This window comes from Hyperoodon ampullatus (assembly GCF_949752795.1).
Source record: "Hyperoodon ampullatus genome assembly, chromosome: 3".
In the NCBI taxonomy this organism is placed as follows: domain Eukaryota; kingdom Metazoa; phylum Chordata; class Mammalia; order Artiodactyla; family Ziphiidae; genus Hyperoodon; species Hyperoodon ampullatus.
In genome coordinates, this window is record NC_136916.1 from 136275200 (window position 1) to 136419378 (window position 144179).

The following is a 144179-nucleotide window of genomic DNA, read 5'->3' on the forward strand; positions in this document are numbered from 1 at the left end:
AATCTTGGAATCTTTTTTTTTTTTTTTTTTTTGCGGTATGCGGGCCTCTCACTGTTGTGGCCTCTCGCGTTGCGGAGCACAGGCTCCGGATGTGCAGGCTCAGCGGCCATGGCTCATGGGCCCAGCCGCTCCGCGGCATGTGGGATCTTCCCGGACCGGGGCACAAACCCGTGTCCCTTGCATCGGCAGGCAGACTCTCAACCACTGCGCCACCAGGGAAGCCCTTGGAATCATTTTTGATTCCCTCTCTTCCTTGCCCTCCACATCCAATAATCAACGATAAGCCCCATTGGTTTAATCTTCAAAGCGTTTCCTGAGTCCATCACTTCCTCTTCATTCCTGTGCTACTCCCCCAGTTCAGGCCCTCAGCATCCAGATGAATGCAGTAGCCTAGCTTCTGCTCTCTTCTGCCCTCTCACCCACGGCACACATTCCTATCAGCCACCTTTTTAAAGAGTTGTTCATGTCATTCACCAACTTAATCATTAATGGTTGGTTCTCTATTATTTTTATGATAAAGCCTAAACAATTAGCATAGCATTTAAAACTCTTTTTTTTTTTTTTTTTTTGCGGTATGTGGGCCTCTCACTGTTGTGGCCTCTCCCGTTGCGGAGCACAGGCTCCGGACACGCAGGCTCAATGGCCATGGCTCATGGGCCAAGCCGCTCCGCGGCATGTGGGATCCTCCCAGACCGGGGCACGAACCCGTGTCCCCTGCATCGGCAGGCGGACTCTCAACCGCTGCGCCACCAGGGAAGCCCATAAAACTCTTAATAAACTAACCCTGACCCAAATATTCCAGGCTTTACTTGCCTTTCTGACAGACCACATACCCTAAGCTCTACTCACATTCAGTGACTACACCAGTGACTCATGCACCACACCTTTCCAAGTGTGAGTCACATCTACCTGGAATGCCCCTCTACCTGTTCCATTTCCTGAAATGCTCCTTGACTTTTAAAAGTCTAGTGTGAAATCTTCTTGGAGGTAACAGAACAAAGTGGTTAAAGCACTGGCTCTGGAAGCCTGTGGTTATAGTTTGAATTCTGACTGTTATTTCTTAGATATTTAACCTCTGTCAAGTTATCTAACTTCTCTGTGCCTCAGTTCCCTCATTTGTAAAATGGGGATAAAAATAGTACCTACCTCCCACTGTATTAAGCACAGTAACAAATGTATTATTAGCAAGGTGTCTGACACATAATAGGTGTTTAATAAAAGGTAACTTTAATAGTTTTAATTACCTACCCTCCCCACCAGCCCACAAATTTAGTAACAGCTCCCTGTGGATTCTCACAGTACTTGGTTCCATGCTACTGTTATAGCACTTATTATAGAATACTATTATTGGTTGCATACATTAACTTTCTCACTAGGCTACACTCTTGAGGGCAGGATCTTATTACTTAATCTTAATATCCCTAACTTCTAATACAGTACTGGACAAAGGACATTTCAATAAATGTTGGTCAGATGAAAAATGAGCCAATGAGGTGATCCCACATAGGACTGGAAATACCTTCAAAAAGCTGACAGAAGTGGTGAGGATGAAAACCACAAATGTCTTTTCTCCCCACTTTACAACACTCGCACAAGGTCACATAATTAGCAAGTGACAAAGCCAAGATGCACATCTGCCATTTGTCTGATTCAAGAGCCTTAGCTCTTAATCAAAGTGGTATACGGTCACTGCAAGCTGGCAGCACTGGAGGAGGATCTAGCTCTCAAGATACTCTCAGTTGGGCTCAGACATGACTTCTTAAGCTAATCCATTTCTGACATCACTATACACTCTCAACAGAATGCCTGCATTTGGAATTACAGAATTTTAGCCTTAGCAGTGATCATAGAGCACTAACAAGGAAACAGGATTAAATACTTTGCCCATATATAGACTCCTATTTCAAATGAAATTTAAGATGTATTAAATCCAGTCTAGATACAGACTCCTTTCTCATATAAAGTTGATCTTACTTAAATATATTTTTATTTGCTGGCCTACAAAACAATTTTATGATAATTTTTCCTTTGAATTTTATTAGTAATAAAATACCAATATCCTATTGGTATTTAGTCCTTAATGGTCAGATTTCCTTTCTCAGAAACAGTTTCCCTGATGTACTTTATTAATTAACAACTACTCATAGTAGCAAGGACACATATTATAGAAAAACATATGATATGATTTCAAATTTAATTCCTTAAAATATAAGCCTCGTGTTTTTGGCATAAACACTTTACCCTTCTCAATTTAGCTTTATTAATTTGACTACAATAAAAGAAAATACACCAAAAAAATAGTTGTTTCTGAATGATGAAATTATGAGTAATTTTTATTTAGAATTTTTAAATCTTTACAAGTTTTCTGTAATGACGGTTTTCATTCCCCCAACCTGTCCTAAAGCCAAAGCCTCAGAGGCTGAGTGGAGTGAGGAAGTCCCCCCTCCTGCATGGGGGAAGAAAGAAATACAATATGTGGTACTGGAGCTCAAATAAGGTGAAAAGGGTGTCACACAGTAAAGTGTATGTGTATGTAAATTTAAAACATATACACGTATATACACACATAAAGCCCTAGAGCACCATCCACTGAGGAGTGTGGCACCGATATCTCAATTATAAGCACATCTCATGCACAAATTGTAGTTTCTAAATACCAATTTCCACTAAAAGGCAGAGAAACAGCTGATTCCAAAGATGGGGCAGGCAAGTACAAAGTAAGTTTGGAGAAACCTGTGTGCCCAAATGTAAGAAAGTACTTAAAAAATGATGGCAACTTGTCAAAGGACACAGGAGCCAACTTGAAAGGGCTCCCATTGACCAAATATGGGATGATTTGAGATCCAAAATAAAAGATTATAATCCATTGACTAGAAAACCGTGAATTCATACTGATATTAATAACCTGAAATTTTGATTAGGAGCAGGATATATACATAGCTTCAAACTACCTCCTCACAAAATACTTACAAAGGGAGGAAGCAACTTTACAGTGAAGAAGCCTGATAGGTAGTACCTTAAGCAAGTGATCAAAATGAGTATCATCAGAAATAGTGCACTGAAATTGTGCACTACCTCACAGGATGCAATGAGAACACAGAATTGCTTTTGTAATACCCCTGCCAAAAAAGCACAACTGGAATCTATTCACTAGGAAACAGATAAATCAAATTTAGGGACATTTTACATAATAATTGGCTTATAATCTACCAAAGTGCCAAGGGTAGTAAAAGTCAAGGAAAGACTGAGGAACCATTCCAGAGTGAAAGAAACTAGAGACACTATAACCTAAGACAACACATGATTTTGAAGTGGATCCTTATAAAACATTATTGGGACAACTGGTGAACCCTGAATGGGGTCTTAGGATTAGATGGGAGTAATATATCAATGTTAATTTCCTGATTTTGATGGTTGTATTGTGGCTATATAGGAGAATTTCTTCTCTTTGGAAATACAAAAGTATTGCAGGATGATGGGGCATCACAACAGCAACTTACTCTCAAAGTGGAAAAATTTTATTTGTACCATATTTACAACCTTTCTGTAAGTTAGAGATTGTTTCAAAAATTTTTCTTTAAAAAGCAGAAAGCAAAAAAATGAATCAATAGATTCTTATTAAAGAGCTGATAAAGGAATTCAATGATTAAAAAGACAATTTTAATGATGAAGTCTGTCCAGTTCCTGGGTCCACTGTGCACATATATGTTCTCCAAAACTGTTTTAGTTTTGTGTCATTAATTCACCCAGAAATTCTTCTCACACGACTTTCAGGATCTTAAACACACACACATACTCACACACTCTTCCTGTTAGTTAGGATAGCGACATGTTCATAGGTGCTGTTCAGTAGAGAGAAGCTATGTGAGTTCTATTTTTATCAAACAAAAATGTTTTTAAGTATTACTATAAAAATAACTTCTCCCCCTTGTGGCAAAAATTGAAAATACATTCTACTGAAGAATCCTAATATAGAGGCACTTAGTATTATTCCTTATGAAGTATTTTCACATAATTTTATGTGAATCCTCTAGCACACAGCATTTGCAAACAATATACTTAAGAGGTAGTTTCACAGTTTTCTTTAGTTCAGCATTGTCCAGATTCTATTTGGGTAATATTCTCTATAGCAAAAAGCTGCAGGTTTGATAGACTACCACAACAAGATGCCAGAGTTCAAAGAAACCAAATTTACCCACAGTATAAAGATTAAAATGACAGGCAGGTAAAAAGGGATGGCTCCATTCCAAGGCACCTGCCTATTTAAGATTACAGGGGCATCAAGAAGGCTTCCTACCTCTCAAAGTTTAATCTAAAATATCTGAAAGTCCACCACTGGAGATTAATTCCTTGGAGTTGGTTCCATCCAATCTTCAAACTTAGTTTATTAATATGAAGATACTCTGGAAGAAAGACATTTTCCTTCATTTAAGATTGCCAATGGTGAAAACAAAAGGAAGTCACTCATCTGAGTATAAATGAAACTTAATTTAACTCATTCCAGATTCTTATCCTTATTCTTAACCCTCCATACTTCTTCCTATTAAGTGACCAGTCACTGATAATTCTATGTTTTATTGACCTTCCCGTGATTATAAAGTAATTTAAGTGGTTTTTGAAAGTAAACTTAATTCCAGTTTCAGACTTTTAAATTAAAAGTGGCTCAGTTGGATACTGTCTCTTCAACACAGTAATATAAATATTAGTATCTCGGCTAAAATGAATTATTGACAATTTTAATACATGTTGCACAGTACATATTAATATAGGAAAATACATGTTAGCAGCAGCATAATGTTGACCATGTTCTAATCCATTCCACCTGCTCAAATATTAGTAAAAATAATTATATATTTGTAATGCATCACTGCTGTCTAGTGCAAATCTATGCCTTCTGAATAAATGACTTTCCTCTGAGCTTGTTTGCTGTTTGGAGTATGATTTGTTATATATTCATATTTAAATTAGCTTTGTATGGTGAGGCAGACTGCAACCTTCTAAACCACTTAGAAAATGAGCAAGTATGGTTAATTACTTGTCTCTCCCCCACAAAAGTGTTATTAATCACAAGTGAAGTTTAGTGTTACCTCCCAGATAACAATGTTAGAGTATACAGGGCCTAGTTTAAAAATATCAATCTTGTTAAGCCCAGGGTTATCAACCCAGCTGCTTCAAATCACCAATTAAAATTCTTACTCTCTAATGTGTCAGGTTTCTCTCCTATATACACTTGAGAGTTGTTTCTCCCCTAAATTTGGAAAGAGAAAGATTGATCAGTGGTAAGAATAAAAGTTAAGAGTTAAGGCAATTTTAAAAAGATTAAATATGCAATATTTGATTACATAAAAATGACTGCCTATTGCTAATACATTGAGTACATTTTTCTCCATGTTTTCACTCTAGCATTAGCCATTTAAAAACTACCAATGCACTAAATAAACAACAGAATTGGCAAGCTTGTTACATTAAAACAGTCTGTTTTTGAAGGTAGAAATACTGATTTCTTCATATCTTTCAAGGTAGAGTTTTCATTCACTCCCATGTTACAAAATATGGTACAAAATACCTGAAGTCTTTCTGTTGCAAAAATTATTACTCAGTATTATGATTATGCAAAATAACTCACTAAAGAACTTTTTGATGGAAAGATTTCTAGTAGGTACACACTTAATATTCAATTAAAATTTCATGACCACTTATAAAATTTTAAAAACCAAATTTTATAAAAGTATGACCACACACCGGACACATTACGAAAAAGTCTAACAGTAAATTAGATATTAGCCCTGTATCTCAACTTCATAATCTAAACACTACAATGAGAACCAAACATTGGATGAAAAGAAAATTAGACTAAACAAAACTGAGCCTATCAAACAATATTTTATGTTGCATAAGGAGAATAGTGTATAGAAGATAAAGTGTGAGAAACATTCAGGTTTCTATCTGAGTCTTTTACTTAGCTGTAGACCTTGAGCAGATCTACTTAAAACTTTCTGTGCACGGGGTCTGTCAAATGGAGATAATAGTACCCTACTCCTAGGGCTCCTTTGAAACCAAATGAGATAATGTATGTAAAGGGCTGAGCACAGTGCATGGGACTAAAGTCAATAAATATAGCTATACTTTATTATGCATCAGAATTTTTTAAATGCTATTTTTACTTTATGTAGAATTATTTACAGTAACAATATGGACTGGTCTTTTCCTCCAAAGTACACAACATATTTCAGGACAGACTTCTTCAAGCAGAGAGAAGTACTACAGGGACTGAAATATAGTTAAATTGGATGAAAGCTCAGAATGCTTCATATGTCAAATTCTCCACTAGAAATCACTATGCTTCTAGAAAATATGTCATACTTCTGAGTCAATGGGCAATAAACAGTAATACATAGAATATGTTAAACTCCCAGATCTGAGCTTTTAAAGTCACTAACAAATTATGCACCCAGGGAACCTTACTTACTCTCATGTGCAGTTCAAGCATGCCTTAAGCACTACTTCATAAACATAACCACCTTAATGGGTTTTGTGGCATTTCAAGAACAAAAATCTCTTTATCTAGATGTAAATATTTCACCATCATAGATGAGAAAAAGGCATTTTAAGGAAGCAGTAAATTCTCCACTTTGAGTCGATCTACTGGCTAATTATTTTATGGTGAGTGAGAAGGCTGATATTCAACGAGTGATATATTTAAAGTGAAAGGAAAGAGATGGTCTAAAATATACCAAGAATTAACTTACTTAGAAGCTCTTTTTAAAACAAGAAAGGTGCTAGGGATTTGCAAACATGGGGATACTCAAAATGAGGCTACTAATAACTGTCTTGAAATAGTCAGACAACCAACTGTCTAAAGATACATCCAGCCATTATTTAACAATTCCTCATAAGAAGTATTCAGCTACTTTGGTAAGCTGTCGTTTTCAATATCATAACTTATAGAAGCTAGACTTCCTTCTTAAACCTGTGTTCTGTATTTCACTTTCTGTGTTATGAAAACATAATACACTCAAGCTTTTTATCGAGTGTTTCTGCATTTTCTAAAAACGCAGTGTTTAAGAGTCTATTTTCAATTTCAAAACATTATCTAAACATTGCATGTTAGCTCATGTGAAACTAGGGAAAATTATAAAGATTCTCCTTATTCAAATGTTGACTAAAGTTACTGATATACAAAGTTCCATTATCGCTACCTAAAATTTTACCATGTGCATATGAAAAACATTTTACTTATTGACCATCTCTTTTGAGCCATATATTTTGAGCAGAATTTTGTAGTGTCCATTAATATGAAAAATACTTTCAAAATGAAATACAACGAATGCAAAGAATGCATACTGCTTTATACATCAAATTTTTTTTCCTTTGAGAAAGACAATCTGTTTCTAATTTTGATTATATAGTCAAGTATTTTTCTGCTTAAAAAGGAAGACCTATGCTATGAAAAATAAGAAACATCTTAAAAAGTTAAATAAAAAATAATTTATAAAATTCAGTATGGATGTCCTCAAAATGTAAAAATGGAGTGGAATAAAAAAAAAAACAATTGCAGGGAATTTGTTTATTGAGCATTAATGTTAACACTTCTAAATTAAGTAGTCACTTATGAGTTTTCTTTGTTACTGTCCTGTCAATGGACATAATGGAAAATATTGCACAGAACTCAAACATGGAAATAATAATTAACAAAATATCTAAGCAACAAATATATGTTTTACATTTAAAAAATTAATCCAAACAAAATAGTTTGAAGCACTTTTCTGATTTGGAAGTCTTAAAGTGTTCTCTCATGTTTTATTTGATATTTTTTTCCCTTTTTTATTTTTTTACAAATTGACACTGTGTACAAAGAGTTCAAGTGGCCAGTAAAACTACTGCTTTAAAATTGTTGGCTTTAAGTAACAGAGGTATAATTTGAATTCACATCAGAGCTTTCTAAAATGGCAATAGTACAAGCATATGACTTTCTCTAGTATCCAAAACCTGTTCTGGCTTTCCTTTGGCTAAGGAATAGAAAATTAGACAGCCTTCTAAAGCTGCCACAATTTCCTAAAATGCTTTGACAAAAGTTGGCATACTTCATTTCTCTTGCTTACCCTGATAACACTGGGCTAAACAGAAAATGAAGAAAATTCAGTCAATAGTAACTTAAACAGTAGCTAGCTCGCTCTGGACCTGGAAGTTTGGGTAAAGTTGATGAACATTCAGAAACATATTCTTAAAATTAGTTTTCCAAAATTAGGCCAAAAAGCCTACATTAAAGGAAAAAGAAAAGTCAAGAATGAGTTGAACATTAAAGTTTATCTGTTCCTGAAGACTATGAAAAACACAATGAAAGCTGAAACACTACATATAGCTAAGAATGCATTCTCACAGAGCAAGTTTACAGTTTTTAGAGTAAAGATCTTTCTAAATTTCTGCTTGATGTTTAAAATTTTATAAGTGATTTATTATACCACCATATTAAGCCAATTCAATTAACTACATTCAGTAGGAATCGCTTCAGAAATGCCCTGAAAACGGTAATGACAGAAACTATATATTTAAAAAGCAACTAGTCCTTGCAAAGTTTATCTCGAGACTTAGAATATAATGCTAACTATCAATTTCCAATTCCTCTTAAAATAGAAGACTACCTGCATGTTTAGCCATTCCATCTTATTCCAGTTTTGCATAAAGGTAGAAATCTTATAGGACTGCATTGTTGCTAAACACTGTCAATACTTCTCATATGCACCATTTAGACCATACCTCATTTTTTAATTTCCCTTATAATATTAAAATAATGAATAAATATGGTCCTTTAATTAAGATCCTCCACCTTATCTTAAGCGAAATATAAAATAAGGTAATTTTATTAATTTCTTGCTAGCATTGGCTTAAAAATCTGTTTACCAAATAAGAAATTGTAAACATTTTAGTTTTTTTTTACCCAGAAAGCAGATGTATTCTTATCCACTGCTAATACCTACATAAAACATTTCATCATTTTAGTTTTGTTTATAACATTTTTCTTGGAATAGTATTATTGTTGTACCTCAGAAAAATCCAATCAACCAACTACAAAAATTATGCCCAATTGTTAATTAACCTTCTGAAAGAAGCAAAAAATTCTCTAGGAAAACCTAAAATAACCTGATTCACTATTACCAGTGCTGAAAAGGTCATTGAAAATTGATAAATAACAAATGTAGTTTTGCTGGATTTTACGCATCTTTAGTGCAAAACAGGATGGTGAAATTTCCCAATGGACTATGTTAAAGAACATGAACCAGAACACTGGTAACATCTCATTTGCCTTCTGACACTAACATTTTCCAGGATGAAAACAATGACATATAGCTTTACAGAGTTTGAAATTTATAAGTTCAAAAACGGAATTAAAATCCAACTTAAGGGAAAACAGCAAAATATGCTTACTAGTGTCCAAATTTCAAATAAAATCTCAAGGGTAAGTATGGCTGCTGTTTTTCTAAACAGTCATTTTTCAATAAAATGTTGGCTGTGTCATAAGAAACCGCCTGTGCTTTCTATCAACCAAGGCCCGCTGAAGTACAACACACTGCCCTGTAAATTCAACCTCAGCTGAAATGTCGAGCAAGGCGGGCAGATCTATAGTCAGCACGAAGTTGTACGAAGGAGTGAAGAATGTTCTTGTCCAGATTAGCAAGTTGTTCTCCTGAGCAGACTTGCTTTAAATTATCTGGGTTTACTACCAGAAGATTGCAAAGTGCATGCAGAGTATCAAAAAGCTGTAATACCAGAGGAATCTGAATTGAGATAAGAGAAGGAAAAAAATAACATTGAAAATAATGTTTAGTTTTACGATCAGTTTGTTAATTCTTCTCACTTATGTACTATTATTCAGGACTTAACTAATGTTGGAGAGTTCAATGTTAGAATTTTTTAAAGTTCCTGAAGTGTTAAAACTCAAAATATTTCAGATATTATAAAACTCACTATAATCTTTTTGAAAAGATTCATATTATGCCAATTTTCTTAAATAGTAATAATAATCATTTATACTTTTGTAAACTAGAATTAGTTATCATTGATTTAGCAGGTTTCTTAAATAATTTAAACATTAAGGGAAACTGATTTCAGAGAGATGTACATGAAGAAAAAACGTATTTTCCTGATATCTGATATATGCAGCATTAGTCATGGGCGTTATTTAATAAGGTCATTCGGACTATGGAACTGAAATATGGCCTTGTCTAAAATAAAGCTCAAAGAAAAATGTGTTAATATTGAAAATATGACTGCAACAATACTTTCTGAGTTAGGAAATGTTAGATCTGTCTCACTACAATGTCAACAAAAGTTATAAACTTTTCACTAATGATTATAAGTCAGTACACATTTTTTATGATCTGACTTATGTTCTTGAACCTATTTACAAGTTTGATATTTGTGAATACATACCTTGAAGTCTTTGGCACACTTCCTATATTCAGCAACATCACAAATTGCTAACATGCCACCCATACAACTATAGGAATATTGTTGAAGATGCTCATAAATAAGTCGATGAAAACGTACTCCAAGTTCCATCAAAACTGTATCCACATTCTTCCCATCCATGGAATTTTTAATCTTCTCCACTTGTTTTCTTACATAAGCACAGACTTTAACACAGGCCTGTAAAAATTTTTTCTATACTTATTACATAGAAATGTGTATCAGCTTAGCTAAGGAGAAAATACATATAGTTTCTCATTAATCTCTAAGTATAAAATAAAAAAACTTGGAGCATAATAAGATACATCAATGAAATGTTAACAAAAGTATAAACAAAGCAAATATTCTTAGTAGCATACTGAATCATTTTACTCACATTAGTATACTGAATCAAAACATTGTTTTCATCTTCTGGCTTAAAATCTGTTTTCTTTTGTTCTGCAGTCAAGATATGCTTCATTTGTCCAATCATACAATTTAATGTCCTAGAGAATTGAGAACACCATGTATTTGATCCATTTACTTTACTTTATATTTACTTTTATTTATATTATTTATAATAAATTAAATTTAAATTATTTAATTTCATGTCACCATTAGACTTTTACTATGGGTATACTTCAGATTTTAAAGAAGTAAATTCTAGGTCTTGATATCAAAGACCTCTTAGTTTTATTAGCTTCCTGCTCAAAACACAGGGCAAAGATTCATTTGCCCATTACTCTATTTAAGGAAATCTTAAAGATCTTAGAAGACTGTCACTAATTTGTTTCCTTAACAACTATATTTGGAGAATGCTTAGGAAGGTAGTAAGATAGAGGGGCTTATGAGGGATGGCCAAAGTTTAGAAGAACAGGTGAGAAGAACCCGAGTTTCACAGTCTAAGGACAAGAAGGAGGCTGAACAAGTGATACTGAAGACCCAGTTGAGAAATGAGAGTATGTGTTTGTAATGGCACAAATAATGTTTGAGTAATGTGGTATTCTCCAACAGCAATCAGCCATCCGGTTATGGGAATAAAAGAGTCTGCATTAATCCAGATTTTAGGATCTGTAAGATAATTATGGTTAAAGGAAATAAATTTTAGGGTAATTAAAGAGATGGACCAAGCCATCTAAGCACAACAATGAATGAAATAAAGCTGGGAAAGGATAATAGATTGGCAAAAGACAAAGATATTAAGGGCTAGAGTTCCTGTAACTAACTTATATTCAAATATGTTTTCTTGAATAGAAGAGAAAGGAGTAGAATTACAGTAAATAAAAATATGCCCAAACCTAGTAGCATGGGCTTTAGAATTTGAGTCCCAAATATCCAGCATTATGACCTTGAGCAAACTACCTCATTTCTTTAAGCTTTCATTTCCTCACCTGTAAAATGGGAATAGTATTTCCTACTTAATAAATGAAATTATACAGGTATAGATCCTTGTACTGTGCCTGGCACATAGCAAATTCTTGATAAATACTGAGTTGGCCAAAAAGTTCGTTCAGGTTTTTCATGGTACAAAAACCTGAACGAACTTTCTGGCCAAGCCAAATAGTAGCTATTATCATCATCAATAAATAAATGCCCACCATCATCTCAAAAGACAGAGATCCACTGCTCCATATTATGAACAGGTAATTAACTACAATAAACATTACAAAAATTTTTTGGGGTTTCCCTGGTGGCTCAGTGGTTGAGAGTCAGCCTGCCAATGCAGGGGACACGGGTTCGTGTCCCGGTCCGGGAAGATCCCACATGCCGCGGAGCGGCTAGGCCCATGAGCCATGGCCGCTGAGCCTGCACGTCTGGAGCCTGTGCTCCACAACAGGAGAGGCCACAAGAGTGAGAGGCCTGCGTACCGCAAAAAAAAAAAAAAATTTTTTTTGGAACACAGAGTCTGCATTCACTTAATGGAAGTAACTTTTAGAAAATCAGTATATTTATTTAAAGCATTTCAGATATTAGCCTGACAGTTCTAACTGAAAATAAAACCCTCTATGTTACATACCATTTTTTTTTTTTTTTTTTTGGCGGTACGCGGGCCTCTCACTGTTGTGGCCTCTCCCGTTGTGGAGCACAGGCTCCGGACGCGCAGGCTCCGTGGCATGTGGGATCTTCCTGGACCGGGGCACGAACCCGTGTCCCCTGCATCGGCAGGCGGACTCTCAACCACTGCGCCACCAGGGAAGCCCTACATACCATTTTTAAGGCGTTTGGAGAGAGAGAGGGAGAGCGAGTGTGTGTGTGTGTGTGTGTGTGTGTGTGTGTGTGTCCATTTACAAAAAAAGATTTTAAATAGAATCTGCTATAAAAGTAAGTCTAAACATACTGACTTCCATAAATAATAAACCTGGAAGCCAATAAAAACAACATTCTAATACAGATGAAAGCAATATGTAAAATTAAAATCAAACGTTATAGCAGGATGGTGGAATTAAAATAGACTTTTTTCTTCTCTGAAAATCATTTTCATGTTGTTACAATGGTGTTTTTACAATTTAAAAAAAATGCAAGAGATAGCACAGGGAGATCAGCTCAGTGCTTTGTGACCACCTAGAGGGGTGGGATATGGAGGGTGGGAGGGAGGTACAAGAGGGAGAGGATATGGGGATATATGTATACATATAACTGATTTACTTTGTTATACAGTAGAAACTAACACAACATTGTAAAGCAATTACAGTCCAATAAAGATGTTAAAAAAATTTAAAAATAAAAAAAATAAACACAACAACAAAAATGCAAGAGAAATAGTAAAACTAACAACTTGCCTATCAATGCCAGTATCTAATTTCATCTCCATCTGTTCAATTATTTCTTTTTTCTTCTGAAGGCATTCAGATAACTTAGGAGAAGAGCTATTGAATGTTTAAAGGGGGAAAAAGATCACATTAGTAGCCTTACAATTCTAACAGTTTTTCATAGGCATATATGTATTGCTATATACCTACACACACACACACATTATTTTAATTTGCTCCCCAATCTAAGAAGCATATAAATAGTAAAGTAATTATTTAGTATTCACTATGCCCAATTCATTACAATAGTCACGCTAGGAAAAATTAACCCGTTAAAAGAGAAGGAAGAGGAGGATTTAGATTTATTACTTTCATCTGTGAGGAGACATCCCTTTAGAATATAAACATGTGATTTTGAAATTCTGAAATTATTTGGTTTCCTTTTTAATTAAATTTCTGGTATATCAGTAAGAAAAATCACAAAGTCTTGAGAATATAACAAATTATACTAATTAAAATTTGCAGACTAACACCCAATTCAATTGTATTTAGCTTTCCTATATTAAAAAAAATGAAAAAGAAAAGCAACTTGGTAACCATATTTACCTTCTGAATATTACCTAAATGTCAAAAAACACCCAAAATACTAAAGAATATGCAACCCTAATAATTACGTGAATTCTTTGTTATGTGACATTAGAGCTCTTTAAAAAGTAAATTTCCTTTCAAAATGTGATTCAGGGATCACAAGTAATCTTTATCTTTGAGATTGTTTCTAGACTAATTATTTCTTGGCATATCAACATTTATACAAAATGTCTAGAATTTTATTTTCTATATGAATATTCTTCCTCTTTAATTATAGTACTACACATACAATTTTAAAAAGCATGTTCACATATATACTACCTTATTTAATCCTCACATGCTTTAAAAGTTCACATAAATTGATGGGAAGATATAAACAAAACCTTATTTAATGCCTCATCAAAACCTGTCCTATTGATCTCATAAAATTGTTATTGTACATCTTTTTATTATAATAAGTGGGAACAAGCTAGAAGTTGTCTTTCATATCAGATTTAGGTTTATGACACATTCAGTAAACCAAAATTAATACCACAGAAGGAAAACAGGAAGGCAAGGAAGAGGAAAAGGGCTTTTACTTATTCCACACCCTCTTGTTCCTGTTTGATGTCTTAACGAACATCTATTACTTTTAAATTTTAACAAGAAGTAGAATATTATAATACTAATTGAAACACCAATGAAAATCGGACAATTTGACTAACCTTATTAGTGGCATAAGGTGATCATTAAACTGCTTGTCAAAAAGATGAAAAATAGTATTGGCCTGGTGCACAACATCCAAAAAATAGAGATTTGCATTCTTAGAATCTGAAGAAGGAATTCCTAAAGTTGGAAGGCATGTATATGTTAGAATCATATTAAAGAAATTCATGTAAGCAACAGAAAAAAGAATGTGGTTTTATATATACAACATGCATAAAAGTAACTGCTGTTTCATTAAATCAGCAGTAATTTTTGTGGACAGAAGAGTAAAATTAAACTTGTTAATAATTTAATAAAATTCATCCAAAGTTTTTACGTCCAAATTTTCACTATCTACTCAAGTCTTCATTATTTGCGGAGATAAATAAAAAATAAATAAATAAATAAATAAATCATCTTGAACTATACCTTCTCCTTCCCTTTCCTGCCCTCCTATGCCCAATGATTCATGAGCCATGAATACACTTCTACCATTTTTCTTATAACCAGGCCTCATTACCTCTGATAACAGTTAAAATAATTTTCTTATTAGTATCCTGGTTCAAATCTCCTTATCTTTTATGCTATATATTGTTGCCATAATAATATATTTAACATATTTCACTCACCATGTTCTCTACTATTTCCTCAAAAATAATTCAAAGTCTCCTCACTGTCAACATAATAAATTCCAGATTTTCAGCACTGTATTCAAGCCACTTCACATTCTGACCCCAAAACAGACAGCTGATCTCTCCAGATTTCAGTTTCCTCTTTTGTAAGAGAGTAATAGTTAAACTCTAAGGTCCCTACTAACCACAGACATTTATGTTTCTAGCTAAAGTTCAAAGACATAAGGAGCTAGGAAAAATACTCACAGAAAATGAGAAAACAAAAGTTTAATACCTAGAGTTCTTTACAGGAGGAGGATTTTTTTTCAAAGTTTTAAAAATGGAAAATAAAGGTGTTTTATTTTCCCATAAACGACAAAATCACCAATTGATAAGAAAATTAAAGGCTCCAACACAAATTTACAAGAGAAAAAAATAAAGTCAATACACATGTAGAAAATACTAATCCTTGCTATTAATGAAAGACATGAAAAGGCAATAGTGATGTATGTTTTTAACCATTAAATTATTAAAGTTTTAAAGAATATTCAGTGTTGTGAAGAAAAGCTGGTATAATCATACATGCCAGCAGCAGTATAGATTAGTGGGAAAAAAACCCTTAGGAAAATAGTTTATACGTATATAATTTTTTTTTAATTTGCAATACACTTTGATCTGTTAATTTCACTTCCAGAATTTTATCCAAAGAAAATAATTCAAAATAAGGAAAACACTTTAAGCTCTACAATGTTCATTGTAGCATTATTTATACTACTAAATTGCTGAAAATGGGCTTCCCTGGTGGTGCAGTGGTTGAGAGTCCGCCTGCCAATGCAGTGGACACGGGTTCGTGCCCCGGTCCGGAAAGATCCCGCGTGACGTGGAGCGGCTAGGCCCGTGAGCCATGGCCGCTGAGCCTGCGTGTCCGGAGCCTGTGCTCCACAACGGGAGAGGCCACAACAGTGAGAGGCCCGCGTACTGCAAAAAAATACTTGCTGAAAAGATCCAAGATGTCTAATAATAGGGGGTGGTTAATTTTATAATATATATGCATGACAGAATTTTATAAAATCATTAGAAATAATAGCAGTATGTACTAACTAAATAGCTGCATGAAAAATGTTTATGAGTATAAGGGACATTCTCATCCTACCAGAAAATTTTCTAAGCCCTTCCAAATTATGAATACGGCTATTAAAATGAAGAAGCTAGGCCTCCATACTAGCTAAAGAACAACTCCTTCATACAATATAGAATCAAATTCATGTTACTTTTTTATTATCTTCTTTAATCTTCACATCTTTGAGGTGGATATTATTATCCCAATACAAATTACCACATTAGCTTATTTGTAAATGGCAAATGTTAAATACTTGATGTCAAGTTTCTGCTGCATGGGGTGGAGGAGGGGGGGAAGCAGGCTACAAATGCTAATCTACGTCCTGCAGGTTAAAAAAAAAAAAAAAAGGGTAAGAATAAACCACAAGGTTACTGAATTATGGGTAATTTTGCTTCAACCTTAGAAACTTTATGGAATGATGTTATATACAGTCAAACATTTTTGAGCATGTGCTATGTGCTTTCTAGGTGCTAGCCTATAATGGCAATTAAGACAGATAAGATTCCTAAGACAGGTAAGATTCCCGTGAAGTTCACTATTCAAGAGAACTTACATGCTGTTCTCTCTACTTAAAATACTCTTTCTCCAAATATTCAATTTACTCCTTCACTTCATTCAGCTCTCTGGTTCATGTCTCCTCAGAGAGGCCTTTTCTGACCAGCCTTTCTAAAAAAGCCCTCTGCCCCTGAATTCCCCATCCTACCTCCCATTACTATTCTCTATTCCTTACTCAATTTTATTTTTATTCATTGCACTTACTAGTCATTTGTCTATCTTTTCCACAAGAATGTAAGCTGCATGAGTACAAGGGTAAGGACTTAAGCATGTGTTCAATGAATGAATTCTGGTGAGTGAGGCAGATATTAACAAATGAAAATTTCATTGTAACAAGTGTTATGAAAAAAGTTAATTCAATGATGAAATAATGCGTAACTAGGCTGGGAAAGGGGTATCACTTTAGCTAGGTCGATCAGCAAAGGCCTCTCTAAGAAGGTAGCACCTTAGCTAAGATCAGAAGGGTGAAAAGCCAGACATGAGAAGAGCTGAAGGAAAAGGATTGGGGGGTAGGGAGATACCAAGTGCAAAGAACCTGAGTGAGGAAAATGAATGAAGGCCAAAGGGGCTGGGGTAGTGAGGGGAAATGCAATATGAGATGAAGATGAATATATAAGAGGAGGCCAGATCAAAAGCTATACTTTCATAAAGAGTTTCTTCTTGTTTTTCCCCTAAGAGTAACAGGAAACCACTAAAGGGTCTTAAGCAAGAAATTTTAAGACCCTTGAATTTATAACATAAATGTTACATGGAGTCAGTTATTTGGAAAGGTAAGAATGTACACAAAGAGACCAGTTAGGAATGGATAGAGATGATGATCTTTAAATCAGGGTGGCATCAGCGGAAATGGAGAAAAGTAGACGAATGTGAGTTATGTTTGGCAGTATACAGACAGGATTTGCTGACAGATTGGCTCTCAGGTTTGATGAAAAGAAGAATTATGATAACTCCGGGGTCTGGGCCTTGAGCAAACAGTAAATAGTAATGCCTTTTAAAGACATGGAAAAGACGGGGAAAGGAAGAAGTTTAGGTGGAAGATAAAGAGTTTCATTTGGGATATATTAAATTTGAGATGCACACAGAACAGGTAAGAGAGGTCAAGGAGGCAACTGAATTAATAGGACTGGAATTTAGGGAAGAAGTCATTAGTATCCTATTAATACCAGTAAACCCAGAAGACCAAAAATAAAAGAAAAAATTTTATATGAATCTATTCCTCTCCAGGCTTATTTTGAAAAGGCTCACTTTCCTTTCTAAATCTTACTTTACTCAACTGTCTCAACCAGAATTGCTGTCACTTCCATTTCTGCTCCTTTGGCATTTCATAGCTTACAGCATTGTATTACATTCTTCCATTCACTGTAGTGACTCATGTAGCCCTGGTCAATGTAAGCAATATGAGAACTGTGTCTTTCTATAGCTTCTAGCATCTGACAAATCCTTGTTACAGAAGCTCAAAAAGCATTTCATCGCACTGAACTGCTTTTGACAGATAGAGTTGAATATATATAAAACATTATGCATACAGTTTAACCAAATAGGATCAAAGGAATTTAACACGAAGTATAACACAAATAAATATACTTACCAGCAAGTCCTGTTTCCAAGGCATAATCAATATGTTCAATACATAAAAATTCCACAAGAATGGTAAAAATTCTAAAGGCATTCCTTGGTAAATCAGAAGGATCAGAGAGCTTTAAAAACAAAAACCAAATACATCATTCCTCAAGTTTACCTTTAAAAAAAGGCAATTTTTTTTTTTTTAGCAATCAACTTTGTATAAGACATAGTCAGTATTCAGGTATCAAAATGATAACTTAAAACTCTTCCTGCCCACCCAAAATGCCTTTCTCATATACATACAGTTACAATGCCCCGTGTCTGTCTACAACTCTCCTGGCTTAGACTAGATCAATGTTTTTCTGACCTGGATTGTAACCCATTAGTGGACTGTGACAAGAAAGAAAGAGAAAAGAAGAGAGAACCAAGAGACAATAATGTCTAAAGTACACATTAAAACCAAATTATGTTTTAATGAAATAAACACATACAAACATAACATACACACACACATAAATACATATAATAAATGTACACTCAACTGCCATGTAAAGTGCCTTTCTTATTGTGAGTCACAGTAAAAGAATTTTGAGAGCCACCAAATGAACAAATGCTATTCTAGTAAAACTCAGAACAAAAAGGATTCTTTATTTTATTGGAGGGTGGGGATGGGAAATCAATAACAGACACACTATAAAATACGACAGGCTCAAATCCCACTTTCATCACTTCCTGGTTGAGTGAACCCTTGAGATGTTATTTAACCCCACCAAGCCTCAATTTCTTCATCTGTAAGGTAGGAATAATATTAATAGTACTTATATCCTAGCCTTGAGGTGAAAATAAAGTATGAAAATGTATGTAAGGTATTTTTAGCTCAGTGTTCGGCATATAATAGGTTCACAATAATAAATTTTCATTTTGATGTTGATGTTGCTGCTGTTGATTAACTACTTAGTAAAGGAATTATTAGTAATTATGCTGAGAAAATTAAATCCTTCTTTAAAAGTTAGAAAATTACCTCTCAACTTCTTATAGCTGTTTCCTATATTATTTATCAATTGATTGTTGCCTATTTGTAGTCTCCATTTGTGATCCTCTCTCAGAGTAATGGGCACTGAAGTGCATAACCCACTTTAAATTCCCTAAATCTCTACTGATTATAAATACTAATTTGGTATTACTCAATTCCCTTCCTGGTCTTCTTAATACAATCCTAACCTTTACCCTTCATCAGTCTCTCTACCACAACCCTCACCTCCCTTTGCTCACTGATGCTTAACAAATGCCCTTAGCAAGCCACAAAGAATAAATTTAATTTTTCACATTCCTCCTCTCTACATCCGTACATTCATGCATAACTCATTGAAGAGGTAGACTGAATATGTGTAAGGATATAGAAGACATAAACAACATTGTTAATCAACTGGACCTGACATTCATAGAATACGCTATCCAACAACATCAGGATATACATTTTCTTTAAGCATTCATAAAACTCTTTCCAAGATGGATCATATTCTGGGCTAAAAAACAAGTCTCGATAAATTTAAAATGGATTGATATCACACAAAGTATGTCCTCTAACCACAATGGAATCAAATTTAAATCAATAACAGAAAGACATCTAAAAAATCCCCTAATATCTGGAAATGAAATAACACACTTCTAACCCACTCTTGTGCCAAAAGAAATCAAATGGGAAATTTAAAAGTATTTTGAACTGAATGAAAATAAATACAACAAATTAAAATTTGTGGTATGCAGCTAAAGCAGTACCTTAAAGGGAAATTTATAAGACTAAATGCCTATATTAGAAAATAAGAAAGGTCTCTAATCAATGTCTCACTTCCACCTTAAAAAACTAGAAAAAGAAGGGGAAATGAAACCCAAGTAAGCAGAAGGAAAAGAAGTAATAAAGAGTGGAAATCAATGAAATACAAAACAGAAAACAGAAAAATCAATGATACCAAAAGCTGATTCTCTGGGGAAACCAATAAAACTGGTAAACCTCTAGCCAGAATGATCACACACAAAAAAATACCAATCTTCAAAAATGAATAGGAGACATCGCTAAAGATTCTACAAACGTTAAAAAGATAATAAGCTACTACATATAAAATAAACAACAAGGTCCTACTGTAAAGCAGAGGGAACTATATTCAATATCTTGTAATAACCTATATTGAAAAAGAATATATATATTATATATATTATGTATATATAACTGAATCACTTTGCTATACACCAGAAACTTAACACAACACTGTAAACAAATTATACTTCAATTAAAAATCACACACACGGACACACACACAAAATCAACTGACCATAAAAAAGATAATAAGGCAATACCATGAACATCTTAATCCCAATAAATTCAACAATTTGTGTGAAATATACAAATCTTAAAAGACACAAACTACCAAAGCTCACTTAAGAAACAGGTAACTAAAATAGCTCCATATCTACTAGAGAAGTTAATTTGTAGTTTAAAACCCTCACAAAGTTAAAAACTGCAGGCCCAAATGACTTCACTGGTGAGTTCTACCAAATATTTAAGGAAAATATAACACCAATTTTACATAAACTCTTCCAGAATATTGAAGAGGAAGGAACACTTTCCAACTTATTCTATGAGGCAAACATTACCCTGATACCAAAACTACACAAAGACATTACGAGAAAAAAATATGTATACGTCAATATCCCTCTTGAAGGCAAACACAAAAATTCTTAACAAAAGTTTAGCAAACCTAATCCAACCCTACATAAATAGGATAATACATGATGACCAATGGGGTTTATCAAAGGAATGCAAGGTTAACATTTGGAAATCAATGTAATCCAACCACATTAACAGAACAACAATAAAAAAAGCATTTGACAAAGTCTAACATCTAATCCTTATAACACCCAGAAAACTAGGAATAAAAGAATTTCATCAATCTGATAAACAGCATCTATGAAAAACAAATGGGACCTAATTAAACTTAAAAGATTTTGCACAGCAAAGGAAACCATAAGCAAAACTAAAAGACAATCTACAGAAGGGGAGAAAACATTTACAAATGATGCGACTGACAAGGGATTAATTTCCAAAATATACAAACAGCTCATAAAGCTCAATAACAAAAAAACAAACAACCTAATCAAAACATGGGCAGATGACCTAAATGGACATTTCTCCAAAGAAGACATACAGATGGCCAAGAGGCACATGAAAAGATGCTCGACATCGTTAATTATTAGAGAAAGGCAAATCAAAACTACAATGAGGTATCACCTCACACCAGTCAGAATGGCCATCATCAAAAAGTCTATACATAATAAATGCTGGAGATGGTGTGGAGAAAAGGAAACCCTCCTACACTGTTGGTGGGAATGTAAATTGGTAAATGTAAATTGCAGCCACTATGGAGAACAGTATGGAGGTTCCTTAAAAAACTAAAAATAGAATTACCATATGATCCAGCAATCCCACTATTGGGCATATATCCAGATAAAACTATAATTCAAAAAATTACATGCACCCCTATGTACATAGCAGCAATATTTACAATAGCAAGACATGGAAACAACCTAAATGTCCATTGACAGATAAATGGATAAAGATGTGGTGTGTGTATGTATAAATATATATATATATATATATAATGGAATATTACTTAGCCATAAAAAAGAAGGAAATAATGCCATTTGCAACATGTATGGACCTAGAGACTATCATAGTAAGTGAAGTAATAAGCCAGACAGAGAAAGACAAATCTCATATGATATACCTTATATGTGGAATCTAAAAGAAAAAGAAACGACACAAATGAACTTATTTCCAAAACAGAAAGAGACTCACAGACACAGAAAACAAACTTATGGTTACCAAAGGGGAAAGCGGGATGTGAGAGGGATAAATTAGGAGGCTGGGATTAACATATACACACTACTATGTATAAAACAGATAACCAACAAGGACCTACTGTATAGCACAGGGAACTATACTCAATATTATGTAATAACCTATAAGGTTACATATTTATATGTATACATATATATATATATATACATATCGCTGTGCTGTACACCTGAAAGTTACATGATATTGTAAATCAACTATATGTCAATAGGGGCTTCCAAGGTGGTGCAGTGGTCAAGAATCTGCCTGCCAGTGCAAGGGACAGGGTTCAAGCCCTGGTCTGGGAAGATCCCACATGCCACAGAGCAACTAAGCCCATGCACCACAACTACTGAGCCTGAGCTCTAGAGCCCTCGAGCCACAACTACTGAAGCCCACGCACCTAGAGCCCATGCTCCACAACAAGAGAAGCCACCACAATGAGAAGCCTGTGCACCTCAACGAAGAGTAGCCCCTGCTTGCCACAACTAGAGAAAGCCCGTGCGCAGCAACGAAGACCCAACACAGCCAAAAATAAATAAATAAATAAATAAATTTTAAAAACCTATACATCAATAAAAAGATTTTTTTAAAGGAAAAACCTAGTTAGTATCATATTAATGATAAAGACAAGAATAATGCAGTGTATAGGGAGGGTGGGAGGGAGAAGCAAGAGGGAGGGGATATGTGGATATATGTATACGTATAGCTGATTCACTTTGTTATACGGCAGAAACTAACACACCAGTGTAAAGCAGTTATACTCCAATAAAGATGTTTAAAAAAAAGATTAAAAAACAAACAAACAAACAAACAAAAAGAATAATGCAAGGTGTATGCTCTCGCCACTTATAGTCAGCATTGTCTTGGAGGTCCTCACCAGGGAAATAAGGCAAGAGACAAAACAACAGGCATCTACATTGGAAGGAATAAGTAAAACTGACTTTATTGGCAGAAAACATTATATTCTATACAGAAAATCCTGTGGAATCTACAAAAAATGCTATTAGAATAAGTGAGTTTAGTCAGGTTGCAGGTACAAAATCAACATATAAAAATCAACTGTATTTGAGAACTCAATATTGCTAAGACATCAATTCTCCACAAACAGAACTATAGATTCAAAGCAATTCCTGTCAAAATCCCAAACTTTTTTTCCCCCAGAAACTGACAAATTGATTATCAGACTTATACGAAAACGCTTTCTATGGTAATGTTAGAGGACTCACACTACCTGATTCAAGATTTATAGTTACAGTGATCAAAACAGTGTAGTGGGCTTCCCTGGTGGCGCAGTGGTTGAGAGTCTGCCTGCCGATGCAGGGGACACGGGTTCGTGCCCCGGTCTGGGAAGATCCCACATGCCGCGGAGCAGCTGGGCCCGTGAGCCATGGCCGCTGAGCCTGCGCGTCCGGAGCCTGTGCTCCGCAACGGGAGAGGCCACAACAATGAGAGGCCCGCATACCGCAAAAAAAAAAAAAAAAAAAAAACAACAAAAAAAAACAGTGTAGTATTAAACTTCCAGAAGAAAACATAGGCAGTACATAGGTCTTAGCGATATTTTTTTGGATCTGTCTCCTCAGCAAAGGGAAACAAAAGCAAAAATAAACAAATGGGACACAGTCAAACTTAAAAGCTTTTGCACAACGAAGGAAACCATCAACAAAACAAAAAGGCAACATATTGAATGGGAAAAGATATTTGCAAATGATATGCAAGGGGTTAATATCCAAAATATATAAAAAACTCATACAACTCGATATAAAAAAAAAACCTGATTAAAAAATGGGCAGAGAATCTGAACAGACATTTTTCCAAAGGAGACAGATGGCCAACAGGCAGATGAAAAGATGCTCAACATCACTGATCATCAGAGAAATGCAAATCAAAACCACAATGAGATACCACGTCACACCTCATACAGAATGGCTATCAAGTCTACAAACAACAAATGTTGGCAAGGATGTGAAGAAAAAGAACCCTGTACAATGTTAGTAGGAATGTAAACATTCCTACTGGCACAGCCACTACGAAAAACAGTATGGAGGTTCCTCAAAAAACTGAAAATAGAACTACCATATGACCCAGCAATTCCATACCTGGGTATATATCCGAAAAAAAACAAAAACACTAATTCCAAAAGATACGTGCACCCCAATATTCAGAGCAGCATTATTTACAATTGCCAAGATACAGAAGCAACCTAAGTGTCCATCAGCAGATGAATGGATAAAGAAGATGTGGTATATATATACAAGGGAATACTACTCGGCCATTAAAAAAAAATGAAATTTTGCCATTTGCAGCAACATGGATGGACTCGGAGGGCATTATGCTAAGTGAAATTAATCATACAGAAAAAGACAAATACTGTATGATATCACTTATATGTGGAATCTAAAAAAATGCAACAAACTAGTGAATACAACAAAAAAGAAGCAGACTCACAGATGCAGAGAACAAACTAGTGGTTACAGAGCAGGGGGGCAGGGGGCAATGTAAGGGTTGGGGAGTGGCAGGTAGAAACCACTGGGTGTAAGATAGGCTCAAGGTATTGTACAATGTGGGGAATATAGCCAATATTTTGTAATAACTGTAAATGGAAAGTAACCTTTCAAAATTGTTGAAAAATTTTTTTAAATGTATTTTTTTAAAAAGAAAGAAAACTTAAGGAAACAAACAAAAGAAAGAAAATATAAGAGGAAATCTTTGTGACCTTAGGTTAGGCAAAGATTCCTTAAATATGATACCAAAAATACCTCCCATAACAGAAAAGTGTTAAATTGGATATCATCAAAATTAATAACTTCTATTCTTTGAGATACTCTTTAGATATGAAAAAGACAAGCCACAGACTGAAAGAAAACATTTGTAAATCATATATCAAATAAATGAATTTTAACCAGATATACAACTGTCAAAAAATAAGAAAACAGACAACCCAATTTTAAAAAATGCATGTAAAATACACCAAATAATATACATGAATGGCAAATAAATGCAAGAAAAGATGCTCATTTTTAGTCATTAGGAAAATGCAAACTAAAACCATAATAAGGTATCATTATATACCTTATTAGACTCTAAAATAAAGACTGATCATACCAAATGTTGGAAATCATGTGGAACAAATGCAACTCTCTCATATACTGCTGGAAAGAATGTCAAACGAAACAACTTTGAAAAACAGTTTGGCAGTTTCGTAAAAAGAATTACCATATCACATCATATAGCTACTCAGGAGAAATGAAAGCATATGTCTGCATAAAGACATATGCATGAATATTCATAGTAACTTCATTTGTAATAGTCAAACACTGGAGCCAATCTAAACTGCCATTAATAGGTAAATGGATAAACAAATTGTGGCATATTCATTAAATACTACTCAGCAATAGAAGAACATACTAATTAATACGCACAACATGAATGAATTTCAAAACATTTATGCTGAGTTAAAGAATCCAGAAACACATGTATACACTATAATATACTATAATCCCATTTATTAAAAATTCTAGAAAATTAATCAACTTCTTGAAAAATCCTATTTAGCTTTTCAAGACTCAGTACCGAAGCATCCCCTTCTTTTTGAAAACTAATCTACAGTGAAGCAGATCAGCAGTTGCCCAAGGACAGAAATGGAGGCAAAAGGGAGATTTTAAAAGGGCAGAAGAAACTTTTGGAGGTGATGGATCTGTTCATTATCTTGACTGCGTTATAGTTTCACAAATGTACACATAATTTACCAAAGTTATCAAATTGTACAGTTCAAATACATGCAGTTTATTGAATGTCAATTATATCTCAAAGTTACTAAGTTTTTTAAAAAGAAAGGAAAAAAACACCCATCTGCTCATTACACTGCCCTTTTTAATATCCTTTAAAGCTTCCATCATCACCTAACAAGGTCAAGTCCAAATTTCTAAGTATGGTATACAAAGAGTTTTTGTCTACATTTTCAACCTCCTGACTTATTACTCTCCCCATATCCTTTTTTAGTTCAAGCATTTCATACTGCTTGACTGATATCTGTATGTCTTTGTGTACGTAATTTTCTCTAGTCCTGAAACAGCCTGCCAGAATCATCCTCTTGAAGATATCCTATTTAGCTTTCAAGATCTAGACCCCAAATGTCTCCTCCGTTTTAAAATCTTTCCTGATACTCTTTCTCAATTCCTTAACCAGGCAGAGCTCGTTGTTTCCTCTTTGGTCCCAGCAGTGTTTACCTACCTTGCACTAGTTCTTTATATGTCTACCTCTTTCCTCCACACTATTCAAAAGTAATGTAAATGTCTTGTATTTATAACCTCAATGCCTAACATGGCAGATGGTACAAAGTAAACACAAAATAATGTTTGTTGGATCAGACTGCAATGAATTAAACTGATTTTCAATCTCATGACTTTCCAGACAGAGGTCATGATTTAGACCTAGTTGCTGTGATTCAAATAAATATGTTGACAGCTTCATGTTTGATAATCCAATGCTTTAGAAACATTTTAATATATTTCCAGTATTCAGAAAAGTACAGATATTACTGTACCAAATATACCCATCACCTGCCCAGATGTGTCATATCTTAACATTTCTCTAAATGTACTTCAGATTTTCTTCCTTTTGGGGGGCAGGAGTTATCCAACATTATACATATAGGTAACGTCCCTTGGGTATTCCTCCCAAGGCAACCACTACTCTGAAGTTGTTTATCACACCCATGCTTATGTATGCTCCTGAGTAATATAAAGTATTGTTTTACTTTTTAAAATTTTATGTTGTGGTATACTGAATATATATTTTCCCCATTTTGCTCTTTTCACTAAACATTGCATTTTTGAGATTTATTCATGCTGATGATACATGTAACTCTAGTTTAGTCATTTAAATTGGTATATAGTTTTCTAGTATATGAACAATGTCAGTTTATCAATCCTCTTTACAGCACACTTTTGTTTGTTTCTAATTTTTCACCATGACAAACATAGCTTATGATGTTAGACATGTCATGTGCACCTACAAATTTCTCTAAGGAATTAACAAATTACTCTCCAAAGTATACCAATGTTTACTTCCATTGGCAGTGTATGAGAACTTCTATTGCTCCACACCCTTACCAATACTTAGTATCAACAGACTTTTTACTTTTTGCCAACCTATCGAGAATGATATAGTATTTTCCCTGTTTTAAGTTTCATTTCCCCACTAGTGAGACTGAATATCTTATTGATAATTTATATTTTCTGTATTTATGTGTAGCCTTTGACTTGTTTTCTATTGATTTATATTTATATGTATAATTTATATTGATTTACTATCTATCAATATAAGTATATAGACAATATACATCAATGCAAATAAAAAATTAAGACTGCCTGAACTCTTGGGCCTCCCTGGTGGCGCAGTGGTTGAGAGTCCGCCTGCCGATGCAGGGGACGTGCGTTCGTGCCCCGGTCTGGGAAGATCCCACATGCCGCGGAGCGGCTGGGCCCGTAAGCCATGGCCGCTGAGCCTGCGCGTCCGGAGCCTGTGCTCCGCAACAGGAGACGCCACAACAGTGAGAGGCCCACGTACAGCAACAAAAAAAAAAAAAAAAAAAAAAAAAAAAAAAAAAAAAGACTGCCTGAACTCTCAACTTCATACTTAAGAAGTATGTACCTCAGTTTCTTCCTCTGTAAAACAGGAATAATAACCTCACAGAAATGTTACAATGATTAAATGCGTTAATAACATACCTAAGTGCTTGGAATAGTGCCTGGAACATAGTACGTGGTATACAATTATTAACCACTACTATTTGTTTTATAAATCTTCTGCTAGTAATATTGGTTACAAATACCTTCTCAGAGGCTGTGAATTACCTGTTACTTTGTTAAAGTATGTTTGTGGAAGAAATTCTAATTTTTTTTTTTTTTTTGCGGTATGCAGGCCACTCACTGTTGTGGCCTCTCCAGTTGCGGAGCACAGGCTCCGGACGCGCAGGCTCAGCGGCCATGGCTCACAGGCCCCGCCGCTCCACGGCATGTGGGATCTTCCCGGACCGGGGCACAAACCCGTGTCCCCTGCATCAGCAGGCGGACTCTCAACCACTGCACCACCAGGGAAGCCCAGAAATTCTAAATTTTAATGGAGTCAACTTTTCCATTCCTTTGATATCTGTGTTCTTAAACATCCTTCTCTCCCTAACGCTCTATTTCTTTATAAGACAGGTCTAACTTTCCCTTTCATATCTTGATTTAATATCTCACTAAAGAAAATTTGACACGCTCAACTTTAAAATTATGTTAAAATACACTTCTAAATAATTTAAAAATAATTCTGTTCCCCAAGCAAAAATCCTATTTTTTTATTACAATAAACAATTGTTCCCAACCAGAGAAAAATTAAAATACACAACTATATACAAATAAAATAAATTTAAAATTACTCTTACCCTATGACATCTTTCAAAGGCTTGCTTGGTTTCTTGTAAAAGATTAACCACCACTTCTTGGGATAGGAAAGTCTCTCCATGAGTATCGATACTTGGCCCCAGTGGTAAGTTGGTACGCTGTCTAATTCTCTCTTTCAAATCTTGAATACTAGTACATAATACCAACAAATGAAAAAAGAACACTACTATACATAGATTTTAATTTCAAATACTCTCAAACTTAGTATACATGAACTAAGAAAAAGAAAGAAGAATGAAAAATAGACCAACAGCCAGGAGCCCTAAAACTTTTAATTTCAGTAAGTAGTTCTGTAAAGTGAAGCAAGCATTAATCTCTAAACAGAAGACGTTTGTCTGAAAAATGAGTAGATTTGGAGTTATTATCTCTAAAGTCTCTTTCAACTCTACAATTCTGACTCAGTAGCCCAAAACTCCTTGTCTGGTTTCCTTAGGAAGTGGGCTTTTCCAAATAAGTTAATATTCCAGATAACTAAATGGTCCTGCTTAAAACAAACTCTAAAATTTTAAAGATTTTTAAACATATTAACCATTTAAACATATTGTACATTTCTTCATTATTATTAAACATAATTTAGCTTTTCTCAATGACTGAGGGTCATTAAGAACATTTATTACATGATAGTATCTTTAGAAAATTACTTTTTTTTTGGTCCTAGAATATATAGCTCCAGACTGTGAACTAATTTTTCAAAAAATTCTTATGATTGTTTTTTAGGTTTTCTCTTTTACTTGCTACTGCCTTTGAGATGTCACTTCTTATTCCTAATTATAATCTCTCCATGATCACTATTTAATATATGACAAACTGGGAAACAAGAAAATGATTTGGGTGTGCATTATGTGAACTGCCAACTCTGATTATATGGCTCCACAGAGGTCATTCTGATTCATCCTAAAATCAACTCAATTCCAGATAGTTGAGATCTAGATAACTGAGTTGCCACCAATTCTTACAGCAAATCATTTAATTTTATTCTAGTAGGTAAGTACATTCACGTTTTAATGTATCACTTAAATAATTTTATGCCCAAGTCATGAAAAAGCTCAGGGTACAAAATTGTGAACTGTCTGCATTTTTTTTTTAAACCACACCTGCAATAGCAGCAATAAAACAATGTGCTTCCTAGTCAATAACCTGGAATAATTTACTCAGTCTAAAAAAAGGAAGGCAGGCAGGAAGGGCGTGAGGGAGGGAGGAACTCTTTATGGTACTAGTATTCTGCTTTACATTTTAATAATGTTATGTAGGAACATTTCAACATGTGGCTTGAGAGACAGGATTTGATGAATGGTGTAAACAAACTGAATTAAAAAAATTCTTCACAGAAAATTCTAATGACTATCAATATTTCACAAGTTTGTCCAAATATAATAGCTTTTAATATCTTTAGTTTTAACTATAACATTTAACAAAAACACTTACCCTCCTGTGCCAATCGATCTCTTTTGATGGTTTTTTGAATCATAATAGCGCTGTAGGATCATAGCACTTCTGCTTTTCAAATATCCAGTCTCCACTTCAATATAGTTCTCCAAATAGGAAATGAAAATGGACTTGATAAGCTTAGACAAGAAAGTCTGTTTATCAGTACCTAAGTTAAACTCCATCAACTTGCTGGAAAGATTTGTGGTTCTTTTCATGCAAAAGGGAGAAAAGAGATTAATGTATATTTTAGGTATAGTAACAATATTTAAGAAATACATATTTTTATAATGTGACTTTTTTTTTTTAAAGAAGATGTTGGGGGTAGGAGTTTATTAATTAATTTATTTATTTTTGCTGTGTTGGGTCTTCGTTTCTGTGCAAGGGCGTTCTCTAGTTGTGGCAAGCGGGGGCCACTCTTCATCGCAGTGCGCGGGTCTCTCACTGTCGCGGCCTCTCTTGTTGCGGAGCTCAGGCTCCAGACGCGCAGGCTCAGTAGTTGTGGCTAACGGGCCTAGTTGCTCCGCAGCATGTGGGATCCTCCCAGACCAGGGCTCAAACCGGTGTCCCTTGCATTAGCAGGCAGATTCTCAACCACTGCGCCACCAGGGAAGCCCTATAATGTGACTTTTTAATAACTTATGTTACACCACCATTTCTTAAACCTTGGGAAGTTACTCAGGATGCAGACAGCGACTGTACAGGGTTATATATGTTAAGTAGAATGAATATTACAAACAACATCATGGTTTTGAAAACTACCATAAACTCCTAGAGATGACTCAGGAGAGGAAATTGAGGCAACCAACCAGACTAGAAATGGCAACAGTGGCAGAACGGCTTCAAGTATGTCATTCATGACATGGTATCCAAGTCAAAATACTGAGAAGTCTATGTGCTGTTCATTCTCTTTAGTCTTTGTCCCTGGACTTTCTTCTAATTTTCTGTTTCTCACTGTTGAAGATAGGCTCACAATAGTGCTGTTGCTGAGATGGACTTCCTGATTATAGTTACTTTCGAAAACCCTCTTCTCAAAGCGATGACAATAAAGAAAAGCAATAGAGTTGGAAAAAAACTCCACATGAAGCTTCTACAAAGTATAACACTGCCATTTACGAAAGCACAAGACAAATTTTCACATCAGACTTAAGTCTGAAATTGTCATATAAGAGTTTGTCACTCTGGGGGCTTCCCTGGTGGCGCAGTGGTTAAGAATCCACCTGCCAATGCAGGGGACACGCGTTTGAGCCCTGGTCCGGAAAGATCCCACATGCCGCAAAGCAACTAAGCCCATGCACTACAACTACTGAGCCTGCGCTCTAGAGCCCGTGCTCCACAACTAGAGAAACCACTGCAACGAGAAGCCTGGGCACTGCAACAAAGAATAGCCCCCGTTCGCCGCAACTAGAGAAAGCCTGCACGCAGCAACAAAGACCCAACACAGCCAAAAATAAATAAAAATAAAATAAATAAATTTTAAAAAGTTTGTCACTCCCTTTCTCAACTTTTAAAGTTTTAACTGCAGATAAATGTAATTATACTAGTTCTTAAAGAAAAAAATTAAAGAATAATGAACTAGCTTACAATTAAAATCAGAAACAAAATTCTCAAGTCTTAAACAAGGTTTTTATATTTCATTAAAGTACATTAATATAAAGCATAATATCCAATTCCTTAAGTTAACATGCTAAGAATGCTGCTCTTGTACAATACTAGTCTATACAGCCAAGTATTTAATGTAAAAGGTATATTGCTATCTGACAAACTGTTATTCAAAAATACCTGAATACTTTCCCATTTTTTATCTGAAAAAAACAAAATGTGAGATATTACTATTTTCTAATAATTAAAAATATACCTTGTATATAAATCGTAGAGACTTTTGAGATACTGTTCTGCATCGGACTTCCTACATTCTTCTAACTGGTCTTTCACAAAGCTCTAAAAAAAAAAAAGTCAACATTCTGTGAATTAAGTAAATATTAAATTATATAGTCAATTTTTTTTTCTCTAGAATTACTCCATATTCTTGAACTGTTCTGACTTAAAATCCAGTGGAAAAGGCAATGCACAGAAAAGAGACCAATATAAAAAAAATAGGTTTTTAATTTTTACTGCTTCTCATATTTACTCATACATCTTATCAGTGTTGGGAATAAGCATTAAGAATCTCAAATACCTTGTCTTTTGAAATCTGCCTATCCTGCCTCATGAAGTACATTGGGGAAAAAAAAAAATCCCAAAAAACAAAACCTGAAGCTATATCAATATGGTCAATTCCTTACAGCAGCTTTTCCCAAACTGTAGTCTAAGTTAACACTAGTGTCCTTTGAGACATTACTATAAAATTGGGAAATGCTGTACATTACATCTCCACTTCTGGAGAATCACAATACATATTAGTATCTTTAAAGGCTATTAAAAGTCCTGAATTGTGTTTTAAAGACAACACTTATTTAATGTTGCTCAATCCATTGGTAAACATAGTTTAGGAAATGTTGCCTTAAAGTATAGAGCTATGGAAGTCAAGGTTGTGAATGAAATTCCTGTGTTTTCTTTTAATCTTAGTACCATATTATAAAAAATTCTACAGATTGAGCTTGTAATTCTTGTTCAATTTCAAAAATGCCATCTATTGGTCAAGGTAAGAAACCAATAAAAATGAAAACTGAGGCTAACCTACCACAACCTGACACATATGTAATTTCAAACACATGCTCTGATGATACTAAGTGATAGCACCTTTTTTCTTGGTGAACAATAAAACATTTTTTTTTTAAAGCATGACACTGTCATTCCTTTCTCCTACACTTAATAAGTGGATTACTATGCCTAAGGATATTATACAAATAAACTAAATTTTTAAAACTTTTAAAACATAGAGGAAAAAAATCACATATTGCCTTAAGTACTTAGTCATTGTTTAAAATTACCTGTAGTTTGATTTCAAATACATTTTGAATAAGTTTAGCCAGTACTGTTTCTGGATTACTAAAGATATCTCCAACTTGTTTGTTCACCCGTTGACAGAGTATTGCTGCATCTTCAAATATATCGTTTCTCAAGTAAGCACCCTAAACAGCAGAGGAATTTTACACTGAATATATAATTTTAAAATGCTTTTTAAAAACACAAATTAGCATAAAATAAAATAAAATCCAATAAAGTGTACTATTATGTTACCTCCTGGCACTGCTTTATATAAACATCAACACAATGGGAATAACCCTAGGAAGAAGAAAGAAATATATATCACTGTTTTGGTTCAATTATAACAATAATAACAACAATGTCAATAAAAGAGGTATTATATGTAATAAAGCTATGTCTATGCCTCAATAAATGGCCAACGGTAATAGCTACTCTCTGGTTCCTATATTCCAAACTTAAGGTCAATCTTTCTTGCTTTTGAATTATTTCATCAAATGTTTGACTGAAAAAAAAAAAAAAACATTAAACACCCAGAAGGCAGACAATATGATTTGCCATGTCAAACTACATAAAAATTCAGTGATAAAATATTAATATTATTGAATATAAGATCCTTATTTAAATAATATTAACTACCTAAAACTTAACATCATTTCTGGAGAAAGATACAAATGTACATTCAAATTATTCCAAATAATGAAAATTATCACTGACTCATACACCTGGGGAAAAACAGAGACTATAATATATAGAATTCATAAAACCTAGTACTCTTTAAGACTAATCTGCAATTTAAATTTTTACTACTTACCTTAAAATGGAGTAAAACGGCTGCTACTTCTCTCATTCTGGATATTTCACCTCTTCTTTGAGCACCGGTAAACTCCTGTATCAGTTGGCATTCTAAATCATGGTATTTACCTAAAAAGAGAAAGTCATTCAGCTACAATGAGACAAAGTATCCAAGTTACTTATGAGTATATGGTTTCTTTATAAATATAATGATTAGGAATCTAGCTTTCTTTTAAAAGAATTGCAAAAACTATATGAGATTATAGGTAGTGGATCAAAACCCTATAATATACTGTGGTATATAAATCTGTATTTTCAAAACCAAAAAAACCTTCCCAACTGGTAAAACAGGTGAGCTCCTATAGTCTGACTGCCATTTATCACTGCTACGTAAAAAAGCAGCTGGCTGGCAAATCATTCTCAATGGTGAAAAGTTGAAACCATTTCCTCTAAGATCAGGAACAAGACAAGGTTGTCCACACTCACCACTATTATTCAACATAGTTTTGGAAGTTTTAGCCACAGCAATCAGAGAAGAAAAAGAAATAAAAGGAATACAAATCAGAAAAGAAGAAGTAAAGCTGTCACTGTTTGCAGATGACATGATACTATACATAGAGAATTCTAAAGATGTTACCAGAAAACTATTAGAGCTAATCAATGAATTTGGTAAAGTAGCAGGGTACAAAATTAACGCACAGAAATCTCTTGCATTCCTATACACTAATGATGAAAAATCTGGAAGAGAAATTAAGGAAACATCCCCATTTACCAATGCAACAAAAAGAATAAAATACCTAGGAATAAACCTACCTAGGGAGACAAAAGACCTATATGCAGAAAACTATAAGACACTGATGAAAGAAATTAAAGATGATACAAACAGCTGGAAAGATATACCATGTTCTTGGATTGGAAGAATCAACAATGTGAAAATGACTATACTACCCAAAGCAATCTACAGATTCAATGCAATCCCTATCAAACTACCACGGCATTTTTCACAGAAAACGAACAAAAAATTTCACAATTTGTATGGAAACACAAAAGACCCCGAATAGCAAAAGCAATCTTGAGAAAGAAAAACAGAGCTGGAGGAATCAGGCTCCCAGGCTTCAGACTATGCTACAAAGCTACAGTAATCAAGGCAGTATGGTACTGGCACAAAAACAGAAATATAGATCAATGGAACAGGATAGAAAGCCCAGAGATAAGCCCACGCACATATGGTCACCTTATCTTCGATAAAGGAGGCAGGAATGTACAGTGGAGAAAGGACAGCCTCTTCAATAAGTGGTGCTGGGAAAACTGGACAGCTACATGTAAAAGAATGAAATTAGAATACTCCCTAACATCATACACAAAAATAAACTCAAAATGGATTAAAGACCTAAATGTAAGGCCAGAAACTATCAAACTCTTAGAGGAAAACACAGGCAGAACACTCTATGACATAAATCACAGCAATATCCTTTTTGACCCACCTCCTAGAGAAATGGAAATAAAAACAAAAATAAACAATGGGGGCTTCCCTGGTGGCGCAGTGGTTGAGAGTCCGCCTGCTGATGCAGGGGACATTGGTTCGTTCCCCGGTCCGGGAAGATCCCACATGCCGCAGAGCGGCTGGGCCCGTGAGCCATGGCCGCTGGGCCTGTGCGTCCGGGGCCTGTGCTCCGCGACGGGAGAGGCCACAACAGTGAGAGGCCCGCGTACAGAAAAAAAAAAAAAAAAAAAAAAAAAAAAATAAACAATGGGACCTAATGAAACTTAAAAGATTTTGCACAGCAAAGGAAACCATGAACAAGACCAAAAGACAACCTTCAGAATGGGAGTAAATATTTGCAAATGAAGCAACTGACAAAGGATTAATCTCCAAAATTTACAAGCAGCTCATGCAGCTCAATATCAAAAAAACAAACAACCCAATCCAAAAATAGGCAGAAGACCTAAATAGACATTTCTCCAAAGAAGATATACAATTTGCCAACAAACACATGAAAGGATGCTCAACATCACTAATCATTAGAGAAATGCAAATCAAAACTACAATGAGGTATCACCTCACACCAGTCAGAATGGCCATCATCAAAAAATCTACAAACAATAAATGCTGGAGAGGGTGTGGAGAAAGGGAACCCTCTTGCACTGTTTGTGGGAATGTGAATTGGTACAGCCACTATGGAGAACAGTATGGAGGTTCCTTAAAAAACTAAAAATAGAACTACCATACGACCCAGCAATCCCACTACTGGGTATATACCCTGAGAAAACCATAATTCAAAGAGTCATGTACCACAATGTTCATTGCAGCTCTGTTTACAATAGCCAGGACATGGAAGCAACCTAAGTGTCCATGGACAGATGAGTGGATAAAGATGTGGCACATATATACAATGGAATATTACTCAGCCATAAAAAGAAACGAAATTGAGTTATTTGTAGTGAGGTGGATGGACCCAGAGTCGGTCATACAGAGTGAAGTAAGTCTGAAAGAGAAAAACAAATACTGTACACTAACACATATCTGTGGAATCTAAAAAAAAAAAAAATGGTTCTGATGAACCTAGGGGCAGGACAGGAATAAAGACACAGGCATAGAGAATGGACTTGAGGACATGGGGAGGGGCAAGGGTAAGCTGGGATGAAGTGAGAGAGTAACACTGACATATATACACTACCAAATGTAAAACAGATAGCTAGTGGGAAGCAGCTGCATAACACAGGGAGATCTGCTCAGTCCTCTGTGACCACCTAGAGGGGTGGAATAGGGTGGGTGGGAAGGAGACGCAAGAGGGAGGAGATATGGGGATATGTGTATATGTATAGCTGATTCACTTCGTTATAAAGCAGAAACTTAACACACCATTGTAAAGCAATTATACTCCAATAAAGATGTTTAAAAAACAAGCAGCTGCCTGGGAAAAACCTTCTGGATGTCATTTGTGATATCAAGAGACAGGAAAAATCTTAAACCTGAATTTATGGAAAGGGTGAGCAGAATTATAAAACACTTTACTAGAGTTCAGATGTCTTTACTACAAACAATGGCAGATTCAATACCAAGGTACACCTTAAGACAAAGTGGTATTTGATTCACTACATTCTTGAGGCTATTATGGTACACTCTGGGGAAAACAGGTGGTCTTTGAACTTCAATGACTTCCCAAAACAGTGACTTAGACTACCACAGGAGCCTGCAATTATAGCATCTTTTCAAGAAATTCAGAATGATCTGCTTAAAATACAATCCAAAGATCAAGAATCAAGCTATCATGTAAGGAGTTAAATAGGTACTGAAATGGTCATTACGAGCTAGCTTTAAAAAAAAGAGAACCTACATTAGAACTGTATGTATGAATACAAAAACAATCCCCAAGATACATTGTTAAATTACAAACACAAGGTATGGAAGCTATTTGTATAGTATGCCAAAAACACAAGGTATGGAAGCTATTTGTATAGTATGCCAAGAACACAAGGCATGGAAGCTATTTGTATAGCATGCCACCAATTATTTTAAAATAAATGCGGACAGCAGAATTAAATTCTACACATTACATACATGATTTATGTCTTATGCTTGTATATCCATACAATATTCTGGAAGAATACTCAAGAAATTGATAACAGTTGTTTCAACAGGAATCAAACTCAGGGATGGGGTGGGAGGATGACATTGTTCCCACTCTCTTCTTTTACTATTTTCTTTCTTTTATACAAGTAGTTTGATTACCTATCCAAAACAGTTAAATAAATAGAACCCCACTTACTTGCAATTTTGGATTTAACTTCTGAAAATCTGAAAGATAAAAACCAGTGATGAGGTTCATTATTTGTGACAGATGTACCAATAGTAATGTAAGATGTTAGGGGAAACTGGTTTTGGGGGTACACAGGAACCCTCTATACTAAATGTCATCAGAAAAAAGGAAGGAAGGTGGGGAGAGAGGGAGGGGAGGGAAAGACAAAGCCAGAGGGGAGAGAGTACTGATAGTAGGAAGCATGCCATGTAACAAAACTGAATTTGGGCAATCCAGATGGGGTCTCTGGTTCTCACTGAAGAAATTCACATTGAATAACCAATTCCCCCACCCCTTTAAAAATTTTTTTCATTTATTTTTTGATGTGGACCATTTTTTAAAAAGTCTTTATTGAACTTGCTATAATATTGCTTCTGTTTTATGTTTTGGTTTTTTGGCCCAGAGCCATGTGGGATCTTTAGCTCCCCAACCAGGGATCAAACCTGCACCCCCTGCATTAGAAGGTGAAGTCTTAACCACTGGACTACCAGGGAAGTCCCACCAATTCCCTTTTAAAGGGAGGAATTCTGCATGAGGCATTAACAACTCAGAAAGCCCCAACAACTGGTTTATTGTCCCTACTCATATTCACTGGCATTTTAAATTCACTTGATATTTGTCTATTTTCCCCTCAGTTGGGATTTCCTCATATGACGTTCCACTATTGTTACTTAAAGAAAAACAACTATAAAATAAGCATATACAAATGAGTTATTTTAAAACTAGAAAAATAAAATAGAAGCCATAAAAAGGACCCAGCAATGTGCCTAGCATTCAACCTCTGGAAATTCAAAGACTAAAGTATCATACACTACCATACACTAGAACTTTTTTCAAATCGTAAGTATCCAGGGGGAATGCACAACATGGAAAATTAATGTTGAGAGATCTTATGTGATTAGTTTGAAGAGACAGGAAAATGGCTGGCAAAAGAGATGCCAAAGACAGATGAAGAAGCTAATAATTTAAAGATCTATACAAAATTGATATCAAAGTCACAGTGGATCACAAAGTATGACAGGCCATACTGATCTTTGTGAAAAAATTAAACTTGATTAGGCTATATATTCAATTCTAAGTCTTGATAGGCTAAAACAAAACTGTAAGAGAAGCATGTAATTGAGAAGCAGGAGAAGATGAGTATATGCCTCTGTGTTTGTAGGGGTGGGAGACAGATGAAGCCAACAATTATGATGCACTTATTGTGAGGTACACATTTTACCCATTTAAGTAAATGGTTTAACTCTGAAATAAAGTTAAAGAGAGGTTTTTTGTAGGTGACATTAAGAATCATTGTTCATAATGCTGGACAAGTATGAAATTATTAATAATAGCTAAATGATAGATGATTATTACTGCTAATCCTTTATGATGATACAAAGTTCAGAGTAAAATAATATATATTTGGGGGTAGGGAATTCACTTTCACTCTATGTTTGGGACATAATGGACAAGCTTTAAGTATAGCAATACATTTACATTCTACTTGTACCTCAGGATTTTCAAGCATTACCAAAAGAATAAAATACGTATATTATCTGTTAAAAGGGAAGACATTTTTCCCAGATATTTAAATGGGAGAACCACTGTTAACAAGATTTTATTAGAGTCTGACATTCCATGAACTAAAGGAAATCATGAAAGAATTTCCTTCTCAGTGAAGTTTCTTTTAGGATGAAACCATTAATACCTAACTTAGCAATGGCCCTAGGGCCTTGCATCTACAACAGGACTTCTTAACCTGAAGTCCCTAGGAAGGAGCCTACAGATAGGCTAAAGGGTCTAAAACTCCATGAAATTGTATACAACAGCCTGTGTATCTGAATTTCTTAAGGAAATTTCATAGCTTTCACCGCTTTTCAAAGGTGTCCAAGACCCCTAAAAGCTTAAGAATTCTCATGTAGACAGAAGAAAAAGGAGCTCAAGAGCCCCATGTTTAAACTTTCTCTGTCCCCTTCTAGTCTGTTTATCAAAGTCCAAAAAAAAGAAAATTCAAAATCTTACTCCAATTTCAAAATTCTCTATCAATTTTTTCAAAAGAAAAACGTAAGATTGTAATTATTTCAAGATATATCATTAAATTTAGTTGTTAAGATACCACATTTTTTTCAATCAGCTATTACATACTGTACCTGTACAAAGGCAGTCCTCAATAAGTTCTTGTTGAATTAATGAGCAAAATCACACAGGAAAAAGTACAATTTTATTCTATACACTACACCATATATCCAAATTAGCTCTTGAGAAATAAACTTGCCTATCAAAAGGTAACTCTTGGGCAATTAGGTGCAGCTTCTGAATGATGTCTGCTGCCTCCTTTATCTATTAAAAAACAAAAGCAATAATTTAAAAAAATCTTTATACATATCAAAAAATAATTCTATATTTAAAAATAGTAATATTCTTCTATGTATGCCCACAGACCCTCACCCAAACAATTTTCTTTGAAAAACACAACAAATAAAATCTTATGAGCAACAGGAATACATCTGGGGTATCACCAATAATGAGTCAATAAAACATAAACATTTGTCATTATTGTACTGAAATCTTGTGATTTTATAATGCCACAATCCCTTCCCCATGAAACCTGCAGTTCAAGTTTACTCCAAATAAATTCAAATCATTGACTGCTGAAAGCAAGTTTAAGTATCTTCTGAGTTTGTGAAACGATAAACAAGATTTATGAAAATAATTCAGATCATACTGCTGTATAAGTCCCATTTTAAGTGAAGAAAATAACAACAAAATGCCTGTCATTTAATGAACATATAAAGTTATAAAACTTGTTATAAAAGCAAAGATTACGTTTAATATGAAGTTTCTAAAATGGAATATGGTACAGAAATGTTTGTACTTATTCAAGTTGTGGAACTGAAGGATTTAGGCAAGGGGTCCAGAATTCTTAAAATGCAGACATTTGTGCTTATACACACTAATGTATAGGGGAGTTATATAATGTTTACTTTTTAAAACAAATTTCAAATAAGTATTGAGTTTTATTTTGGCACACCTTTAAGTAAATGATTTTATGATCATTCACTTTCTTTTACACTAAAAAAAAAAAAAAAGAGAGAGAGACTCATACAAACGTGAAGGAAGAGCTGAGAACATTAACACAGATCTTTCTAACCTAGTACTCATGTGAAGTCTGGCAAGCAACTGTGGAAAACAAAAGCAGGACCAAACGATATTGTTGTTTTGCCCAACAATAGTGAATATAGATAGCATTTCTGCTTCAGTTATCTCTTCTCTCCTAGTCAGCATGTCACTGTCATTTTCAGTTACCAGATGCTCACTCTATTCTACTGAACATGGGCACAGATACCACTGCATTATCTCTTTTCACCATGCCATTTGGTTGTACTAGCAATGTCCACCCTTTTCTCCTCACCGATACTCCCTTCAGAAAGGACCTACATATGTGTTTTATGTTCCTATCAGGAGTTTGTTCTTGTTGTTTCAAGAGATGGAAGTCCCCATTACGCAGTGTTTGCAAACTTCACTTAATATAGTAAGAAGTATAGCAGAGTAAATAACACTTGATTTTATGGAATTCCCACACGTAATTATTTTATAAAAATCGTTTCAAGCACAAGTAGCTCTTAAGGTCACCCATCAGTTGAAATATACTATAAAAGTACAGAAGCTTTCAAAACCACTATCTAATAACTTGCTTACATCTGCTACTGATGTTAGGGTAAGGTGAGAGACCACCCATGCTAACAGGTTAAAGATAATCAGGGCCATAAGGCATTATCTACATGAAGAACATTAAGTTGTGATGCTAAGAAGAGAAACAACTAACATACTTTGTAATGACAGAGGTAAGAGGGAATATATACTATGGTCATAAAATGGGTTTTTTTTCCCAGAGAAGAAAATTAGAAGATTCTGAGAAGCAAAGATTAAAAAAAAAAGCAAAAATGACTTTGAGGCAGGAAGAAAAAGGAAAAAGATGTGTTGTTATCTTTTCGCTTTCTAATTCCTTCCACAATCACACACCTCCCTAACTACATGGGTGATTTTCCTTTTCTTTCCATTGGGAAGGTGGCTGGCACACAGTGCAGAAATTGAGATACTTAGAAGTTTATCTAATAATTAGCAATCTAATACCATATATGATGTTCCTAAGTGTAGTTAACTGTGATAGTACCAGGCCGAAAGTAATGATTCAACAGTAACCCAAAACTTATGGGAGATATGAGAGAAAAACAAGACAAAAGAGGACTAGAGTATAAGAAAAAAGGAACAAGATGAAAGAAAATGGGATACGGTAGAGAGTGAAGCAAAGGAGAGAAAATAAGAAGTAGCTTAAGCACTGTTAGCTCTACTTGCTCTTCAAAAATTACAGACAGCTAGTGACCAAGTGAATGAAGTAGCAAGAATATGAAGATTTTTTCTTCTTCTTTCAATCAAAATCTTAAAAATTAAGAGACAATAGTAATACCATGAACTACACAATTACTTGAGGATAATTAAAATGTTTAAAGAAAAGTGTAAAAAAATTAATTTCATTATGCAAAACATTACAAGCAATACAAATCAGGATAAAAATATGTGTAATCAGTCAATTTTAAAATATCTATTTTTCTCTAGATTCTAAATGGCTGCCTTGAGCTGCATCAAATAAACAGACCAACTCACACTGGTAAAATATCGGCATTTTGTTTATAACAAAACATAAATATACTCTACAATCCAACAGGTATAATCCAAGGTATAAGACTTGAATTATATAAATTTTATATACATATATAAAAATTTTTTTATATGTATAAATATGTACTTTTATAATACATTAGAAATAATGTATGCTTATATTTAGGAAACATAAAATAAAAGCATTCCATAAGCTATCCTGAAAAACAGTTCAGTGTTCAAGCTGTGTGTGTGTGTGTACACTATTATATATAAAAATCACGTGAATATATAAAAGCTAGATATTGCCAGTATTTTACAAGTGTTTAAGTATGATAACGTTCTTGATGTTAATCTTATCAGTTCTACTTTATATTACAAATATAATTCCTGAAACTCATTATTTAAAATACTGCCTTTTCTTTCGAGGAGTTATCTCTACATATGTAACCATTCCTTTCAAAGATCTCTAAAACTTAAAAATTCTATACCCCTATATAGTTCCTACTCACAAAAAAATGTGTTGCTTAATTCAAAGTGAACTTCAGTACTACTTAGTTTTTTAAATTCCACTATCTGAGATATCCCATGGAGTACACTCAGAAAAATTCTGGAAGACTGTATTCAACATATTAGTGGACAATGTCACTATGTGCATATACCATCCATAAGAATGTCTATTTTTTCATGCATTTTGATTTTTTCCCCCGAGGGGAAGAAAGTGAGCTAAATAACCTCTTTCAAGATTGTAGAGCAGCCAACACCATGCAACCTTAGACCAGGATTAAGTGACTAGTGCTATGAAAAAGATTAACATGAACAATTAATTCAGATTTTTCTATTCTCTTTGATCCAAACTATGGTTTAATTCTTTGTAAAAGATCTTTATTCAAGTAACAAAAACTAGAAGCTCTGAATTCCTTGCACAGAAAGATACTTCAGCTTGTCAGTGATTTAGGTCAGACCACCCCCTCACCCAATGGAATGTGACTATCAAATTCTGTTAATATTAAAAGTCAATTATGAGAAAGAAATATCTATTAAAATAGTTACCTCAACACTTCTAAACCATACAAATTTTATAAACAAAAATGCCAGGCAATCCAACTAAAAATTTGAATATATATAGTTGATCAGCAATCTGTAGACAAGTGTACATTTCAGAATAAAGACTTTTAATAAGTCAGCTACTCAGTGATTTGAAGTCTGACTCTGGAAAGAAATAACTGCAGTTCATAATTAGGGCACTGTTATTAATGCTATAATTTGCTTTTATCCTCTGACAGTGCTCACCTTTTCAGAATTTGTAAAAACATCAGATTTCAATTCTCCATCTAGAAACTCATTAAAGTATTTCATCAATTTCTGAGCCTCTACTGCCCGTTGTCTGGGTGTGTTTACCCCCTCCAACTGGTCTCCAAGGTGACAGACCTTGGTTGCTACATAGCTGATGTGCTCATCTAGTTCTTGGAAATGTTGGAAGGCAACCTAGGAAAAATGTGAACAAGCTTAAAATACAATCAGAGAACCCAGATTAACTACTAATACTATCATTATTACCAAGGGGAATCTGCATTAGAAGTATTTGGAAGCTATCACCTTAATTACTTAAAAACACATTTTCTATCTTATGTAAATTACTGACTTTATTATTTTCTAACAGTTATACATGCTTAAGTGAAGGAATCTAAATATATGAAATCTGAGCAGAAATCAGCTTTCTAACCCCTAATGCTAAAGAACAAACAGCCCCTGGGAGGCAGCAATGCTAAACATGCTCTTCTAACTACATTTACAAAGGGCAATCAAGTTCCACATCAGGTCCAGGCTGTGAAAGAGGCTCAGAGGTTCCAGATTAAGTTTAGGGTCTAAGAATGGCTAAGAAGCTTGGCCTACTTACCCCAGAGTCAGTCTAGAGATCTAGTTTTACTCCCAAGTGGACTGAGGAAGAGTTCTGTACATGCTTTTCCCAATTACACCAGCATTCTCATTAGGGTATATACCTCATGACTTTTGTGAAGCTTCCCAGACCAGGTTTCCTCTAGGGAAAAACTTCATCCAGGCAATAGTTGGTCTGGTATTATTATTTTGCTTTATGATTAAATGAGAATGCAAATAAATACCTAAATATCCAAGCTAATCATGACCCCCTAAAAATACAGGTCTACTGAATTTTCATTCTTAAAAGTTTGCACTGTTAAAGAGGAAGCAAGGACCACACTGTAATGGATACCACCTCATCCTAAGGGAGTACTGTGATCCCAAACCAACACTCAGTAGGCAAGCAAGTGCACCAAGAGTGCCTGATAACAATTTATTAACATTTTATCCCATGAGATGGGAGCAGTATAAAGAAACCTCAACAATTCTGTTGCATTAGATTTTTTTTAAAAACTGAAAACTGAAAGGAAATAAAGATATTAAAGCCTGTATAAACTATTCATTATTTAACTAACTGTTTACCTGATTGCTTTTCTGGAGCTCTTGTACCTTCCTGGCAAACTCCTTAGCTTCTTTCTGACACTGTTGCTCTAGTTTCTCTACTTTCCTTTGAATCCTTTCATCCATTATCTGGAGTTCTTGAATATGATTTACAAATTCTTCTAATAACCTAACAAAGGAAAATTAGAATATGAATCAATCCATCTATAACTGATCACTAGGAAGTGACCAGTTCACTTATAATTGTAAATAAAGTATTAGTGAGCATTCCTTGAGGTAAGGATGAACATGTTAATTTTCTCTTCAGCATCCTGTTAGGGATTATCTCTGACATAAATGAAAACCTCATAGGGAATCTCCATTAACCCCCAGAATTGAAACCAAATTTATAGAAATAGTTAAAAAGGTAAATCGTACTATATAAAAATAATACTGTGCATTCCAGGGTATGGTGAATTTTTGTTCCCCCAATTTACAACAATACTTAAAACAACATATTCAACGTTTTATTTTAGAGGTACAGCCAGACATTTCTAATTTATTACTAATTGGAGAAAATATTAAATTCTCATAATGCAATAAAATCCCTTCCCCCATATCACTTAAAGTCCTTCTCTAAAATAAAAGAAACATAAAAGGAAAAAAAATAGATCTCAAACTTCTAATGCTTCTTCCTTTTATTGGCCAGTTGTTAACTCCCTTTACATGAATGTTGAAAGGAATTCCAACAGTCACCTCTATTCCAGATATAAATTTGTATTAGATTGAGTCTATGAAAAAAAAATTTTTACTTCACCTTTTAGGATCAAAAGCTTCAGGTCCCCCTCTAGAGCCTCCTCCTGGGGTTCTCCATACAAGACGTTCAATATACTCATCTGCCACAAAAGGCTCCTAGTTTACAAAATAAATGTTCCTTTAAAAAGTTTCACAGGCCATGATTTAATACTACTTACAAAAATGAAACAGTTTATACCATGTGAGAACTTAAAATTAAATTACTAATTAAATACATCTGTATTATTAAAATGTACAGGCTTTTTCAATTTAAAAAAATCTTCAATAAACAAATTACTTAATGAAAATTAGTATATTAAAATATTAAAGACTATTATGAGCAGGAACATACCAAAGGAAAAATGAGCAAGGGACACAAACAATTTATAGAAGAAATACAAATGGCCAAGAAACATGAAACATATACAGCTTTACTAGTAATCAAATAAGGTCAAGTTATCACTTTTTTTTTCTTCTTTTTGCCTCACAAACTGACAAAGTTTTTCTTTTTCCTTAATTATAATATGCCTACAGGAGAGGGTAAGCTGAAATTCACTCTCATTATTGTTAGAAATGTTAAAACGTACTGTATTTTTGGAGGACAGTAGGTAACATTTTGGTAACATCAAAGTATTACAAATGCTCATACCCTTTAACCCAGTAATTCTACTTTTAAAATTCTAAGGGAAAAAGCAGATATGAACACAAAATCTTTGTATTATATATAACACTGAAAAATTATTACACAAATATTCAACAAAATCATTATTGAAAAATTATAGTAAACTTACAGGACAAAACAATTATGTTCCTATTAAAATCATGTTGTAAAAAAATTTAATGAAATGAGAAAAAAATGCTCATGTATAATATCTGATATTAAAAAAGCAGGATAGGACTTCCCTGGTGGCGCCGTGGTTAAGAATCCGCCTGCCAATGCAGGGGACACAGGTTTGAGCCCTGGTCGGGGAACATCCCACATGCCGCAGAACAACTAAGCCCGTGCGCCACAACTACTGAGCCTGTGCTCTAGAGCCCGCGAGCCACAACTACTGAAGTCCGCAAGCCTAGAGCCCATGCTCCGCAACAAGAGAAGCCACCACAATGAGAAGCCCGCACACCGCAACGAAGAGTAGCCCCTGCTCGCCGCAACTAGAGAAAACCCGCACGTAGCAATGAAGACCCAACGCAGCCATAAATAAATAGATAGATAGACAAATATGGAAATTTAAAAAAGATACATGTACCCCAATGTTCACAGCAGCATTATTTATAATTGCCAAGATATCGAAGCAACCTAAGTGTCCATCAACCGATGAATGGATAAAGAAGGTGTAGTATATAAATATGATGGAACACTACTCAGCCATAAAAAAGAATGAAATTTTGCCATTTGCAGCAACATGGATGGACTTGGAGGGCATTATGCTAAGTGAAATAAGTCAGACAGAGAAAGACAAATACTGTATGAAATCACTTATATATGGAATCTAAAAAATACAAGCTAATGACTATTGCAAAAAAGAAGCAGACTCAGAGATATAGAGAACAAACTAGTGGTTACCAGTGGGATGGAAGGGGGGCAATATAAGGGTGGGGGAATGGGAGGCAGAAACTACTGGGTGTAAGACAGGCTACAAGGACGTATTGCACAATGCAGGAAATATATACAATAATTTGTAATAACTGTAAAAAAAATTAAATATTCAGATTTATCCAGGTGCTGACATGTTTGAAGATTAAATCCTAAGGATGAGTTAGATATCCTGCAAAGTAAAAATTTTGGCTCTCTAATATACAATTTTAGCGAACATATCATTTATATAATCATACCTGTAGTCTACCTCACTTCTCTTGAGACAAAGAGGTGACATATCTAACAACTGTTAATTTACATATATAAATTGAGAAACAATGACTCAAAGAAATTTATGTTTAGAGCTACTTAGAACTTTAGAAAGTCTGATAAGCACATGAAATACTTCTAAATTATGATAAGATGGTGATGACAGCTGATTTTTTTAAGTGTTTACTATGTGCCAGATATGTGCCTAGCATTTTACAAACTTAATCTCATTTAATACATACTTAACAAGTCCATGAGGTAGGTTCTATTAATGTTGATTCATTTTATACCTGAGAAATTATGTGATACAAAAAGGCTATTTAATCCAAGATCACATATGCTTATCTGATTTCAAAAGTTCAAGCCTTCACTTCTGGTAAAATAAAGAGTTTTTTCTTTAAAAGAGGTTAAATTTATTTAGGAAGTAGCAGCTCTTCAAAAGTCCACAGTACTAAGGGTAAGCTGGGACAAAGTGAGAGAGTGGCATCGACATATATACACTACCAAATGTAAAATAGATAGCTAGGGGGAAGCAGCTGCATAGCACAGGGATATTAGCTCGGTGCTTTGTGACCACCTAGAGGGGTGGGATAGGGAGGGTGGGAGGGAGACGCAAGAGGGAAGAGATATGGGGATATATGTATATGTATAGCTGATTTACTTTGTTATAAAGCAGAAACTAACACACCATTGTAAAGCAATTACACTCCAATAAATATGTTAAAAAAAGTCCACATTACTTTCATTAAATTATATAGTAATCGTGCTCCTTTTCCCTGTCATTTTTTACACATAGATACTTGTGTAAATACAGTACTTAATAATCTTAGTTCTCATGTGTGGTTTTTTGTTGTTTTTTTTTGGGGGGCCACACCATGCGGCACGCAGGATCTTAGTTTCCCGACCAGGGATCGAACCCATGCCCCCTGTGGTGAAGCACAGAGTCTTAACCACTGGACCACCAGGGAAGTCCCAGTTCTCATGTGTTATTAATTTCATTTATTAGTTATTGAGAGTAGTTTCAGTTTTCAATTCAACATTACACTGTTCATTAATCTCAACAAACCAGTTTTATTAAACTTTATGTCAAAAAACTTACAAATCAACAAGTATTATTGACAGTGAAAAAAAAGCAAGCATTTTTTCATATGAAATATTTTCAAATTTCTCAAAATACAGTATTCCTTCATTCAACAAATATTAATTGAGAGCCTAACTACAGGCTACTCACTATTCTAAATATTCTGGAGGGCAGGAGAAAAATCTCTGCTCCACTGGATTTCAGGGAGGAGAGTAACAGACAAATGAGCAGATATATGAAAACGTAATAAGAATTATGAAGAAAGCTAACAGGATATAGACGGATGGATAAGAGTGGAATTATTTTTGGTAAAAGTGATCAGGCAATGCCTCTCTAAGAAAGTAAATTTTGGGCTTCCCTGGTGGCACAGTGGTTAAGAATCCACCTGCTAGTGCAAGGGACATGGATGGGTTCGAGCCTTGGTCCGGGAAGATCCCACATGCCGTGGAGCAACTAAGCCTGTGTGCCACAACTACTGAGCCTGCATCTAGAGCCCACGAGCCCCAACTACTGAAGCCTGTGTGCCACAACTACTGAAGCACACACGCCTAGAGACCATGCTCCACAAGAGAAGCCACTGCAATGAGAAGCCCACGCACCACAACAAAGAGTAGCCCCCGCTCACCGCAACTAGAGAAAGCTTTCATGTAGCAACGAAGACCCAAAGCAGCCACAAATAAATAAATAAATAAATATTAAAAGAAAAAAAAAAGTAAACTCTGAACAAAGAACTAAATGCAGCTAAGGAATAAGTCATCTGAGGAAGGAATGCTCCAAATACAGGGAACAAACTTAGTATGCAAGTAATGACAAGAGGCCAGTGTGACTAGAACACAGTGAGTGAAGTGGAGAATAGTTGTAGATGAGATCAAGAGAGGTGGTGAGAATCCACAGCTTGTACTAAGGTCCTGAAGGCTGTACTATAACATATTCCCCGTTATCGACTGAAGAAAAGGCCAGGTTCCCAGGAAGAAGGACTCTGCAATATGCTAGCAAATATATGCAGTAATGATTCTACTATTCCTTCCCCCAAAAGCAGTTACAACAATTTACTTGAGTAACTATATACTAGGGAAAGGGGAATACTCAAACTTTTTGAGGTCTGTTGTATACAGGATCCTAGTTGACATTCTTGATTGACTCAAAGCACCATGGACTCAAGAGACATATGGGAGAAGGACATACGGGAGCCAAGTAATAAACACATTCCTAGCCAAAGTCAAGCTCACCATCAGTCCAATGGGCCATTAGCCCAACTAGTGGCCATTTCCCCAGTTTGCAAACCTTTAATAGGAACAGACACACTTGATGGCCAATGCAACTTCCACATTGAGTCCTTGGTTTACAGAGTAGGAACTATTATGGTGGGGAAGTCCAAGTAAAAGTCTCTGAAATTGCCCCTCCCTACTCAATGTAGTAACCAAGTGGAATGGCAAAAATTAGTGCTACTCTTAAAGCTCTAAAGCAAGGATCAGCAAATTTTTTCATAAAGGACTAGATAGTATTTTAGGCTTGAGAGCCACAGAGTCTTTGTTACAACCATTCACCTCTGCCTACGTAATACAAATGTAACCATAGGCAACACATAAACAAATGGTCTAGCTATGTATCAATAAAACTTTAAAAACAGGCAGGTATCCCATGGGCTGTAAATTTGCCAACCCCCATCTAAAGGATGCAGGGGTAATGTTACCTATCATTTTCTCATTTAATTCATCAGTCTGGGTTTTGCAGAAACCAGACAAATCCTGGAGGATGACTACCTCAATAATTAACCAAAAAGTAGCCCCAGTTACATGCCGTGCCACATGCAGTACCTCCCAGCCTCATGCTATATGGCTACTGATTTAGCTGATACGTTCTTTTCTATCCCTACCAGCAAAGAGGATCAGACAGTTCATGGTCACATAGAACTGACAACAGTCTACATTTACTGTTTTGCTTCAAGGCTGTGTGAACTCTTACCCTCTATTATAACATGATCTGTACTGTATGGACATTCTGCAGAACATCTTACTGATTCCTCATATGAACTGACATCATGCTAATTAGGCCAAATGAGCAAGAACTGGCTAGCACACTGGAGAAGCTTGGTAAGACACACGTGATCTGGAGACTGAGATGTATACTCTATAAAGATTCACGGGCACAGTGGATCAATAAAATTTTTAAGGTAGACAGGGGAGGCTGGGACAGCACATCCAAAGTAAAGGACAAACTATGGTACCTTGCACCTCCACCACAAGGAAGGACACATAACACCTGGTAGGCCTTTTCAGCTTCTGGAGCCAACATATTCCACACCCACTCTGGCACATATATCAGGTAACACAAAAACAGAAAAGGGATCTGTGGAAGAGGGGGCCATACAACCTAGCAGACCCAATAGTATTAAAGAAATCAGCATTTACTAAAGTATTAATGTAATCAGTGCCAAGAAACAATGTCATGTGGAGTTATAGCAAGCTCCAGTGGGATAATCACAACACAGATCCCTGGATTGTGAAGGAAGATCATGCCATTTGCAGCAGAATTACACATCTTTTGAGGAACAACTCCTGGTATGCTTCTGGACCCTGGCAGAGAAGGTACACCTGACCACAGGACACGAAGTGACCATGCATCCAGAATTATAACATGAGGTGTGTTCTAACAGACTCCCCAAGTGGACCTAGGAACTATCCATCATAAGATGGAAGTAGTAAACCCAGGATCAAACATGAACAGAACCACAAAGCAAACTGCATAAGCAGGTAGCCCAAACTCCCATGTCTTCCACTACTATTGCACTAGCATCCTTCCCTCAGTTCACATGTATGGCCTTATGGGAACCTCTTACAACCAGATGATAGAGAAGGAAATAGCATGAGCTTGGTTTATGAAGAGTTGGCTAAGCATGTGGGTGCCAAATGAAAATGGACAGCAGCTGCAATTACAACCTCCCTCAACAGTGGCCTTGAAACTCAGTGGCAAGAAAAAAAAAATCCTCCCAAAAGGCAAAGCTTTGGGAAATACACCTGGTCATCCTCTTGGGTGGACAGAAACTGACCTGCAGTTAGAATATATATGGACTCACAGACAACGACAAAGGGCCTGGCTATCAGAGGAAAAAGACTGGAAGAAAGAGAACGGGAAAGTCTGGGGTACAGGCATGTGAATGGATACATGAGACTGGGCATGAAGTATGAAGATCTTAGTACCACATGTTAACATTCACAAGAAGACACCAACCAAGTAGACAAGATGACTCTGCCAGCTGACACCAGCCAGCCTCTGCCCAGCATTAGCATATTGCACACATGAACAGAGAGAACACAGTTCAGAGATATGGCCCCAACAGCATGAGGTCCTACTTAGCAAGGCTGATCCATCTAGTGTCAAAGCCAAAGATCTAGCTTAAGAGTGACAGAGACCAACTCTGAGCTCCTAAAACAACCCCATCCTTCAAGTAGGCTAATCAGCCATGAGGTAGCAAGTTGACTACACTGGGCTCTTTCCATGCTGGAAGAGTAATTCATTCTAACAGGAAGAGAAACATTCCAAATTGAGTTTGCCTATCCTCAGAGGAAATGTTTGTTCTCCTGGCACAGGATCTCATATATCAGACCATGGGACCCATTTAACAGCAAAGGGGGTGACCACAGAATCAACTGGTCATATCATAAACCATACCACCCAGAAGCTGCCAGTCTGATAGAGCACTGAAAGAGCCTGCTGAAGGTATAACTGAACTACCAGTTGAGAGACAATACTCTATAAAGATGGAGCACTATCTGCCAAAATGCAGTATACATTCTGAATTTAAAACCTTTATATGATGCTGTGTCCCCAACAGGAAAAACACATGAGCCTGGGAACAAGGAATAAAATCGGAAGTGGCCCTGCTCATCATGACTCCCAATTTGTTCTTGCTATTCTTGCAATTCTAAGGTCCACAGGTTAGAGGTCTTAATCTCCAAAGGGGGAATACTTTTGTATGGGAACATAATTAAGAGTCCCAATAAACTATAACTGCAAGTGCTGCCTGGGCATTTGGCTGCTTTTATCCAGGGAATAAAAAACAAGAAGAGGAGTGACCATCTTTGGCAGGGCAACTGACATCATCAGAGGAAGGCAGGGTGGCTACTATACGTAGGGGGCAGGGAACAATATGTTTGACACACAGATCTCCTTGTAAGGATCTTGTGATACTCCCTTGACCAATTCTGAAAGTACACGGACATGTGCGCAGCCCCGGCCTAAGAAGAGTATGGTAACCAGTTAAGCCACCAAAAGCAGCAGACGTACTAGCTGAAGGTGAGGGGGGGTTAGAACGGAGAGTAAAAAATGGAAAGTGTTATCGGTTGCAACCTGAGACCACATGCAACAGTAGGGGCCATGGTTCATCCCACTAACCACCTTCTAATTTTCCTCCAGGATAAGAACCCCAACTGGAGTCTAGAGGAGCTACCCCCCAAATGTATGTGAAGACATGGAGTCTAGTGGCACAGGGGTGGTCTGCGGTGGACAGGTGTCATCCAGATCTCCCTTCAAGAAGGGTCTTGCTCTAGCTGCTAGCAGTGCTGTCAGCACAGAACCTTCACCTGGCAGTATTTTCAGGGATCCACTCAGCTGCAGAGAGCCACTTCACTCAATGTCATAGTTTTCTCAATGTGGTCTATATCCAATGACTAAATAAGATGGGGATATAAAGGCCTGACCACTTTGGTAAAAAGCAGGACAACTCTGATAGGTAATTTTAGTTCCATATCTTCCCATAGGGATCATCACCATTGTCACTGGACCAGCATTGTACTGATACTTCTTCTAAGGCCCAATCTGGCTTCTTTACCCTGTCCTTTCATGTGTATTTATCCCAAGTGTACTTTCTAATAAATATTCTGCACACTAAACTCTCTCTCAAAGTCTGCTTCTCTGAGAAAACCTGCAACACTGTACTAGTCTAGTCAAGAGATGCTAATGACTCAGATGAAAGTGGCAGTAGAGGGGGTACTGTGATGTGGCCCAGTTCATGACATTTTAAAGACTCTACTCATACAAAGTGCTGATGAATTGGATGTGGGGAGAAACTTTAAAAAGGAATCATGATTACTCATAGAGGTCTGCAGCCTGAACAACTGTATGAATGGTAAGTGGTGCTATTTAGTGAGACTGGGGAAAGAGATGGAAAAGGGAGTAGGGATATAAGAGTTCTATTCTGCATATGATATGTTGAAGATGCCAATTAGATATACAAGTGAATATGCAGAGCACAGAGTCAGAAAAATAAGTTTGTATTACAGGGAAGAAACTGGCGTTAGGCATAATCTTAGAGTTATTTAAAACCTCAGAGCAGGATGAGATCATCTAGGAAGAAGAAGGGCATGCCAACATGTGGAGATAGAAGGAGGAAAGGGATCCAACAAAAGACAAAGTAAGGGGGACCAGTAAAGGAGGAGGAAAACTTAGGAGACAATAGCATCCTGGAAACAAAGTTCAGGTGTCATCTTCAGAAGCAATCAAATTATCAACAAGAGTTTAAGATAAATCAACTACTGATTCCAATGGAATGGAAGTTCCAAAAAACAAAACAAAACCTTTGCTGCTTATAAAGCCAAATAAATCCCAATAATTTACTTTCTAATACTTAGCATTGCTGCAAAGGCATTTACATTGAGAAAAAGATAGTCAAATTAACAAATTCTCCAAGACCTCCAAATGACCAAGTCCTCTTAAGAGGATTCTCAAAGACACCTGTAAACAATTACCCCAAAAATCTTTTAGAATTTCGTGAACCTGACAAAGGTATATCTTAATCTCTATTTTTCTGTAGTAATTAAAAGCAAACGGCCAAAACAAAAACAAAAATCTAAGTGTGTACTACAAAGATACTATCATATTAAATTCAACTTTACATAATTGATTACTGTGTTGATCTATTAAACTGATTTCCTATTCTTTACAAATGCTACCAATTGTAATAAAAACCTGGAGTTTGTGGTCATTTCTATTAAAAATTAAGACCTCGGGCTTCCCTGGTGGCGCAGTGGTTGAGAGTCCGCCTGCCGATGCAGGGGACACGGGTTCGTGCCCCGGTCTGGGAAGATCCCACATGCCGCGGAGCGGCTGGGCCCGTGAGCCATGGCCACTGAGCCTGTGCTCCGGAGCCTGTGCTCCGCAAGGGGAGAGGCCACAACAGTGAGAGGCCCGCCTACCGCAAAAAAAAAAAAAAAAAAAAAAAATTAAGACCTCAAGCCCTTGGACAGGAACATAAATCCCTAATTTATCATTGTTTCCTTGAGAAAATCCAACCAAACATTTAATATTTTCTTATAGTAGCTTTCCCAAAAATAGATCCAATAAAATATGTTACAGCCACCCACAAACTCAAAGAATCTATAATATTTTCGCTTGCTTGGATTAAAAAATAAGGCTCAGAGGATTTCAGAAAGAAGTATTTCTGTGTCCTATTAAACCAACTAACAGGTGGGTTCAAGTACTTCCTATATAAGGTGCTTTTCTTAAATTCATTGTGCAGACCACCGCCAAACTAATCTTTAAAACACTATTCCCCTTTTAGTCAGAAACTTCCCTATGCAATACCTAAACTATGAAGTTTACACTCTTAAGTCTGCCCTTGAAGTTCTTATATTACACTACCTAACCAATTTCTTTGCACCCCAAAATGAACAGGTACACTACCAGCAGCCTCCTCTAGTCTTCTTTTCAAACCCATGCTACTTCTGCTTCCTTACCTGTGACCAGGTAACTCAACCCACAAGGATACTTATGGGGAAAGGGTTCTTCCCCTAGATGATCTCCACTGATTTCTTCACTCTTAACCCCTATGAGGCTTAAAAATTCAAATGCCAACACAAAACAATATATTACTGCCATTTTGTCATTTATTGTTTTATAGTAACATTTGTATGTTTTTCTCTTCTCCACAATTAAATTGAAAGCAAAGGCAGGATTTGTCATACACCTCTCTTGCTTTCCAGCTGTGGTCAATAGAACAATGTTGAGCAAACCACAGATACACAATAAATCAAACCACTTGTTATCGGGGCCATGGCCAAATCCCCTGCACAGGATCTTGAAAATCAAGACTTGCTTCAGAGATCCAAAACCAAAAAGGCAGGACCACCACCCTCCACTACAGAAATAAAAAATAGGCATTCTATGGTGTTATAAATCCAAGATTCTACCAGAAACCAAATATGAACTTTATGCAATTCTGGCACTGGAACTAAATGAATTTTATCACATTTGGCTCTCCTTTTAACCACATTTGATTTGATTATCATGAGACTATGTGTTTCATGGTGGATTTAAATGAATTACATTTATTGAATATTGATTCTTTTGAAAAGCACTACAAACGTTCCGTTTCGTTTCAGACTAGCAAAATGGGATTCATCCTACCCATGGAAAGGTAGAAAGCAAGCACACACAAGACAACTAAGGGACTAAGTAATAAGCGTACTAGGAGCATCTTCTGTTCCAGTGGTCGTCAACCCTGGCTCCTCACACAGACCTCCTAAAACTCTTGTAATTTCCTGAGTGACAAAGGTGATAGGAGTGGTTTACACAGAACTTCTAAATCCCCTGGAATCTCCTGGGTAATAGGAGCATCTTTTGTCCTACTGAAGCAACTCTTGGTGGGCTCCTGTATGGGGACTGGTCACCAGAAAGATAAGCATGATTAGAAGCCTGGAACTTTCAGCCTCACCCCTTATACTCTGGGAAGGGGAGAAGGGCCAGAGATTGAGTTAACTTTTATCCCTACATGATGAGACCTCCATAAAAATCCCTAAAGTGTGGGGTCCAGAGAGCTTCCAGGTTGCTGAACACATCAAGGTGCTGGAAGGGTGGCAGCACCCAAGAGAATGGAAGTGCTGCACTCCTTCCCCATATCTTGTCTTATGTACCTCTTCCATCTGGTTGTTCCTGAGTTTTATCTTTTTATAATAAACTAGTAATCTAGTTAGTAAACTGTCTTCCTGAGTTCTGTGAGCCGTTCTAGCAAATTACTGAATCTCTAAGAGGGGGTCATGAGACCCTCCAATTTATAGCTGTCAGTCAGAAACACACGTGACAACCTGGACTACAATTGGTATCTGAAGTGGGGGCATTTTTGTGGGACTGAGCCCTTAACTTGTGGGATCTGATGCTAACTCCAGGTAGACAGTATCAGAAATAGAGTGAATTGTAGGACACCCAGTCAGTGTCGATTGGAAAACTGAACTGAATTGTTGTGGAAGAAAATCCCCACACATCTGGTCTCAGAAGTGAAGTAATATTCAGAGTAGTGGTAGAACGTTGAGAGAAGAAAGAGTTCTTTTTTTTTTTTTTTTTTTGACTCCCCCAACTAGATTTTTAACTCAAACCATCTTTTAACTCCAGTACCTGGAAGCATTTCTGGCCTAGGGTAGGTAAGGTAAGGTAAGCTAAATGTTTACTGAATGAATACATTTTCTCATATACATGATACTGTAATTGGTGGCGAGGTTCCACAAACCCTTAATAGCTAATATGTCTAAAACAAGTAGCATTTCAGCACCCTGAAGGTAAAGGAGTGGTCCTTACTTGTATATCTCATGTTCATTAAACATATTTAACTAGTTAATTGAACAAGAGAATAAGTCTTTTTCAAGAAGTCTGTTTAAATAGCTTTTGTTACTTAGTTTGTAAATCTAAGAGACATAAATATGTTTTTACACAAACGTGTTCTTAGCTATTCAAATTCTAATCTGGAAGTCAAATAGCCATTGTCACCACAGTCAAATTACATGACCTCAAACACTATTATCAAGGCATTTACGTTTACAAGAAAGAAAAAAACAACCAAATTCCTAATCCTGGCATTTAGGACCTCTACAATTAAACCCCAATTACCTTACATAGCACTCCTTTTCTTCATGCATGCTATATTTCAGCTAAAATGAACTCTTCCCTTCTCTCTGGGGTCTACAGTTACCTCCCTTTATATCTTGACTTTTATCGTCTTGTCTGCTTTATACATATATATAGTTCTACATCTATCTTCTCTCCCCTTATTTAACAGTAAGGGCGAGTCCTATATATAATTCAACATTTTCCAAAGTATGTTCCATAGAATTCACAAAATTAACAGTAGAAAGTAAAACAGTCTCATGGTCAAAAAAGTCTGAGAAATGAACTTCTTAGAATATTTAACATACTAAGGTATATTGTAAATCTCTAATGAAACAAAGCATGCCCATACCCAAAACTTCCTTGGGCTCTGAATCATTTGGGTTTTTTGCAGCACATCTCATAGGATTAATATGTATACAGCACACCCTCTGAGACATGCAGCCTCATTAACTTAGTAGGTACTCAACAAATATTTGTTGAATGAATGGGTAACGGACCCTACTTAACAAAGAACTTTCCCATAAAGGTAGCTTGCCCAAGCAGAAGAATAGCCATTGTCTCCAGAAGAATGACAGGAGAGAAAAATAGCAAGTGAGAAGGGAGTACAATGTTCTCAGTAGTGCAGTGAAAAGAGAGGAATACTTAGGATAACTGAGAAAAAATTTACTATCCCTGCCACTTTTTATATATAGAGGACATAATCCAAACCACATAGGAATTCCTGTTTAGAATGTCCAACCTGAGGTGATCACTTAGAAACACTGCAGACAGAACTTTTAAACCATTTCTGTCAACTGAGGAAATATCCTGGAGTTTGATTTTGTTGTATGAAGGTGTTTATGTTAAAAAAGAAGTCTCACAGGACCAATAAGATTTTAAAAGAAATAGGATTAACACTTATGAAATTTCATGGATTCAAATCATAATTTTGTATTGATTTAACTTGTTTTTCAATGTGAAAAAATTAAAACACAATTCAGTTTATTGGTGCATTAAAGCCAGGATGCAAAAACTAAATATCCTTGACTACATCCTGACCTCTGTTTTCCACAGTTCTCCAGCTGTGACTAAGAAAGGGAAGCAAGAGAAAAAGCACTCCCTGACTTGTCCTACAACCTAGGTCCTAAGGCAAAAGCAACAGGAAATGGCAGTGACAAATGAAGTTTGGTTTTTGTTTTCTTTTTTTCCTTCTCCCTCTAAAGCAAAGAGACCAACTTTTCACTTAGGGATGAAAACTTATTCAAGAGTAGAATCCACTGTAGGGATGAAAAGATAAATACACTTCTTAATCATGACTATTAACCTTTAATTGTAACTATTAAGGTAACATGCTTTAAAAATTAATTAATTTATTTATTTATTTATTTTTGGCTGCCTTGGGTCTTCGTTGCTGCGCGCGGACTTTCTCTAACTGCGGCGAGCGGGGGCTACTCTTCGTTGCAGTGCAAGGGCTTCTCACTGCGGTGGCTTCTCTTGTTGCGGAGCACAGGCTCTAGGCACGCAGGCTTCAGTAGCTGCGGCGCGCAGGCTCAGTAGTTGTGGCTTGCGGGCTCTAGAGCGCGGGCTCTAGAGAGCACGCTCAGTAGCTGTGGTGCACGGGCTTAGTTGCTCCACAGCATGTGGGATCTTCCCGGACCAGGGCTTGAACCCGTGTCCCTTGCACTGGCAGGCAGATTCTCAACCACTGCACCACCAGGGAAGTCCCTAAGGTAATATGCTTTTAATTTTGATGAAACAACAAACTACATATGGTCAGGAAAGAGAAAGTCACATGAGTTAAGATCCATAAGCATGTTCAAGGTCGTTCTATGAACACTGTGGACAAAGGACTAGTCTGTCTCTATCATCACTGGTAAGTGAATATTACCTGCTATCATAACTGGAGTCACTGAGTTAACTTAAACCCTAATTTAGTTTAACTACTTTACTAAATGGCAAGACCCTAGAAAGCTAAATATACTACAGATATTTCTCTACCTCCTCTCCTTCCCCCATAGTGGGGGCGGGGGGAACAGAAATCAAATATATTTTCAAGAAAGTATATGTGGACTCATGGGATCAAACATTCAAAGGAAAAAAAGACAACTGGGAACGTCAAGCAGGATCCATAAGCCCAAAGGTTAATGCCTTCTGAACTGTATGACAAAATAACAGTTTTCTATTAATAGCTGGCTGGTCCCATATTTCATTATATTAAAGGCTTCAAGTTCATAAATTGTTTTCTACCTTTACAAAAATGTGAAAATAAAACAAGGAACTACAGAACTACTTAGTATCTTGCTCAGGAACACACACAGTAAAAGCTTGTAGCAAAAAGAATGTCTCCCTGCTCCTGTGTCAATCAATAAACATATGGCACAATTTTGGAGTTAGAGAAATTAATGTAATAATATATCCCTACACTTAAATCTGAGGAAATGTAATTAATATTTCCCAATTCTTTCTTACACTTATATTCCTTCACTCATAAATTACTATTTTATTACAACTTATAAAAATGGCATATACTATTCCTCAATAAATGCATTATCTATCCAAAAGCTGACAGAAACCCAAAACATAGTTAGCTAACAAATGAAAAGTTCCCAGTTGTTGTAGAAACTGTGGCATTCAAATTTTAAGCCAAAAAAAACAAACAAAAAAACAAAACCTGCTGAATCTCACGCAGAAAAAAGGATCCAATTTTCACTTATGGAGAAATTATCTATTGTCAACTGCAGTCTTCTTAATTATTTCTTACACTTTTATTATTCAATATGAAACACAAGCACACATCAAAAAGGTTCTTCCTTCCCCTTCCTTCACATCTCAGTTTTCATTTCTGTCACAAAAGAAGATCCCCTACACGTTGTTAGGTGGTCTAATTAGAATTTTCCTATTCTATTATCTCAAGCATCACAGCTTCTCACACTGGATTCCCCTAAACTGAATTTTAAGTTTTAGAGACTGAAAACGGTCCAAGAAACACATTAGAATCTCACTGTCTCACGCGTTAAGGATTCTTTTTTTTTTTTTTTTTTACATCTTTACTGGAGTATAATTGCTTTACAACGGTGTGTTAGTTTCTGCTGTATAACAAAGTGAATCAGCTATACATATACATATATCCCCATATCCCCTCCCTCTTGCGTCTCCCTCCCACCCTCCCTATCCCACCCCTCTAGGTGGTCACAAAGCACCGAGCTGAGGGGGGTTATAATACACTTCAATTCCTCAAGACCCGAACACAAATGTTAATTTTAACTTCCTTCAGTAGGAAGGGCTTAGTAGGCCTTTATCGTCGTAAAAAATACTACAGCCTTTTCAAATGGAAGGGTAAACTGGTAGGCAAGTGAGCGCCGCTTCCAACCCTGGTTAACGGAGTCATTACTCAACCACGAGAAGCGCCTAGTCGTCCCAATCTCAAGGGAGGGCCCTAGAATATCACGCGGGGATCCAGGCGACAAGACGGGGCTCGCCAGACCTGGGTCAGGCTCCTCTTTCCGCGCCCCAAGTCAGCCCTTCCCACTCTCATCCCGAGTTCATCTTCCAACGCCCAAACCCCGAGGCTCCCTTCCAGCCGTGCGGACAAAACCAACGCTTCTCCGCTGGGACTCCGGGCTTGCTCCCCTGCCCACCTCCCCACCCCGGTCCCCAAGCCACCCCTCCCCCCTTTCACGCTCCGCCCGCGCCTACACGGGAGCCACCACCCCACCCCTTCCCCTTCTCACCTTCCTTCCCCAGGGCTGCTCCCGCAGCCGCGAACGCCCGCTCCTCTGCCCGCCCACCTCGCTGCTCGCACCCCGGGCCCGCCACTCCCTGAAGAGCTGCGGGGACCCACCTCGAAGAGCTCGGCCGTCGTGGCCATCCCGGCCGGCTGAGAGGCTCGCCTCGCACTGGATGCCGTCTCTTCTTCACATGCTGCGCCTCAGCGGCGCCGCGCACAGATCTCCGCCCTGCTCGCCAGCTCCGGCTCCCGGCCGCCGCGGGCCGCCCCGCTTCCCACAGAGCCCAGGCGGGGCGGGAAAGCGGCCATGAAGCGAAGCCGCAGACGCCTGTCAGCTGCCTCCCGGCGCCGCCCGCGCCGCTCCCATTGTCACCGCCTCGTACGCCGGAAGTGGAGCTGCGCGCGCCCGGGTGGCTGTTGGGAGGGGCCGGCGAGGGGGAGAGCAGCAGGCGAACCGCGAAGAGGCTCCCCGCGCGGGCGAGTGAGGAATCATGATCCTTGCGGGCTACCGTCCCGGAAGTGGGCTCGAGAGGAAGAAAGTAGAAGGGTTGGTGGGGATAAATAGATTTCCGGAGGTTTTAAGGGCGGATTCACAGAACTTTTTGTGGCGTGTGTTGTCCAGCGCGGGCTCAGAGGTTTTAGTGACTTCACCTGAAGGAGTTAGTTTCTCTGCTGAGCCCGACCTGTCTGTGGTGGGGCAGAAGTTGGCTCTAGATGCGTGAGCCTCGGGGCTTCTGGTAAAAGAAAACGCCTGAGAAAGCCGGTCTGCGCTCTTCGGTGGCCACCTTAGAGAAGAGCTGATGCCTTAGTGGCTTATCATGGCCCAGCGGGCAGTGTGGCTCATAAGCCACGAACCGGGAACTCCGCTTTGTGGCACCGTCAGATTCTCCAGGTAAACGCAAATCTAAATCCTCAGGCGTGATGGATCGGACAGATGGATGGTGTAGCGTAGTTTTGTGATGCTGTGTATCCCTGGTCCGACACCTGGGCAAGTTACTTAACATTTGTTTCATCCGTTAAGTGGAGATTGTAATAATACTACCTCATAGTATTGTGAGAATTAAATGAGTTGATGCCTGGCACATTTTAAGTATTATGTATTTTCTTATATTAATGTTACTATATCGTAACTCCACCTACGTAAGATTGATGTGGAGATGACGAAAGGAAAGGAAACTTCCTGAGCAATAAACATGTTTCACATTTTTCTACTTCAATAAAAATCATTCAAGGACATTTTAACTTATTTTTATGGAAAGTCCTTGCTGAGCAGTATCCGGCTGTTACTCTCATCTTATAATTATTTTTCATTCCCAGAAATTCTCAGATAGTTTACTTTAAAGTTCCTAATTGTTGAAGAAAATTGAAAAACTACAAAAAATTAAATTGAATTCACTTTTTAAAAATGGTGTGAGCTGATCTGGTTCCACTTTTAGAATTTGCCACGTTTTATCAAACTAGCTCTGTGAAGAGAATATACAGTAACTCACTGTAAAATATGGGTGGCAATTGAGTGATCTGTTTCTCCTTTTGTTCTCAGTGGTGGACAGTTCTTTCTTGCAAACATTCATTCTTCCCTGAGAAAAGCTCTATAGTGAAGTAGCTAGTTCCGAATCCAGATTGAGGCTGACAAAGATGAGTGTAATTTTAAGTGAAAAGTGGTAGGCAACGTGGATATGAAAAATTCCCTCTTTCCTACCTTAACAATTTTTGTTACTGAAGGCATCGAGCCTTGGAGTTTACCATTTTCTCTGGGATACCTGGCTTACATTTGTTCTTTTTGTTGTACCTCAGGAGGTTAATAATAATCTTCAATATGGTTCATCAGCCTTATTGGTCCATCCATCCTAGGTACTCTTGCTTTACTTATATATTCCCTTTGGTATCTTTATCCTTTTGTTTGTGTGTTTGTATTTTTCAAATTATACAGTTAAGTGTGCTATAGATGTCATTCCCTTTTCTTACGTTTGTCAGATTTCTCAGCACTATTTTTAGGAAACATCCAGGTTACTTTGTGTTCATCTAGGGCATCACTGTCCAGTAGAATTTTCTTCAATGATGGAAATGGGAGATGTTCTAAATCTATACTGTCTAATATTGCAGCTACTGGCCACATTTAGTTGTTGAGTTTTTGAAACGTGGTTATTGTAACTGAGGAACTCAGTTTTTAATTTTGTTTCATTTTAAGTTTAAATAGCCATGTATGGCTAGCACCTACTATACTGGATAGTGCAGATCAAGGCCATTGCATCTCCTTGCTCTGTAGTACTCCATGGTTTACATGTGCCACATTTTACATCTCCCCTTCCCCTGGTGGTGATCTCCCAGATTGCCCCCAACTCAGCTATCAAAACGGTGCTGCAGTAGATAACCTCAGACAGTTACATGGGGGCATATCTATACTGATTTTGACTAAATATTACCAAGTAATTAGGTCCTCAGAATACTTTGACCAGTCTACACTCTCATCAGCAGTATCTCTATTCTTTCCTAACACTTACTCCACTTTTTGCCAGTACTGGTGTAAAGAATATCTTACTTTCATTTGCATTTCTCTGTGTAGCAACGGCCTTTGGGTTTCCTCTTCTGTGAATTGCCTGTATATATCCTTTGTCTGTTTTTTTCTTCAAGAGTTGCTGGTTTTTTCCTGTTAACTTGCGGGAGTTCATTGTGTAATCTTGATATTAGTCCTATGTCATTTTTAGCTATTATAGATATTTTATCTTATTGTCATTGTCAATTAACTTTTCATTACCCTTGGTTAAACAGAAATCCCTAGTTTTGTTGCAGTCAAAGTAGTTAGCCCTTTGGGGGAATTTGTTGAAGTCTTTTCCTACCTTTATTTCCCAAAGATATCTTACTACATTATTTCCTCTTGACTTTATCATTTTCTCTATTATATTTAGGCCTTTAATCCGTCTGTAGTCCATCTTTGGATGTGGTGTTAAGTAGTATTCTCATTTTGTTTTTCTCTGTGCTGTGGGCCAGTTTTCCTAACATCATCTTCCAAACAGTATGTATTTTCTTCATTGAATTCTGGGGCTGTTGATAGTAGTTTATTATGTCTCCCATATAAACATTAGTCTGTCTTAGTTCTATTACTTTGTTCTTTGCCAGTACCATAGTGTATTTATATATGTGGCTTTGTAGCTTATTTTAATATCTCGTAGAGGTAAGATTTTTGTACTGTGTACAATAATAAGTTTCTTGAAGAAGTTGTGCTTGTTTTCAGAGTTCTTTCCCACTGTGCTCAGAATATTTCAAAAGAAAAATTCTTTTTTGTTTGGATGGACTTTTCAACATCTCTATGAAGGCAGCAAGTTGGGTTCAGATAATTAATCTGCCACTTATTTATCCTGTATCATTGAATGGATTAGTTAGGTTTTGGGGTTTTTTTTTTCTGTTTTCTGACCTCCTGGGGCCAGAGTTAGAGCTAAACAGAATGCACTGGCCTGTTATCCACATATTTGCCAAAGGATAATGGCCATCACTTAAGATTTAAGAATGCAAATGATCTTTCCTCTATCTAGCTACTTTTTCCCCACAACAGAACTTGATTTAGATTCTGGTTTAGAGATTTGCTGTCTGGATAGATAGTAACAGTACCAGCTTAAGTCTAGTTTAGGTTGGTATTGTTCCCTATAGTTGCAGGGCCATTTAAAGTTCAAGTCCTGTTTTAGAAAAGGCCTAGAATAACTCTGAAATGACAGGTTGAGTCATCTGGCAAAGTATTTATTGAACATATATTGAGACATTCTATAAGGTCCCAGATAAACTTATTTTTACAATTTCAATCATGAAATTCTTACACTTAAGAGAACTTTAATTATCCTCTAGAGGATAATAGTCTGGACTAGAGTTCAGTCCAGAGTTTTTAACTATCCTTATCCAAAGACTAAGAGAAAGAAGTGGCATTCACCTGCTAGGCCATTACTGGAGGGCTAGCTAATTCTTCCCTTTCCTCAATCAAGAAAATGCATCAGAATGTAAATGAGTGAGGTTCACTAATACATGGATAACTTTGAATACATTCTTATTTTTCTTTTTTACAATTATTAGTAAACCCCAATATTTTATTAGTAGTATTAGTGAATTAGTAGAAAAACATTATTTGGCTAGGTCTGTTCTTGATTCTTGATGAGAATTGCTTATATGTTCTTTAGCCACTCCCTTATTTTGCAAATAAGAAGACAGACTTAGGGAAGTTAGGCAATTTACACAGAAGTTAATAGCAAATAAATGACTTTGTTGTGGACTTTGGAGTGGAGAGATAAGGAATCGGGTAAGTACTTTTTTTTTTTAATTAAGAAGGTGTGATCTAACATTTTTGTAAATTTGTTTCCCCCCAAAAAAGGATGAATTAGTAACTTACTGTTCAGGATAGAGCATTCAAACCATAAAAGATTATTCATTTTATTCTTTTTGTTACCTCATAGTATCTTCCAGGGCCATAGAGATAAACCACTATTACTAAAATGCTCTTACATGTTTTTGTAGGGGTTAGCAAGAAAACTCAGGGCACCAAGTGTACTCAGGATACTAGTGAATCCACAATGTGGAGGATTAAATTGAACCACTTTTTTCCATCCTACTCTACTAAGATGGAATCAGAAAAAAAGTCCTGTGGTGGGGTGGGAGAAATTTATGAAGAGGGTCAAAAGGTATACTCTTTCAGTTATAAAATAAATAAGTCATAGGGATGTAATGTACAGCATGGTGACTATAGTTGAATTATACTGTATTGCATATTTGGAAGTTGCTAAGACAAGAAGTCTTTTTTTAAATTAATTTAATTTACTTATTTTTGGCTGTGTTGGGTCTTCGTTGCTGTGCGCACTTCATTGCGGCTACTCTTCATTGCGGTGCGCGGACTTCTCGTTGTGGTGGCTTCTGTTGTTGTGGAGCACGGGCTCTAGGCACGCGGGCGTCAGTATTGTGGCACGTAGGCTCAGTAGTTTTGGCTTGCGGGCTCTAGAGCGCAGGCTCAGTAATTGTGGCACATGGGCTTAGTTGCTCCGCGGCATGTGGGCTCTTCCCAGACCAGGGCTCAAATCTGTGTCCCCTGTATTGGCAGGCAGGTTCTTAACCACTGCGCCACCAAGGAAGCCCCGACAGGAAGTCTTAAAAGTTTTCATCACACACACAAAAAAATTTCGTAACTATGTAAGGTGATAGATGTTAACTAGACTTACTGTGGTGATCATTTTGCAATGTATACAAATATCAAATCATTATGTTACATACCTGAAACTATTGGTTGGCCAAAAAGTTCCTTAGGTTTTTAAGTAAAAATAAAAGACACATTTTTCATTTTCACCAAGAACTTTATTGAACAAGGTATTCACTGTTTTGTTCCACTACCTTCTGCCATTTTTCAAGCAGCTTCATAATTCCATCTTCCCAAAACCTTTTATCTTTTTGAGCAAAGAACTGTTCCAGGTGCCTTTTACAGTCTTCCAGGGAATTTAAATTTTTTCCATTAAGAGAATTTTGTAAAGACGGAAATAAATGGAAATCCTGGAAATGTCTGGTGAATACGGCGGATGAATCAGAACATCCCAGCCAAGCTGTATCAGTTTTTGCCTTAGTCATCAAAGAAACACGCGGTCTTGTGTTATCCTGATGGAAGATGATGCGTTTTCTGTTGACTAATTCTGGACGCTTTTTGTCGAGTGCTGCTTTCAGTTGGTCTAATTGGGAGCAGTACTTGTTGGAATTAATTGTTTGGTTTTCCGGAAGGAGCTCATAATAGAGGACTCCCTTCCAATCCCACTATATACACCATCACCTTCTTTGCACGAAGACCGGCCTTTGGTGTGGTTGGTGGTGGTTCATTTCAGTTGCCCCATGATCTCTTCCGTTCCACATTATTGTACAGTATCCACTTTTCATCACCCATCACAATTTGTTTCAAGTACAGAACGTTTTCAATATGTTTCAGTAGAGAATCGCATGCGGAAATACGGTCAAGAAGGTTTTTTTCGCTTAACTTACGTGGAACCCAAACACCAAAGCGATTAACATTACCAAGCTGGTACAAATGATTTTCAACACTTGATTTGGATATTTTGAGTATGTCGGCTGTCTCCAGTGTGCTATAACGTTGACTGTTCTCAGTTAATGTCTCAATTTGATTGCTATCCACTTCAACTGGTCTACCCAATGGTGGAGCATCGTCAAGCAGGAAATCTCTAGCATGAAACTTTGCAAACCACTTTTGACACGTTCTGTCAGTCACAGCACCTTCTCCATACACTGCACAAATCTTGTTTTTTTGTGTTTTAATTGTGTTTTTACCTTTCGTGAAATAATAAAGCATAATATGCTGAAAATGTTGCTTTTTCAGTATTAAAATGGCCACACAGAAATTCACCAATTTTGATTTTTTTTTTTAAATGAACACTGATATGACAGCTGTCACAATACAGTCTAACAAAATTGTTTCGAATGAAGTTAAAGACAACTAAGCACTACTAGAGCCACCTTATGGAAAAAAACGAATGAACTTTTTGACCAACCTAATGATATAATGTTACATCTAAATTATACCTCAGTTAGAAAGTTGGGGGGGGGGGCGGAGGAAGGGGAAAGGAAAGACAAGACAAGAAAATCTTCTTTGCAGCCTTATCTGTAACAATAAAAGAAGTGATGTTTCTACCAATGGGGGTCCAGGTAGATTGCAGGTCCTTAACCCAATGCAATACCATGCAGCTGTAACTTTATGTGACCTAACTTGGAAAGTGAAAAAAGTAAGTTTCACTGCAAAATGTATCATTCTGTTTTTTAAAAATGACAGTGTGTTTATGTTTATGCTTTAAAAGCATTGAAAACCCTCTAGAAGGATGAAACAGTAAACCCTTGGCAGTGGTTACTCCTGGAGGTAGGATTGAGTGGGGAGAAAGATGTTCCCTGTGATTAAAAAACAAAGGAAAGGAGGAAATAAAAAGTAAAATTTTTTTTAAAAAATAAAGAAAAGTCCTTATAGATGCCTAAAATGTATACAGGTATACACGCCTTGCTTAAGTGCGAATCTGAGCAGCCAAAGACTAGGATTTTGAATTAGAACCAGGTACACTACCCATTTAAAAAATCAACTAAATTGAATTTTTTAAAATAATAGATAATGATACTTTATCATTTGAGATATATCAAGTACACAACAGGTAGTTGTTTTAGTAAGAATTTAACATGTAATATATTTTTTTGGTTGTGATTTTTGTTTGTTGGTGTGTGTATTTGTTTGTTATTGTGTGTTTTGTTGTTATTAGTGTTTGCCTTATGTTTTGTGTTTGTTTTTAGGTTTTGAACTTCCAGTTTTATTTTACTTGCAGGAATTAATTTTGTTTTTGTTTCCATTAATACAGACGGTATCCAACTGTTGAAAAAAGAGCCAGAGTCTTCAATGGAGCAAGTTATGTGCCTGTTCCTGAAGATGGTCCCTTCCTTAAATCACTGCTTTTCGAACTGAGATTATTGGATGATGATAAGGACTTTTCGGAGAGTCGTGATAGCTGTTCACACATCAATAAAACATCCATTTATGCACTCCCGATAGGAGGTGAAGAACTCTGGCCAGTTGTTGCTTTCATGAAGAATGGCATGATATACGCTTGTGTTCCACTGGTTGAACAAACTTTATCCCCTCGTCCACCATTAATTAGCATTAGTGGAATTTCACAAGGCTTTGAACTTCTTTTTGGGGTACAGGGTTTTCTTTATTCAGGTCAAAAAAATGACAGTGAGCTAAATACAAAATTGAGCCAGTTGCCCGGCTTGCTTCTACAGGCTTGTCCCTTTGGCACTTTGTTAGATGCCAACTTACAGAATTCATTGGATAGTATTAATTTTGCTTCTGTCACTCATCCACAAAAACAGCCGACCTGGAAAGCTGGAACATACAAAGGAAAACCACAGGTTTCTATTTCTATCACTGAAAAGGTAAAATCCATGCAATATGATAAACAGGATATAGCAGATACATGGCAAGTCATTGGAGTTGTCACTTGCAAGGTGAGATTTTCTCTGGTACTTGTTTTATCATAGCACTTAACATTTATGGAGAAAAGTAAAATTTGCCGACTTTATTTTACATCATAATGTGACATTCTTGATTCTTATAAACAGCAGTCATTAAATGTTATGTTCACATGAAATTTTATAATGTTATCTTTTTGCATTTCTTACTAATTATACTGGCTATATGCATTTGACCCTTGAACAATACGGATTTGAACTGCATGGGTCTACTTATACATGGCTTTTTTTCACTAAATACATACTGCATTCAGTACTATAGTATCTGCAGTTGGATGAATCTACAGTTGGTTAAATCCACAGATGCAGAACCTTGGACACGGAGTGCTGACTCTAAAGTTATACATAGATTTTGACTGAACAGAGGGTCAGTGCCCCTAACCCTCGCATTGTTCAATGGTCAACTGCATTGCTGTGTAATGAATTGACCTGTTACCACAACCAATAAACATTTATTATACTCGTAGTTTCTGTAGGTCAGGACTTCAAGAGCAACTTAGCTGGGAACTTCTAGTGTGGAAGTCTGTCACACTCAAGAGTTCAGCTGGGGCTATAGTCACCTGAAGTTATGACTGGAGCTGGAAGTTCTACTTGCAAGGTGACTCAGTCACATGGCTGGCAAGTTGGTGCTGATTATTGGTAGGAGACCTCAGTTCCTTTCCATGTGGACTTCTGAACAGGCTGCTTAAGAATGTTCTCACAACTTGGTGACTGCCTTCCCTTTGATCAAATGATCATACAGACAGACAGCCACATGAGGCACAAGTGAAAGCTATTCTTTTTATTACCTAGGCTGAAAGGTCACATAGTATCACTTCTACCACTTTCTGTTCATCAGAAGCAGGTCACTTTGTCTGGTCCACGTTCAAGGGGAGTGGTATTAGCCTCTTTTGAAAAGAGTAGTGTTAAAAGAATTTGTGAAAATATTTTAAAGTCACCATACCTATTTTCCATTTTTCCTGGAGGGGGTGAAATTGACAAATCTCTGACTTAATATCTGAAGCCATTTTCAAGGGCTCACGTTTTATTTAAACAAGTCACTAGGTTAATATAGGGGTCTGTGGTTTAAGGTTAGGTAATAGGAAAAGGCAATGAAAATAACAATACAGTTAACAGTGATCAGTGCCACATTCAATAATGATCAAAAACAGAGCCCCTCCAAGAGAATGTCTACAAGTACATATTCTCAGGTGTCTGTTTTTCTGTTATCTTCCTTTATTCTCTGCACTTATTAATATAAACTTTTAATACATCATATTAATGTTGAGTAGTTAAGTGCAAATCCAATAGATAAAAGTAGATTTCAAGAACAGAGAATTAGAAGAGTCCTGGCAGACAAATTGGGTCTTTTTTTTTTCCTTTTTAACCTTAAAGTGACCTAAAAATTTATGTGCCTGTTTTAAACTCACTTCTATTATGATCAAAAATACATTCCAGTTATTAATAGAAATAATTATCATAAATGTCTCCAAAATTAAGGTGTTCACGGATTATGTCATTCATACCTCTTAAAGCTGTTGAATCTACGTTTCTTGTAAGTTCTGTAAAATATAAGTAGGAAAATTCACCATCTCTGTTTTTCATTCGGTAGTAATGAACAGGGAATATGTTATATATAATTTAATACTAATTAATATTATGCTATTTAAATATCTCAGCTCATTGATAGGCTGACCCTAGTTTATTGCTTCTGGGAATTTTAGATTGGCTCCTATTCTTGGTCTAATACAAATGATCATTATGGGAAACTTTCATCTTTAAAAAACTTTTTTCTAAAAATAAAAATAGTGAGGGTGTACTGAAACTCATGAACTAAATGTTTCTTTAGGGTTGTATATAAATAGTATAACTGTTAGCCAAACCATTTTTTAAGTATTTAAAGGAGTTTTGTTATGAAGCCTATTGTAAATGGAAATAATTATCTTCATTTTATCTCAATCCTAGTAGGAAACCTGGTGAACCAAAAGCCAGTGGACTGAAGTTCTAGTCCTCATTCCACCACTAATTTCTCTGTCTCTTTGGAAGAGTTACACAATTTTTTCAATCTTTTCTCATTTTTAAAATTAAATAATTTTATAATTATAAATTTTATAATTTTACATTAAATTTTAAATTTTAAATTAAATTTTATAATTAGGAATTTTATAATTCCTAATTAAAAGTCCAGATCTACATATGCCAGATTGGTTTAAAGGGTAGTATACAGATTTCTTCTAGAATGGATGTCCTCATCCCGTAGTGAAGGGCTAGTGCTCTGGTATTTCAGATGCCTAGATAGCAGATAATTTGTTGGTTATTTCCATAACGGTTGCTGTTTCTCTGATTCCTTTAATTATGTTAGAGTGTTAGTGGATAATAAGTATAAACAGAATATTTAAAAATTTTGATACTATTTGCTACTAATATTTGTTCATATATTATCTCCATAAATATCTGCCAAAAAATAAAACTTTTTTCTTTAATTCTTGCTATCCACATATAGAGAGTGAAGTAGCAGATGATTTAAAGTTGAAAATACTAAAATGTTCTTAAGTTTCGTAGTAGTTATTTGGCATTTTTATTATCAAGTGGGATTGACGTTATTCTAACTATCACTGAAAGACCTTTATAAGTCACTATACATGGTACTGTTCATAATGCTTGCCTGCTCTCTAAATGCTTGCATTATACAGCAGATATATTCATGAATTCACACATATGTCAAGTGGTAGATAAAAAAATAAAACATTTCCTATTAAAATTGCGAACCAAAGGTACGGTTCATAATTATAAAAAGATATCCATTCAGCAAACATTATTGGAGCATCTCTGGCTGCGTTGGGTCTTTGTTGCTGCACATGGGCTTTCTCTTGTTGCAGAGGGCGGGGCCTACTCTTCGTTGCGGTGCGTGGGCTTCTCGTCACGGTGGCTTCTCTTGTTGTGGAGCACGGGCTCTAGGCGTGCAGGCTTCAATAGTTGTGGCATGTGGGCTTCAGTAGTCATGGCTTGTGGGCTTCAGTAGTTGCGTCTCACGAGCTCTAGGGTGCAGGCTCAGTAGTTGTGCCACATGGGCTTAGTTGCTCTGCGGCATGTGGGACCTTCTCAGACCAGGGCTCAAACCCATGTCCCCTGCATTGGCAGGTGGATTCTTAACCCCTCCGCCACCAGGGAAGTCCCTGGAGTATCTCTTATAATTAGCAATGTACTGGGCACTCGAGATACAAAGAAAAATATAATAATTCTTGCTTTCAAGAACTTAAAGCTTAAAGAAGGAAACAAACAGGAGCACAGACATTTGCTCTCACCTCTAGAGAGTGGGCAGTTAATGCATAATGCAGACTGTATATGATAGTGGAACTAGCTGCTTGCATTTGGAGCTAAGCATTATACCTACTGAGTTCCACCAACTCTTAAAATATTGTACAAGTCTAGCCAAGCAAAACTTATCAGTAAGCCTTATATGCCTCAATTGGACAGTTGTAACTGGGTGCTTTAATAGAGGTAAATGTCAAGGTTGAGTTATAAAGGAAGAGCCTGACCGCCCACCGCCCCCCCCCCCCCCCCAGCACACACACAAGGGAGGTGTATCAGTCTGGCTGGGTCAGAAAAAGAGCCACTACAGATTTATGGGAGTAAAGGTGTTTAGTATAGGAATGAGGGCTTACTCACGGATAAGAGGAGCTGGGAGAATAAGTCTCTGATCCTCTGACAGTCCCCAATGTGTCTCCAGCATTACTTGCAGGGTAGAAAATGATTAAAGAGGTAGATGGGAAACAAACAGCAAAAGGCTTTAAAAGTAATACAAAACTGAGGGGGAACTATTGAGAGGTTTTGATATGGATACAATATAATTAGATTTATGTTTTATTAAGATAGCTCTAGCATTGATGAAGGATGGATTGATTAGAGGAAAGCGAGTCTAGGTACACTTAGAGGGCTATGACAGAAATTGTAAGGGCCTGTACCAGTGTAACAGGAATGAAGAAAAGTTGCTTCTTAAGGGTTTTAAATGTAAGCAGACGGCTCTAGGAAGGCTCTCCTGGTCTCTGGCTTGGTTGTCTGAGAGCATGATAGAATCATTAACCAGAACACAGAAAGCAATGAGAATAATACCTTGAGAGAAAAGTGAATTAAGTTGTGGAAAGTGACTCAGATAAATTAAGAAAGGCCTCATTCAGAAGATGTATGCTTCAAAGATCTTGGTAATATCTGTTTGTTTGTGTTGCAGTGTGATTTAGAAGGAAGTATGCCAAATGTTACCATCAGCTTGAGTCTCCCCACCAATGGATCTCCACTTCAGGATATTCTGGTTCATCCTTGTGTGACATCTCTCGACTCTGCCATTCTGACTTCTAGTAGCATTGATGCAGCAGATGATTCTGCATTTAGTGGGCCTTACAAATTTCCACTCACTCCACCTTTAGAGTCTTTCAACTTATGCTACTACACTTCTCAGGTAAACAACCTTGGAGAAGTTGGGACTTTGCTAATCTTCATATTTATGAATTCTGTTGTAAGCAAATCATCCATACTTTTGGTCCAAACAAGAACTTTTCATGAGTTATTTACCAGAAGATTCAGATTGTTTCTCTTCAATCAGTTATTGATGACCCATTAAGCTACTGCTGATCTGGGAGGGTTGAGGAGTCAAGATACAAGCAGGGCAGCAGAAACTGTGGGCGGGTGTCAGTGATCAGTATGTCTAGTGCATGTTCTGTGTTGCAGGTCATAGAGAACCTGAACAAGCAGGAGTAGGAAAAAGAATGTATCACACACCTCTGTAAGGCACCTTTCTCACCTCTGGAAATAGAAAGAGATGCAAGAATCCCTGACCTTAGAAGGAATGTAGCTTCATCATCTATTATCAAAATAACGTGAAGTAACCCATTAGTCATTAAAGTCATATCTGTATATAATGACTATATTACTGCAAGGCTCTTTTCTCCATCACCACTGATATTTTAGACCCATTAACCTGAGAGTTAGATAAAAATGTGTTTATGTTTGTTTCAAGGTCCCTGTGCCACCAATTTTGGGTTTTTATCAAGTAAAAGAGGAAGAAGTACAACTAAAAATAACAGTTAATTTAAAACTTCATGAAAGTGTGAAAAATAGTTTTGAATTCTGTGAAGCTCGTATACCTTTTTACAACAGGTAGGAATAAAATAACATAATGCCATGATCTCTGCCTTCTTTAGTACATTCCCACTGCCCTATAATAAATTGTCTTGGTTTTTACCTTTTAAGGTCTAAAAATTTTATGTTATTTAAATGTATGCTGATTCTTAACCAAAACATTGTCATAAAAATAATCTCTTTATTTTTAAATATCGTCATTTTTCTGGTTAAACTACCAGCTAGTAAATTATAAACTTCAGCCAGTGTAGCTTCTTTTACTGCTGGCTTTATTTCTAACAATTTCCCTGTACTCAACATGCAGATCAAGCCCAACTAAAAAACCTGGTGAATTAATATCATAAGATTACTTCCTTATCAGTTCTACTTTTAAGTTTGTCCTACAGAATAGTTCTTTTCAAAGGATACATAAATATAAATCACAGTTTTAATGTTACGTCAATCTAGGTGCCTGTATTAATACATTCTGCATGACTTTGTAGTTATCTTTAGAATTAATAATGAAATGTATAACATCACCAAAAAAATGTTTATTGTGTTTCTGTGTTTTCTGAGATATAATATTCATTATTTATTCTACTCTATTCTGCAAACTTGAATACAGATCTGCTTTTATGTTGTCCTTGTATTAAGTAACAGTAGCAAGATTTGACTTACATCTCTTAAAACTGTTATATCTATGATTATTTTTTTCTTTCCATTTTGTCCATTTCTTTTTTAAAGAGGTCCAGTCACACATGTGGAATACAAAGTTAGTTTTGGCCAGCTTGAAGTATTTCGAGAGAAAAGCTTATTGATCTGGATTATTGGTAAACCAGGTTTTGTTTTGTTTTTTTTCATTCATTTGCTGTAGAATCTATTTAATTTATAATAGTTGATTGATGTATTTCTGTTTTTAGGACAGAAGTTCCCAAAATCAATGGAAATTAGTCTTTCTGGAACTGTAACTTTTGGAGCCAAGAGCCATGAAAAGCAGCCATTTGACCAGATTTGCATTGGAGGTACAGCATATTTAAAGGTAAATATATTTATATGGCTCACTACATTAGAAACCTTTCCTTTTGTTCCAAATTGTATATAATTGATTTTTAATGTTTCCTAACTTTTTTTTTTTTTTGGAGTTCTGTTCTTTTTGTCTAAGTCCTCTGCTAGATTTTAGTAAGATTCTTTTTGTTTAGTAATCACTTTCTATTTCACTTAATACTTTAAAATTTTTAAGGTGAAAGAATTATGTAAAACCTAAATACCTCAACTTAACCTAGTTCTACACAGCTCTTAGATATCACATTTGATATTTGTATACAAAGAATGTAAGATATAGTCTTTGCCCTCTAGGGATTTTTCAATGATGCATGTCAGTAACTGATCAGGACTAACTGCTTTTGGTCTTTCAAAAAAAAGACTGAGCACTTCCAACCAAAGTGGTCAAGGAAAGCTTTGTAGTAGAGATGGAGTTTAGGCAAAACTCTGAGGCTCAGGTAAGCATCGATATGAAGCCTTGAATGTTGACTCTCGTTTGTATAGGTGAAGAAATGACTTAATCACAGGAATGAAGGATAACAAGGCATGTTTAGGAACCAGTGCTAGAAACAGTCACACAGAAGTCTGAATAAGTGATTTAGGTCTGGATTGTAGAGGATTTGAATCTGGCTTTCATTGCTTTGTTAGAAAATGTTATACTTTTTTTGAGTACGGGAGTGGTCCTTCAGAAAGCGATACTTTATGAGGATCAATCTGAAATGGATGTGAGGAAGGTGAATGAAGAAAAAAACTAGAGACAAAGAAACTTTTTTAGCTATACTAGTATTCCAGATGAAAGGTAATAATAATGCTGAACTAGTGTAGTGTCACAGAAAGAGAAAGGAAGGGAGAAAAAGGAATAGAGCTGTGATAAAGGTATAGCCTTTAATCTCACTAATTAAGTAGAAAGATAAGAAATAGTTTTAAGTCAGAGATGATGTCATTAAAAAATTGTGACTTAAACCAGACTTGAAGCTCCAGGAGGGCAAAGACCATGTGAATCTCATTCATTCATTGTTTTATTCCCAACATCTAGTTCAGTACCTAGCACATAAATATTTGATGAATGGATGTACATACTTAGAAGAAAGTTCTGTATCTTAGAAGAAATGTGGAGAAAGTTGGGAGGGAGTGGGCTTCATATCACGTATGTTGCTGGTAATAGCAACTTACCCCAGTATAGGTGTCCAGTAGGTGGCTAAAAACCTAAAGCTTGATTCTCAAGAGAAAGCTCAACTGTTTTTAGGATCTAGGAGTTATCCATGGAGAAGAAATAGTTGAGGCAGTAGAAATGAATAAGGTCAGAAAAAGATAAGAGAAAATAGGAGGAAGGTTCAAAAGAATCAATGAGGGAAAGTGAAATGTGATCAGAAAGGTAGCAGGAGAACCTAAATAGAGTAGTATCAAAGAAATTAAAGAGAGATTGAAATCTATATGTAAAAGCAACTAGGGGAAATGGTAATGAAGTCAGAAGTACACTAGTGATATTCATTTCTTCTGTATTGGCTTCAACTATGTCCATGAGCTTTGTTTCAATAATTATTATAGAAATTCCCTCTTCCAGATGTTTTTCAGAAAAAAATGTGAGATGTTACTATACTATATGTTTTTCAAAGGTAGGAATTATGACTCTTCTATTTATTTTCATCACCTAACCAGTTATAGTCGCATCAAAAGTATGTAGTACGTATTTGTGTTCAATGAATAGATTTATTTTTATAATATCTAGTTGTGTGGGAATCAACCTTGTCATAACTTCCCGCATCCAGAATTATACCAAACAAGCAAGCAAAAGCTCTTTACTATTAGACAATTTGAGTTGCAATAGGGAAGAAATTGCTGAGAAGATCTGAAAATTACATCTATGCCTATGATCAGTTAGTTTGGCACTCAAAAGGAGAAAGATAGGAAAAGAGAGAAATTTGCAGGGAAGGGAGAAGGAAGAAAAAAAGTATAGAAAAGCTATCAGGATATTGCCAAATCAAAAGCTTTTAGCAGCAAAGATGAGAATCACAGCAAAAGGAGGCAGGAGTTCTGTAAGAATAGACCTTTCATGGTTCATGTGAATATCATTGTGGCTCAGAGACAGCCCAGCACTGTGCCTTCAGAGAAGGTACTAATGGCCCTCTCTATTATAGCCCAATATATTAATTGGCATTTATACTGATATCACCATATTATCAATTAAATCTAGGAACTTACATTCATTCATTACATTTTAGAAAGGTTAGTTATGTAAAAGTTAAATTTTAGTTTTCTGAAAAATTAAGTAGAGCATTCCATTCCCTCCAAACACCAGATAAACTGGTGTTTCTGTTTTAGTAATTACTTTATTGTGTTCTGCTAAAAGGTGTATAAAAGAATTATGATCTGAAATCTATCACAGCCACATAGCCTTAGAGATAGGAGAGAAAATACAGAACACCAAACACCATAGGGGAAGGAGCACCAGCTTTTGTAGTCAGTCAAGTCTGAGTTCAAATGCCAGCTCTACTACTTACCTACTGGGATGCTAAGTATTTCCATCTCTGAACCTCAGTTCCCTCATTTGTAAAATAGGGATACTTTGCAGTGCAGATTAGAGTTTATATTAGTGAAGGGCCTGGTATGTGTTAAGCACTTCATAATGGCAGGCTTACAAAGAAACGACCCTAATGCAAAAGGGAAAGGTGAGTGTATATGTGTGAATGTGTGCACTCGCACACAAACACACACAGTATTATTTGTGATTTGTATTTTGTGAACTCTGTGAAATAAATTCCTAAACTTGTGTCAAGGGAAAAAAATTTGACCATCATTTTTACCAAATAATCACCTTAATTTGGTACATTTCTCTTCTTGTTCTAGCTTCATTTTAGGATCTTAGATTACACACTCACTGGGTGTTATGCGGATCAGCATTCAGTTCAAGTTTTTGCATCAGGAAAACCAAAAATAAGTACATGTAAGTTGTACAGATTCAAACTAACTTAAGGTAATTAAAGTGGTGTTATGTTATTATTAACTAAGATAAAATTAAAATGTGACAGAAAAAGATCAGAGAATAATACCGATTTATAAAAATTCTGGGGCTTCCCTGGTGGCGCAGTGGTTGAGAGTCCACCTGCCGATGCAGGGGACACAGGTTCGTGTCCCGGTCCGGGAAGATCCCACATGCCGCGGAGCGGCTGGGCCCGTGAGCCATGGCCGCTGAGCCTACGCGTCCGGAGCCTGTGCTGCGCAACGGGAGAGGCCACAACAGTGAGAGGCCCACGTAACGCAAAAAAAAAAAAAAAAATTCTGGCCTAATCCATCCTGTGTAACAGTTTATGTACATTGCCCTCTGCCTTCTCCTATTTGTAAAGTGGTCTGGATGAGCAAGGATTGACACAGAGGTGGGCTCTAGTCTAAAGTTGGATTTGCTTTGCTCTGCTTATAATTTACTCTTTTACTCTTGGGCAAGTTAGTGAACTTCTTATTTAGTTTCCTCATATATAAAACAGAATTAGTAGTATTATTTACCTCAGGGTGGTTAGGAGGTTTAAATAAAATCATATCAACCACGCACTTAGCATAATGCTTAGCATGTGGGATGGATTCAATAAATGGATTATTACTTAAAATTTTAAATATGTTTAGCAAATGTTGTAGTCAATGAGCATTATTTAGTACCCTGTTTTACCAAAAGGAGGGCAAGAGAAATGTGTGTGTGTGTGTGTGTGTGTATACACACACACACACGCACATAGTACAAATGGAAATATAGGGAGGGGAAACAGAGCAATTTGTAGATGAATTCAAAATTATTTAATTCAAATCAAATATAGATACGTGGCATAGAACAAAAAAGTAGCTAGAATGAGGTAGAGTTAGCTAAACATAAGCAGCAACATTTTTGCCTCATATATTAAGGGGAATAAAGCTATTTAGGTAAGTATTTCTTAAACTAAGGGTTAGGGTCCCTAGGAAGGATAAGACAAGACTTTGTACTTGAAAGTTTCTAAAGAATTACAGAACTCAGAACTACTGAATTCTAAGCAATTACCTGTGAATGGCAATAATAAATTCTATGTAATGTAACCAGAATAAGCCATATTCTTTACCTCCATACATCCCTGTGCTTTCTCCTACATCATTTTTTGCTTGCTTTTTAGAGAAATTCATGTATATGGAAGAGTCTTCATAATGCTTTTTTTTTTTTTTTTTTAATGAAGGTACAATACAGTTGTTAGTTTGGACAAACCAGCAGTTTTGTCTAAATGCACACAGAGCAGTATTTTAGGTTGTCTATGGGAAATATGTTGTCTCTTTAGATAATGTTTAAAATATTGTATCTTATTAATATTAACTAAACATGTTTTAGTAATATTCAGAGATTATAATACAGAATGGGATGTTTCAGTAATTCACCTGCTTCTTAATATATGAATGAAAGAGGTCACTTTAAATGCATAATTATGACCAATCTTTTATTTCCTTCTTCTGTTAGTTTCAGAGCATAACTATCACTTTGTGCAACTATGTAAAAACCTTTATTTTGCCATCATCTTGACAATAAAATCTATATTCATAATATACAACTTAGTTCTGAAAATAGTTTAATAATGCTAATAATGTTAATTTAAATAATAATAGCTGATGTTTATTGCTTACTATGTGCCAGGCACAGTTCTGAGTATGTAATGTGTGCTAACTCATTAATCCTTACAGCACCCTACGTAAGTGTTGTTATCTCCATTTTACAGATGAGGATGCTGACGGAACAGAGAGAATAGGGTCACATAGCTAGTAAATGGCAGAACTGGACTCAAATCCAAGCAGTCTGTCTCTAGACCCTGACCACTTAACCAATATGCTATGTTGCCTCTCAGTGTTACTAGGTTCTCAAACTGAACAAACAACCAAAAAAAGGCAATGAGGTAATACATCCTACCTCTATCCTTTTCATTATGAAGAAGGTAGAAAAGGCAGAATTGGATACATAGAGATGTATGGAATAAGAACTTACACATGTGTAGCTCCAAATGAGCATTATCGTCTCAGTTTTACATATCAGAAAACTTTGAAGAGGTTTTCATTTGTCCAAAGCTCTTAAAACGGAAACCTTAAATTTGATCAGAACTATAAGAAACCACTGAAGCAACCTTTTTAAAACGTTACTAGAAAGTTGGGTGTGTATTTCCATCTCTGAAATTTTGAATGCATAAAGAATAGCAAGATCAGAATCAGAACTGTGGTGAAGAGGTTACAGAAGGGAAACAATAAAACTATTTTTAATGTTTTTGTAGCTGAAGTAATGGTCTGTAAGAAAATTTAGGGAAGATGTGAGAAAAAAATTAGCAGATTTGGCATGAGAGATTTTGGCATATATAAGCTAAAAGATGGATTATTCATGTATTTAATGAAGCCATATTTTTAAAGTGGTGAAAGTTATAATAATGCCTTGATAAAAATTGAATTGAAATGGATATCTCAAAGTATTGCCTTTCTTGAAATAATTGTGTTCCACAATTTTAAATATCATGACTTTTCTTTCTCATTGAATTTTTAAGATAATATAATCTTACCATTTTTTTTTTTTAGACCGGAAACTAATTTCTTCTGACTATTACATCTGGAATTCTAAAGCTCCTGCTCCAGTAACATATGGATCATTATTACTGTAATTGTCTCATGTTTAAATGGGATTTATACAATAGTAACATAAATTAAACCACAGTCTTTTATTTTTAAAGTGTATGCATATAACCTATGAGTGAAAATCATTGATTTAATTACAAAATGCTCTTGTTCAATGTTTTTAGTCTGATCTAGTTTGAAAGAACATTTTAAAGACTAATGTATCCAATTTCGTTACCCTTTGATTTTACTCAAGTATGATTTCAGAGCATAAAATGTAGTGATTCACTTTCAGCTTATTGTAGACTAGTCTTGGGTTACCCTGCCATACATGTTTCTTCCTGCCCCTGTGGCAGACATGGCTAATCAGTCACAGCCCTCTTACTCCACTGAGCCTTCCTGGATATGGGCTTAGGCTCCTCAGTGCAGAGCTGCAGGCAGCTACTCCCAATGGATTGTAGATGACGTGCAAGATAAAAAACTATTTGCTCTTCCAAACCTAAGTGCTAAGTGCTAGTACAATGTGTTGTTACAGAATACCAGAGACCACATTAGAAACAACTTTGTAAATCTCTTGAGAAAACAGCTGATGAAAATGAAAGAAAATTGTTTAAATAGTAACCTGTTTTTAATCAGAACTATCCTACTGACTAATAAAGAATCTGCATAATTCTATTTTATCTCTGTTCTGGAGTTACTTTTCAGGCAAGCTTATTAATCTGCCACAATAACATTTTGTTTAGTAAGCATATTAAGAGGGGTGGGATACCTTCAGAAGATGAGCACAGTGTTTTGTGATTACTGAATATCTGCAGCCAAATTTTTAAATATAAATTTAGATATAATATTGGTCTTTTCCTGTTTTATTATAATTCATTAATGAATGAATTCAGGTAAAAATTCAAAAGCTATTTTATGGGTAGAGTGTATCACTTAAATCTTATTTCAGTTTCATGTAGCACATTTTCTTTAAATTTGTCACCCTTGCTTCCTTATTGGCATGCTCTGGGTTTCTTCAGGAACCATCCAGTCATACTCTTTATTCTCTACCTGTCTTTACAATTATTTGTCACGTTCTGTTTCATTGTCAAGTTGGACTTTAAATGACCATTCAAGAAAAGATGAAATCTCAAGAACCTCAAAACTTATTCCATGTCAAGTTTCTTTTTACAGAAAAGAATTAGAAGAGTTATAAAAAAATACACATTGCAGATTAATATTCAATTAAATTATATCTTGGTTTCTTTTTTTTATGAGTCTCTTAAGGAAAAGCTTAGAAAAAGCTGCTAACTTCTTGAAAGAGAGCTATGGTAGTTTGAAAGGAGATGGCATAGAAATTTAGGATTTGAAATGTAATTTTTAAAATTAAGGTCAATCCTACTCATTATAAACTCATTTTCTGCAAGACATTATCATGGCATAATGTTCTATGTTCAAACTTATCCCAAGTAATGAAGAAAATAGAGTAACTTCCAGACCAGGACTTTAGCTTGTTATTCTAGGTTAATCATAGATAATCAGTAGTAAAAACTTTCCTTTTGAAAAAAGAAAAAAATCATTCCCTTTAAGTTTTTTGATCTCTCTTAAACTCAAGGAAAGCTTAACATTTCACTTATATTAATGGAGCCATTTGTACATCTTGATTGTATAAGTGTTTAGCAAAGTATACTAAAATAGGGAAGAGGCATTTATCTAGTGAGTAGGCTGAGATTCAGTATAATAATCCCCTAGGCAAAACTTTATAAGCAATCATAAAAACCAATGAATCTTTGATCTGACATTTCTAGAAACCTGAGGAAAATCTAAGGAGTACTGGAAAAGTGTAGGGACAATGGGGAACCTGATGCCATGTGTTGCCATTCCATTCTAACATAACGCTACAGAACTAAAACTAACTCATGTTTTCATCCTGTTGAGATCAGCTGGGCACACTATGATGCTTTGATTTTGTCTAGAAACCTGTCACTTCAGGATGATTTCTGAAGACAAAGTCTGTTTCCCGTTTGGTAGGTGACCTGTTTAATGTTTTCTCTGTGTCTGGGAACTCCTTAGTGTAATTAGCGACCTTTGAACTCCACAACTAATCCTGAGCTATTTTGTATTCCTTACTCATCTTTAAGGCTGGACCTTTCTTTTCTTCAGAGTCCGCTGCCACAATTAAAGAAGAAACAGCTGCATTTCAAAGGGATTCCGATTCCAGAAGCTTAATCGTGATTGACATGTTCTTATTCTAAGCTATAAGACACTCTAAGAGTCCTTTCTTGGGTTAAAACTTCAATCATTTTCTAAAATATTATCTCGCTATGGATTTTATTCATTTTCTTTGATAACTATTCTTTGCATTTTTTAACTTGAAAGATGCTGTGTGTTTGCATTGAATATGAGCACCTACTTCCAGTTAAAGGTTTGGATGGTGTCAGACCGCTAGATGCAAAATTACTAAATTCCCTTTAGTGCCAAAATATGATTATGAAATCTGATGTCTATCATATGGGTAATTATTCTTCAGTAGATCCAAAATGTACAAAAAGTGTTACATTTCTGAAAATGTACTCAAACTTTTTAAAGTCAGCACTACCCTTAACAGTGTAAGACGATCCCCTTATAGTGGTGGGCATTTTTTACCTTTTACTTTTTAAATAATTGATTCAAATGTCAGGTTTGAAGTAAATAACCTTATCAGGAATTCTTAAATTATTTCTTTTTAATTTTAAATTAAGCATTGGTCTTACAAAATTAATTTTTTCACACCAACTCAAATATTTTCAGTAAGTTAAAATTGTGGTTTTATATATACATTGTATGATTTAAGATATTTCAAAGCACAATTTAATACATAGAACAACTACTAGTATTTTTCTTCTGGTTTTTATTATAGTATTTCAGAATCCTTTATAGATATTCATGGACTCCTGCACCACCCCTGGGAGGAAGGTAGGTCGAGTTATCATCCAGAGTCTCTGCAGGGACCGCTGCCACAACAGAATGGTTGTTTCTAAGACAAAGGTCAGAAAAGGGATGTTAATAAACAGTTCTCAGGTTTAAGGGACTTTTTTAGGATTACATCTTAAATTCCAACAAATCAGATTTAGGAGTTACTGAAAGTGAAATTGATCCATCCCTCATCCAAACTTTGCAATACTTTCCTGTTCTGACATCATTTAGATAGTTAGCTGTATTATCAGATTAGAAACCATTGTACCAGGCTGCTGAAAGGAAAAGGAGGCAAAAAGCTAAACATGGGATGAATTCTGAACCTTTTAACCTGGCTGAAGTACGTAGGTCCCTGTTATGCAAATACCTTCAATCCTCTGCTAAGTTCAGTGGAAATAATTTTCTTGAATGACAGGTTTATTCAGCAAGGATTCAGTTGGTGATTAATCCCCCTTTGATCTAGGGTATTTCACTTAACTACCAGTTACCTCGTTCTGACAAAGTGCAACTGAGATTAGGGAGATCACTAGAACACTACCAGGGTGTGCGTTTATTCTCTATAACCTTTTAAAGCAAGGGCCAAGAATGCAATTTATTTTCAGTATTTGAAGATGTAAAAGTCCTGTCTGCTAAGTTAGAAAGTCAATTGAATACCAAATGAAGTTTAGTTCTTATGTAATAGAACAAACATTTCTTTTTACTTTGCCTAACAATGATTTTAGAAAACATAGGCTTTGAAGAAACAAAGACTACAGTTTAAGTATATCTTCTAGTTTTGTTTCATATACTAGAGTGTATATTTATTGGCCCTGAGATAACCCAAAAATCAAAGCTACAACTTACACTGAGAAAATGCTTCTATTTTATTCAACTGCACAGTTTCTCCCCATCCACCTCCATTAAAAAATGTCATGGTATGTGGTAAAGAAATCCAATTTGGGAAAACATGTCACAGTACACAATTATTCATCTTAAGACTTCTGATTTCAAAGCTTTATTTAGCTTTGTCCTTTCTTGAAAAAGAGCTTGTTTCGTTCCCATGATGAATCAAGATTTTTTTCCTAAAAGTACCATGACAAAAATACTTCAACCTGATTATTTTAAGTTATCAAAATAACCATTTTTGACAGTACTGTTTACGATTTTACTATTTTTTTCTGCCTTTTTCTCATTTAACTGGGTACCCTTCCTCCATAACTTTAAACTTTGAAACATTCTATGAAATTTTGCACAATATTTGAAGAATAAAATGGTAAGATGTGTTTCTTGACTAGTTTTATTATTATAGATAGCATTTTTTAAATGCTTTGTAATTGTTCATTCTAGTATCAGTTTGCAAGTTATGTATTTGGATAATTTTCTTATACCTTTTTTTGGCTCAAACTTTTTGTGATCCAATTTCTAAATTGAAACAGTGACTCAAATAAATGCATATCTAACTTATGTTTGTGCCAAATGAACATCTCTAGTTTGAATTTAGTAACCAAAACGTTTCTAAATATCTTTTGATAGCAAGTTACTTAACCATGGTAAAATTGAGGATCAGAAAAAATATAAGATGGAAGGCAGGATCCCCTGGCCGTGTTGCTAAGAAACTAGTATTTTTAATAATTAACTTACTCTATGCAGTAAATTCTTAGTTAATAAAATGTTGCAATATATTTTGATATATGCTGTCAGAGAAAGAATATATTTATGTAAAACATAGATGTATGTGTGTACGTATTTATATAATGTTTTATGTTAGTGTGTACAACTTGGTGGGTTTCCCTGTGAAATATTTCATTATGTCAGAGGAAGAAGAATATTTAAAGTTAAATATTCAAATGTCTTCTTGCAAACACAATGTTAGTCAGTAGTAATGAAGAGGTACATAAAATGAATATTACCAAAGAACTCTTGAGATTACTCTTATAAAATGGTTAAAACTCTTATGAGTTGAAAGCTTTTCAACTAGCTTCTAGTTTTTTATTTTCAACAACTGTTTTATGGATATGATAACATTATTGTCTATATATAGCCTGGAGCAATGCAATGCCTTATCTGTATTACTAATTTACTGCTTTGTAAGCAGGTTACTTTGAGGTCCAGGTTGACTCTTCTCAGGCCTTGGCCAATCCGGGTAATTGATGGTAGTGTGGTGTTAATATATGATGCACAGCATTTACATATTGACGGATGCCCTGGGGTGGAAACCACCTGCTGAATTGTTTTTCCAGTAGGACATGAAAATTTGTATATCTTAATAATCCATTAAACATTTAAAATCAAACTATGTTTCCTTTAAATGTCTTCTCTTTAAATGATAGTTTCTGTGAAAAAAAAGGTTATTTAGTTAACACACTACTAATAAATAAAAATGAAAAATTATTGTTATCCCTCTTAAATTTTTTACTTTTTCTTTCAAGTGACTTGAGTGCCCTCTGCAGGTTATATAAAGAGATAACTAATGACTATATTTTTAAACCCTGTGATTTTTCCCTTTTAGAAGCAAAGCCTGGTAAGTGTGATCCATTTTATTTATATTGTTAACTTTGTTAATTTGCCAGTGATTGAAGTAAGAGTTTCTTTTCTTTGCCAGTTTTATAGTTTTGTTTAGTGTGAAGAATGTAATACCATTGAATTTCCCAAATCACTTAGCTGGCACTCTTTAAATGTTAGAACTATAGTAATACACATTCCTTCACAGAAAGCAGATTGGGAAAACATTCAGCTATTTTGAAATTTATTGAAAATGTGGAGAATAACTTGATTATTTCCCATTACATTTTTAGAATATTATACCTTGAAATAAAATACGCCTTTTCCAGTATGCATCATGTAAATTTTAAAAATTACATGAGTTTTATTTCTTAATCTTGTTGATGAGTGATGATTGTGTTCAAGCTCAAAACACGAGGCTACTTAGAATTTCTTTAAACAAAGTTAAGATTGAACAGATAATGCTTTGGTATTATTGTTGCATAGGTCCACTAACCAGAAAGAGTATTTCTATTTGAAGAACAAAAGGCAAAGGTTTTGTATCTGAGTCACTCATTTCAAAGAACCCATACTTTCTCAATGAGTATAACAGATTTGTTTCTAAAGGATACAGGAATTCATTTTGTATATGAAACTATAGAACTGGAGCACCAGTGGCACTTCTGATTCACTTAAAGCTGCCAGGGAAACTAAATATGACGAGAACAAGAGGAATGACTAGATCAAGTTAATAGAAATAGTTCTGCAAGCCACATAATGATCCTGATCATCAACCTTGAAAAGTAAATTAGAACAAGCAAATTGCTGTTGAAAAATTCTTTCAGCGCTCTGCTGTTGCTACTCAGCTAGTCATGACTCAACCAGAGACAAGGAAAAAATGCACTCAGTTTTGCATTAACAAAGGAAACATTATTAAAGTGAATGTTTACATTCTGTTTATTGAAGTGTTCAAAGAATATTTGTTGCATCTTCAAGCAACCTGCTGTTGTCCCAACTATTACAGTGCATGAGTGATAATAAAAATGAGTCATTTGTACATTTTAGAAAAATAAATAAATAGCATTTAACTTGTGTTTCTGAGCTATCTTACTTCAAAATATTTAAGTACTAATACTTTCTCTTTTAAAGATTCTTGTCACTAAGAAAAGTATCCTATTAAAAAAAAACCTCATTCATTTGAATACACCTTTGAATTATTTTCAAATGCATTATGTAACTTTCCTCCCAGAATCTACAATGCATAAGAAATAATCAACTGAAAATAATTTTTTAAATGAAAACAATTGTGAAATTACTTGAGTGTGTAATTGAATATATAATATGTGCATTGGAAAAATAGCTTGATAATTATGAGAGCTTTTTTGAGCTACATTTATCTTGAGCTACTTCATAAGAAAAAGTTGAGAATTAAACAAGACAGCAATTGGAAGCAGGCATACCAATCTGACGTTTAAAAATTTAATAAGTATTATATGTACTGCTAAAATTGGGGGAAAGTCAATAATTAAAAATTCAGAATTTTAACTTTCATCTGTGGAAAATGAACAATCTAAATCACTTATATATTTTAGAAGTGTAGTGTTTAATAGGGATTTAAATACCATATTTTACTTGGTCCCTTGCAGGTGTTATTGAATACAATTCAGTATTCTGTAATCTCTTATGGATTGAGTAATTTTTGAAGAATTGTCTTCTTAGATTCACCAAGATGACCAGTTGTCAGTCTTCTGTATTTCAGCCTAAAAATCTTTCTATCACACTTAGCAAAGATTATTAGCTTATGCTATAGGCTCTTGAGAACCTCTTTGCCAGATATTTTATTACTTACCATTTCTGTAGTATTTACAGAGCATCATATAAAGTATAGAAATAATTGATAAAAGTATTTAATTTGAGTTAACCTGGATATTTTATATTTAAAATGAATATCTTATTTAACATTTTTCTAAGGAACTTCAGTCTTTGTTCATAATTCTTAAAGTTTTTTTGAATCTAAAATAAAGCAAATGCCAAGCTTCTAACTCTGCTTTTGCTAAGGAAATCACCGGGAGAAGTGGTTAATAATGCTTACAGCTTGTTAACTGGTAGCAGCAAGAGGACTTTTTAACTAATGTGAATATAAGTGGCTTCAGGCCCATAATTAAAGTATTTCCCTCATACTAAAATGGTAAGTCATTTAATTTAATGTTAAAGGCCTAAACAAAGTTGAACATAACATATGATTTGGATTTAAAAACTGCTGAGTAATCCAGTTGAAATTGAGAACTTAGTTTAGTCAATAAAAACTCATAATTAATATTAAACTTTTACTGTGCTCCTATTATATACCATTCCAGAACTAGACAAAAAATAGTACCTGATTTTGAATGGTACATTATAACTCCTGCAATGTGTTAGCACTGTAATATGGAAGACTACTTCTATACATTGTTTGTACAGAAATTGTCCAAAGAGGTGTGATGGTTGAAGTTCACCAGGCAGACAAAGGGAAGAAGGGCATTCCAGGGACAATGTCATATCCCTGGAGGTCTATCTCTCCAAAAAGAGAATCCCAGAAACCCAGAAACATCTAATATAGTAAGTATATACATTACAAGGGAATATTTTTTGCTTCCAGATGTTTGATATTTGGATATTTAGATAAATATAAACTTTAAAGGAATTACTATATTTAATTTCCTCCTTACTATACAGGCATACCTAACGCATTCCTAAAGACTCAAATATACACTCACACACTCTGTCTCCCCTCTCTGCCTCCCTTCCTTGCTAATTTTGAATGCATGTTCACATGTGCTCATATGAGACTTACCTCTGCATTATCAATGAAGAAAATGTAATGATGTATAAATAGGATTATACAGAAAATATGTCAGTGAAGAGCTGTTATAATTTGTTGATATGCTAATACACGTTATACTCAGTTGATAAACTAAATTTGATAAGCTAAATTTTTTTTAGTACACCCAGATATTTATTTATAATATAACTTCTGTATTTTTGTCATTACCCACTGCAAGTGGGTAATGCAAGAAGTCATGGAGCAGAGTTAATGCCAATCTAAAATGCCATGGTCTAAAAAGTCATAGCTTTTTAGCATTTTTATTTTTTATTTTTTTAATAGATCTTTATTGGAGTATACTTGCTTCACAATACTGTGTTAGTTTCTGCTGTACAACAGAGTGAATCAGCCATATGCATACAATTATCCCCATATCCCCTCCCTCTTGAGCCTCCCTTCCACCCTTCCACCCCTCTACGTCCTTGGCAAAGCACCAAGCTGATCTCCCTGTGCTATGCTGCTGCTTCCCACTAGCTATCTGTTTTACATTTGGTAGTGTATACATGTTGATGCTACTCTCACTTCACCCCAGCTTCCCCCTCCCACCGTGTCCTCAAGTCCATCTATGTCTATGTCTTTATTCCTGCCCTGCCACTAGGTTCATCAGTACCGTTTTTTTTTGTTTGTTTTTTTGTTTTTTTTAGATTCCATGTATATGTGTTAGCATACGGAATTTGTTTTTCTCTTTCTGACTTACTTCACCCTGTATGACAGACTCTAGGTCCGTCCACCTCACTACAAATAACTCAATTTTATTTCTTTTTATGGCTGAGTAATATTCCATTGTATATATGTGCCACATCTTTATCCATTCATCTGTCAATGGACAGATAAATTAAAAAACTAAAAATTTCAGTTCACATCCAGTAGAACTGTGGAACACATTCTTAGCCTTGTTTCATTTGAGTATATATATACATACATATATACATGACTGTGCATATGTGTGTAAGTAAAGCAAAAATGCAAGCTCTAGAGCACTGCTCTTAAATATTAGTTTGCAAACTTTACCCCACCTTCCTCACCAATATTTTGAACTCCTTGAGGACAATGACATTCATCTTTGCATCTTTGTATTCCCAGTGCCACTAGAAACAGAAGCTTGGTCTTGATTCACTAACACAGTGAAATGTTAAATATGAAATAAAGCAGATTGTCCTCCCACCTGAGACAAATCAATGATGTCGAGTGATTATGGTTTTGCATGTGTGTATAAAAAGTCCGTTGGGCAAACAGTAGTTCCATTCACATTCAGCACAGGTGATTTCTACCCTGTGATTGCCATCTCTAACACTATTTGGAGGGTTTGTCACCGTCTGTGACACTGCTCTTCAGACACAGTGTGCAGCGTTTTGGCTCAACCTGTTAGACCAGCAACAGCGGAGGCCTGCAGTTGCTGCCCACCATAGGACACATTCTTTGCAGTTATGCTTCCGTAAACCCTAAAGCATTTGGCACTCTCATCTTAGAAATTCCCTTCTGGAACTCACTCTACAATGGCTTTGTGAGCTCCCCACTATTCACCAGAGTCAATCCTGGTTTTGTTCAATATAATATGACCTGGTATGCTATGACTCCCCTCACCTCATAAAGTCACAGCTTTCGGTGAGTCTCATATACTGATGAAGTAGAGTTGCCAGTATCCAAGAATTCCAAGTGATTATTTTGAAGATTTCCATTTATCATAAAGGCAGAATGATGTAGAGGAAATATATAATCTTTGAAGTCATAGAGGCCTGATTTCAAATCCCAGCTCTGCCATTTACAAGCTGGATGGTCTTGGATAAATTACTTAATGTCTGTGGTCTTCACTTTCCTCCAAGCTTCATAGGGTATTGTGAGTGATACAGAGTTCTAAGTACATAGGTATTTGATTAGTGTTCATTCCCTTCTACATCAAAGATTAAAAATGGCCTTTTCATGCAACTAGTTATTAGACAGTTATGCCTTCAGAGTATCAAAATTATATGAATTGTCCATTTGGCCTTGGTTTTGAATGTTCAGCTGTATATTGTATTGCAGGAATGCCTACTCCATTGCTTGAATGGGTCTTTGGGAGTTAATAAAGTGGCCGTAGAACTCAGTGGGTTTAAGTGTTTATATAAAGTTTGCTAAAGTTTAACAATTCATCATTATTCATGGAAAGGCATTTACGTAAAACTCACATATTATAAGGTGACCTAACAGTCATATTCTGCCAAAAGTGGGATTGAACGAAAATAAAATTCATCCACGGGAACATTGAACAAATGCAGTAATAACCCACAAACTATTAACAGAGCTCAATTAACTTCTGGAAGGCTTTTCTTTATAATGTCCAAGATACAGTCTGTACCATTCATAACTAATTGCTATGTGTGGAAGTCATTTCTTCATAAGTTGAACAACTGATTAAACCTGGTAAGGAAATAAATACATTCAGAATATTCTGACACACATTATTTATTAGGTAATATACGGTACTAGACTCTAGGGGAAAAAAATGTAAAGATTAAACAAAGTGCTTGCTTTCCCAGAATTTACAATCTGAAAGAAAGAAATGCTTTAAGTACCAACTCTTATCTCTCGAATTTTCTTGAAATTTTTTTCCTAAAAATAATAGAAAAAAAACTTTAATTGACAACATAATTTTTTAAAATGGCGATTGCTTGATTTGTTGATTTAATGAAACATTTGAATCATCAAATTTAGCTTCCTAGGAATCTGAAGTTTTGGATCAGGGCACTTAAATCTTAGTAATGCTAAAAAGGGTTGAAAATAATTTGTTCTCTTTTAACAGAATAGGAACATTCTGTTTTCTTTTATTCTACCAGCCCTTTTGCCCAAATTAGCTCTATTGAATAAAGTACTCTGAGCTGCAGCTACAGATTTCTAATAGCAGTGGACATATTCCTTCATCTTCTCTAGGCCTGAGTCCCTACCACAACGCGAAGACTGTCTGATATCTGAAAGTGGAAAAGTGAATGGCATGATAAAACCATAGAGGCCTGTATGTGACCCTCAGGAAACTCGTGTTGAGAACCACTCCCCACACCCAGGGAGGGAGGAGCTTCCTAACTTCCCAGTCCTGCACCGGAGGCTTCCCTTGGGATGCCCAGTTGATGGTGCCTGAGAGCTTCCTAGAGGCCACATAAACTCACAGCTATTAATAGTTATTTCTCTTTATGTTTCTATTTCTAGCAAACATGCTGGTTGTACGTTTTTAATAGTAATATAAAGTTTCCTCCTTAAATATATTGATAAATTTTAAATAAATACATATAAAGTAAAATATAGAGTAAATAATAGTTCAGGTAGTATTTGGCAACAGAAAAGTTGAAGCTCAAATGGGTACACAAAAGTTACCTTGAGCCTTTTTGAAAATGAAAGATTGACGCTCAGGGAATCTGAAATCAGGATGAGTCTTCATTGTGCTACTTAACACAGTTTTCCAGTAAAGCCCTTGGAGGGGTTAGTAAGCAGTGTGGTCAGTGGAGAATATAGTGTGACTTTCAGGTTAGGCAGACACAGTTCAAATGCCACCTCTGTTTAAGGAAACCTCGGATCCAGCGTCCTCATTTGTAAAATAGGAATCTTACTTCATAAGATTGGTGTAGGAATGAAATGACACAGCACATATAAAGTGAATGGTACACAGGTGCTGGCACACATTCCCCTTGACTCGCCCTCAAATAATGATAGCAGCTGTTTCTATTTTCTTAACGACTTATGAACTGGAAGTAGGTCACTATTATTTACATCCCAAGTATTTTCTTTTTTGTAATGTGCTAGCAAAATAGGGAAAAGCAAAATATTAAATCCTCACATTTACTGCAGGACAAATTTAAAGTTTGTGTTAATGGCAAAGTTAGATTTAGATTTCCATCTAGTTAAAACTAACCAGCCCCACTGCTTCTCCTTACACACACACACACACACACACACGGGTGGGAACAGGGTGGGGAGAGAGAAGAGAAAGAGAATGAACTCATTCACACACATATTATTCTTGTAACAGATCATTTTCCTCTCTGGTCACGAGGAAGCTGAGAGCTTAAATTTTTACCCTTTTTAAAGATGTGCAGAGTTTTTCATATATATTTTTTGTCATCTTTGTATTGAATCATTTTACTATTCTAACTTTCCTTTGCCTCAATTTCTCTATCTTTTTATCCTACTGTATCCCATTGTACTACCCTATCCTATTACATTGAACTTTATTAATATTATACTATTATATCCTTTATTTTTAATTTCCTCAAATCATTTTTGGAATGAGGTTGAGAATAATTACATATGCAAAAGGGTGTCATTGATCCACTACTGATAATGTTCTAAGCAAAATTTAAGAGAAAAAGATCGGAGAAAATTTAATGATTCTGAAACTGATTATGTCAGTTTCCTGGTGACTTCTAACTTGAAGTATTTCACTCTTGTTCAAACACAGCTAACTTAGTTATGCCACCATCACTGCTTTACATCAAAAACCGTTAGAATCCATTTGCCTCTCTTTTAAAAATGGGACTCACATCATCAACAACTCCACCAGTTTCAGGTATTCAAATACATGTTGTCTTTCAGATTAATCTCCTCTAGAGGTGATTCTAGTGAAGCTATCATAGCAAGAAAGATATTTCAGGGACTTCTCTTTGCAAAAGCCTTCAAAGCTAATTTAGAAGCTGCAGAAGGAAAATGAATCTTAAGATTGCCTCATTGTATTAAATAAAAAACCATTTTATCTAGCTTAATCAACCGTCTTATAGTCATGGGGCTTAAATTTAAGAGATCAAATATTTGGAAGAGTATGCCACATGGTTTAAAGGCTATTCACAAAGAAAAAGGAATTCCCAGAAAGATTTGGCACAAAGACAGAATCATGGAATAAGTGTGTAGTTAACCAAAGACTACTTTGAAGCTCAGTTGCAAATTCTGGTGTGTTTGTTTTTAAATGAATCTCAATAATAAGCACACACGTATAGCATAATCTTACATGTTTCTAGCAAGCCAAAATATTTTCAATATCAGGATTTATTTGGGTTCTGTTTGTATAAAGCATAAAGATAAATTTTTAAAATAATCATTTGGGGGTCTTTTATAGCAAAGATCTATTTTGACAGGAAAATTACAGCAATTGTACCTGTAGTATATAGGATTGGGACTGCTTAAAATGAAGGGGAAATAAAAGAGTATTTGCATGTGTTTTCATATTCTAATGTGGGTACTCTCTCAAGAGAAACTAAAAATTGTGTTTTATAGGTCATTCTCATTTTTATGACAATCTTGTGATTCCTTGTATTTAATGTTAAATATTTCCTGACATTTTTACTTCAATTATTTTTAGTTATTCACCCACAAATGCAGTAAGGCTGACATAATTACCCCCTTTAATTCACAAAAGACGTGTATTTACCTCTTTGTTATAAGCCTTTTCAAGCTAGCGTGTTGTTACTGTGACAAGACTACTTTGAACAAACAGTAGGTAAAATCATATTGTATGTTGCACAGCAACCCCAAGAGCTGAATGTTAATTTAACCAGTAAAGACAAAGTAATTACAATAATAAGAATCCTTATCTTTTGATGGAGTTAAAAATGTAACTCAAATTGTTATATAACCCATTGGCTTAGTAATCACTAGAAAAAACAACCAACATGCAAAGTATTATTTGCAAAGTTACAACTAGCTACTAGAGATGCTAGTAGAAGATCTCAGTGTAGTGTCAGTGTGCATTTTGGTGGCATACCTGGAGTATTTGACATATGGAGTGGATTATTTTTAACACCTGTCACCTCCATATGACAAAATTATTTTCAGCATATGAAAGGAACAAGAATGATGGCCAGAAAAGGGGCTCAGATAGTAAAAATTGTATTTTATTGAATATATATGTACATATGTGTGTATCTCATATATGTATATATATGCCATATATATAATAATCATGCCAGTAAAAACTACAAAATAAAATATCACAGAACAAACTAAAATGTACTTACTTTTAAATTACATTGATGTATTTTTAAAGGGGGATGAATTTATACCTACATAACAGTTTGTTACAGTAACACAAAACAACATTGCAGTAACTGACTGATAAGTGAGTTTTAATAAAACCAAAACATATGCAAAAGGTACAATTTAGACAACTAAAACATACCACTGATGTAACATTCTATTTTCTTGTTATTTTTTAGTTTAAAACAAGTGATTAACGATGAAAGTATTATTCTAATTGAGTAAAAGATTAGATGGTTGAAACAAAATTTACACTTCCCAAACAGAAACATTATACCTCAGTGCTAGTATGCTGTTTCACTATTATAATAAAAACTGCCCAGAAAGACCAAATCGAAGCAACCCAAGTTCTATTTCTTCATCTTTCCAATCACTCTGCTAAATTGTTAATTTCAAAAAAAAAAAAAAAAAAAAAGCTGTTTAAACACAGGACTATGTAGTGCCCCAAAGTTTAGAGAGAGAAACTGCTTTCAAAGCAAGCTTTAACAATCTTCAATTGTTATTACTCTGGAAAGGAATGGGTGTAGCTGGGTCCACGTGTGGGGCAAACAGTATAATTGGGAATTCTCCAAATCAATCTACATGTAGGATACAGTGTTTATTAAAGGATAAGTTATCAAAATGTGCTCATTTTATATATTTTAACTCAACAATAACCACAGCAATTGTTTAGAATTTAGACTAAAAGAGAGTTTGGGGGAGGATTATTTCATCACTAACATTATTTAGAATTGTTGGCACATGGCCATAAAAAGCAGACCAACTTTTGATCAGTTATTGTGTTTAGCTTCTCTACAGACAATGCATCCCCTTCTTGTGTACATGGAAAGAGGACCACCCTGCCCTCGACACATCACTGCCTACTCTCCTCTCTACCCGCAAAACATGCTTTGTTTTGTGCCACGTACACCAACTGCAGAAAACATCCAGAGATGTATGGTACCCACTGAAGTATTAGGAACCTGTGTGTTCCACCATTCAGAAGATTTGCTTTTCAAATAGGACTGCAGAGTGAGTAAAGCTTGGCACAAAGGCCAGTGGTGCAATTTCTGACCTTGGGGGTGTTCCGTATTTGGAGTTACAGGGCCTCCATCCTACCTCTCAAATTACACCACGTCAACCATTCCCTACTCATCCTATTCACGTGGTCCACCCTGATAAATCATTACCTCCAGATTCCAAACGGGGAATTAGGGCTTGCAAGTTTAAGGGGGGATCTTCTATTCTGATGAGGACAGGTTTTCAAATCCCTTTGGAAAGTCACATGACTTTTCTATACTAAAACTAAAACAAAAGCCCCCAGATCCAGGCAGTGCTGGTAGCTATGCAATCATGACTACATCATTTACTGTTTCCTCATCTGAAAAATGTGGGAGCAAGGCAAGATGACTGGGTGATCTCTAAGTCTCTGTCACCTGCTATGCTTCTATTATGCATATAAGACAAATTTTATGTAAACCAAATATTGTCGTTTGTAGCCACGTAATTTGGGGAAAATAATTTGGACGACACAAATTATTAGCAATAGGAAAGAGTGATGGGGATGAAAATGATGGTAGGGCTCATAGTTAGGAAGGCAAGTTGTGGAGGTATAAAAATCTTTCCCTTACAGAATTTTCTTGGTTGGGTTGCAAACACACACACATATACAAAGACTTTGGTAAGTTCTACCTACAGTTTTTTCTTTAATTCAACAACTATTTATTGAGCATCTACTACGTTCAGGCATATTAGGCACTGGGAATTCAGCAATGAATAAAACAAACCCCTGCCCTCATGGAGCTTATAGTATATTAAGGAGAGATGGGAAATAAAGACATAAATAAGTGTTGAGGGTTTAGACTACCCTATAACACACATTCCTGCCTTGGCATTCATTTTATGTGGCCTCACTGCCTGCAGGGGCCTTGAACTGACACCATACCTGCAGAGTCACAAGATCCTGATATGACTCCCCCAACTGTGATAAGCACTCTCCCCCATCTCCCAGGGCCTCTCCAGGTGCACCCCTTAGATTACACCAAAACTGTACTCTTTTTGGTTTGAATTGACCAATTCAGCCTTCACCTGGGAATCCCAAAACATTCCACCCGAGGACCCTATTAAGGCATGTGCCCTGGGTCCTGCCACATTCTCTCTACCTGCACCCTGACTCGACCTCTCCTCATGGCTCCTCTCGGTGTGTCATGTACCTCCTCCAGGACCTATGAGTAATAAGTTTCTCTATTTCACTTTCCCTGGTGGTTTTCGTTGAACACCTCGTGGCTCACCAGGGCTCTACTTAACAAATGTTAACAAAGTCACAACAATAAGTAAAATATGGAGTATGTCAGTAGTGACAAATTCTCTGGAGTTAAAAAAGGAGGGGGAGGGGGAGGAAGAAAGATGCAAAGGTCCAGAGGGTGGTGTAATTTCTACAACATAATGCACAATGGCCACAGAACCTGAGGGTGGAGGGGGCAGGGGGCAAGAGTGAGCCTTCTGGTAATCAGGGAAAGAGCAGCAAGTGCTGTGAAAAGTAGCTACCACACGATTCAGGAAGGGGAGGTGACCACGCTTGTCACAAGGACTGGTGAGGGTGTAATTGGGAAGTACTCTACTTCTCCAACTCAGTATCTTGTTACGAATTAATGATTTTAAAACAACTGGTTATTTCACCAAACACCTAAAGCCTAATTGTAGTCGCAGACTATCTCCTGAAACATGGGCAAAACCCACAGACATTAAGGATAATCACGCTTGAAAGACTGTCTCCTAGGCAATACTGTTTCTCAGTAAGACATAGTCTGCTATTCAACTTAACATTTTTCTTTTCAGCTTTCTCTCAGTCACTATTATTGGAAGTCAGAGGTTGGAAATTTGTAATCCAGGAAACCCCTCTGAGGGTGTTTCGAGGGTTTAAACGGAGAAGTTGCCCAATTCCTGGAGGTGTCAAATTCAGGGAACGGTGGGGAGAGAGGGCTCTGGGTTGAACCAGTCCTGACCCAGAGTTACTGAGGCTGACCAGGACGTGGGGTATAAAACAGAAAAAGGCATACTCTGGTCAAAGCTAGCTCCGAGGAAGAGCAATTAGCCTTCATCTAAGATCGGTTTTGTCCTGCTGAGAGAGGCCTCCTTGCAACAAGGGTGGGGGCTGTTGGACATTCTTCAGCAGCGACCCTGTGGGGCAATAAGAGGCAATAGCAGTAGTGGACCGGTGTGATCGAGGTCAGTGTTCTGCTTTGTTGATTGGAGCAGTTTTTTCCCCTCCTGTGGTCATCTTCTTAGCAGAGGTAACAAGGAAGCTACATTATCACATTGAACAAATCCATATTTTCTCTAATTAGGTTGGTGTAAACATTTCCTGGCTTTAAGCTCTCTTAACCGTCCCTTTTACAAACCACGCCATTCAGCTGATGTGTGTTCTCCAGCAAGCCTGCCAACAATACTTTGCAGTCAACTCTGAAATAAACTTTCATCCTGACTCCCTCTGTTTCCACAAGCAAATGACTCACTCAAATTACATAGGTAAGAGGTGAGAAAAATGTAAATGTGATTCTTTAAATGTCTCCTTTGAGTTCAGGGAATGCACTTTGTAGAGGCTAATTGTCAGAAAGTTTAATTGTTACCCTGCATCTCGTGTAGCTCCATAGGTGCTAATAGTGAGAAAATTTGTGCCTCTGCTGTGCTCTCTTCATTAAGCTAATGGAACATTTTCCTCTCATTTTCTCCCTAGGGTGGCTGTAGGAGTACAACCTTATAATTGTTGCTCTTACTGTAATTGGAAGTAGTAGGAGTATATATAATCATACTGTCTTTCCTATGTGGTGGTCGTTTATTTATGACCTATTGATAATAGGTCCCAGCCAGCAGCAGAAGACTGTATTACATTAGCATTTCCTCATAGGAGAGTGACTACTAAACAAAGACTATTGTTAATCAGAAAGAACACATACTAGGGATGGCCCATCATACCAAATACTTGCATCATTACTGCAAAGATTGGCCCCTCTGGGTATCATGGGTGTTTTTTCATTAAAATTAGTGGAGACTTCATCTTACCTTTCTTTAGATATGTGAACTAAGCTTCATGAGTCTTTTGGGGAGGCTCTCGAAGGCCATTGCATACCTTCTTCAAAGTGATGGGGAGTCTTGTTTGGCCACTGAAGTCTTTGGAGTATAATGGGCCTAGAAAAAAACTCACAATTTAGCATCCACCACCCTGATTCAGGGCCACTGGGCTGCACTGAGTACAGTTTGGGGCCAGCAGGACCCTCCCCAAAAGAGGGAGGCTGAGATGCCCTGGGAACCTGTTAACCCAAATACAAATGAGGAGATCTGCTGAGGCACCAATATCTGTATTGTTACATCTTGACCTCTTACAACATACTTTTTTTTTTTATTATTTTTTTGTTTTTTGCGGTATGAGGGCCTCTCACTGTTGTGGCCTCTCCCGTTGCAGAGCACAGGCTCCGGACGCGCAGGCTCAGCGGCCATGGCTCACGGGCCCAGCCGCTCTGCGGCATATGGGATCCTCCCGGACCGGGGCACGAACCCGTATCCCCTGCATCGGCAGGCGGACTCTCAACCACTGCGCCACCAGGGAGGCCCACAACATACTTTGATGAAATAACCCTTTTACTATCTTTTACAAGATGTAACATTCTTCAGGACATTGAGTATTCTCTGAAAATTCTCCACAATTTGTGTGCTGCATTTGGTCTTCGGTTAAAGAGTAACTGAAGAGAACTTGCATGTTTACCATTTACTGTTTAAAATAGTTCCATTCAAGGACTGCCCTTTACTTTTGGACAGAAAGTATCTTCTAAGGTCAGTACACAGAGCTCATAAATGTATAAAATTAGGTTCACATCCATGAGAACATAGCATTGTGTATTCTGCCCCCACAAAGATACTGAACATCTAAGAATTTAATGCTGGACAGGATGCACAGTTAAATATCTAAATTGCTAATACTTACAAACTGCAAAGAGGTATTGGTCAAATATCTGCTATGTGGCAAGCACAATGCTAAGAATAGTCACAGATATTGTTTCATTATATATTCCTGTAGCAGACAGAATAATGACCTCCAAAGATGTCTGTGTTCTAGTCCCTGAATCCTGTAAGTATGTTATCCTATATGGCAAAAAGGACCTTACAGATGTGACTGAGCTAAGGATCATGATATGGGAAGATTACCCTGGATTATCTGGGTGGGCCAGTGTAATCACAAGGATCGTTGTAAGAGGGAGGCAGGAGGGTCAGCATTGGAAAAGAAGATATGACCACAGAAGCAGAAGTTGGAGTGATGTGGCCATGAGCTAAGGAATGTGGGTAGCCTCTAGAACCTAGAAAAGGCAAAAAAAAAAAAAAAAAAAAAGGATTATCCCTCTAGAGACTCCAGAAAGAATACAACCCTGCTGACCCATTTCGGACTCTGACTGCCAGAACTATAGATAATAAGTTTGTGTTGTTTTAAGCCGCTAAGTTTGTAGTAATTTGTTATAGCAGCAATAGGGCACAAATACAACTCCCAACAGCTTTGCAAAACAAATTTATCTCCATCTTGCAGATGAAGAAACTGATGTTTAAAGGGATTCGAGAGGCTTAGTTCACCCTGCTTCCTCTCACAATGCATAGTGTGTAGATATTTTTGAGTGTAGCAGCTTTCTCTCTTGAAGCAGGTGGGTTCTCCCAAGGTTCTGAAAAAGCTGCAAGATGCATGAGCTGGGTAACTCACTAACTGAATATCCACCCTTTTGTCTTCAATCATCATGTTAGATGATTTCTTAATGAGCTTAGCTGAGTATTTTTTCTTTCTAAAAATTTGGCAGCGTTATGAAGATTAATTCAGCATTTCTGAAATCAGAGCTTCTTGCATTACTCTTTCTTTTGGCAAACATCTTCCTTTGTCTCATCATTTAAGTTTAGACTCTAAAACTATTTATTTCAGGAGTGAATAAACAGTGTGTGAGGGGAAGGGGCTTGATGTGTTTTCCAGTTTGTTATAACAACTTTAATCAGATAGTGTCTTAGAGAAGGATGTCAACTTCACGCCCACATAAATGGAGAGCAAACTTTTATATGGTGAATGGTCATTTTCCAGATCCCTAGCATCTTGTGGATCCCTGAGTTCTGCAGTAAGTCTAGATATAAATGCCTGAGCCACAGGGATTTGGATTTGTTCTGGTTTTAAGTACATTTGGCTCTATAGTAGATATGTGTTCACTGCCCATCATGCCAGCCTTGGGGGAATATTCCTCCCCTTTCTATGTGGTGCAAGTGAGGGCATCCTCACCATTCCCATATGACCTAGGCCTGGCCAATCAGAGTATTCTACCTCCTGACCATAATGATTGGTTCAGGGGTCAAGAAGGATATGTGACCCAATATGGTCTAGACTTAACTGTCAGAGAAGGAAAGATATTTTCTCTTCCTCTTTAGCAAGGTCTCAGGATAATATAAGCCTATGACTCATGCATCTTGTGGCCATTTTTCCTGAACTTTGAGGGTCAGCCATCTGCTGCAAGAGAGAATACAGCCAACACCCAGGAGCTGAGAGTTGAGAGTTAGAGAACAAAAACAAGAAAGTTCTGATTTATCCAGCCATCCCTTACTCTGCCCCCGGACTCTTCCGGTACATAAACCAACAAAACACATTTTTCAAACTTAAGTTAGTTGAATATGGATTTGTGATTAAAATAGAATATATTTTTAAATTTAAATTTTCAGAAAGGTGATAACATAACTAAAGAAAAGGTATATAACAAAAGCCTCCTCTTCAGACTGTCCCATCTGCCCAGTTCCCACCCCATAGGTTCACAGTGGTTATGAAATTTTTACATAACCTATGGATTTATTTCATGTTTATACAATCAACTATAAAAATATATCTCTATTTTCCCCTACTTTACCACAAAAAATGTTATATTAGACATATTGTTCTCCACCTTGGCTTTTCACCTAACGATGTATCTTATCAATCTTTTCCTATCAATGGTGAGGGAGCTTCTCCACTCCTTTATGAGGCTAGATAATATTACAGGATCCATTTTGATCAGAAGGACCTTGGAAAAGCAGGTTGGTTTTGAGGAGTTGGGTCAACTCTATATGAGAAAACTGTGTAGCTCCTTGGCAAGGATTTCTAGGCCCATTTTTTCACATTTCCTTTTTCATATCTTAACAAGCTTACTATTCCCCAAAGATCAACATCAAACTTTAGGGTTACATTTGCTGTGAAAATTATGAATGACTCTATATAATCTTGAAAAATGAACCCAGGGCAAATAGAAGACTGTGGCTTAGATTGTGAATTGGAGACCTGCAACTCAATTTGGTTCACAAATATGTTTTCTTTGAACAGTATTTTTAAAAGATTTTTAACTACTTGCTAATGTTTAAAACTTTTTAATTGGGCTATTTCATATTGATATTTTAGTATTTTTTATATTTCATTTTTTGTTCAATTATGGATTCATGGCTATTTATTTTATGCTGTGGGTCATACGTCCAATACTACCTTATTTATTTTGTTGCCCACATTGTTCCAGGTTTGTCTGTTAGTAGTTTTTTCAGGTTGCTTTTTATTTCCCTTTGACATGCCTCATTTTTTTTGTTTGTTTCTTTTTGTTTTTTGAGCACTTCCTCACTCTCTGGCACTACAGGATGCTCCAGATTCATGCTGAATATTCTCTGCCTCAGTCCTATAATCAGCCATTTTTCCAAGGAGCCTGGTTCCTTTTATTAGAGAATGTCACATACCCCTAGTTTACTGCTGTGATTCTTCTTTTTTTTTATGACTCCACCCCCCTGTCAACTTAAGAGCTATTTGAAATATCAGGGAAAGAGAAAGATACTGTGAATTTTCCTCAGGATTAATGTAAACTTTATTTTAACATCTGACTCCAGCTTCCTATAAGACAAAGACTGTATTAGTTGTCCCTTATCTTGGAAAAACAGTACTAGAAATTGGAATTTTCAGTCTTCACCTTGTACCCTTAGAAATATTATTTAACTAACATTTTATAATCTATCTGAAGAATGCTAAACAGGTATTCCAAGAATTAGATTAAGTGATATTAAGTATTTTAAGAGCAGGAGCCTCACAAATATATAAGATCGTTAGCATTCTTAGTCTTTGCATTTTTATTAGGAATAGCTAACAGATTTTATAAATCCCATACCCTGAGTTATTCAGTATGTGCATAGCTAGTGTCATTTTTTTTAACTTATCTTAACGTGGAAAAAAAGATGTTTTTACTCTACACATAAAGTGAATAACCAACACTACAACTAAAAAATTACTTCAGAAAGGGGCAGTTAACTTAGTCTGAAATCTATACTATATAAATGTGAATGCAAAGTTAATTGTATTTTTTTCCAAAAAACTACATTTGTATTCACAGATACAAGGCTCAACTCAACTGTCTGTGTCAAATGACATAATCTGGTTATTAGACTTATGATGGGATTTAAACATTTTAATGAAAGGGAAAAAATAAAATATTCTTTTGTGTAAGTTAAGTTTTGCAATTCAAAGGATTTGTTCATTTGGGTCTCCAAGTTCTTCTTTTCAACATTTGAGAGTCTTGAAGGTAGTATCTTGGCTTCAAAGCCTTTTGCTTTGAATCTAACTTTTACTTTGAAACTAACCAAAAAGAAACTAAGTATATCAGAACCATACCTAATCCCGTAGGAGTCAGCATTGCATCAAGTTTATTAAAATTAAAGACTTCTTTTTTTTTTTCTCCTCCCCAAATAGGCATCTGGTAATAAAAGGCAAATCAGCTGGGTTAGGATAAAACAGGCAATGTTTTTCCTTCACTAGTTCATTTGGAAAAGTCGGTTTGCTAACTGAGAAAAATTAATGAATTTTACTTGTATTAAAATAAAGGTGATTGCTTCATGGCAACAGTGTGCTCATTTGAGAAAGTCATTACATTTACTTATTGTGTTTTCATGTAAATACTTTTGCCAAAATGTATTAGCAAGGAATATAATATTATGGTTCATGGTTCATGTAGTATCTGAAAAGAATAATTGTATAACTAATCAGTGAAAACAAAGTAAATGTTCCTCTTGGGTTTGTATAATAAAAATGGAATTAAAATTATTCAGGCTCAAAAATGCAAATATAATGCATCTCTACCAGCAGGAAAATAAAATTTTAAAGGCAAAACTTGTATGTGAAGACCAGTGTTTCAGTTCTTCTGAACGTCTTAGTTTGATTCTAGAAGTGATCTCATCAAAATTTGCTTCATGCATTTTATAAAGTAATCAAATATTTCACTGTTTTAAAAACAATAAAATTATCATTCCTTCTCCTGAACAAGTTCACTGATATTCAGAACACATTCTGGGGAAAATTAATGCTAATCAGTGTAGTGGTAGCAACCAAAATATCACTTTAATGTATTAAACAGTAATATAAGATTAAATTCACAGTAAACTCAAGAGCAAATAACCAATATCAATTTAAACAGATTAAATCCTGGGAAAGGGCAAAGGTTAGCAATGATTTGAAGTGATAACCAAATTCTATTGAGAACAATAGGCCTTGTATTAGACAACAGCAACCCCTACCGGAAGCTTGAGGCTGCCTGGGCAGGCATTCTTGGAGGCTGCAAGGAAGGATGGGTAGGGAGAATGGATTTGTGACGATGCTCAGACCTCCACCTGGCAGGTGGAGCCGCCATGGAATTCATGTGTATCAATCCCAAAATCATTTCTTCTCTAGTACTGCATAATTACAGTCCTCATGTTCATCACCTAGAATTTTTAAAGAGGAAGAAATTGATTCAGAATGTTTTATTAGTAAATATTTAGAGTGCCCTTTTTTAAAAGAAAGCTAAAATTCTGTGATAAATACCTGACATGAAAAAGCAGTATCTGCTCCGGCAAGGATTTTAATTAGGCTTCCTTGGAATTTCCCCCACAGTGCTCAAAATTGTTCCTGTCCTTAGTAGAGAATGTTTTGGAGGGTGCTTTGATCTGACACCCCAACAAGTATTCATGGTGGCTAAATTTATACATCTGTATACATAAACATACGTACACACACACACACACACACACATACACACACCCATATATACAAACAGCATGTTATCTAAGGTTCAAAGTGGAACCGAGAGAAGCCTGGGTAAGATGGAAGGTCTTCACCATCCGCTTGGCCCTTCCTGTTCAGGTTTATGGCTTTTTTTTTTTTTTTTCTCATTCTTTGGGTGAGTAACCATCCTTAACAAACACAAGAAGAAATATGAAAACTTTTAAGAAACGGTAAAAGGCAATAGTTTGACAAACAGACTAGTCATCTATAAAGCATCCTCTTTTTAAATTAATGTGAAATGCCCAACAGTATTTTGAATTCAGCAATTCAAATAAATCAAATATTTAAACTGGCTTATGTTACATAACTAAAGGAAACCTCCATCAAGCTGACTTGCTAAAACATGTTTAAATGTCACAAGCAATAAATATAGTGATCAGAGAAATAAGCTGAAGAAAAATCAGGAGTGATCATTTTAACATGGGGGCAGAGTCATAGAATGGAAGAAAGAAGGAAACAGAAGCAAGGACTCAAACTAGGCTTGGCTTGAATAGAAGCCTAAATTACTGTGGGAAACGATCATAGAAACAACTCACAGCTTTGCTTTACTTTCTGAACACCCATCCCACCACCTCTAGCACCACATACTTTAGTTTCCTGACTAACTTGTAAATGGTTTTTATAAAAACCTACCAGGGGGGCGCATTACACCACCAAGTGGATCCTGTCTCAGAGACCATGTTCACGTTTCCAGTCAGAGAGGAGAAGCAGACTTTCCTTCCTTAGAATTTTTGAAGTGCTTGGAGGAGGCCAGGGGCAGCTGAATTGGAAGCACTTTGTTTAAACCTCCTACCTGAAATACAGAGTAACATCATTTCAGAAAGGAGTCAGATATCTTCTGGGAGCTGTCTGCAGGTGGGAGCATTTATTTCCTGAGGCTAGAAGCACTCAACACATTCCTTAAAGAAACAAGATCAAAAGTATTTGAAATTACAAGTGCTTGAGGGAGGCAGCTTAGTAGCTGTAAAAAAAAACACTGAGTCAGGACAGAGGAGCCCAGGATCCTACCCTAGCTGTGTGCCCTTGAGTGTCATTCAACCTCTCTGTGCCTTGGTTTCCTCATCTGTAAAAACAAAGACATTTGACTATTTTTCCAGCTTTAATGGCAAAAGAAATTTTAATGAGGATATAGGGTTCAGAGACATGATCTAGCAGTGTTTCATAAAACCATCATAGTTCAAGAAGAGAATGGGTCCACAGAATCAAAGAACTAGAATTAGTGATGCATCTTCCCTGCATTCACTCATTTATCTATTCTTCAATAGGTGTTTATTAAGGATAAATTTATTATGTGTCAGACTCCAAACAGGAAATGGAATACAAATTTGCCTAAGACTCAATCTCTTCCCTCAGAGAACTTGCAGCTTAGTGGGGAAGAAAGACAAATTTGTTTTCACAACACAGGGCAGCGAATCCTCTGCTCACATATGCCACAGTGGTGTAAGAGCATGTCTGGAAGATCTCAACCAGGGAGCCAAGGTTGAAAACTGTCGCCGAAGGATGCCTGGAGCAGCAACACCCAAGTCCCCCCTTAAATCATGAACAGGAGTTAACCACGAAGAACGAGGAAAAAGGGACATTTTTGGCAAGGTGAACAGTCTTTGAGCTAAATTCCGGAGCACGGAGAGGATGTGGTAGGTTCAGGGAACTGCAAGCTGTTCAGTGTGGCTGCAGAGCAGGGGTGTGGCCAGAGAAGGGGCTGCAGAGAGAGCAGGAGTGAGCTGCTGAAGCGCATTCTAGCCAGGGTGAGAGTAGGGGTGGGAATAGGACAGAATAGACAGGGGTTTGTTAAGACTGGTGGCCAGAAGACTAGTTAAGAGCCTGTAATAAAGATCTGTACTAAGGCCACAGCAGTGGAAAGACAGAGAAGGGAAGAAATTTGCAAATCTTTATAAAGTAGAATTAGCAGGGTTTGGGGGTTGCTTGCGTTTGGGCATGAAGAAGAGGAAGATGTTGAGGATGACTTCCAGATGTCTGGCTTGGATGGCTGGTGCCACTGACAGCAATGCAGGATGGAGAACAGTTTGGGTGGGGGGAAATGAAGAATTCTGTCGGGGCTCTGGGTTAATGAGGAATTCAGATGGAGATGTTTTTAGGGATTCTAGAGGGTAAAGGAGACATTAGAGCCAGAGATATCCATTTGGGAGTCACCTGGAGCACTGTTCCAGAATCATATCCTCACAGCTCAGTGCCCAGAGAGGAACTCTCTTCTCCTGTCTTCCACCCACTTCCCCAACCAAGTACTGAAAAGTCCTGTGGAAGAATTCTGCTGGGCTTTCATGATACACACAACCCTGTGGTCAAGAGAGTAGGTTGCCATGATTGGCAGCCTCTACTAGGACCATTTACTTGGATGGATTATTTCCCAAAGGATATAAGAGTGCTGTGCAAAGCAGCAAATGTCCCCAACACCCCTCTTTCCATCAATCATTATCTTCTGGTAAGAACTCATTCTCATGACCACATCCTGAAAATTTATAATTCTGGAACTCGTCCACACCAGAAATTCTATTCTCCCATCATAGCCTTTTCTCATCTCACATCTGTCTCCATCAGCCCCAGTCTCATACTCACACTTTACCCAATCTTCAAGTTCGTCAAGGACTCCAGTCTGCAGTCCTTGCCCATCTCCCCATTATATCATCCTCCTCCCAGCTTTACTTCCTTCCCTATCCAGTTTGGACCACACAGGTCATCATTTTTGGTCTGATTGTAGGTTCATACAGGATCACAAGAAACTCATAGAAGGCACCGACCAGCTTGAGGATGGACCATGACCATCCTGAATTGTCTTTTGGACTCAGACCTGAATGTTCACATACTCCGTGATATGTCCTCCCCCAAACCCCTAGTTCAGATGATGCTCAGCTTATCGGCCCACAACTACCTCTGCATAGCCCCAAACTAAGTTGTTTTAAAGTGTTGTAAAGTGAGGTTGAGTTCTTGGCCAAATCCTCTGCTCTTAGGAAATTCGGAAGCGCCAGTGAAAGTTACCACAATTATAAAATGGCAGCTTCACTGTGCCATTAGAGAAATCCACAGTTCCTGGACTCGATGAGTTACTCAATTTATTTTCTTTTTCATTAAGTAATCAATAAATATCTGTCAAGCAAATATTTCAAGATATATCCATAGCCTTTAAATTTTTTATTCTGTAAGCATTTTAATAAATAGACTAAAACCTTTTTATTCTCTCTGCCAAAGTACCCAACCAACAGGGACCATTGATGAATATGGTGATAAAGAAAAATAAGGTTACCCAGTTACCTAGAGTTAAATAGTGATATCCACATAAAATGAACAGCCATCTGAAGAAGTAAACCAAGACTTTGTCTATAAGTGTGTGACTTAAACCCCACAATTAGAAATCCCCACAATTCCAATCAAGGTGATCTGGAAATTGTGTTTACAAAGGGTAAACTTATATAGTGAATTATATGGTACTAAAACTGGAGATAGGCTGTATGAAATGTCCAGGAAAGAGAGTGACCTCTCTGAATAACAAGGCTACATACATCTCATCTGATTCTGTTTGTTAGTAAACTTGTGATTTTCTGTGGGCAGTTGTTGTTTGACTATAAAAGGAGAAAATACTGGTTGTGCAGATGGAAATGCACCATCTCCCTAGCAGTTATATTTCTCATTGCCAATTAAAATTTTGGTATTAATTTAGCCATCTCTACCATGAGTTTAGTTATGTGAGTTGGCATGTCCAGATGCTGACTGCATAGGTTGTTGCAGATTCTGCAAAGCATCAGGTTTGAAAGTCATGGAGAAGTAAATGCCGCCTTGTGGGACCCTCCGGCAGAAGGCTTGCTAATCCCTCCAGTCATACACTTGAACAGGATCCCTACAGGGCACCTTCTGTAGTATTCGAAGAGGAACCCCAGTTGATAAGTCAACAAATAATTATTGACCACACTAAACTTAGGTGTGGTTGTTAGTGAAAATGATAATTCCTATTTGTTGAATGTCTACAATATGCCACAAGTAGCTGTAGGTAATTTATGGAGGTACACAAAAAAAGTATGTAAAATTTTTCCCTTGAAACCTTATTTATAACAGTGTGCTATCGACTGAATATCTGTACTCCTCCAAACTTCAAATGTTGAAGCCCTAACCCCCAGCATTTGGAAGTGGGGCCTTTGGGAGGTGATTAGGTCAGGAGAATGGGGCTCTCATGAATAGGAGTAGTGCCCTTATAAGAAGAGGCAAGAGAGCTTGCCCTCTCTTTCTCTCTACTCTGTGCCACATAAGGATACAATCAGAAGGTGGCTGTCTGCAAACCAAGGAGACACTGCCTGCTCTCACCAGACACTGAATTTGCTGACACTTTGACCTTGGACTTCCTAACCTCCAGAACTGTGAGAAATAATAAATATTTGTCATATAAGCCACCCACCCTATGGTAATTTGTTATAGAAGCCCAAGCTAAGACAGTGAAAAACTAGAATTAACCTAAATATTCAACATACAAAAATAAAGTACAATCTCAATTGGTAAAAACATATAAATGAAAAGACTGAAGAGCTACACATGAAAACATTAACAGCCAGGATCAGGTGCCCTTTTTTCTTTATCATCTGCTATTTTTGTTTATTTATTTAAATTTTTTTCTGCAGCAAGCATGTATTTTATAATTGAGAAGTTTTCATTCACTGTTAAATCACAAAAAGAAACTTTAATATTGCTGTGTAAGTCTTCAGAATCTTTTTAGATTTTATTATTTCAAAGGAACGTAGGAGTTCTTATAAAGTTTACATTGAAATTTTAGATGAAATACAGCTAGACTGTCTTTTAGGCTTACTGAAGACTTAATTTGTCATTCTGCTTGCTCAGAGTTGGTTTCTCATTCAAAACAAAACCAGTAGAGCAGCATCAGCCCAATTTTGCTTCATTACCATAGCAACATAATAGTGACAAAAGCACGCAGCTCCTTCCCTCCCTCTCACATATGTGCACTGTTACTGTCTCTCTTCCACCTTTCATTCATTGCCATTTTCTTCCATACAGTTTTCTTCATCTTTTTTCATATGTTGGCTTCCTTCCTCACCCCAAAATTTATGTGTGACAAAGAGTCTATGTGGCTAATCAAAATGCCCTAAATTCTAAATGCCAATTTGTTTGCTCTGTTTTTACTCTTCAGGGATCCTCCTGGTCAACCATGAGTAAGGAATAGTTATAGTTTTCCTGGGAAGCTCATCTAATTCATACTTCTGAACACTAGTAATTTCAATATTCAGACTTAATTCAAATGAGCCCTTAGGCAGAGGAGAGAATGCATATTGGGGGAGCTACTAGCAGTAACTGAGTTTAATTGGACTTTGTTCCATTCCCCTGCTCTCAACTCCCCCCACAGAAATACACAATAAATTCACTATTGATTTTGGTAGTTGAGAAGAGATGGGACTATATAACAGGAGCCATCACAGATAGACATTTCAATTGCACTTAAAATATAATCAAGGACATGGACACTGTTATACTCTATGCATAGTGTGTACAGGAGACCTTGCCTACCAACTTTACTCTGGGCCCCCCTTTTCCTACACCCCTTCTTCCTTCCTATGAATTCTGACTTCTCTCAGGTGTCTGCCCTCTTCCTGGAAGCCATGTCCTTCAGGAGGAGCTAGCACCACCTCCAAGCCTAGTTGGTGAGTCTTGATTGATATAAGTTAATTATCATGGCACCATTCTTTTGTCAGGTTTGGCCTAGGCATGGGCAAGCAATGCTCTTTTGGCCAATAAAACATAAGGTGAAGTCTGGGACTTCCCTGGCGATCCTGTAGTTAAGACTCCGGGCTTCCACTGCAGGGGGTGGGGCACGTAGGTTGGATCCCTGGTCAGGGAATCCTGCATACGGCGCAGTGTGATCAAAAGAAAAAAAAAGACATAAGGGGAAGTCTGCTGGTGGCTCTGAGAAAGGTTGCTGAAAGGTACAAGAACATGGCGGTGAAAGCTCCACTCAGTCCATAGGCAAAATATTTTGTAGACACTAAGTACAATTTTTTTAATGTAATTGTTTTTGAAGATATCTCTCTGAACAATTCTTAAACTGGGTATGCATAATATAGCAATGTGTATTCATATATCTGAACTATTTATAAACTTCAAGCATAGTAAACTGAAAATTACCAAAGTTTAAAAAAAATTTATCTTTGGCCTGACACAGTTTGCAAGGTGATAGCTTTTTGCCTAACGTAAATGTAATGGAAAGACCAGAAGCTGTTCACAAATGAATAATAATAAAGGAGAATTTCAGGCACAAATAAAAAGAATGGAATTGTTAAAAACCTTTACCAACACATTCATGCTGACAGCACCATCATAAAGTGGTTGAAATATTTGTTGTCATCAAGAAATTGTGAATCAATGAAAAGCCAGGTAGGCACATAGAAAGAGCTTAGCTGCACTGCACTAAGAAGACAGTCTAGGGTCCTGTGGGGAGAGGCAGCGTGCTGGGCAGAAGGTCAGGGAGCCCAGGGGAGTCTGCTCTCAGGAACGCCAGGTTGTCACCTAGAGAAACAGCATCTCCCTTATTACCCCACCGTGCTTTTCTGCCACACATCAAACACCAGATGGACAGCCAGCTGTCAGAAAACACTGTAACAATGTCTGCTTGCCTCCTAAATGGGCGTATAGTGTGTGGAAGGTACTGTTTTAAAGTCTTGTACTTTCATGTGAGAAGTGCTTGTAAGGCAGCAGGAGCTCGGGGTAGGGGTTACGTGTTGCAAAAATGTCCAGAAACATCAAACATTACGCTCTCTGCAGAAAGGTAGGCTCCAGCTTTAGCTGCTGATTCTTTGGCTCAAGCTGAGTCAAGCAGTACACAAAGAATAGACAAAAGCCGGCAAACGACTGGCAGTCACCATGGGGTATGACAAACCAGTGTCGGCTAACTCCGGACATTGTTCCTTCTCTGTGGAAGAGTGGCTGCACCTGCGTCCAGCTGAAGCTTGGCCACATCTCCTCCTCTGGACATATGGAAAACTCTCCACAGCAAGAAGACAGGACCCTGGTCACTGAAGGTCCTTGTTTCTTGACAAGAAACATATTTGAATGTTTATTCGTATGGAGATTTTATTCCTCAGGCTTCACCGATTTTAAGCTAAGCTTTTTTTTTTTTTTTCTAATGAACTACAAAATGAGGCATGACACAACTGTTTAAAATAATTTCTTCTTCAATAAGCAAACCGAAGTGCAGTCTCCTTTTTCTGGAGGCATATGGAATTAGCCATGTGCCTCTAATATTAGCACTTACATCTCTCACATAACCCTTTGACAACCCAAACAAGTCACTCTTGCAGTTACCCATTTACTGTTTACTGTAATGCTAATCCTCACAGACCGCACTTTTGAGTGTCTTCTGCCAGCTGTCACGGTATATCAACTTTTAAAAAATATCATTGTTTTCTTCAATAAGAAAGTAAAAAGAAAAAGCATTTTCTTTCATCTAGTATTACAGATGTCAAGCATAATAAGATATTTATGGATCTTAAGAACTGTCTGCCCATAGGATTCATTTCTCCAATGAACATTTCTTTTTTTTCTTTTTATAATTTATTTATTTTTGGCTGCATTGGGTCTTCGTTGCTGTGCGCGGGCTCTCTCTAGTTGCAGCGAGCGTGGGCTACTCTTCGTTGCAGTGCGTGTGTTTCTCATTGCAGTGGCTTCTCTTGTTGCAGAGCAGGGGCTCTAGGCGCGCAGGCTCAGTAGTTGTGGCTCGTGGAGAACAGGCTCAGTAGTTGTGGCACACGGACTTATTTGCTCCGCAGCATGTGGGACCTTCCCGGACCACGGATTGAACCCGTGTCCCCTGCATTGGCAGGCGGATTCTTAACCACTGTGCCACCAGGGAAGTCCCCAATGAACATTTCTTAAATGTGTATAAAACATCCTATTACATAAGAAGGAGTTACCCATTATGCTTTCCATTTTATGGAAAAGGAAATAAAGGCCAATTGCATGATTTCTGCAGATCCTTACCATCCTTTCTGCATTGGGGACATGAGAAATTCCAGGAATACCACCCATTAAATGATTTAATTGCTATTATATTGTCATTTATCAGTGTAGAAACAGTATTGAGAAACCTGCACATTTCAAGCCTTTATAGAATGCAAAATTGTGGAAAGAAAAAACACTTCTTTCACCACTTCTTTTGGATTTTCTCCTGTGTCAATTGTAGGATAGGAGTGCTGACCACTGTTCACAGCTTCAATGTGATCCTGGGCATCTCTAAGACAGGCGCTCCCCGGGCGGGAGATGTCTAGGGGTGGGTGAAGCCCTCAGCATGCTGAAAAAGCAGACACAAAGAAAACTGTCATGTTAGGCTTTCTTTCCTATTTATAGTTATATGGTTGGAAGATCCTCCTTTGGGTCAAGTATCTGTCCATTTCTACACAAGAACATGGCTGTTTTTAGGTTCACAAAACACTCTCTTTAGAAGTTGACCTTCAAATATCCTTGAAGGTAGAAAGACAAACAAATGTGCCATTGTTCGCTTAGATGACACAGGGCACCTCCCAATGTTTGGTCTAATCTGCTAATACCCTGTAGCAGGTGGAAACAGTCAAAGAATTCCCACAGGAGCCATTTTCTCATTTGAACAAGATGGAAATGGCACTGGATTAAGTTCAAATATCACCTGTGATTATAACATGTAAAGACAGTAAAGAAGTTTATAGTACTGTGGCGACCACCCTTGCAACAATTACTATCTCTTAAAATCCACCCTTATAGCCTATTCCCACAACTTGTTAAGAAAATACAGTGTGAAAGGGCTAACAACATAGATATTTCATAGTAGATCTAGTAATCCACATATGTTTTAGCAAGTCATTCACAGAGTCCAATTTAAAAAGATAAAACAAGTGAAAATGACACTGTGTTTTTTCATGGTCAATCACACATTTCCTCAGCATGAACTATAACAGTCATTGTGAGACACGCAAGGGGCACCAATGGCAGTGGTGGAAGCAAAAGGCTCTGGCCAATACAAGTCAACATTTGCCACAAATAATTTCCATGGAAATTCATGGTTGGGTAATTTGTACACAAGATGACATCAAGAATAAAGTAGTAGATAATCTGGTTTCTGAGTACAACTAAACAACTGAACATATAGAGAAAGCACAAATCTTGAACAAATATAGTACTGATGAGATTATAAGTTCTTCTAACTTGTACAATCATACCAGCCAATAGACTCAACACAGATGTTCTAAGATTTTATAAACCAATAAATCTGGAGAAGTAACTGATACCACTGTCCCAGTAAAAACATCACAAAAATAAATAAGATGTTAGTTTGGGCAGAGGAAATGTTAAATGAAGAAGTGTAAAAATAAGACAAGTAATCATCTTGGTAGGTCTGGTTTCATGTAGACTGGTGACCCATTTTAATGACAATTCAGCAAATAGTATCTTAAGGATATTTCTATGCTAACAACAACTTATTAAGTACATACTGTTATATGTACTTTACAGCTGTTTCAACCAAGGAATAGTTGTAATAAAAACATGAAAGTATAGAATATAGTGTTTCTGATGTCTTAAAAGAAATCAGAGCAAATAGATACAGCCTTTATCATATAGCAAACACAATTGATTTTAAACTTGATTCCTTACTGAATCTTTATTGTCTCTGCTCCATGTTATGTTCTGAGTGAAAGGTACAAATTAGGGAAATACAGGAAATAGCCTGAGTAGTATCGATACAATACATCTGGTGGCAAAACAATATGATCGGTGTAATAATACAAAGAAGAATATGCCATAGTTACCAAGGAAGACTTTAAGTGGTCCTTTTCAATGGGAGAAGGAAAGAAAACATGAAAGAATTATGATCATGAGGATAAAGATTTTCCTGAAGCAGCATATTTCCCAGAGGATAAAACAAGGGAAAGCAGAGACAGTGAGACAGGAGTTAATCAAAGGAGCAACATTTGAAAAACAACTTAGGTTAAAAAAAACTGGCAGAAGAGTTTTTGGATATTTGGTTAGTTTTTCTTCAGTGGAAAGAAATTTTTAATTATGTGCAAATGCGTGAGGTATAAAAAAATTGAGAATAAAATAATATAGTAAATGTGAAAACACTTTGATAAACAAAAAGAACTAGACAACTGCAAAGTGTTATTTTGCATTCTGTGACATTTTCCATGATATTTTGTATTCATGAAAATGTTTGTCTTGCTATGACTAATAATTGTCAATAACAATGTGATGTAGGTAATTGACAATAATGTTTGAACATATGTTTGTCATTGATGTTAAAATCAATATAAATTTAATTGTTCTATTACAATTATTGAATAAGGTTTTTTCTTTGTATATGCTTAATTATGCACTTATTTTCAGTTTTCCCTCAGAAGGAGTATTAATTTCAGTCATTTTTAAAAATTGCTTTTACTTGCTCCAGAAGAATGAAACTCAATGACCATAATTTCAGTAATTTTTATAGTATTATAGGGATGTTATCTAGCCTAATTATATCCCTTCTTTATCTTAGGATAGTGAATATGGGGTAATTGTTCACTATAAATAATCTATGCCTATGAATGGTACTCTAGCTGAAGCAAAGGAACTAGTTGGTGGAGGTGGTCATCTGGAAATTCAGAATTTAAAAAATTCAGTCAACCAATTAAATAAACCCCACCTCTTAGGTTTACTTGATAGAGACACAGGTATTGTTCTGCTTTCAAAGTTAGCCTCAATATCATAACATATTTTTACCTCTATGGGACTCTATGATTTCTTCACCTTACCATTGTATCAATAAATTAAAAGTATAAGAAGGATCTTATATATTAATATATCTTTTCTTACTTTGACTCCCAACTAAGCTCCCATCTTCTAATTTTTTTTAATTTATGAAAATGTAGAGACTGTACTACCAAAATATACAATTTCAACATATTTACACATGTTTTTACTTCCAGGTGAGAAATGAAACTGTATTGCTGAGAAAATTATTAGAAATTTGAACTATATCTCAGTTGTGATTGCCTTAAAATCAATACCGTTTTATTTGAACAAACAGCAGCAAAATTCATTAAGATAGCACCCTAGCAATTCAGGATGCATTATAACTCAATTGTGAATTTGTTAGATCATTTGGACAAATTGTTTCAACAATTTCCACTTCTGCCTCGTGTAAGTATAATAAGCATAATCATCCTTGTTGGATGCTATGACTTTGAAGAACATGTTTTTAGAAAAACTTTCCAGATCCTTAAGTATCTAATACAAGAGAGGAAAGATATAATTTACAAAAGTAGTATTTGTCAAGAGGCAAGCTTTTATCTCATGTGTTTGAAACCACGCCCTTATCCCTATAAGGGTAGCATTCACATACAACTTCAGAGGAACACAGTACTTTATGAAATAAAATCCAGAATAGGCTTTTAAAAATAATAAAGAGATTGGGGGGGCTTCCCTGGTGGCGCAGTGGTTGAGAGTCTGCCTGCCGATGCAGGGGACACTGTTTCGTGCCCTGGTCTGGGAAGATCCCACATGCCGCGGAGCGGCTGGGCCCGTGAGCCATGGCCGCTGAGCCTGCGCGTCCGGAGCCTGTGTTCCGCAACGGGAGAGGCCACAGCAGTGAGAGGCCCGTGTACCACAAAAAAAAAAAAAAAAAAAAGAGAGAGATTGGGGAATAAAACAGATGAACCGATTTAATTGCCTGAATCCTGAGAACTCTTTTATTCATTCCACCTAGTGTCTAAAACATGCCAATGCCATGGATTCCTTTGTTGACCTTGTTTTGAATTTCCCAAGTGAAAAACATACCCGAGAAGCAAAATTCAATTTAGAACTAACTACTGCGAGAGCCGTGGACATGACTGGTCATGTTAAAACAACAGCCTGCTTCTGCCCATGTGTGCGGGCCACCCTGCCACCCCTCACTGCACCCAGTTGTCCCAGGGATGATGTTTCCATGGCTATCATCTACCACCTCTCTGCACCTGCAGCCTTATTAGACAAAAACTGCTGTTTCTGAGTAAAAGAGTGCTTGCAAAGCCACATAATTATCTTTTGTGGCTTCAATTTCTAAGAATTTGATCCCTAGGTAAAAACAGTCGTTTACCTGTCTTCATAGGTCTTTGTTTTTTCAGTTTTATTTCTAATGATTTTTTACATTATTGGATATGCTACCCTCTCCTCCACAATGTACACCTTCTTTCCAATAGCTTTTGTCTAATTCTGCCATAAACCTCTGCTAACACGATCACCTGTTTGTAACTAGCCATTCCTTTTTTCTGAATGTTCTTTAAGAGAGACAACACCCAAGAATACACACAGCTGGCTAAAATTACACCATCAGGTGATCATACCACAGGCAGAAACTGCTAAGAAATACCAGAGGTTAAAAGGAAATTCTGCTTTTCAGACCCAGTAAGGTAAGAACTGTCTTAGAGTAGCACAGAATTAGTAGATGTTAAGCCTCGGGTCATTGCTAGAAGATGTATTCCAAATCATTGACCTTGGGGAGCTCATCAAATTTACCAGAATAACTTGGTCTTTCAGCTGCCTGGTGTTTCCTGAAGAAAAGAAATTAACTACAGATTAGGTTTGGAACTAAAAGAGATTTGTAGATTCACAATGCTTGCCTGTGTCTAGTAGCTTTAAGAGGTAAGTTTCCTTTTGTTTCAAAGGTTATTATTCAGCAATTTAAAATACTTCTTTTATCAAAATCAGATCTTCTTTTAAAAAGTGCAACACAGGGCTTCCCTGGTGGTGCAGTGGTTGAGAGTCCGCCTGCCGATGCAGGGCATACGGGTTCGTGCCCCGGACCGGGAAGATCCCACATGCCGCGGATAGGCTAGGCCCGTGAGCCATGGCCGCTGAGCCTGCGTGTCCGGAGCCTGTGCTCCGCAACGGGAGAGGCCATAACAGTGAGAAGCCCGCGTACCGCAAAAAAAAAAAAAAAAAAAAAAAAAAATGCAACATAAAGTTTGTTGATTAACAGAGTACTTTTTAAAAATTAAAATATATTTTTTTATATTTTAAGTATAAAAAACTAATGATTTTTAATTTGTGCCTTCAGCTATTCGTGTTGTGTTAATTTAAACTGTATAGACTTAAGCTGTATAACTGCCATGCTCCTAACAGGCAATTTTATATCACAGAGAATGACATTTCCACTTTGCAATAAGTAGATTCCCTTCTCAGGTCCAGAGTCACATACTGCTTATAAAGATGTGTACAAAGGATTTTTTAGTTGTGTTGGGCTGTGTGCATTGACATTAATAATATTAGAAGGTGGGAAATAAATTTTCCTGATTTATGCAATATCCTCTTAATATTTCTGGAGGATAAAACTAGTTATATGGGGGCTGGGGGATAATGAGACAGATTCCTGAAATTGCAATTATCAATCAAAATATCAATTATAAAATATCAGTTATGACAGTACCCCTGAAACCACTTCCAGAAAACAAACAATATCTCTGTCTTCAAGCCACCTCAGTGTCTTAAGAGACCTCGCATGCTAGCTTTTCCATTCTCCATTTAAGGCGCCATGATGATGGGCACTTCCTCACTGAGTGTCTAATTCCCTGACACTCAGAACATCAAGTCAGGAAGTTTGTTGCCAAGTGACTCAATGTCACAAAGTTAGGAACACTGTAGCCTATGGGGACCTTTTTAACTTTCCAAACCCAAACATTCTCCAACATATTCATTTTTCATTGAAGATAGGTAGAGTTCCACATTCACATCCTTTAAACCTCTCGGCTCCATAAATCTCATAGTATTTAAGTGGCAAGCGACTCAACTCATATTGTACCACAATCTAAATAGTTCAAGGGGCTCTTCTAGTGTGGTTATTCTTTCCTCCTTCAAGTTTCCTGAAGAGGAAACTGATGTGCTTGTGGGACTCTACTAGGTACTTGCAAATTCGTTCTGTTTTTGAGTGCTTATTATATACGATACACTATATGAAGCTCTAGGGATACAGTGGTGAACTAAATGAAATAAGCCAGACACCAAAGGCCACATATTGTATGATTCCATTTATATTCCATTTAGTTCTTACAACAGTCCTGTAAGGTAGATATTGTTAGTTCATATATTACAAATAAAATTGAACTATCTAAATATTTTAACTCACAAAAATATTAACAATTAAGTCATTTTACTGTGTGTTTAAAAGAAAACCTAGTAAGTATATCTTTTTCTACATTGAAAGAAAAGGAAATCTGGCTTTTTTTCCCCCTATTGAGATCTAACAGTTTCTTTTATTCTTAAATATTGATTATGTGTGGGTCTGGCTCTTGACAAGCACACAAAATGAAATCATAACAATAAAAAGACAAGTAACCCAAGTAAAAAGTGGGCAAAGGATCTGGATAGACATCTCTGCAAAGAAGATATACAAAGGGCCAAGAAGCACATGAAAAGATGCTCAACATCATTAGTCATCAGGAATATGAAAATCAGCACCACAAAGAGATATTACTTTCCACCAACTAGGAGAGCTCTAATCAAAAAGACAGACAGGGCTTCCCTGGTGGCGCAGTGGTTGAGAGTCCACCTGCCGATGCAGGGGACACGGGTTCGTGTCCCGGTCCGGGAAGATCCCGCATGCCACGGAGCAGCTGGGCCCGTGAGCCATGGCCGCTGAGCCTGCGCGTCCGGTGCCTGTGCTCCTCAATGGGAGAGGCCACAACAGTGAGAGGCCCGCGTACCGTAAAAAAAAAAAAAAAAAAAAAAAGACAGACAATTAACAAGTGTTGGCAAGAATGTGGAGAACTTGGAATCCCCATACATTGCTAGTATGAATGTAAAATGGTGCAGCTGCTGTGGAAAACAGTTTAGCAGTTTCTCAAAAAGTTAGGCATAAAATTACCATACCACTTCTAGGTATAGTCTCAAAAGAACTGAAAACAGATACTCAAAAAAAATGCTTGTATTTTATTCATAGCAGCGCTATTCACATAGCCAAGAGGTGGAAACAATCCAAATGTCCATCAGTTGATGAATAGATAAACAAAATATGGTATATCCATCCATACAATGAAATTTAGCTATAAAAGTGATGCAGTGCTGATATTCCTACAACATGGATAAACCTTGAAAACATTAAGCTAAGTGAAATAAGCCAAATGCCAAAGGCCATATATTATATGATTCCATTTATATGAAATGTCCAAAATAGGCAAATCTATAGAGATAGAAAGCAGATTAGTGGTTGCCAGGGGCTGGGGGAGAGGGAGAGCGACTGCCAATGGTATGGGATTTCTTTGGAGGGGGATAAAAATGTTTTAGAATTAGATAGTGGTAATGGTTGTATGGTATATGAATTATATGTTATTATTTTTTTATAAATTAAAGTGAGCTGGACCATTGTCTAATATAAATCTTAAAAATACAGTTCCTGTTCCTCTTTACCCCAGAACATATCTAACACCACTGGCCTCCGTGTATTAAGTGTGACAGCACACGTAGCCTCACATTTCCTCAGCCTGTTTTAGAAATTATTTCAGTGAAGTTTTGAGTTTGGAGTTTTGAAGAAAGGCAGCAAAATGCAGGAATTTGACTGTGTATCAACCTTGTGGTTTGAGCTTTAGATTCTTTGGAAACAGCAACTCATGATTTACAACATCTCAGGTCTAGGTACTTTATATTTTGTACTCCAATTCCTACAGACATAAATGGGATTAGCTTTTTGAAAAAGGACTTCCTTTGGAGATGTGTAAAAATATTAAGGATAATTTTACTCAAGTCAGATGAGAAATGCCTTGCAATTTCAGTTTTAGTAAAAAAAAAATTGTGTGTATGTATTTGTGTGTGTGTGCAATAGAGAGAATTCAAATATCTTCAGGTTCCATTGGGCTTACAGTGAGATTTAAGCAAAATATTAGATGAATGTCCCCAATTCTTAGCATATTTGGCATTTTATAGAATCTGGTCCTGTGTGAAAAGAATTAAAGGGGGTGATATTTTCACATTTCTTCATTAGTAGATATCAAGTTATCTTTGACTTCGGACTTCCCTGGCGGTCCAGTGGTTGAGACTACAAGTTCCGAATACAGGGGAAACTAAGATCCTGCATGCCGCCTGGAGCAGCCATAAACAAACAAACAAACAAACAAATAAATAAATAAAATCTTTGATTTATAAGAGCTTTTCTGGTCCCTGGGAGTGAGGAATTGAGTTGGAATGGGTTAATTAATTAGAAATTAAATAGGCTAGGAATTGATTGGTTAGGATCTGATAAACTTACCAGTTCTTTAAACTAGCAGCACTTTGGTGTTTTTGTTTTCTTTTGTTTTGTTTTCTTGTTAGATGTGGTTTGTTTGTGACTTTTTCTATCTATTATTTTTTTAACATCTTTATTGGAGTATAATTGCTTTACAATGGTGTGTTAGTTTCTGCTTTAAAACATAGTGAATCAGCTATACATATACATATATCCCCAGATCTCCTCCCTCTTGCGTCTCCCTCCCACCCTCCCTATCCCACCCCTCTAGGTGGTCACAAAGCACCATGTTGATCTCCCTGTATCACGTGGCTGCTTCCCACTAGCTATCTATTTTACCTTTGCTAGTGTATATATGTCCATGCCACTCTCTCACTTTGTCCCAGCTTACACTTGCCCCTCCCCGTGTCCTCAAGTCCATTCTCTATGTCTGCATCTTTATTCCTCTCCAACTCCTAGGTTCTTCATAACCATTTATTTTTCAGATTCCATATATATGTGTTAGCACACGGTATTTGTTTTTCTCTTTCTGACTTACTTCACTCTGTATGACAGACTCTAGGTCCATCCACCTCACTACAAATAACTCAGTTTCATTTCTTTTTATGGCTGAGTAATATTCCATTGTATATATGTGCCACATTTTCTTTATCCACTCATCTGTTGATGGACACTTAGGTTGCTCCCATGTCCTGGCTATTGTAAATAGAGCTGCAATGAACATTGTGGTACATGACTCTTTTTGAATTATGGCTTTCTCAGGGTATATGCCCAGTAGTGGGATTGCTGGGTCGTATGGTAGTTCTATTTTTAGTTTCTTAAGGAACCTCCATACTGTTCTCCATAGTGGCTGTATCAATTTACGTTTGCACCAACGGTGCAAGAGGGTTCCCTTTCATCCACACCCTCTCCAGCATTTATTGTTTGTAGACTTTTTGATGATGGCCATTCTGACTGATGTGAGGTGATACCTCATTGTAGTTTTGATTTGCATTTCTCCAATGATTAGTGATGTTGAGCATCCTTTCATGTGTTGGTTGGCATCTGTATATCTTCTTTGGAGAAATGTCTATTTAGGTCTTCTGCCCATTTTAGGATTGGGTTGTTTGTTTTTCTGATATTGAGCTCCATGAGCTGCTTGTATATTTTGGAGATTAATGCTTTGTCAGTTGCTTCATTTGCAAATATTTTCTCCCATTCTGAGAGTTGTCCTTTTGTCTTGTTTATAGTTTCCTTTGCTGTGAAAAAGCTTTTAAGTTTCATTAGGTCCCATTTGTTTATTTTTGTTTTTATTTCCATTTCTCTAGGAAGTGGTTCAAAAAGGATCTTGCTGGGCTTCCCTGGTGGCTCAGTGGTTGAGAGTTCCCCTGCCAATGCAGGGGACACGGGTTCGTGCCCTGGTACGGGAAGATCCCACATGCCACGGAGCAGCTAGGCCCGTAAGTCATGGCCACTGAGCCTGCACGTCCGGAGCCTGTGCTCCGCAACGGGAGAGGCCACAACAGTGAGAGGCTTGCGTACTGCCAAAAAAAGAAAAGATCTTGCTGTGGTTTATGTCATACAGTGTTCTGCCTATGTTTTCCTCTAAGAGTTTTATAGTGTCTGGCCTTACATTTAGGTCCCTAATCCATTTTGAGTTTATTTTTGTGTATAGTGTTAGGGGAGTGTTCTAATTTCATTCTTTTACATGTAGCTGTCCAGTTTTCCCTGCACCACTTATTGAAGAGGCTGTCTTTTCTCCACTGTATATTCTTGCCTCCTTTATCAAGGTGACCATATGTGCGTGGGTTTATCTCTGGGCTTTCTATCCTATTTCATTGATCTATATTTCTGTTTTTCTGCCAGTACCATAATGTCTTGATTACTGTAGCTTTGTAGTATAGTCTGAAGTCTGGGAGCCTGATTACTCCAGCTCCACTTTTCTTTCTCAAGATTGCTTTGGCCATTCGGGGTCTTTTGTGTTTCCATACAAATTGTGAAATTTTTTGTTCTAGGTCTGTGAAAAATGCCATTGGTAGTTTGATAGAGATTGCATTGAATCTGTAGATTGCTTTGGGTAGTATAGTCATTTTCACAATGTTGACTTTTCCAATCCAAGAACATGGTATATCTCTCCATCTGTTTGTGGCATCTTTAATTTCTTTCATCAGTGTCTTAGAGTTTTCACATACAGGTCTTTTGTCTCGTTAGGTAGGTTTATTCCTAGGTATTTTATTCTTTGTGTTGCCATGGTAAATGGGAGTGTTTCCTTAATTTCACTTTCAGATTTTTCATCATTAGTTTATAGGAATGCAAGAGAATTCTGTGCATTAATTTTGTATCCTGCAACTTTACCAAATTCATTGATTAGCTCTAGAAATTTTCTGGTAGCATCTTTAGGATTCTCTATGTATAGTATCATGTCATCTGCAAACAGTGACAGCTTTACTTCTTCTTTTCCAGTTTGGATTCCTTTTATTTCTTTTTCTTCTCTGATTGCTGTGGCTAAAACTTCTGTAATTATGTTGAATAATAGTGGTGAAAGTACACAACCTTGTCTTGTTCCTGATCTTAGAGGAAATTGTTTCAGTTTTTCACCATTGAGGACGATGTTGGCTGTGGGTTTGTCATATATGGACTTTATTATGTTGAGGTAAGTTCCCTCTGTGCCTACTTTCTGGAGGTTTTTTTTAAATCATAAATGGGTGTTGAATTTTGTCAAAAGCTTTTCTGCATCTACTGAGATGATCATATGGTTTTTCTCCTTCAGTTTGTTAATACGGTGTATCACATTGATTGATTTGTGAATATTGAAGAATCCTTGCACTCCTGGGATAAACACCACTTGATCATGGTGTATGATACTGTTAATGTGCCATTGGATTTTGTTTGCTAGTATTTTGTTGAGGAGTTTTGCATCTATGTTCATCAGTGATATTGGCCTTTTCATTTTTTATGACATCTTTGTGTGGTTTTGGTATCAGGGTGATGGTGGCCTCATAGAATGAGTTTGGGAGTGTTCCTCCCTCTGCTATATTTTAAAGAATTTGAGAAGGATAGGTGTTAGCTCTTCTCTAAATGTTTGATAGAATTCACCTGTGAAGCCATCTGGTCCTGGGCTTTTGTTTGTTGGAAGATTTTTAATCACAGTCTCAATTTCAGTGCTTGTGATTAGTCTCTTTATATTTTCTATTTCTTCATGGTTCTGTCTCGGAAGGTTGTGTTTTTCTAAGAATTTGTCCATTTCTTCCAGGTTGTCCAATATATTGGCATATAGTTGCTTGTAATAATCTCTCATGATCCTTTGTATTTCTGCAGTGTTAGTTGTTACTTCTTTTTCATTTCTAATCTATTGATTTGAGTCTTCTGCCTTTTTTTCTTAATGAGTCTGACTAATGGATTATCAATTTTGTTTATCTTCTCAAGGAACCAGCTTTTAGTTTTACTGATCTTTGCTATTGTTTCCTTCATTTCTATTGTTTCTTTTTCGTTTACTTCTGATCTGATCTTTATGATTTCTTTCCTTCAGCTAACTTTGGGATTTTTTGTTCTTCTTTCTCTAATTGCTTTAGGTGTAAGGTTAGGTTGTTTATTTGAGATGTTTCTTGTTTCTTGAGGTAGGATTGTATTGCTATACACTTCTCTCTTAGAACTGCTTTTGCTGCATCTCATAGGTTTTGGGTCATCATGTTTTCATTGTCATATGTTTCTAGGTATTTTTTGATTTCCTCTTTGATTTCTTCAGTGATCTCTTGGTTATTTAGTAGCGTATTGTTTAGCATCCATGTGTTTGTATTTTTTACAAATTTTTTCCTTGAATTGATATCTAGTCTCATAGCATTGTGGTCAGAAAGGATACTTGATATGATTTCAATTTTCTTAAATTTACCAAGGCTTGATTTGTGACCCAAAATATGATCTATCCTGGAGAATATTCCATGAGCACTGAGAAGAAAGTGCATTCTGTTGTTTTTGGATGGAATGTCCTATAAATATCAGTTAAGTCCATCTTGTTTAATGTATCATTTAAAGCTTGTGTTTCCTTATTTATTTTCATTTTGGATGATCTGTCCATTGGTGAAAGTGGGGTGTTAAAACCCCCTACTATGATTGTGTTACTGTCGATTTCCCCTTTTATGGCTTTTAGTATTTGCCTTATGTATTGAGGTGCTCCTACGTTGGGTGCATAAATATTTACAATTGTTATATCTTCTTCTTGGATTGATCCCTTGATCATTATGTAGTGTCCTTCTTTGTCTCTTGCAATAGTCTTTATTTTAAAGTCTATTTTGTTTGATATGAGTATTGCTACTCCAGCTTTCTTTTGATTTCCATTTGCATGGAATATCTTTTTCCATTTCCTCACTTTCAGTCTGTATGTGTCCCTAGGTCTGAAGTGGGTCCCTTGTAGACAGCATATATATGGGTCTTGTTTGTGTATCCATTCAGCCAGTCTATGTCTTTTGGTTGGAGCATTTAAACCATTTACATTTAAGGTAGTTATCGATATGTATGCTCCTATTACCATTTTCTTAATTGTTTTGGTTTTGTTATTGTAGGTCTTTTCTTTCTCTTGTGTGTCCTGCCTAGAGAAGTTCCTTTAGCATTTGTTGTAAAGTTGGTTTGGTGGTGCTGAATTCTCTTAGCTTTTGCTTGTCTATAAAGCTTTTAATTCCTCTGTCAAATCTGAATGAGATCCTTGCTGGGTAGAGTAATCTTGGTTGTAGGTTTTTCTCCTTCATCACTTTAAATATGTCCTGCCAGTCCCTTCTGGCTTGCAGAGTTTCTGCTGAAAGATCAGCTGTTAACCTTATCGGGATTCCCTAGCATGTCATTTGTTGTTTTTCTCACTGCTTTTAATACTTTTTCTTTGTATTTAATTTTTGATAGTTTGCTTAATATGTGTCTTGGCATGTTTCTCCTTGGATTTATCCTGTGTGGGACTCTCTGCGCTCCCTGGACTTGATTGATTATTTCCTTTCCCATATTAGGGAAGTTTTCAACTATAATCTCTTTAAGTATTTTCTGAGTCCCTTTCTTTTTCTCTTCTTCTTCTGGGACCCCTATAATTCAATGTTGGTGCATTTAATGTTGTCCCAGAGGTCTCTGATACTGTCCTCAACTCTTTTCATTCCTCTTTCTTTTTTCTGCTCTTCAGTAGTTATTTCCACTATTTTATCTTCCAGGTCACTTATTCGTTCTACTGCCTCAGTTATTCTGCCATTGATTCCTTCTAGAGAATTTTTAATTTCATTTACTGTGTGGTTCATCATTGTTTGTTTTCTCTTTAGTTCTTCTGGGTCCTTGTTAAACGTTTCTTGTGTTTTCTTCATTCTATTTCCAAGATTTTGGATCATCTTTACTATCATTACTCTGAATTCTTTTTCAGGTAGACTGCCTGTTTCTTCTTCATTTGTTTGGTCTGGTGGGTTTTTGCCTTGCTCCTTCATCTGCTGTGTGTTTCTCTGTCTTCTTATTTTGCTTAACTTACTGTGTTTGGGGTCTCCTTTTCTCAGGCTGCAGGTTCGTAGTTCCTGTTGTTTTTGGTGTCTGCCCCCAGTGGTTAAGTTTGGTCAGTGGCTTATGTAGGCTTCCTGGTGGAGGGGACTGGTGCCTGTGTTCTGTTGGATGAGGGTGGATCTTGTCTTTCTGGTGAGCAGGACCACGTCCAGTGGTGTGTTTTGGGGTGTCTGTGACCTTATTATGACTTTAGGCAGCCTCCGTGCTAATGGATAGGGTTGTGTTCCTGTCTTGCTAGTTGTTTGGCATGGGGTGTCCAGCACTGTAGCTTGCTGGTCGTTGAGTGGAGTTGGGTCTTAGCACTGTGATGGAGATCTCTGGGAGAGCTTTTGCCGTGTGATATTACATGGGGCTGGGAGTTCTCTGGTGGACCAATGTCCTGAACTCGGCTCTCCTACCTCAGAGTCACAGGCCTGACACCCAGGCGGAGCACCAAGACCCTTTGAGCCACACGGCTCAGACGAAAAGGGAGAAAATAAATAAATAAAATAAAGTTATTACAATAAAAATTATTAACATTTTAAAAATTATAAAGTGGGCTTCCCTGGTGGCGCAGTGGTTGAGAGTCTGCCTGCCGATGCGGGGGACACGGGTTCGTGCCCCGGTCCGGGAAGACACCACATGCCGCGGAGCGGCTGGGCCCGTGAGCCATGGCCACTGAGCCTGCGTGTCCGGAGCCTGTGCTCCTCAACAGGAGAGGCCACAACAGTGAGAGGCCCGTGTACCGCAAAAAAAAAAAAAAAAAAAAAAAAAAAAAAAAAAAATTATAAAGTAATAAAAAAAAAAAAGAAAGAAGAAAGAAGAGAGCACCCAAACCAAAAAACAAACCCACCAATGATAACAAGAGCTAAAAACTATACAAAGCAAACAAACAAAAAAATGGACAGACAGAACCCTAGGACAAATGGTAAAAGCAAAGCTATACAGACAAAATCACGCAAAGAAGCACACATATAGACACTCACAAAAAGAGAAAAAGAAAAAAAAATCTATATATTAAAAAAATAAAGGAAGACAGCAACCAAATCAATAAACAAATCTACCTATGAAAATAAACTGTAAATACTAAACTAAGATAAACATAAAACCAGAAACAGATTAAATGCAGAAAGCAAACCCGAAGTCTGCTGTTGCTCCCAAAATCCACCACCTCAGTTTTGGGATGATTCGTTGTCTCTTCAGGTATTCCACAGATGCAGGGTACATCAACTTGATTGTGGAGATTTAATCCACTGCTCCTGAGGCTGCTGGGAGAGATTTCCCTTTCTCTTCTTTGTTCGCACAGCTTCTGGGGTTCAGCTCTGGATTTGGCCCCGCCTCTGCGCGTAGGTTCCCTGAGGGCGTCTGTTCTTTGTTTAGAAAGGACGGGGTTAAAGAAGCAGCCGATTCGGGGGGCTCTGGCTCACTCAGGCTGGGGGGAGGGAGGGGTACGGAATGCGGGGCGATCCTGCGGCGGCAGAGGCTGGCGTGACGTTGCCCCAGGCTGAGGCGTGCCGTGTGTTCTCCCAGGGAAGTTGTCCCTGGATCACGGGACCCTGGCAGTGGCGGGCTGCACAGGCTCCCGGGAGGGGAGGTGTGGATAGTGACCTATGCTCGCACACAGGCTTCTTGGTGGCGGCAGTAGCAGCCTTAGCGTTTCATGCCCGTCTCTGTGGTCCGCGCTGATAGCCTTCGCTCACTCCCATCTCTGAAGCTCGTTTAGGCGGTGCTCTGAATCCCCTCTCCTTGCGCACCACAAAACGATTGTCTCTTGCCTCTTAGGTAGTTCCAGACTTTTTCCCAGACTCCCTCCCGGCTAGCTGTGGCACAGTAGCCCCCTTCAGGCTGCATTCACGCAGCCAACCCCCGTCCTCTCCCTGGGATCTGACCTCCGTAGCCAGAGCCTCAGCTCCCAGGCCCCACCCGCCCCGGTGGGTGAGCAGACAAGCCTCTCAGGCTGGTGAGTGCTGGTCAGCACCCATCCTCTGTGCAGGAATCTCTCCACTTTGCCCTATGCACCCCTATTGCTGCGCTCTCCTCCGTGATGCACTTCCAGCTTTCTGCTCTGGCTTGGAACAGTTGAAGTGAACTTCAGAAATTTTATGGGCAACTTTTGTCTTTTATTAATCTAGCTCAACCTAAAACAGGCCATATAGGAGTCAGACATGAAAGAAGAGACTTGTAAGAATCTCCTATTAAGAAATTTGAAGCCAAGTATAGGTCTCCCAGGAGATATGTATGCTTTGGAAAATAAACTATCAAAGTAATTATTTGTCATTCTGAACTCAGAGTGAGATGCTGCATTCTTAGCTTCCCATACACCCAAAACAAAAGGTAAGAAAGAAAAAGAATGCTTGAATTATTATTGAATTATAGTCTTTTCTTTGTAAACTTGTGGTCCTCTTAAAGCTCAATGGCTCTACACTAAGAAAAATGTTCAATACAGAAAGAACCCCAGACTCAGCAGTCAGTTGTATATCCCCTGGTCCCTTCTCACCTATACTTTAAAAAAAAAATTATTTTAGTGCATCTATTCACAATTTTCAAAGACATTTCCATTGGCTATGAACTTGGGTAAATAAGATTCACATTTTTAGGAATCTTTAAAAGGACAATATTTATCACTAGTTTGGTTCAATGCAACATTGATTGTTAATATTTTTGGATATTTATTCAACTGAGAAGATAAAATATACAAGAGTTGAATTTGGAATAGTATAACTTTAATAGGATGTGTGATAGACTTTAAAATAAAGTAATATGGAGTAATTTAGTAGATCTATATATGAACGAAGTTTAGGATGCTGAATTCTAAAGCTATAGAACCTCCTGGAGATAAAAGTATAAGAACAGGGCCAGTTTGAGTATAGTTATGCTCAGTGGCAAAAGCATGAAATAGATCTATGATTCTATTAATCCAAGACTCTGTGATAATACAGGAAATAGATTATAAGAATTCTTAATATTCAAGGAAAAATGAACCATTCAAAGGGAGTAGGACAATTTTGGGCAATTGATAATTCTCCTATATTTTTCAAAGCCACTGGGGAGACCAAACAATAGTGATGTAAATGACTACTCCAAACACAATGCCTTAATGTGTTGGGGGTTTGCTTTTTGTTTTGCCAGGTTTCAAACTTATTCATGTCCTGAATCCTTAACCCTAGGGAAAAGCTGAGAATATCCTGGTAGCTCTGGAGATGATAATCTTTATGATACTCATGGTCTGAGTTAGCAAATCCAAGACGCATGTGTGGTAACACCCTCCCTTGTGACCAGCATCTCTACCTGATCTTGACCCTATGTCACACCCTCCCTCGTGACCAGCATCTCTACCTGATCATGACCCTATGTTCCACATTTGTCCTCAGAACCATTTTCAGCACAGTACTACAGGCAGCCACTAATTTTCAGTTGGATCTGCCTCAAGAGAACAAACTCATTCCCCATAGTACAGTCGTCAAGGGTGCCCAGTGGGAGCTGGGGTGGGGCTGGTGACTCATTAAGGGGGCCAGCAGGGGCAAAGGAAGGAGGAGCCCTAGAGGGCTAAAGAATGGTAAATTTAATAAGAACAAAAAGTTTACCAAATCTAATTGCTTTCTCTCATTCATAGATAGACACATTGATGCCATATGTGGCTTCTGCAAGACTATAAATGAGGTTATAAAAAAAGCACTCTGGACTTGAAGTCAGAAGCAGGGATGTTATTCCTGCTTTATCTCAACTAACCACTCTGCTTTGAGTGCTTAGATGTATTTATTATATATTTAAATCTGTGTGTATTCCTGCTAACAAAAGCAATTTATTCTTATTTTGAACATTCCGCTGTTAATAAAATATATAATGAAGAAAATAAGTAAAGATCCATCATAATACCTCTGCTAGGGAAATAACCACTGTTAGTGATTTTGTGTCCATTCCTCCATAGTTTTCATGCCTATTTAGTTCATCTTTTCAACAACTGTATAGTATTCTATGTCTGAATGCATCATATTATATTTAACCAGCCCCCTTACTGATGGACTTTGAGTTGGGGACACTGTTATCACACTGTAAACAGTGCTTGCAGTGTCCTAGTATGTATGTTTCTGTGTAATTATGCAAATATTTCTGTAAGGAAAACCCCTAGAAGTAAAATTGCAAGAATAGAGAGTATGAACGTTTAAAATTTTAATAAAAATTGTTAAATTGATCTCCAAATATGTTGTAGCAATTTATTCTCTTACCAACAGTGTATTAGACTGCCTGTTTCTCACTTGTTTTTAAAGGAACACAAAAATGATGAGAGAAAATTATTTAAAACTAGACACATATAGTCTTAAGCCATAGTACTTAATAGAAAAAAAATGTGTGTCCAAAGGGAGCAATATCACAGCTGTCAGTTGTCAGGGCAAGCGGATATCACAAATGTGCCTTATTGGACATTTAATTGATTTCTGAGGTTCCTCACCATTATCAGAATGGAAAAATAGGACAGTACTTATCTAGTTTCACATTAAAGGAGTGAGATAAAAGGAAAAAGTGAAAACATTTTTAGTGGAGTTTTTTGGGTTCATCTACAGCTCCAATATTTTGTCTCAAGAGCAAGATAGCACATTATTGAGAATAATGTAATATAAAAAATTAGGTTCCTAAAAGTGACATCCTATTTTCTTCATCAAATACCTGTGTTTAGAAAAACCCAAAATAAATTTGGGTGGAAAAAAAATACATGCTTTTTAAAAATCACTTCTTGTTTAGTTTAAACACTTAACAACACTGCCTACCTTTATATGATATTTGTATTACTTAATACAAAAGGAACTGTGAGGGAGTGTAGCTTAATGGATAATACATTAATTAATACATTAATTAATAGTGAATACTAGTAACTACTAGCATCTTTGAGTACTAACCAGGCACTATGTTAAGTGCTTTACAAGCATTATCTCATTTAATTCTTATTATAACCCTATGAGTTAAGTACTGTTATTATCCCCCAGATCCAATTCATAATTCTTTTTCCCCGATGAAACACTTTAAGCATAGTCATAAATATAGATGCTTTAGATCATGATTTGTAATGTTGGAAAGTGCCTTAAATCTCATCTTCCTCCTATGGCTCACTTTACCCTCCGAAGGGGATACTGATTGATTACACCTTTAGTTTTCCTACCTTGGGTATTGTGAGGATTAAACATTAGCACAAAAATAGGACATGTAATCTGTTCTGGATTTACTTGACAGTGAAAGGGATAATTTTAAGCACAGTGATGGATCATCTCAGCTGGGGTGAGCTGAGTAGGCTGGAACCATGTCCGTACAGTGGCCCTGCTTCACTTCTTTGTTAATGCCCAGGTGGGCAAAACATGGCTCTGCTCTTTTAAAGTTTTCTTAGCACAGAAGAAGGTCTCAACAAGCTCTAAACAAGCAACAAGTATGGATCCTTGGCACTCATGTATAAGCCATGAGGACAATTTACCTCATTGATGAATTATTGTTGGACAATTGAGGGTTGCATTATAATATAAGAGCAAAAAAGAAGAAAGCCCCAATGTACAGTAAAACCAAACTACATTTGGCAGGGAAGGGATCCAAATAGAAAAAGAGCTTGCAAATCTTAGTAGGTACATGCTGGGCAGAGCATAGGCAATAACTTTTGACATTTGTAGAAGAAAAATGGCATCACTGAGACAAGGAAAAAGAAGAGAGAAATTGAATGTACAAAGGGGATTAACATTCATTCCACTTCAATACAAAAGTATATTGTGTTTGTACTGAAATATCAATTCTGAACAATACTTTATCTGAACCCTAGTCTATTTGCAACAAAGGCGGTGTCCTTGGGGCATATTGAAGAAGTCTCAGAAAATGAGCAGTTAGAAGGAAGATGATAATGAAGAAGCCTTGATGCCATTTGATCAAAAGTAATGAAAGAGGGCCTCCCTGGTGGCGCAGTGGTTGGGAGTCCGCCTGCCGATGCAGGGGATACGGGTTCGTGCCCCGGTCTGGGAGGATCCCATATGCCGCGGAGCGGCTGGGCCCGTGAGCCATGGCCGCTGAGCCTGCGCGTCCGGAGCCTGTGCTCCGCAACGGGAGAGGCCACAACAGTGAGAGGCCCGCGTACCACAAAAAAAATAAAAAATAAAAAAAATAAATAAAAGTAATGAAAGAGATGGAGAGATAGTGAGTCATCTATGCAACAAATCCTAAAGGAAAGAACATCAGGTATTACTGGCATAATCTTTTGTATTTAATGCATTCTCAAATTGGACTTCATCTACATCTGCCCTTCTTCCTTCATTTGAACATTAGTAGTTAATTAAACTCAGTTCCTGAACAAAATGTTAGGAGTGTCCAGTCATGCTTTTATCTGAGAAGATTCCCCAAGAAAGGAATATCTTAAAATGAATTTCTGGGCTTTAGGTTTCAAACTATCCTCCCTTTCTGGGCCCTTAATTGCTTTCTGTCAAACTGGGAAGTTAATCTGGAATGTTTTCAGTGTGTTCAAGTTCTTGCAAGTTTTATATGTAAAGCAGATTCACAGCTATACAGAGAACAACCTTTGAAGTTACCATGTTTTGCTAGTATCTCAAATGTTTTGCTTTGATCTGTAGGCACCATTTTTCCTAGGAAAATTTCTTGTGATTGTTATATTTCCTGTCACCAAGTATTTTTATTCTATAATGTCCACATTTCTTATGAACCAAGGGTGACAAATATGGGCAAATATTTTGCCAGTTGTGTTGCCTTTGGTAATATAAATGTAAGAGAAACAATATCACTGAAGCTATGTGATTTAAGCTCTCATTATAATGGGTTTTGATTAAATAGTAATTTTATATTTCCCTTTTATTTTTACCTTCTGTTATTTGAATAAGAAAGGTGGAGTCATTTGCAAACATTGTGTAAAATGAGAAAGAGGCAGAAAAAAATCAATTTCTTCTCAAGTTTTATTCTTTTATTTGTTACAGGACTGGATTTTGGGAAGTTTTTTATTAAAATATTTAATAACTAATATATGTTTAAAATTTAATGAAATAGCTAATAATATTGCATATGAAACTATATTTACAAAATGTGATGGGGAAAGAGAAGAAAAGTCAAAGGGAAAAAAGAAAAAGAGAAAAAGAAAAGAAAATTTAACAAGGAAGATGAAAGTAAAAGTGAAAAGGCCCCAAATCAAGGAAGAACATGAAAGAAAAAGAAAAGAGGGAAGTAGATAAAAGAAATAGAGGGAGACAAAAAGGAAAAAGGGGGTAAACATGAAGAGATTATTCTCTGCAAATCTTCCTATAGTTGTTGTTATTACTTTAAAATATCTATACTTCACTAAATAAATGTCTTTATTTCCTGAGTAGACACAATTCTAAAAAAGAGTGGTTCTGAATGCTTTTCTTTCCTGTTATTGTTTTTTGTTTGTTTGTTTGTTTTTTGCGGTACACAGACCTCTCACTGTTGTGGCCTCTCCCGTTGCAGAGCACAGGCTCCAAACGCGCAGGCTCAGCAGCCATGGCTCACGGGCACAGCCGCTCCGTGGCATGTGGGATCTTCCCGGACCGGGACACGAACCCACGTCCCCTGCATCGGCAGGCGGACTCTCAACCACTGTGTCACCAGGGAAGCCCCCTGTTATTGTATTTTAAGGGAAAGAGCTTTTTTAAAGCGATCTTTATTTCTCCATGTTCTTGAATACAAGAATAATGCAGTGTGATGATTATTTCTGGTTTAAAAAAAGTAGTGCTTGGGTAGATTTTCCTACACTGATATTTGCTGTTAAGGTGTTCATATATTTGTTTATTCTAAAAGACAATTGAATAGCTTAGGAGATACTTCAGCTCCCACCACTGAAAGGTGCTAAAAGTGTTGAATAAGTGAATAAACTGTCTACAAAACCTTTCTGTATTAAAGTCAAATTACTCTGAAAAATGGGTATCTAACTCTTCCAGAGGGCAATGAATAATTTGAGGTTAGAATTTATAACACTGTGTTAAGAGAATGTATAATAATTGAGTCACTAATCTTGATACAAACATTTTTAGTGTAGTTTTTGTGTTTTGAATTCAGCTTTACTACCAGGATCACCTGGTAATAGCAATTATAAATGCTATGCTATCAGTTAGAACTCAGCCTAATGCATTTGCTTCGTTTATCTGGGTAATAGCTTTTTGGTCTACTGCACACCTTGAGCATACACATCAGCTACAATGTGTACAGATAGATGCACAGTGTCTGACACAGAATGTAGAATATCTTTAAAACAAGTATTGGCACTGGGATTTGGATCTGAATTTAAGTTTCCTTTTCAAGGTTTCCTCCTTGTAAGATGGTGGCCTTCTGAATACTGGCCAGCTACTTGCAACACTGGGCACTCCGGCTAACCTGTGTCAGGCTTATAAAGTTTTGTTCTTCTTGTTTGCTACCTGTGTGTTGGCATATTGTGTTATGTTGGAACAACAGAAGTAACTAGTGATCAAGCCAACTGGCTACATGACTGTGAAAGTCAATTGCTGAGAAAGGTGAAGCCAAGTATAGCCTTCTCTGTAGAGAAGAGCCAAGAAGATTCTAAATGTATTTGAGGATCTCAAGAGAAACAACTGCAGATAGGATTCCTACTTAGTCTTAGAAAATGGCTGATACTTTATACATACTCAGAGCCTTTTCTCCATGGAGCAGAAAACAGGACATTTTGAAATGTGCAATGGCCCTGCTTCTGAATACAAGGGCACGTTTCATCTATTTCTGGTGACTTTTATTTTCTTTTGTTGTTGGATCCCCTACATAATTGCAAGCATATCGCAGCCAAGCACAATGGTAAACAGTGGGTGGACTCTTCCTCCTCAGATGCAGACAATATCTGCCTGGCTGGCACAGCTTAATTCAGCCATTAACCCACTTTTATATGCTCTTTTGAGCTAACGGTGCAGAAAAACTCTTAAGAACTTAAAGGAGAAGACGTTTTTCAAATTTCATTTTCTAGTCCAAGATGTTGATGAGTCAGTCTGAAAATACTAAGAAAAAAGCAGAAAGAAAAGCCTTCTAGAGAGTCATAAACAACCCTGGGGCCTCTTTCAGAGTAAGCAACATGTGTAATCTTTGTCAAAGTGAAATACTGTCACTCTTAAAGCAACCCAGTCAGATGAAGAAATATATGAGTATATTTCAAGTAATTTTTCTGATGGGGCTAGGAGATCCCTCTGGATTGCGGGAATTTTCAAACCACAAGCAAGCAGCCCTTCTGTAGGGTCTGAGGGTGAGTGCAGATGCCCTAACCTACTGTCTTTACAGGTTCATTATTTGCTGTCTGATCTCTCTGGGGCAGCTGCAATCATTTCCTCTCCGGTCTTCCTGCCTTCACTAGTTCCTCCATCCCATTCATTCTTTGCACAGCCACAGCACAGTCTCCTTAAGGCACCCATGATTGAACTGGGCACTCTCTCACTGAAAACTTCAGTGGTTATCCATTCCCTGGAGAACGAATGCACACAAGACCCTCTCCCAATGTTTTCTTACTTGCAACATGCTCTCAAAAAACTGGACGAAGTACTTGATGTTTTCTGGACATGCCCTGCATTTCCTACTGACAAGTCTTTACCCATTTTATTCTCTTCTCCTAGGATACCCACTCTCTACCAACAGCCCCCTATTCTCCCCTGTTGAGGAGAATACCTGTGAATGTGACTTCATTTGGAAATAGGGTCTTTGCAGATGATCAAGTTAAATTAAGATGAGGTCATTAGGGAGGTCCTAATCCAAAATGACTGCTGTCTTTATAAAAAGGAAATATGGACACAGACACAGATAGGTACGGGGGAAGACAATGTGAAGATGGTAAGGTGACAACAGAGGCAGAGATTGGATTGTTGCAGCCATGAACCAAGGGATGCCAAGGATTGCTGGCCACCACCAGAAGCTAGGAAGAGGAAAGGAAGGATTCTACCGCAGGTTTCAGAGGCAGCACGCGCCTGCCAAAACCTTAATTTTGGGTGTCTAGCCTCCAGAATGGTGAGACAATACACTTCTGCTGTTTTATTTTTTAATTTTTTGGCCATGCGGCTTTTGCAGGATCTTAGTGCCCTGACCAGGGATTGAACCCACGCCCTTAACAGTGAAAGCACAGAGTCCTAACCACTGGACCGCCAGGGAAGTCCCAAATTATTGCTGTTTAAAAGCACCCAATTTGCAGTACTTTATGACAGCAGCTGTAGGAAACTGTAGGTATTTTTTGATTTCCTCTTTGATTTCTTCAGTGATCTCTTGGTTATTTAGTAACGTAGTGTTTGGCCTCCATGTGTTTGTGTTTTTTACGTTTTTTCCCCTGTAATTCATTTCTAATCTCATAGCGTTGTGGTCAAAAAAGATGCTTGATATGATTTCAATTTTCATAAATTTACTGAGGCTTGATTTGTGATCCAAGATGTGATCTATCCTGGAGAATGTTCCATGCGCACTTGAGAAGAAAGTGTAATCTGCTGTTTTTGGATGGAATGTCCTATAAATATCAGTTAAATCTATCTGGTCCATTGTGTCATTTAAAGCTTCTGTTTCCTTATTTATTTTCATTTTGGATGATCTGTCCATTGGTGTAAGTGAGATGTAAAAGTCCCCCACTATTACTGTGTTACTGTTGATTTCCTCTTTTATAGCTGTTAGCAGTTGCCTTATGTATTGAGGTGCTCCTATGTGGGGTGCATGTATATTTATAATTGTTATATCTTCTTCTTGGATTGATCCCTTGATCATTATGTAGTGTCCTTCCTGGTCTCTTGTAACATTCTTTATTTTAAAGTCTATTTTATCTGATATGAGTATAGCTACTCCAGCTTTCTTTTGATTTCCATTTGCATGGAATATCTTTTTTTCATCCCCTCACTTTCAGTCTTTATGTGTCCCTAGGTCTGAAGTGGGTCTCTGTAGACAGCATATATATGGGTCTTGTTTTTGTATCCATTCAGCAAGCCTGTGTCTTTTGGTTGGAGCATTTAATCCATTCACGTTTAAGGTAATTATCAATATGTATGTTCCTATGACCATTTTCTTAATTGTTTTGGGTTTGTTTTTGTAGGTCCTTTTCTTCTCTTGTGTTTCCCACTTAGAGAAATTCCTTTAGCATTTGTTGTAGAGCTGGTCAGGTGGTGCTGAATTGTCTTAGCTTTTGCTTGCCTGTAAAGCTTTTGATTTCTCCGTTGAATCTGAATGAGATCCTTGCAGGGTAGAGTAATCTTGGGTGTAGGTTCTTTCTTTTCATCACTTTAAGTATATCATGTCACTCCCTTCTGGCTTGTAGAGTTTCTGCTGAGAAATCAGCTGTTAACTTTATGGGAGTTCCCTTGTATGTTATTTGTCGTTTTTCCCTTGCTGCTTTCAATAATTTTTCTTTGTCTTTAATTTTTGCCAATTTGATTACTATGTGTCTCGGCATGTTTCTCCTTGGGTTTATCCTGTATGGGACTCGCTGCGCTTCCTGGACTTGGGTGGCTATTTCCTTTCCCATGTGAGGGAAGTTTTCGACTATAATCTCTTCAAATATTTTCTCTGGTCCTTTCTCTTTCTCTTCTCCTTCTGGGACCCCTATAATGTGAATGTTGTTGCATTTAATGTTGTCCCAGAGGTCTCTTAGGCTATCTTCATTTCTTTTCATTATTTTTTCTTTATTCTGTTCAGCAGCAGTGAATTCCACCATTCTGTCTTCCAGGTCACTTATCCGTTCCTCTGCCTCAGTTATTCTGCTATTGATTCCTTCTAGTGTAGTTTTTATTCTAGTTATTGTATTGTTCATCTCTGTTTGTTTGTTCTTTAATTCTTCTAGTTCTTTGTTAAACATTTCTTGCATCTTCTCGATCTTTACCTACATTCTTTTTCCGAGGTCCTGCATCATCTTCACTATCATTATTCTGAATTCTTTTTTTGGAAAGTTGCCTAACTCCACTTCATTTAGTTGTTTTTCTGGGGTTTTATCTTGTTCCTTCATCTGGTATATAGCCCTCTGCCTTTTCATCTTGTCTGTCTTTCTGTGAATGTGGTTTTTGTTCCACAGGCTGCAGGATTGTAGTTCTTCTTGCTTCTGCTCTCTGTCCTCTGGTGGATGAGGCTATCTAAGAGGCTTGATGGGAGGGACTGGTGGTGGGTAGAGCTCAAAACATTAAGTTTTAAACACTGAAATTTGAAGGATAAATGAAGTTTGGGGCAAAAGTATGAAATAATTAGGTACAGCTAAATTTCTATTTATTCTTTGTGTTTAACCTGCATTGACACATGTGGCAATTTTGCCTTTGCTGTAACACACTGTCCTAGGAATACAATTGCTCCTCTACTCAATATTTTGAAAGACTGCTATAGATAATTCTAAAAGGTCCTTCAAAACCTTGATTTTCTTGTTTATGAAAATCATCTAGGGTCCTGAGATCCCTTGAAGCCCATGGTGTGCATTTTAGAATGTGACGCATAGGAATGTCACCTCTACCCTGAATTTGGGACCCTGGGAGAAGAAAACTATCTGTGCATGATTTATACTTTGGATTCCTGAATTTTTAAGGCATATAGTTGTCTGTGGCCTTAACCAAGTGGTGTGTAGTAGTGTCTTAGGCCAGGTTCACATATTGTATCAACAGTGTATTATAGCCTATAATGCACATCCTGGGACCATATTCCACCAATTAACGATGACAAATACTCCCAAGTTGAATCAACAATACTCAACAAGCATTTATTGAGTACTTATTTTGTGCCAAGCACTGTGTGAGGTTCTGAGGCTATAAAGATTAGACAGACACAGTTCCTGGCCTAAAACACCTTGCAGCAAAACAGGAGAGACAGACGTAAACAATATCGTTTTTTCTACTTTGGACTTTTCCATGGTTTGTACTTATCTCATGGAAGAAAAAAAGAAGAGGCAATATTTACAAATCAGATCTAAGTAATAATCTATTTTTCCTTAATATTTTAAGAAATAAATGAGTAAATGGGACCTAATTAAACTTAAAATTAAATGTTAACTTAATTACAATTGAACAAACTAAACAGCAAAGGAAACCATTAACAAAATGAAAAGACAGGGGCTTCCCTGGTGGCGCAGTGGTTGGGAGTCCGCCTGCCGATGCAGGGGACGCGGGTTCGTGCCCCGGTCCGGGAGGATCCCACATGCCGCGGAGTGGCTGGGCCCGTGAGCCATGGCCACTGAGCCTGCGCATCTGGAGCCTGTGCTCCACAACGGGAGAGGCCACAGCAGTGAGAGGCCCGCGTACCGCAAAAAAAAAAAAAAAAAAAAAAAAAATGAAAAGACAACCTACTGAATGGGAGAAAATATTTGCAAATGATATGACCAATAAGGGGTTCATAACCAACATACATAAACAGCTCATACAACTCAACATCAGAAAAACAAACAACCCGATTAAAACATGGGCAGAAGAACTGAATAGACATTTTTCCAAAGAGGATATGCAGATGGCCAACAGGCACGTGAAAAGATGTTCAACATTGCTAATCATCAGGGAAATGCAAATCAAAATCACAATGAGATATCATCTCACACCTGTCAGAATTGCTGTCATCAAAAAGAACACAAATAACAAATGTTGACCAGGCTGCGGAGAAAAGGGAACCCTTGTTCACTGTTGGTGGGTATGTAAATTGGTACAGCCACTGTGGAGAACAGTATGGAGGCTTCTCAAAAAACTAAAAATAGAACTACCATATGACCCAGCAGTTCCACTCCTGGGTATATATCCAAAAAAACCAAAAACACTAATTCCTACAGATACATGCACCCCAATGTTCATACCTGCATTATTTACAATTGCCAAGATATGAAAGCAATCTAAATGTCCATCAACAGATGAATGGATAAAGAAGATGTGGCATATATACAGAATGGAATACTACTCAGCCATAAAAAAGAATAAAATTTTGCTATTTGCAGCAACATGGATGGACTTGGAGGGCAATATGCTAAGTGAAATGTCAGACAGAGAAAGGCAAATACTGTATGAAATCACTTATATGTGGAATCTAAAAAATACAACAAACTAGTGACTATAACAAAAAAGAAGCAGACTCACAGATATAGAGAACAAACTAGTGGTTACCAGTGGGGAGAGAGAAGTGGGGAGGGCAACATAGGTGTAGGGGATTAAGAGGTACAAACTCTTAGGTATAAAATAAGCTACAAGGATATATTGCACAACATGGGGAATACAGCCAATATTTTATAATAACTATAACTGCAATATAAACTTTAAAAATTGTGAATCACTATATTGTACACCTGTAACTTATATAATATTGTACAGCAACTATACTTCAATAAGAAAACATAAATAAAAGCTCCTGTTAAAGTAAGAAAAAAAATTATGAAACACCAAGTTGTAGAATAATGTCTTTTTATTTTATATTCATAGCATATATAATTTTATTTATTTTGTTGTTTATTTATTTCATGTATACGTATTAGATATACCTGTAACACTGGTTTTATCAGAGGAGACGATTGTCTGCAATGGGGCAGAGTGAGAAGCTTTCCTATTTGTTTTCCATTTGCTTTTCTTATTGGATTTTTATATGAAAATATATTATTTTATAATTTTAAATAATAAAATATATCTGTAAATAATTTCCATTATTGCAAGAATAGTGGTATATTTTCTTATGATCCTTTTAAATCATAAAAGTAAGTTCTTTAAGAGATTTAGCTAATTTTGAAATCCATGAAATCAAGAAATCAAAACAGGTCTGCCCTGTTCCCAATGTGTAGCATAGTAAGCATGTTTTATGGTGATTAAAATATTTCTACAAGACCAAGTAGGTGTTAGAAGAAGAAAAAGGTTTGGCATATGTTCCCAATAATTTTGTAAAAAGTGTTTTCTCGAACTGAAAGGACCATCTTCAGTCCTGCAGTTTCTTTGTGGTCTTTATCCTATTCCAGGCTTTCTCTTGAGGTCAACTGGAGCCCATGTCCTTTCTAAGGAGCACGAACTAGATGCAAAGCTGCAATTCTATCTGATAGTGTTGACATACTAAGAAAGAAGCCTCAATAGAATCACACAAAATTACTATACTGTCATCAGCACTATCCTATCATACTCTCCTTGTAATCCATGTTTTTACATGTTAATGGTGAGTACATCAAGCCCTCAATATAAATGGGACACCAGAACAATGAATGCAATCCAAGAATTAATAATTATGATGATAATGATAACAACAGTATTGCTTACATGCAGAAAATACTGTGAGTGACAGAATAAAACAACTATAAGGTAGCTAATAGGGGTGAGAAGTTTGAGTGCTGAAAGAGAAAATTAAGAAAGGATTTTAAAAAATGTTTTTGCATTATAACAGAAAGAGTACTGATATACAACACATTAGGCATCCCATGGTGACAGCATCTGGACAGGTGACTATATTTTCCCTCCACCTTTCACACAGTCTCTGGTTTTCCTTTTTGTTTTTGTATTTTTTTATTATGGTAAGATACACATTACATAAAATTTACATAAATTAACTACATTCACAATGCTGTGCAGTTATCAACTTTATCAATTTCCAGAACTTTTCCATCATCCCAAACAGCAATTCTGTACTCATGAAACACTATCCATTCTCCTCTCCCCTCAGCACCTGGTAACCTCTAGTCTACTTTCTCTCTCTATGAATTTGGCTATTCTAGGTACCTCATATGATTAGAATTATACAATATTTATCCTTTTGTGTCTGGCTTATTTCACTTAGCATAATGTCTTTTGAGATTCATTCATGTTGTACCATGTGTCAGAACTTTTTTCCTTTTCGAGACTGAATAATATTTCTTTGTATGTATATATACCATACTTTGTTCATCCATTCATCTGTTGATAGACATTTGGGTTGCTCCTACCTTGTGGCTTTTGAGAATTCTGCTGCTATGAATTTTTATACCACAGCTGGGTGGCTATTTCCCGCTACTTCAAAGGCACAGGATTTTGATAAGAGTATATATTAACTTTGGAATGGTTTATCTTGTTTTTGCCTTGAGTGTTTGTACTGTGGCACTAAGGAAGCCACAACTTCAAAGACTCGGAACAATAACATTAGTACAGAGTGAAAGACAAGCCTCTGAGCCCGAAAGAGCTCCTTACTTTTATCTAACTTGATCTGTGGTATTGCCATATTTAAAGAATGTGTCAACAATTGGAAATGACTTGTATGAAAGTATAGAAAAAGCAGAAGCTGAAGATGCAATTTGAATTTGGAGAACCTTGATAAGCAAACTGTAAATTACAAGTCTATGGAACAGATACATCCATTGTGGAGACAGACACAGCAAATTATTACAGTATGATAACACATATTTAACTAAATAAACAAAAGGCCAAATTGTAAACCTTAAAGTAAAAGGTCTTTCTTCATGATCTGCTTGATGAGCATGCTCCGTCATGTGCTTTATAACTCTGAGGACTTTTTTACTCTGAGTTTTAAATTTAATAATTAGTTGTATGTCTATTTGTTTACTCTTTCTCTCCCTTAAGTTCAGTGAGGATGGGGATTGTGTTTATCTTTTGCACAGTGCTTGTTACATTTATACATCAGTCTCTTATAAATTTGGTTGGTCTGATCCACTCAGACCAGAACCTAGAAATTAAATGCTAGAACTTGGAAAATTAAAGCTGTAGATTTTAGGCAATTCACCAATTTGCCTTATAATAAAGTCAATCAGGCAGCCTTCCCTGCAAAATCTTTCCAGCACGCCAGGAGCCTCTCAAACCCCAATAGTACTCAGAATTGTTCAAGCACCACAAGGATATGATAGAAATTTTCATTGATATTCCAAAATGATCTCTGTAGAAATGTGCACAAGCTCTTAAATTACTATAATTATTTCTTCCTACCAAGATATTGTAAGATTTTAACCACTCTATCTAAAGTGGAAACTAAAGTATAGATGGAATAATGCAAAGCACAAGTATAATATTTTTAATAATTTTCTTAATGACTCATTTACCTTTCTACTCAGATTTTTCAAACAATTTAGAAACCATGATAATGGGGATGAGAAATTCACCCAAAGAACAAACAGAATCATGGAGAATCCCTTGCCTGTTCTCAGAATGGAGCAATGGCAGTGGTAGGAATAGAACTGGCATGTCTTGGGTTTCCAATTTCAGGGGTTTTCTTTTTTTTTTTTCCCCAAAGAAAGACTATTTTCTAATTATGAAAGTGAACTGAGTGAACTATCTTCCACTGCAAGTCATGTTGCATATGGCAGAAATAAGCTTTGTTAAAGCAACTCCTATAAGCTGCTGTGTATCTCATTTGCCCTCTTGAAAAACCCATATCCTAACTCTATCGTTCAAATAATACTCATCAGTTCAGATCCTATCAATAACAGTACTAGACCCTGAGGACTCTTTAATAGAGAGGTTTATGAGCATTAAAGAAAAGTACTTTAGAATGACTCACC

General features: G+C 36.7%; 2 protein-coding genes across 2 annotated transcripts; one reads left to right on the plus strand and one right to left on the minus strand.

Moving 5' to 3' along the window:
- Positions 1-9587: 9587 nt before the first annotated feature.
- On the minus strand, positions 9588-61114 carry EXOC5 (exocyst complex component 5; the record flags this gene model as incomplete). The annotated part of the gene is given in 20 exon segments (XM_079699680.1): positions 9588-9776; positions 10432-10647; positions 10844-10952; positions 13227-13313; positions 14489-14609; positions 18343-18451; positions 28640-28787; positions 30084-30293; positions 31942-32024; positions 33017-33157; positions 33267-33311; positions 33826-33935; positions 37577-37605; positions 39864-39928; positions 43541-43735; positions 44711-44858; positions 45486-45580; positions 60978-61008; positions 61010-61080; positions 61082-61114. Coding segments are annotated over 20 exon segments (2235 nt in total).
- Positions 61115-61791: 677 nt separating this feature from the next.
- On the plus strand, positions 61792-80787 carry AP5M1 (adaptor related protein complex 5 subunit mu 1; the record flags this gene model as incomplete). The annotated part of the gene is made up of 8 exons (XM_079699454.1): positions 61792-61865; positions 68338-68983; positions 73215-73442; positions 74001-74140; positions 74846-74931; positions 75022-75140; positions 77990-78086; positions 80705-80787. 8 exons carry the CDS (start codon positions 61792-61794, stop codon positions 80785-80787), a joined length of 1473 nt encoding a protein of 490 aa, XP_079555580.1.
- Between the last annotated feature and the right edge of the window lie 63392 nt (positions 80788-144179).